We start from the raw sequence: 144,179 nt of genomic DNA on the forward strand, positions 1-144,179 counted from the left end.
TTGATTTCTCGGGGAGGAAGAAGGCAGAAGGTGAACCTTTTGTCCGTCTCAGATGTCTGAAATGGCAACGATGCTTGCCTTCTCTCAGAGTTGTAAGGTGTGGATATAATTGTTTGAGAATTTAAACAATACTTCAGATTTAAAGCTTTCAAGCTAATTGACAACTTGCTTACTGTTTAGAAGACAAATAGCTAACAAGAAGGCAGACAGGTAAAGATCTATAGTTACTTTGATATCGTTCTTTAGCTATTTGATGAATATTAATTTTTGAAAACCTTCTTGAGTTCACTTTTGTTAAAACAAGTTAATCCAATTAAATATGTAACTATGACAAATTTTAAAATTAAAATCAGAGCATGCATTTAGATGAAGAAGTATCACTTCTGAGTACAAGTAGTTGGCTGGGAGATAAGATTTTAATGCTGAAATTTGGGCATGCTGTTGGCTTATTTAAAAACAAGGAAGTCCACTTGAAAATGTTATATCCTGAAGGATTCTTTCTCCATGGATACCACAGTTATATGCTATATAAAATGCCAATATTTAGAAGGGCAACATGGTGCTATAGCACAGAGGTTGGCAAACCAAGCTCCAGGGACCAAATCTGACCCAATTCCTGCTATTTGTAAATAAAGTTTTATTGGAAAACAGCCACACTCACATGTTTAGGTAGTATCTACAGCTATTTTTGCATTATAATGGAAGAGCTGAATAATTGTGACAGAGACCATCTGGTCCACAAAACCTAAAATACTTTTTTATCTGGCTCTTTAAAGAATAGGTATGCCCACCCCTGCTTAGAGGCTGGGGTTGGCCTCATAATTTAATGTTTGTTAGCAACTCCATTTTTCCTTAGGAATGGAGGGTGATGGTAAAACCCCCATGGCTGTTTGTAGACAGGAGGTAGACAGATGTGTTGGTTATCACGTGCCCCTTGGGAGTGAGTTGGCATCCCAGAGAAAATTAGTCTATGGTTGCAGATTTTATTTCCTCCTGTGGTTGATATATCACGTATTCATGCTGTTGCTAACAAGAAGTTTGCAATTGAAAATACAGTTAGTTGCCTGTAGAGTAACTCAGCCCTCTTTTGGATAAACAACTCAAATTGCATATTTAGGTTGAGCCAGAACCATCAATTACTTGTGCCAATGGTTCATTGTTATTGTGCGTAATAAACAAGCCAACATCCTGGAGGCTTCACCTCTTGCCACATAATCTGACTCTGACCCAAAACGGAGGCCCCATATTCCCGAGGTCGGGACTTCCAATCCAATGTTTCTCAGACACAGCCTGGCATGCAAGGCCAGTCAAATTGGGTAATTGTTGACACTGTTTTAGGCTTTTAGATCTGCACAGTGTGATTTATTTTTCTCCACTATTTTATCATGGTGAATATTACTAAAACTGTCAAGCCTTATTATACACATACAATTAAGCAATTACTGATTCCACCTGCTTCATTCCAAGTCCGAGAATGGTTGTTTAAACAACAGAATATGAAGCCGTCATTAAAGCTAAACCTACAGTAAACACAGAAATAGATCAGAGATTACTTCAGGTGACAGTAAGGGGGATCACCCTGCAGTAGTTGAGCTTTGTTTTTATTTTGTGGGTTTTTTTTTTTTTTTGATAATTTATAAGCATTTTTACATACATTATCTTATAGAGTCACACTATAACCCTGTTTATGGGAAACTCAATTACTCACCAACACTTGAAAGTTGAACTGTGAAGAACTGAAAACCTATGAAGGAAATTAGCAATTCACAGATGTAATTTGAGATACTTTAATCAAGTGGTTAAGTAATGGCTTGAAATCACATAGCTATGAAGTCAGCAAGCTTGGTGGGATTAGAAACCAGGTAATACAGCTTCAGAGCCTGTACACCTAACTTCAGTACTGCATCAAAATAACAAATATTTATTGAATAATTTCTGATCATTCATTCATTTAATACACATAATTCTTTTATTGAGTTTGTGCTATATGCTAGGCATTGCAGGGGGCACTGAAGATAGAGCTTAATAAGCAAGGCTAATTAACTAGATTTATGGATTTATTTACTTCTAACCTACCACAATTATGATGGGTCTTTGAAGAAAAGGACAGGTGCTATGGAACAAACAGTAGGAAGCCCTTTTCAGATATGTCTTCAAAGATGAATAGGAATTATAGGGAAGATTGGGGCAAGGGAGGTGCACAGATGCACAAAGAATATTCCAGATAAAGCAATCAGTAAGTATGAAGAAACTTGACATAAAGGATCACAGGAAACACGCAAGTTCTCTCTGAATTTCAAACTCTAATAAACCCTTGCTCTGATTCTTTTTTTTTTTTCTGCTTTCATTTGATTTGCATTTATTTTATGCTGAATTTATTCCCAAGCCATAAGTTTTTGTTTTTTCAGTTTCTTCTGGGATATCTTTTTCTTCTGTACAACCTCTTCTTCTGGTTTAGGAAAAATTTTCATAAGCACGATCTCCATGTAGCAGGGAAATTTCACATATGGATTAATCCATCCCTGAGCTCTGTATATACCACAGTGCATCTTGGGGGCTTTCTTCACCCGGATATGCTCAGTGACCACAGAATCGACACCTAAACCCTGAAGTTCAGCATGACCTTCTGCATTTTTAAGCATGTGCAACGAAAAGTTGGCACTCTTTTTGGACCACCAACCCTGTGTCCAGCCCCACTGTTTGGCACAGCTACTAAGGCCACCACTGTAATGACAGAGAGCACACATTGCTTCTGTAAAGTGACATCTTCCAGATTCTTGGTGGCTTTTCCAATCTGCGTAGCCTTGATGGCTTGGGCAGTTTCTCAGATGTTCTTAAAATGAGCACAAAGATGTGACCCTCTTGATTTGCATGATTATGTAGGGTTTTCTGGGTCATGTGAGTAGCAACCATTTTCAGAGTTCACCTCAGGCCACCTACAGGGAGAGGAAGAGTGGTGGCTCTTGGGAGAATTCCACTCCCTGATCTTTGACCTATTTTCTTCCCTTGGCCTCTCCCCTTCTCCTAGTTTTCCTCCTTTCTCTCACTTCCTCCTTTTCCATCTGCTTTGCAGTTTCTTGTTCCTCTGCCCATTTCTAAAGCTTGCTGAACCTCAGAGCTCTATCCTCAGTCCTATTCTGTTCTCACTTATAACTCTCAGACCGCATCATCCACTACATGGATTTAATTACTATCTACACATTGATAAGAACCCACTTTCTATTTCCAGGTCACAGCTCTATTTTGAAAAAAACACCTGTGTAGTTGAATTGCTACTGGACCTGACTCCTTAAAAGTCTTACATCTTAACCTCCATATTCCGCCCCCACCCCCTGTAGAAATTATCTTCCCCTCCAAAACTCTACCTCCTCATTGTTCTGTATAATCAGACTAAGCAAGAAACCTGGGCATAATTCTCTACAATTCCTTTTATTTTAACATAGTTCTTTTTTTTTTTTTTTTTCTTAATGCAGTCTTGCTAATTCTGCATTCTAAGCTTTTCTCAAGTGTGACAATTTCTTTCTACCCCCATTACCATTACCTTGTAGAGCTACCTGGGACAGCTATGCAATTAATCAAATTATCCGTTTCCAGTGCATCTCCCACATCAGTCAGAATAATCTACCAAAAATGCAAATCCAGTTTCACCATTGCTATGCTTACTCTTCCATTGATCTTAGGCTATGTCAAGCTCTGACACCCACTTATTATCACTCCAGCCCCACTTCTTCTCACTTTTCATCCTCATACTCTACATTCCGTATGTTTTCAACTATCGTTCAGGCCATACTCTTTCTTGCCTCCAGTTCTACAAGTCTTCTACTTCCTCCCATTTCTTTCTTCTTGCTATCAGCTACCCAGCCTCTATGTCTCGAATCTGACCTCAGGAAGCCTTTCGTTGCTCTGTACCTTCAGTAGGTCAGCTTCTCCTATTACACCCTCTGTAATCCTGTCCTCCCCATCATTGTGTTTATCACACTTTATGATATTGCTTATGTAATGGTTTGTGAATGCAGGATGCATATCTCTCTAGCTTTTGATGAGTGGCAACTTTGAATCTTGGGTCTGTCACTTATTTTCTGTATTGGTTTTCACAGTTCACTTAACTTCTCTGAACCTCATTATTTTATCCATAAAATAAGTATGATAATATCTAATTCATAATGTTGGAAACATTAATAATGTCTATCATGGGCACATATTTAGTGCTCAACAAATTAGAGCTTATAGCATTATTAAATGATTAATTTAGTATCTTATGAAACGGAACTTTTGTCAAAAGCCTATGAGTTCATAGGAGGCTGCCATGACCTGCTATGGCATATTCCTTCCCCTGCTACTAAAATTTCTTGAAATTTTATTTCCTGTAATATCATGACCAAATTTACCAAGAAAATACAATTACAAGTTGTCACATCAGCTACAACCTGCCGTTCTTACATGGAACTTTCTTTGTTTACTATCATGGATTCCATTTACTGAATAGCCCCTGTATTACTTTCCTATTGCTGCCATAACATGTTGCCATAAATTTGGAGGTCAGAAGTCTGAAGTGGGTCTCACTGGCCAAAATCAAGGCTCCTTTCTGGAGGTTATAGGGGATATACTGTCTTCTTGCCTTTTCCAGTTTTAAAAGGGTTCCCAAGTTCCTTGATTCATGATCCCCTTCCATCTTCAAAGCCAGTCAGTCTTTCTCACACCACATTGTTCTGACACTGACTGTTCTGCCTTCTACCTATAAGGAGGCTTGAATTATATTGAACTCACCCAGATAATTCAGGATATTTTCCCTTTCTTAAAATTAGTTGATTAACAATTGTAATTCCCTCCACAATCGTAATTCCCCCTTGCCATGTAAGGAAATACATTAACAACATACCAGAGATTAGGATGTGGACATCACCGAGAAGGCATTATTCTGCCAACCATGGCCACACTGTGCCAGGCAGTATACTAAATGCTTTACTGATATGACCCCAGTTAATGTTCCCAAACGTCCTGTGAGATACCATTGCTTCATTTAAAGGATAAGGAAAGGTTCCCTTTGCAAGACTTGCTTTCTTGCTGGTCATAACTGGCCATCAGCAGAACTGGGTTCCGAGCCCCTTTCTGCTGCCTGCCGTTGAATTCTGTGTTTTTTGCACAAGGCCCACAGCCTCTTGTGCAGGACACGTCTATTTCTGACACCTCTCACCCCTGTCCACCATGAACCAGGGCTTTGTCCAGCTTATCGTGAGATGACTATAAATGTGTTCACTCACACTCAGTGCACTTCCTGAGATACATTTTAATCACTCTGCTTTGGAGCACCAATGCTAGAAACCCAAATACTCAAGCTAACTCCTGTTTTCAGATAAGAAACAAGAACTCCACTGGTACAGAAATACAAAAAACAAAAGCCATAATTTGTCAAAATCAAATTCTAAAACTTCTAAATGGAGTGACTGTGTTGAATATACACAGGACTATTTTGCAGATGCTCCTATTTATTTTGTTTCATAATGTCAAAATGATATTGGAAGATTTCTGTATATGAATGAAATTACTCTCCTCTTATTTACTAAGTCTATTGTAATTGTCATTGGTTTGCATTATTGTGTGTTTGCCTAATTTATTGTAGTGTTTAAAACCCATGCTTCATGAATCTAATATTACTGTGTTAATAAGATATATGCCAATAAAATCCCAGGTCTGGAAATTTTTTATAAAAGAGCTCAGAAAAATATTTAAAACTCTTTTGTTGAATGACATAAGCAATCAAAATTCCATTTAATGAACCCCTACATGTTTTCTAAGTGTAAAGAAAAGCTAAATCATATTTTTACACCTACAAGGTAATTTTACAGATTAAATGAAGTTTAAGTTCAGAGTGACCTTGCAAGGTAACCAAGAAGAATTGAACTTCCTTTCTCCCACCACAATCCATTAAAATTTCTGTTCTAATTCCTTTATCCAATGTTTCCTTTCCCATGGCACAGATATGGTGCTAAAAGCTTTGAAGATAGACTTTGTTTTAGTCCATATTTCCTGTTACTCTTGGGATTTGGGGGCTGTGGTGAAGTAAGAAGAATAAAAGGAATCAGGGCTACACTTATAATTATTTTAATGGACCTTAAAGACAGTTTTAATCTGTATTCTGACTAAGTCAACCAAGTAGAGTGATATTGTGATATTTGAAATTCTTTTCTTTCTGTGTTTTCTTGAGTTAAAAAAAAAAAAAAAGGTCTTGCTGCCAATGGAAAATATACAAGCCCTCTTGGGATAACAAACATAATTCATTCTCACTCAGGCAACCCATGAGCTCACTTCCTGGTTGCTGAGTTTATAGGTTATTGAAACCACTGGGGTTTTGTTAATAACAGCCATCTAATAAATCTGCCCATTCTTTTAATTAAGATAATGGTGATGACTTGCTTATGGTTTCTTTCCTCCCTTTTAGGGAAACTGAAAAAAAAATCTCCAATGATGTATATGTCATTGAGAGTTGGCTGGAAATGAAAAATCCTGCTGCATCAATTGCTTTGAATTGGTGAAATAAGGCATTAAGTACTTTTAAGTGCAGTGACAGAGGAAGTCAAGACAGCATATAGTTTCCTTTGAGTGGATTTAATAATTTTAATTATTTTAGTTTAAATTATTAAATCCGCGACCCTGAACTGAACACATCTCTTTAAAACCTCCTATCTGAAAGGGAAAAGCATTTCCCCAGGCATTTTCAGGTCAAACCCAGGTATTGGCCTCATTTAGAAATGTTCTAAAGTTGCGTTTAAACAAATGTAAATCAAAATGTCCTGTAAAAGCAACAGGGCACTGTCTTATTTAACTGAGTCAGGTGGTAAACCTGAAAGTTTTCTTTTATGAACTCATGAGGGTCCTCTTTATAAGGATTTGAGGCAGCTCTGTCATAACTATAAGGCACTGGACCTGTGGTAGTTCTCTGGGTTCAAGTCCTCATGAGGCCTTTTATATGGCTGGGACTTGGGCGATGGGTTTATCCTCCGAGCTTCAGTTTCCTCACACGTAAAGGGGAAATGAGAATACCAACCTCACAGTCATTGTGTGACGTACATTTGTACATTCATTTGCTATTGATTGAGCAACAAATAAAATTTAATAATAGCAAAGGCTAATATTTATTGAGCTCTTTTTTGTGCACCAGACACCCCTGTGGCCTGCAGTGGGTTACAGGGGATTTAGACATTGCTCCCCTTGGCTCCAGGAACACCAGAACACCCAGGTAATTTGCTACTGGCCATAAGCAGCATCATGTTTGAATTCATTGTTTGGCAGAAATTTCACCATATTCTTTGTTCCAAGGGAAAGCAAATATTGAGAAGCATAACTGATACACATTACATCACTTAAACTTCATTACAACACATTTTAGCATGAAGGAGACTGAGGCATAAAGAGATTAACTACGTTGGCTTTATCTGATCTCTACTGTAATTGTCATTCATATTGTTGATTGTCAAATAATTCTAGTTCTTCTGACATTTAAGGCACATAGTAGGAATATACTTCCTTGGCCCTTCGAGTTAGATGTGGCCAGTGACTTGTTTTGGCTGTTTAAATAGGAGTGACAAGAGCCTCCTTTCTCCCTGTTGTGGTGACCACAGCAAGATGACATCTCTGCTGTCCTATGTGTAACCCTAACAGACCATGCCAAGTAAAACCACCTTGTGAGCACATGCAAGAGATACTCTCATTGTTTTGCTAAGACACTGACATTTTGGAGGTGTTTCTAACTGTAGTATAACCTAACTTATCCCAGGACAATTTTGCTGCTGCTAAATAATTGGTAAAGCGGCAGTGGTGTCTTGCTAACTCAGCTCTCAAACAGGAAATCAAAAACAAAACCCTCATTTGTAATGTTTGTTCATTTCTGCCTTGTAAATAATTTCACTACGGTGGATTTCAAGTGATCAGTATGACATCACAATATATGGACTCTGCATGAAATAGGAAAATATCAGTTTTGGTAAGCCAGTAGGAAGCCAGCTCCAATACCCCCCTGCCTCAAGGGACATGGTGTTGTTGAAATAGAAGTGTTCCTGACTTCACTGAGCTTGCATTTTAGAGAAGCAAAATTAAATGTGCTAATAAAGAAAGGAGTACATGTATCTCCATTTTATTAAGAACATAGTGACTGCGGTAAGGAACTCCTCTGTCTTTAAATGCAAATCTCTCTTAACCTTGCATCTACCAATAGGAAGGTGTCAGTTTTGTTGCTACATGGTCCATCAAAAGTGACATGCTGACTTGATATTGCTTCCAAGCCGTAGAAGTATAATTCACTTCTTTTAAAATAAGCACCAACCCCAAATTTAGCTAGTTCCATTAGAAATAGAGAGTGTACTGATGAAAATATTTTAATGACACCAAATTCTCTTTTGGATCAATCTAATCTCCCTCTGCCACCTACCCCCCCCCCCCCCACCCAGACAATAACACTTAGAATTAACAGATTTAGGACATGATTCTCTGTGCTCTATTTGCCCTTTGGCTGGCTGAATATGGAGGATCCAAGGAAGGACCCCAAGGAGACCCTGCAAGGTAGTAGCGTCACAAGAGGCAAGAATCCAGGATTCCTGGGTCCGGGGTGCAAGACTGAGTACTATTTGCCTGTTGGGAGTTTCCAGTTATTCTGTGTTATTGTTGTCATTATAGCAGCTAGTGTTAAGTTATCCTAAATAATACTTCTTTCTAGATGAGAATATATTACATTTGCGTAGATCTCAAAGGTTAGCATGCTATTTTGGATTTTTATATGTGTGAAGAAACTAGAGCACAAACCATTTCAGGAAAACAATTGGGTAAACACTGGAATGATTTAGAAGATCTAAGTAGAAACAGAGGCAGAACATAATCTGGCCTTCTTCAGAGCATCAAAGCTTACCAAAAATAGAACTGCTCCCTGTTTGCAACTGAAATGAATAATTCTTCCACATATCTTCAGGTAGAGGAATTGAGGGGTTTCTACCCTGCCTTTCCCCTGCATTCATTCTTAACTTTTAAAAGATGAGCTGTGAAGTTTCATAATATGAAGTTGTTTTTAGAAAGCTCTTTTTGAACTGTGGTTAGGAGAAGATAAAGGCCTATTGTTGAACCCATTAAATTTGATTTAGATTGATCAAAATTCTCCAGTTCTTTACGTGCTAACTCCTCACAGGCACTTGTTCAATTCTTTGTATATTCCACGCTTACATGCAAAAGCATCTTTTGCTTAAATTCTGAGGTAAAAATGAAAACACATTTTTAAACCAAAGATTAGTTAACAGCCTGTGCTAGGCATGGTGGTATCCCACCCAGATGTCCATTCAGAGAAGGACTTCCTGTCCAGCAAAGGCTACCAGCTATTGGTTCCTTCCACTTGCAGCTCAACAGCAGAGCTCCACCCAGCCCAAGGCCAGGCCATGCTGGAGCTCCCTGCTGGGTTGGCTTGAGGTACTCTCAGGTTTGCATCCCAGCTGTCTTCTCCCTCTGCCCAATCTTGCCTTTCCCCTTTTCATAACTTTCACCCCAACTTCCATCTCAGAATCAGCTTCTGGAGAACCCATCCTGTGTCACAGACTAGTGAGGGGATAGATAACTGATAAGAATATATAAATTCAAAATTAAAATTTAAATATAACATTGGCTCCACAAAAAGACATGCCGATCACTCACATGCTAATGCTTGCTCTTGAACAAATGCCAGAAATACTTAATCTAATTTCAAAATTTCTTGCTGCCTTCTTTCTACATTTGCACTTCACAAACTAAGGTATTGAAGCTTATTTTTTAAAGAATTTTCTAATGAAGGATACTTTTTTCTTCCTCTATCCTACTGGAAGAAAGAAAATTAATCGATTAATCCAATTGCACCCCATAGCTATCCGAAACCACCAAGCTCTGTAGCAATAATTGAACTATCAGCATTTTTTCATTTCTTCTTCAGTATGAAAATCAGGCCCATAGATGGTGGCAAGAGTCATTTTCCTTAGATATGTACTTTGCTTTCATCCTCTCCTACACTACCAGCCTGCCCAATAATGATGAGCTCATGTCAAAATACAAGGCAAGAACAATCTATGTTTCAAAATTTGACTTCACCAAAGACAATGACTACTTTAGAATTATAGTCACTGAAGCCTGGTTTGGTTCTTTATTAAGATATCAAATCCACTTTATCCCAGTTTCCACTACTATATATTCCTGGTGATTGCAGCTGAGGCCATTCTTACATAGCCCTGAGAAAGTTAATGTAACATTGTTATGAGATGGGGACCCTACAGACTCCCCCCACTCTGCCCTTTATAAAAATATCTCTCTGAATTGTCTGCCATAGAGAATGCCATTTACCACCAATGTCCCAGGCCTTCAGATAATGAAGAGTAACTAATGTTTTTTAGGGTACATTATGAGTCAATTGCTATTTTAAATACCTTAAATAAATTCTCTCAATAAATCTTCAAAGCAACCCTTTGAGTAGGGCATTCTTATTATTGTCATCCCATTTCACTGATGAGAAAACCGAAGCCCAGACAGACCCAATAATGTGCCTAAAGTCATAGGGTTAATACAGATAAACCAGGATTCATACTCAAGCAGCCTCTTGTTCACTAGGCTGTCTTGCTAACATTTAAGGTACCCATTTCCAGGAGTCCTTGAATAAAGAGTAAATACCAATAAAATATATAACCTACTAAATTATCATTAGTTGCACATAATAAATGCTTATTATTTATTTATGTTACCTAAGTAATTGATACATGTGTTAGAATTAATTTATCAAACTATCTAACATTTCCTTGGGAGATTCAGTCATAACAAAGTAGGATAAATTTTGGATGAGGGAGGGTTGATGAGGAGGGAAAAATCACGCTAGAGCAAGAGTTGCTCTTTGGAAAGGGCAGATGTAAATGGAGAGCCTTGGGGCCAGTGGAGAGGAGCACAAAGGCATGAATGCTTTGTGACATGAAGATGGGGTTGAGTGAATAGAAGATATTCCCTCTGGCTGTTCTTTTTCAAGATGTTTTAATTTCTCTTCATAACACTGAAGTGCAGTAACAGTTTAATAATCCAATTTGAATTTTCAGGTGGATTCAAATCTGTTTGAAACTCTAAAGTTCATAGAACAAGGTTTATTTCACAAAATTAAAAGTAAACATCATTTACTTTGCACAATTCTAATGAATATGCTATCAAAATGCAATATTTAAAATTCAACCAATACTTGCTGAATACCTACTATATGGTAGACCTCGGGCATATCAAATGAATTAGTGGATAGATAGCTGGAAATTATTTATTTAAACAAGCTTTGTTTCTAATCAAAATTCACAGTGCAAGTTCTATGGAATTTGTTGTGCTTGCCCGTATTTAATATACACTCTTTTATAGCACATTCCTGTAATTCTTTGAGTTACAGCACTAAGTGAATCACATATTTTACTAAATGTTTAACCTTTTCAACACCTTGGGTCCTTGGGAAAAACTGAAGGTATTATTCCTTCCTAATACTTACCAAAGAAAACCAAATATAAAGACTCTTCCAGAGTGAGTTTCAATATCTCTGATCATCACTTATCTAATCTATTCAGTTCCAGTTCCACTTTCCCCAAAACATTTTTATGATTAAATCTTGTGGTAACTAGCTTTGCAAAGGGGAAATTTTTTGCCTGGGCTGATTACAATGTTTATGTAAATGACTTTGAAGCTTGGCGGATCTCTTTCTAGAGACAGGAACTCATTCTGTTATTATTTCAGTAAAATGTTTGACAATGCTGAATTACCTTTCAAAAGTGGCAAATGTCTTAGCCTGTCTTCTTAAAAAAAAAAATCTGTTCTGATTTGTTAACTGTTGAAAAAGAGCAGAGCATCTATCATGTTGACTCATGTTAACAAATCCTGAGCCTTTCTTCCTCCTCCTGCTTCTTTAAAAAATGATCATGTGTCCAGTCATTTTCTGACTCGTTAAAACTATCACAAAATTCTTGAGTCAGGGGGGGAGGGATTTTGGTTTCATTCTTAATGGTAATTCCACCCAGTCACTCCAAGAATGAGGGAGAAACGTGTTCACAATTGTAAAGTATAACGATATTACGGTGTATGTACCAGTCGTCTCCCACCAATTTATTTACATCAAACCATGTGGCTCTAGAATAGGCAATTGTAAAACAGCCCATCATAGATTAGGTTTAGGCTACCACATTAACTACTCTGAGCTCAGTTTCTAGGAAAGTAATGTAAACATATAGCAAACAGTTAAACCAACTTCTCTCTCTCCTCTTCTCCAGCTAGTCTGTCTAGAAATACTGACAGCTGTTCAAATTGACAGCTGCTTTCCTACTCTCAATCATGGGACATGACATGAGATTTAAGGAATAAAATTATGAATAAACTTCCCAGAATTCTGGTATGGCTCGATGGTAATCCTGATGGTAACCAAAGCTACTTAAGAGGTCTTTTCCCTACTGCAAACAGGAATCATTGTGTCCTTGTTGCTAAGAGCTCAGTGTTTAACCTGACCTTTGATCTAAAAAGCTACATGTGCCACATAAATATGCTCTTTCCAATTTAATGTCAACATGACCAAATTTTTATTCTGATGTATAATTAACACAATTCCAGTGAATATGTTATCAAAATACACTATTTAAAATTCAAGCAATACTTACTGAATACTTATATCGTGTTAGGTGCTAGGCTAGATAGACACTATTGGCAAGTACATGGGTAAGTTAAACATAACCTCAACCTTTCAAGGACTCCATGGATGTCCCTTCAAAATCAACTGGGTCCAACATAAGTGTGGGGCTTAGTCTTTGGTGTAGAGCAGGGGTTCTCAATAGGGTGGTGTCCAGAACACCTCTGTCAGCTGGGGAGGCATGTGGCTGGCGTCTGCTGGTCCTTTGCTCCTGGGTTGCATTGCTTTCAGCTTCTGATTCCAGTGGCCTTCTCTTTAAGCATCTGTGGGTTCTCACTTAGCTTCTCCGGGGCAAACTCTGGGCTTCATCTCTTAGCTTAGCAACTCCAAATGCCTGGTTTCAACAGCTGTTTCCAGAATGTCTCTGAGCATTTTCTCTCTAAGCATCTTTCTCTGTCTCATTTCTTGTGGGTCCCCCTTGCTTCTCCTGGGGGCAAACTCTGGATTACATATCTTAGCTTTTTTCCAAAATGTCTCTCTCAGCTTCTCTGAGCTCATTCTCTCCTGGAGCTCTCTTAAAGGACTCCTGTGATCTAATTAAGACCTACTCTGAATGGGCAGGGTCCACACCTCCATGGAAATAATGTAATCAAAGGTCTCACCCTCAGTTGGGTGGGTCATATATCCATGGAAACATTCAATCAAAAGTTTCTACCCAACAAGATTGGATTGAAAGATAATGGCTTTTCTGGGGTCTGTAACAGTTTCAAATGGCACAAATACATGCCAGCATCTTCTGCTTTCTCTTCTAGGTTCTGTTGACTTCCAGCTTCTGGCTGCTCCCAGTGGCTTATCTCTAGGGACTTCTCTATAAGGCCTCCAGTAATGGGATTAAGACCCATCCTGATTCAGCTGGGCCACACCTTAACTGAAGTAACCTTATCAAAGGTCCTATTTACAATGGGTTCACACCCACAGGGATGGACTGAGATTAAGAACATGTGTTTTCTGGGGTATGTTAACTTTAAAACCACCGCAAGCAAAGATTGCTGGTCCCTAACCCCAGGGTTTCTGATCCAGTATGTCTCTCATGGGGACCCAGAATTTGCATTTCCCACAAGTTCCCAGATGATGCTGATGCTACTGGTTGGGGGACCACACTTTGAGAAGAAGCGCTCAAATAGAAACTTGGATCCCTCTGAGGATACTGTTTCCCTACCTTCCTCCCAAATGGTGGCTGTTGTTCCTTTCACTCTCAAAGTGCAATTATGCTTTAAGATGGCCTTGATGTCTGCTTTGCTCCTGAGAGCTCTTCCCTCTCCTTCCTCAGCTACCCCAGGTAGCCATCGGATTATGCCACTTGCAACACTTTCCTGTGGTAGTTTGCTACCAATCTCACGATTACTCCGTGTTCCTCACTGAAAAATTTTGGCCTGCTGTCTTTCTCACCTCTGTTATGCTGGACAACGTTGTGTCTCCATCATCTATATAGATGACAGAGATCTCTAGCACAATTACTCCACCACCCCATCCATCCTCATTCCCCTCCTAACACAGCTTAGATTCCAGAGTCAAAATCACCCTTGTACTCCCCCCTACGTGGGACCCGACTCCCAGGGGTGTAAATCTCCCTGGCAACACAGAGTATGACTCCCGGGGATGAATGTGGACCCGGCATCGTGGGACTGAGAGTATCTTCTTGACCAAAAGGGGGATGCAAAATGAGACGAAATAGTTTCAGTGGCTGAGAGATTCCAAATGGAGTCAAGAGGTCACTCTGGTGGACATTCTTATGCACTATATAGGATAACACCCTCTTAGGCTTTAATGTATTGGAATAGCTAGAAGTAAATACCTTGAAACTACCAAACTCCAACCCAGCAGTCCTGGACTCCTGAAGACAATTATATAATAATGTAGATTACAAGGGGTGACGGTGTGAATGTGAAGACCTTGTGGATCACACCCCCTTTATCTAGTGTATGGATGAGTGAAGGAATGGGGATAAAAACTAAAGGACAAATGGGGTGGGATGGGGGGATGATTTGGGTGTTCTTTTTTCCCTTTTATTTTTTATTCTTGTTCTGGTTCTTTCTGATGTAAGGAAAATGTTCAGAGATAGATTGTGGTGATGAATGCATAACTATGTTATCATACTGTGGACAGTGGATTGTATATCATGGATGATTGTATGGTGTGTGAATGTATTTCAATAAAACTGAATTTAATAAAAAAATAAAAAATAAAAAATCACCCTTGTATATACCTTTGGCTTCTTCTTTAAGCAAACCCTATATATTTTCTAACAAAACACTAACCCTGGCTAAACCCAGCTCTGTCTATTCTGGATCTAGACTCAAGAAGCCATACACAGCTAGAAAAACTCTATTAAATGAAATGAAACCAAACCAAAAAAACACACAACCATTTTGCCAGCTTCCACTTAAAATTTATGATTAAAAAAAAATCACAAATAGCTTTTAGCACTGCCCTACAATTGTAATGCAATTCTCTAGTACGGCAACCAGTAACTGGGTAGGAGCTAAAGAGGGAGCTCAAAGTCTCAGGGTAGAATAAAGAAATGGTTGCAAGTTTGGATGCTGGAGTCGATCATATCTGAGTTTATATCTTTCTCTTTTACCAACTGAGTTGCCTGGAAGAAGATAGCCAGCTTTTTTCTAGCATTGTTTCCTCATTAAGAAAATGGGGAAAATAATAGTTTTTGCTTAGTAAGTTTTGTTTTGTTTTGTTTTGTTTGTGTGAAGATCAAATTATAATGATGCATATAAAGTACTTACCATAGTGCCTGGCTACTAGTAAGTACTCAGTAAATATTACCTATTATTATTGTTAATAATGTCATTGAAATTAGAACCCATACCTTAATTTTTACTGAGGTGAATACATCTTTGGAAAACAAGGTTGAAGTGTACACTAATCAACCTCCCTCTTTATTGCTTGGTTTTCTAAAACTGAATCCTATAAATGGCATAAGACTAAATGTATATGTATTTTGTCAGCAGCACTGATCAAGTTGACTAAACTGAAAGATCCAGTTACTTAGATGCTCTATAGAACTAATCTAAGCTTTACAACTTGATATTTCAGGGGAATCTATCAGCACATATATGAATCCTCTTCCTGGAATAATTAAATGTTTTCTGAATCCAATTATCACCCGCCACCCCACCCCACTTAACAAACAGAGTGAAATGAAAACAATTTGAAGGAAGCAGTAATGCACTAATAAGTAAGTCTTACATTATGAGGCAATAAATTCCAGTTTCCTTAACAACCATTAAGAGCTCCATTCATGAAATGCAATCAAATCATTAGGGAGAGAGCTGGCAACAGGTGCAAAGGTTTGTTTCCAGAATTCAGTTTTTCATAGGCTGAATCCAGTATTTTTTAAATCAATTAATAAATGGCATAGGAGATGGGGAGGGTAGAATGTACAGAGGTTTGGTAAGAAATATTTTTTTAAAACTCAAGAATAATACAAATCACAGACGTACTAAAGGCTAAAGGACAAATCATAGGTCAAATGATAAAGGGTCACCATTGGGAAATTTCCATTAGGGCTGGCAAGGGAAAGATGAGGAGGTAATGATTAGTGGTAATGGCCATGACCTTACTAATGGCTGTTCTCCCATCTGTCCTTTTACCGTGGAACCCATAAACATCTAATTACACTACGTTTAGTGCCTTAGTAAAAGCCCCTTCCTTATTCCTTAGTACTCTCAGAGAGCAAACATTTTATTTGAGCAAAGGTTATTATAAAATGGACATCACTATGGACAGTTTTGTCAGGGAGCAGGTTTTCTTTCCAGAAAAAGATTCTTTAAAAAATGACCCCTGAAGACCTGACAAGTTTAATGAGATATAGAGCATCACCATATTATAATTTACAGGATATAATGTGGTAATTTCTGCAGTGTACAAATGCCTCCTCTAGTACCAGAACAAAACAGAAAATCACACACCAAGAAGAAAGAGGTGGGCTAGAGGGAAATCGATGAAGAAAAACTCATTTAGAACAAGTCATTTTAATTTTTAAGTAACTGCAGAGTGAGAGAAATGATTATCCAAAATTGGAAAGGAATTTGAGAAAATAAGTTTCTTAATAGCAAAACGGTTTTTATACATCCAAACATATCTCTTATTCAATCATAAATATATCTTTATATATTTTTTTCAACAAGTGCCCTAAATATGTTAGTTCAACCTAAAACTAAGATATAACAGAGCTACTGGCATCTTTCAAAGCCTATTTGTATATCAGAGGATTGTTGCAAAAATAAGTGAATGTAGTGTGTGATAAGAAGAATGCTTAGCATATATTAAGTCCTCAATAAATGTTATTAATAAAAGAAACCTCATCACTATCATCAATAACAACATCACTATAGACAACTACACATCCCAGTTTATTAGATAAACCAATTACCTTCTTTAAAAATATATGAAAGTCAATTTTCCCTTATAGAAGACACTTCTGAAAATTAAAAAAGAAATTTAAGGAGAGTCTGGTTTACCAGATAATATACCATGTCATAGAACTGGTATAAGTGAAAAGATAAATAAGCAGAAAAAATAAATGAAACAGACTATACTGTCAATAAATACTACTTATAACATTAGTTATTGGTATTTTGAGAAAGACTTGGTGGGATGTGAAATCTTTAAAGATGCACCACCAATTCCTTTTTAAGTAAAGTTGTTGCTTTTGTAATTATAGTATAATATAGGCTCAGAAAATTGCATAAATTACAAGGGTGTCATTTGATGAAATTTTACAAGATAAACCTGTAACTATGACTCTACAAAATATAGAACATAACAGCACTCCAGAAAACTCCCATTGAACCTCTCCCTGCAATTACTTCCTCACAAAGATAATCACTATTTTAACTTAACATAGATTAATTTTGCCTGTTTTTAAAATTTTGTACAAATAGAACCTTTTGGGTCGGGCCCTTCTTTCCCTCAACATTATTTTTGTGTAGTTTATCTACTTATCTTTATCATAGTTTGTCCATTTCTACTATTATAGAGTGTTTCATTGATGAATACACCTAATTTAATTATCCTTATATTGTTGATGAGCATTTGAGTTATTCTGTTTTTGAATATCACATTTCTAGTTTAGGGTGTATTATTTAATATATTATATTACTATCACTTATTAATTTCCCATGGTTTATTTTTATTTCTTTTTCTTGTCCTTTTGGAATGATAAATATTTCTTATTATTCTACTTTCCTTCTCTATTTGTTTATTGCCTTTCAAGGCATGAGCTCTCTGCTTTGCCTTCAAGGAAGTGGATAGCTGCTGTCCTGGAGAGCAAGAGGCATTGAGCAGCTACTGCAGGCTCTGGAGTTGACAAAATCTGGAAGTTGCAATGTTTCTGAATGCATCCACCCAGATAGCTCTGTATCAAGTCTCAGGTTCCTGCCTCTTCCCTTCAGGGAGCTGACTTTGGTGTAGGAGACTTGGCTAGACTGTGGCCAGGACCTCCTCAAAGTTCTCCTATGCTTACAAATAAGACCTTGACCTGGTCTTCAGTGTAGTCTACTTACGAGCTGCAGAATTTGGTTCTCTTGAAATGTTGCCATGCAGACTTTTTGACTTTCACACATGCCATAAGTTGATAATTGGCTGGCCTGTCCTGGGCCCAACATTTTCCTCTTCGGTGTATCAGTAATACTTAGCAACATCCAAAAAATTTCACAATCCTTGTAGTTACACTTTCCCCCATGCCTCCTAAATGATAGAAATATTGTAAAAGCTAGTGCAATAAGGAAGTCACCACATGTGGACATAAATAAATATTTTATGAATAATAACTATATTTTCCAAACAAAAAAAAATGAAAAGAGAGGCATTAGTTTATATATTTTTTGCAAATCTCTTTGATGTCTGACTTAATTGAAAATACTTGCATTTTCATACCAGTTTCTGTACTCAATCTCTTGTAATATGTTTTGGTTGACACATATAAAGAAAATCATACTACGTGATTGGAAAGGGGAGGGTAATTTTAATAGCCCTTTGAGATAATAGTGAATATTTTTTGATACTGCATCAAAACTTCTCAAGTGGCAGTGTCTTAAAGGTTACTTGTAATGCGAAATCTGATACCATATCTATGAACGTTTTGTACTCTGTTATATTAAAATCCATTGGTCTATGCAGCACTGTGAATGTATCTCTTACTTATGTATGATTTTGTAACATAATGGATTGGTCATTTAGAAAATGTCAGTTCCCTGAATTATATAGATCTTCCAAATATTGACACATTCCATCCCACAACATAAAAACATTGTATTTGTTAATATCACCATAAAAATCAACAGAAGTTTCAAGTATTGTAAAACTGCAAGTTCAGTGACAAATACAAGGCTTCCAAAATTCCAATTTTCTCATGAAAGTTCAAATTTTGTCACTGGCAAAAATATTGTCAGTGAATTCCTTGAAGTGACAGGCTTACTTTGTTCAAGAAAATATCTGCCAAGTACCCAACCCTGACTATAGTTGTCTGTCAATTGTTCTTTCAAATAAAAATAGTGTTCCATGAAAAAGCACATAGTTCAGCTTGCTACTCAATCACATAAATGACTTTCCTTGAGACAATCACTATACTTCACTAGTAGCAGAAGTGTTTTATGGACTTTTCCCATTCATTACACACAAAAAATTAAACTATGTATACTGGATGGTGGGGATTTAATAAAATCATTATATTTCACTGCTTCATCAAGGATATTCTTTAGTGAAACCAGAATTTTTTTTAACTGCCTGTGCTTGGTGGTGAAAAATACAAGGACTATTAGTACAATTTAGTGTTTCTGACTTAGTTCTTGCCAAGGCACCAGCTCTTTTACTCACCATGGCTTTTCCACTTCCGATACAAGTATCAACCCAGATTGAAAGGTAAATAATATCTTAGTATTGTTATGAAAATATTTTTACCATTGAACCCCCTGAAATGGTTCTTGGGGACCCCCAAGTTTCTATGCAAATCACACCTTGAAAACCACTGTAGTGATCCATTGCATTCTCACAACAATCCAATAATAATAGCATCCTCATTTAACAGTTGAGAAAAGGGAGAACTAGGGAAGCTAATAACATGCCCAAGGTGATACAGCTAGTAAGTGATGAAACTAGGACTTTAAACCATGTAGTCTGACACCATAGTCTGTGCTATAAGTCACTGTACTGAATTACCACTCAGAGTTGATCTATAGGTCTTAAAATTGAGCTGTTTAATGGACTGTGCATGTAGAGTACAGCTCCTCAACGTGCTCTCAAAGTCATCGGGGATGATCTTAGAGGACCGCACAGAAGAAAACCATGAGCCAGTTGTTGAAGTGATGGAGAAAGATGAATACACATCTTGCAGCTTGGCTATTCATGACACTCAAATGGTTAAAGGATGTCTTGGGACAGGTTGTAGATCCACAAGATTTGGAAAGGTGGTTGGGTGAGGGCAATGGAACAGTGATTTGGAAGTGGGAACAAAGCTTTAGAAGACCCCTGCTCTTCCAAGGAGTTAGTGGGGAAAGGATAACATCACTGGAGAGAGTTGGGTAGGAGATGCTCTTTGGGGATGTTCCAGATATCATTAAAAGTGGAAAGGTGGTTTTTGTGAAAAGGGTCACAGACAAAGGAGGATCTGCACATACTAGAACAGGATGTAAATTGCAGTAACACAGTACATTACAGAAATTATATATATATATCTGAGCAATTGGAGTTAGCCCTCTGGGCATATTTCTTCTTGGAGAGTTGACCTGCATTATGTATTCCCTCCTCCCACCAGTTGCTCTAAGTTTTTGATTTAAGAGAAAACAAGCAGAACATACTTAACCTCAAGGAAGAGAACTTGCAAAAGAATTTTGGGCACCCTAAAACATGTGCTAAGTTCAACTAAACAGCTGAAAAACTGTTTCTCTTAATTTTATATAAATTAGCTCATGATTACATGCTAAGCTAACCCACAGCTAACTGGGTAGACACTTTTGCTTATAGAAGGTATACTAAACCAAGTCACTCCCTTTTTCTCCTTCTATTTTTTATAAGAAAAAAAAAAAACATGACTTACAAAAAAAAGTTTGAAAATTCTCAGTGACCTCCTTGTTCCTTCATTTATTTTTCCACAAACTGTGACTAATCTCAGACAAAGTGTTCAATTTACCATTTAACAATAGGGCCATTTAAATAACAATTGGACCTTCGAGTCAAGACCATTTGATCTGCAACCTCTGACACCTTTTTTCCTTCATGTCCTGATGTTTCAAATATTGAGAATTTGCACATTCTAGATTCTAGTTCATCATTACAAGATTACCTAAACTATTATTGGGATACTTTTCCCAGATTTATCTTATTTAAATTCTATTTGCATTATATAATTCTAGTTAAAAACTTACAACAATTACCTATTTCTTAACCTGCAATAGTCTGTTTTCCAACTGGCTTTTAGTATCTGCCATTATTTTCCTTGAAGACACTGATATTTTAATTTCTATGACAAGCCTTCTTTCCTTAATCCTCACCAAATGCCTCAGGAGTTTCTTCACTTCCCCAGGAACAATCTTGCATCTTCATGTGCACATTTTTCTTCCACCATGACCTTCATTAACAATATCTTGACTTACCTCCCTACTGAAATTCTCACTATCTCCTCTCTCATTAAACTATTTAGTCCAGGAATGTCCAGAGCAGCTATAATTTACACTGCACAGGTTAGTTGCATGCTGTTCTCTTGTATTTGCTTTTTTTTTTTTTTTAATGACAGATTATTATTCAGGAGATAGAAAAGGAAGACACTATAAAATTCAGAGAGGAAAAAAAAAAAACAAAACTAGACCAGAAGCAATTGAAAGCAGTAAAATTTAGAATAAAATAATTCTGTATTCCAAAATCAAGCAAAAGAATAGAACATTGCTAAAGTAATTTTACTGTTCCCAAGGGAAAGTTATCCAATGCTATTTTTAATGCATTTTTTATTGTGAACTTTAACAGGTATACATAACAGTGACAACTTTCAAAGTATGATTTAAAAAGTGGTTAGAGAGCAAATTTCAAAGAATATCATGGGTCACAGTTCCTTCTTATATTTGCTTTTATTTCATACATTTTAGACTTGCCTTTTAAATGCCATGTGTGGCTACCGATTGGAGTCTCTGTCCTAGGACGTATCTCTGATGCTTGCCCCTGTCAGGTTGGGGAAGGAGTCCTGTGTCTTCCAGTTTTCCACTCCCCCCAGCCATAGCGGCCTGGATCAGGGTGGACAGTTGAATGAGAGCAGGTCCATCAGACTCTGCAAATTTGGAATTGTAACTGAGATGGGCCAGTTGCTAGAATGAAGAAGAGGGAAACTCAGAAGTTGCAAAGGTGACCCTGCTTAACCATGTGAGTGCTGAAACAGAGAAAACTAGTTTTCAAAAAGAAAAGAAAAAAATAAGGCATGGGTGAGTAAAGATAGAGATGGACCATATTTCCTAGACCTTGGGTGATTTTCCAGTTTTTGCTTGAGGGCTTCCTGAGCCAAACTGCTTTTCCTTCTCTTGTGTTCCATAATTCACCACCGAAGCAGAACTTAGGAAATGAGGTTCTCTGATTTGTCAGCATAATGTTTTAAGCTAAAAGAGATTGCCCCTTTTAGGGTGTATATTTTCTGGGTTTTTATCTTTGTTTTACATCACAAGAGAGTAGATGTTTTTTTACAAATACCTAAAGTATGGAAAGGAAGAAGATCGAACTTTTTGTTACAAAAATATCAGGCCAAATAGGGAAGAACATTGGCTTTGGAGTCATAAAAACATGGTTTGATTTTCTGATCTGCTTTTAACTAGCTGTGAGTCCCTGGAGAAGTCACTTTACTTCTCTTACTCATCAAATGCCCTACCTTATTTATGCTATATTCTCCATATCTAGCAAATTTTCCATTATGTAGTATAGTAGATAAACAAAGACATTGGCATTTGATTTGCCTAGGACATTTTGGTCAGAAGTAAGCACATTTTAATTCACTTGTATATTTTGTCTATTTGAGAAAAAAGTAACAGGAATCTGATGGATTCTTAGTTTCTGTGTATGAGAGCTTATTAAAGGATTATAGAAATGGACAAATGGTACACAAACTTCAAATGGAATAGAAATAAATGCAAACTTAGAGTTAATACATTATCTGTCAGGGCATTTTGTTGTTAGCACACTAATATACATTTGAGTGGAGTCTCCCCCTTGGGAAATGATGTCCTACGTGATCACCAGACTGGCAAGTCTATTTAAATGTATTCCTTATTTTCAACTTCTTGTTGGGAGTGGACTTAAATATTTGTAAGTTAACCCTAACAACCAAGTCCCATTTGATAAGAATAGACACATAAAGATTGCTTTTCTCATTTTTGATAAAGTTTAACCTCTTAGAATGGTGTTTTTTCCTTGAAAAGGCATTTAACAATTTAGAAGGACATTGTTAGTGTGATTATTTTATTAATGTCCATCCCAGTGTTTGTTCACCATTGTATTGCTAGTGCTTATAAGAGTACCTGAAACATGACAAGCATTCAATAAATATTTTTTGAATGAGTAAATGAATGAATGAATGAATGACTGTGAACTTACAGGTGACATTATATCTTTTCTGGGCCTCTGGAAAATGCATGGCATTCAAAGGTGGTATGTAAGTTATTCAGAGTGTATTAAACTTCTAGTACCTGCTATGAGCAGAGTTTTTGCTTTTTTTTGTTGGCCACAGATTACTTTCTCTAGAGTTGAAATTGCAATAATTAGCTTTGTTTCATACCTCTGTTAAACTCATTTATATAAAATGATGCCCACATTTCAATTTTTTAAATCTGCCTTGAAGTCACATTTCAGCACGTGTTAGCTGGTATTGATTGCTTGCAAGCTTTACATTATTATATGCCTGAAGTTACGGCTAAAAGGAATTTATGGACAGCATCTGCCCCATATATATATATATATATATTCTTATTTTATTATTAAGGCAGCATACTGAAAAACTATATATTGCATTACAGTTTAAATGGATCAAAATATTTTAAACCTGTAGCTGAGAAAATAAATGTGAAAAGAAAGTTGTGTATAAGAAGAAATGGAAACAGTAAAAAAAAAAATAGTGGAAACAGATATAGAAAAGATTTAGTAGAAACCAAAAACATGGATGGGAGTCAAGCCATTATTTTCAATGGTCAAGAGCCAAAATACCGAATAAAACAGGCTCCCAGATTGGCAGATTTATGAGAGAGTCATAAAAACTAGTGATCATAAAGTTGTTAGAGGAGAAAAATATCTAAACACCGTTTACTTTGATTGAACTGAGCTAAATCTCAGAGGGAAAGAAGAATTTTACAGTCCAGAAAATGTCTCCATCTTATTCACAAACTCTAGTAGCCTTTCTGGGAAAGACAACCAGTAGGGAAATGTGTCACTTTGTCACCTACTTCCTTAACATGATAGTAACCCATAGCTGATACGTACTGAAAGTTAATTTCAGCCAGGTCTTTCAGTTCTTTCTGTGCAACATCACCTTGAACCGGGCCCCCTTAATCTTTGCTTGAGATTAATACACTGAGCTTCCAAGCTCATCCCTCCTACCTACCCTAATCTAACTGTGGTGTTTTCTCAACACAGCAGTCAGAGGGATTATTTTAAACCAAAAGTCAGATAATGCCCTTCCTTTGCTAAGACCCTGAGATTTTTTACTCAGACTGAAATCAAAGTCCTTTCGAAGGCCTTGGAGATCTATATGACATGAACCCATTCATTCTTTGATTGTATCTCCGCTTGCTTTTCTTTCTCCCTTGGCTCCAGACTTCCATGCTGTTCCTCAAACATCCCAAACATGTTATCAACTTAGTTTCCTAAAACAGGCTGTTTTCTCCAGCTGGATCTATTTTCCTCCAAATATCTGCATTGCTAACTCTCTGACTTTCTTGAATTTATTCTCCTCAAATGTCATCTTTTCAAAGAAGTTTATTCCCATTAAAAATTGAAATCTCCTCATCACCCACCCCTGGTATTCCTTACACCCTTTACTTTGCTCAACTTTGTACTTACTGACTTCTAACATGCAAAATAATTTACTTATTTATTAGTGTATGTTTTTAAATTGCCTGCTGGCTCTCATTGGAATGTAAGCTCATCAAGAACCAGGAATATATTTGCTCACTGTTGTTGTATTCCAATCCCAGACACATAGAGAGTGCTTGGTAAGTATTTGATAAATGCTTGAATTATCTCACTGAATCTTCACAACAGTTCTATAGGAGGTTCTAGTAACATTATATCACTTATAGTTAAGAATCTCAAGTTTGGCTTCTTGTCTTCTCCTTGACTTTATTATTAATGTTGTTTAAAATTTTCATGTACTACTCCAAATTTTTGATATAAGGTAGTTTTTTTATGAGTAGAACTGGATTATAGTTTAAGGAATCTTTTGAACCATGAATTACTTTTATGTTTTGTTTTTTCTCTCTACTGTCATGATGTCATTATGCTTATTACATTATTCATGAATACAATAAAAAGTTCCCAATGTCATCCCTGAAATACAAATGTCTATCAGATAAATATATACCCTGGTGTGATCCATTCTCCTCTTTCCTTGGAGGTTTCAACTTTCTTTCCCTCATAGTAGTGGACTTTCTTTAGAATTATATTTTTCTTGATTTAAATACCTTTATGTTTTAATTAATTATTTTTGCCACATTAGGATTTAAAATCTTTGAAGCTGATTTGTTGCATTTTGTTGGATTTTTGCTTTCAAACTGATAATACTATGATGCAAAATTCCTTTTTTAAATATTATAATCAATTTTCCAGTTCAGTTTACATTTGAGATTTCCAATTCACCACATCCACCAGACTGCAGTCATTTGCTCCTAATTAGGCTTCTTGTGCACTCCATCTCAATTGCAGGGCAAAGCTGCGGGAAACTACTCATTACAGAGGAAGAAGGCTGGCAACAAACATCTTCTGCAATCTACATTTCTGCCAGGAAAAGAGTGTTGCTCCTCCAACTAGCTAATGGTGTTCTAGGCACCTAATTGTCTCATCAAAGATCCCCAAGTACTTAGGTGTCCTCACCAGAAAAACAAAAGCAGCCCCAGTGTCAAACCTGTAGTTCCATGGCACATTCTAGAATGAGAGAACCTGCCTGGCTCAGCAGCCAGCCCCAGGGAGATAAAGAGGAAGCAGCTTGCATCACTCTCCCAGGAGCCTCTTAGCTCTACCTGAGCAGAGGACCTAATTTTAAATTTCTTTTCCCGATCTCTTTCTCCCTCTCTCCCTCCCTTCCTCCCTTCCTTTCCTTTTGGCTGTACTCGAGGGGATTATGTCTGGATGGAAGGCTGGAAGAGATCAGAGAATTCTCATAATTTGCTGACACAAATGGTAATCTCTACACATATTGTTTAAATGTGTTTAACAAATCAAGGGACTTTACAGGAAAGATCCAAAGATCCAAAGGAAGCTTCCCAAACTCTCCTTAGAGAGACACTATAGTGGTTTGCAGGAAGAAGTTCTAGTTCAGACAATTATTTTTATTTATTGAGCATAGTGGCAAGGAGTCCAAGTTCTTAAATGTGCCCAAATCCTGTGTTTCCAATTTAAATAAGTTAATATATGTCTGATAACTTAGACCATGCTGGGAAAATAGCAAATACTGATAAATATTAACTATTATTAGCAGTAGTAATATGGGTGCCATCATTGAACACTGATTATTTTCCAGGGCTTATGATAAATCTCATTTAATCCTTTCAACAAACTTATAAAGTAGGTACTTAATCCTTTCAATTGTACAGTTGAGAGAATTGAGGCTTAAATATTATGCAGCTTGTCCATTGTCACTTGCCATGAGAATATTGGCCAGGTTTGGTCTACAGATAACATTTTTTTTTCCAGTTCACAAATAAAAATATTTGTTTTTCAGCAAATTGAGTCAGAATATGCATTCTTCAGTTGGATGCAGCTTTGTCCACTTCCTATTATGTTGCACCCTGCTGGCTTTAATCATTTTTGTTTAGCTGGCAATACTACCTCTATTTTCAACAAATGTTTATTGACAGCTTCCTATGTGCCAGTCATAAGCAGCAAGGTTACAGCTTTGAAAAGAATGGAAAATAATACCTGCTTTCATGGAGTTTACAACCTCTGCTGCAGAGCATTAATCATTTCACAGTGGGAATAACTGATGGCAAATATTTTGCAAGTAAAGACAGCACTAACTATGTTATCTTTCAAATCTAAAACCAAAACCTGGTATATCTTTCAGAGTTTCTCAACAGATCTTCCTAAACTGAAAGCATAGTTGGTGGCTATCTAAAGACTACAATTTGGGAAGCATCAAAAAATGACTTTTGTCCTTAAATAGCATTTATTCATGGGGCTCTGAAATCACCACCTCACAAACTAATTTCTTCTAGTTAAATGCAATGCCTCTGATAGTACAATGTAGAGGATATTGACATAGTAGTTATCATATATTTGGATATGCATTATGTATAGCTATAGACTTTTGCGTATAAGGAGTAATTATAAAACTCTATCATCATAGATTGATCAGATTTGTAAAATGACAAATTCTGACGGTAGAATGAGATGGGCTAATCAAGGGTGAAAACTGGGAAAGCAGGGCAGATGGGAGCATCTTATGGATGGAATTTTCATATTTTAGCCCCATGACCATCTGTAGAAGTGGGAACTGCATCAGGTATGTTTTATGTTATTGCTTTTCTTTCTTTTGGTCTCAGTACTTTACGTTAATAACACTGGCAGTGATAACTTAAGTTTTAGGTTAAAGTGGGATTATGACCAAATTAGTATCACCCAAGAATATCCTCAAGTGCCAAGTACTTCTAGAGCAAAGGCCTCTCTGAGTTGAAACATTATTGGAAACAAAGTGTCCAAAAATTCCAATATGAAGGCTTCAAATTATCCCAGAACTAAAGTCTATTTGAGCAGCAGCCTCACATCCTTTTTCTTTTTTAAAACATGCCTTTAAATTATCTACTTCTCCCTAAATGTTTTACTTATTTCTGCCTGAAGGTACTCAAATTGAGAAGGAAATAGGAATACTTTCAGATTTAATTCAAATTTAACTCATCCATTTCTTCTATTTTTAGTCACATATTATAACAGAAAACACGTATTACTCAATTTTACACACAAGCACATAAATACCTATTCATAAGTGCGTGTGCGTGCACACACACACACACACACACAAATCTGACAAAGAATCAAGCAGGGTTCTTGGAAAAAGATACAATAAAATCAGAAAATCCAAGGAAGTGAAACTTTCTAGTTAATAAGAATTAAAAAGAAACAATTTTGCTTCCTTTCCTGTTAAAACATTCTTATTACTTATAAGTGATCTTACCTCAACAACTTCAGTATAATAAACACAATTTAATTTATTCTTGATTTTTGAAAACTATTTAGTAATTGAGGATAATTACACTTGGGATGCTCATTACTTACTATAAGACCAAAGGAACTGGTATCAATGCTAGGAAAGGAAAAAAACAAGCTCTAAATACTAGTTGAATATCACTGGAGATTTTTGTTTTGGTTGTTGTGTGTGTATTTAAATGATTATTTAGACCCATTATTTTGTATATGGAAATTTACATAATAAATTTCTTCTTTTAGTCAATAAATAGAATGATAGCAAACTAAAGATTTATCCTGTGGTTTAATATTTATTATCTTAAAATGAACTTGTTTGTTACTCTGAATGAGGTGAGAAGTACTCTAAGTCAATTATTTTCCTTACCTGTGAAAAAGCAGCCAGTTAGCATTCAATTAGGATTCCATGTCTCTCTAATTTCTGGTATAATTCTCTCTCTCTGCATAGCCCAGGAATCTTTGACTGCAAGTAACATAAAATAATTTGAGTAGGCTTGTGCAAAAATAGATAATAGGGTTTATCAAGTAACTCAGTGGTAAGCAGAGTGCTGGGCAAGGACACACTTGCTGGTAATCTCTCAAATCTCTCAAGACTCTCTCTCTGGAATCTGCTTCTTTTTCTGAGTCTGCTTCTGGATTTCTCTCAATTTTCCCTAGGTTCTTTTTCCTTCCTTCTTACCCTGTATTTGTTAATTCCAACTAACTGGAGCTTCTCTCAGTCCCATTCCCAATCCATGCAGAGATAAATGGACTGACCTAGCTTGGAAACCAAAGTTGAAAATGGTCTACTCTATGGTTACATAGTAACACATCAGTGATAAGGGATCACTTCTTAGGAATCAGGGACATTCTCAGAGAAAAAGGAGATTTGTAGTAACCTGAGAAGACACCCTAAAGCTTATACATGCCCATGTATTAATGAACTCAACCAATGACTATTTACTTAAGTGTCCTGCTTTAAATATGTTTTATTGCCTGTCATTTAAAATTGTTTTTGAAAATCAGTAGGCTATAAATCTATTAATGGCAGAGCGCCAATGGTATCATCTCAGATACGGAGCTGGAAATTTTGAGGACAAAATCTTAAATGGAAGATAGCCGAGAGAGAGAATTTATCTTTACTGTTGTCAATCCAGTATTCATTCCCAAGATTTCATTGTCTTCCTTACTCTCCCCTATCCCTAATAACCAGCCATAAATATTGAAATTATATTCCATTATAAGATTCAATGTTGTATACTAGGGAATATTTCAGAAATATCAACAAGTATGTGTCAGGGAAAGACAACACCACCACCACTACCTACCCATAGCCCTCCACCAAAACAGACAATATGGCCTTCACATCTTCCATCCAGTAGAACAACCCAGTTAATCCAGAAGGTCCTTGTTTGAGCCTGAGCTGCCCTGAAATGTCTAGTTCCAGACCAGTTCCTAATCTGGGATGCTTTTCTTTTAGTGATCCCACTACCCCATTGTACTTGGCTATAAGCAGTGTCCTCCCATTCTCAACTATTATCTTTCTCTGCTAACAGATTTTTGTTTGCCTTCTCTTCCCCAGATCCCCTGCTTTTGTATTTCTTTTGGTTGCATTTTCACATACTACAGTAGCTGGGTTCCAGCCCTACATGTGGTGACTCCATATGGACGATTTTGTCCTTCACAGAGACAGGAAGATAATTACATTTGGGTGTTATCTTTCATTCTCACCTTTGGTCTTCAGGTAGTTGGGAATATTTTTATGGTTTTTATTTGTTTTTATATAACTTATGCTGACCTAAATTTTATATGCTAGTACACAAACAGATACCATGCATATTGTCTCTGTTTTCACAACTGTACAACCTAAACATGAACCTCACCATCCCTTCCTGGCCCCCTAAATAATCCACTTACATAAAAGGGAGCAAGGTGGAATTTAAGAAATATTTTGTGTGAAACAGGAAAGAGAGAGCTAATTTGTATTCCCATTTCAAACACTTCAAATTTCCTAGCATCTGAATTGGTTTTCTCAATTTTGACTCCCTTTCTTTGCCAATCAGGAGTTCTCTTCCTTCACACCCCACATCAGGCATTAACCATGCTATCTGTTGCCCCTCTTTATTTAGCAACCATTCCTATCTCCAGCTCCTTCCCCTTTCATGCTCAGAGCAATTTAACTAGATTAATGGTAAACATACAGTCCCAGAAAACAACCCTTCAGTCACTGGAACTTATGTTACTTAGAAAGAAATGGGAAGTATAAATGAAAAAAAAAAAAAGCTTTTTATATTAACTATGGCTTTAAGAAACACGTCTTCAATAATTAATTGATATTAATCAAATGAATTTATTATAGTTTATGTAAATTCTTTCCTATTACCTCACATTGATGTTGTTTTCCCTTTTTATAACTACAATGATTAACACTAAAACAAATATCTTTTTGTATGAAGTTTTTTCTGTAGCTTTTGATTATTCCATTCTTTTATCGGAAGTGTACATGCTGGAACAGAACTATGAATCCTTACAGTGTCCTTGATACTTATTGAACAATTCCAAAAATATTTCACCTGTTTATGTTTTCTGCAGTAATTTATGGGAGTGTGTATTTTACCACATCCAGCTATGGGTCTTATGATTTTTTTAAAAAGGTGTTACCTAATAAATTAAGATGTCTTATTTTTACATGCCTGTCTAGTTTCAACTGGTAACATGGGATCATTGTTTACTAATTATATTTCTGAACTTGTGAATTTTATAATGTTAAATCTATGTTTGAATAAGTCATGATGAGTTGGGTCATGCTGTCATAATGTGCTAATCCCCAAATATCAATGGTTTAATGCTTAAACATTTATCTTCGTTTATGTAAAGCTATTTAGGATCCAACAGCTCTCTTGGGCAATCCCTTCCAAGCAGGGGCAAGTATCTGCCTGTCCCCGTCTTGCAGCAATGTCATCTGGAACACAATTGCTTCTGCTAGGTCAGGGAAAGAGAGGGTCAGTCCCATGCAGTCTTCCCCAGCCTCAGGCCAGAAGGGACAAACTTCTCTTTCTCTCACAGTCCACTGTCCAGAACTAATTGTCCAGTTGAGAGAGAATAACCAGTTGAGAGAGAGTAAGCAGATAGCCACGAGTGCCAGCCATCCCTACCAGGGACAGACTCTTCACCAGCTTACTAAGAGGCAACTTAAGATGCACAACCTTTCTGTATAAAAACATTAATCTCTGATCCTCCCTTGCAGCAAATTTTTGTTTTTTTTTTAGTTTTCTGCTGCTCTTTTAATTTGAATTCTAGTCTGAATTTGCAAAAAGAGCTTCCTGCCACAATTGTGGAAATTGCTCAGGTACAGTCAAAAATTGTCTTTATATTATTTGTAAAGATAATGTCGGAGAAAAGCATGTCAAAATTCAAGTGATTCTTTCTTTAAAGGACAGTTTATCAGTTAAGTCCTGAAAGGGGCAGCAGGTGGAGTGGGTGAAGGATCTAATTAAGAACAGTTGACTTAGGGATCATGAAGAAAAGAAGTACATAAAACAAATCCTGTTAGATAAAGCTGTTTACATTACGCTATTTAAGTTGAAAATGAACCATTTAGGTGCCCATTTGTTGTGGCCATTCTGAAACTTGCCATGTTCTCTTTGGGGCTAAAATTTTCCCCGAAGATCATTTTGATTCCATCTTCTGGAAGATGAGCACCCACACAAATGAATTAAAATGTAAGCTAAATTCAGCTTTGTTTAAATGTGCCTCCACCCAGTGTAACTTCCCTGCTTCCCATCCTCCATCCCACCCACACCCCCAGGGAGAGAAGACAATATGAATTTATTCAGGTTTGCAATTAAAATGAGCTGTCAAATTTTTGTTTACTTTCTTGGCGTCTCTACTGACCACTAATAATATGAATGTTGCATTTAAAGGTGAACATTTATTTCTGCTCTTGAATAAGCTATGGCTCCCTGATCTGTGTCAAGTCAGGCAAAGAAAGTGATGCAAACTTTAGGTCATTTCTGTATTTCACAGATAAACCGTGCCAAGATACTTCCCCAAGCTTTTTTCCCCCTATTCCTTCTTTCCTAGTTATTTGCAAAAAAAAAAAAATTCATTTATTTTAGCAGGTGTGGTCTACCTGCTGGATTCATTCTGCAGGTCAAAATCACATGCCATGTTTTAAATGAAATATCAATTTTAGCTTAGATAGTTCTGGGTTATTTTATTGCAGATTTTTAATTTGAAGAAATTTTCATTACTATGAATTTTGATTGAACTCTTTAGTTCTGTAATTGCCCTATACTTCTTTATGTAATCTTTCCCTTTATTTCCATTACCTCTGCAGTTTCATTTGCTACCAATTTTATGCTGTTAGAGTAACCAAGGATAAAATATCTCTAACCTGCTTCCAAACACAGCTTGTCACTGACTCGGTTTTGCAAAAGAAATGATTGTCAAGTAGGGAAAAAGAATAAAATCTCAACCAGGCCATGACTCATACCAGTTAGTACTAACTTCTCCCTAACCCAGAGAGCTGATCAAAATCAGCTGTTATCTACCAGTAGGAGGTGTCAGTAGCAAGATGGCAATTTCTATAATAGAATAGAATTTATTAAGGAGGGGAAATATTATAGAATTTATTCTCCTGAAATATGATGTGCACATTCACAGCATTGAAAGGAAAACGTCTGATGTTGTTACAACCGGAGAAAATGGAAAATTGTAGGCTGAAGTTCAAAAGCATAGTAAGATAATCAGCACTGGAGAGGAAGGAATGTCAGGTATTTACACTGAATATTCAGAAAAGGGACCCTTCCCTTACGAACTGAGTTATGGTTGACTCTCAGTGAGTATGGATGATTTTGTTAGAAGTGGCTCTTTTCCTATGTGGTAAATATCGGCTGAACAAATTACTAGCTCAGGTCACCCTCACCACCATTACTAGATTCGGGTAAAGTTTTCCATAGTTACCTACATAGAGTAACAACATTCTGCAAAGACAGTTCATAGAGTTCCTTGCATTTTATTAAAAGCATTTTGCATAGATTAGGCTTAGGAAGCCCATTAAGATCTAGGATTCTAGTAGGAAGGGTAAAAATACGGAAGCTTGTAAACTTGCCAAATTCCTAAGTGTTTTTAGCCCTTCAGTGGCAGAGGGGAAGAGAGTTTTGTTCACAAACATAAGGCCAAAGTTGATAAGATCTAATTATATGTTTGCAGCTGTTTCAAATCTGTAAATATCTGAAGTTGGTCAACATTATCCATGCATGACAGAAGCAGTATAAATAAAGGAAATTAGCTAAAAATTGAAACAACAACAACAATCCTGTTTGAAGGGAGGAAATTAGGGGCTGATTTGTCTAAGTGTGACTTAAACAGGATAAAATCAGAACAACAATGTTTTACATACACAGAAACTTTGCACCTCATTAACAGGAGGTCTGGAACTAATTTGCGTGTACTGGGAACCCTCCAACAAAAATTCTCACCAGTTTGGATACAGTTTTAGCACATCCAATTAATCATTTTTTTTTAAATGACTACTTTGGTTATTAATATACTTTTAAAAAATCCAATTAAAGATTTATAATAGAATATCATCAGGTGGTTTTTAATAGCATTTAAAATAAATGTTTAGAAGCTGTCTGGTGAAAGATTATATCCAGTCCTGATTTAATGTGGCTCAAGATGAAAGAGTGATAGTTTCATAAATGAAATTATCCATTTTACAAAGATCTTTATCATCTTAAGAAGAGATGAAGTTACAAATAAGATGCAACTCGTGTGTTTAAATACAGGAAGAAGGATGGGAAGAAATGGAGGAAATAATGGATGTTGTTAATTTAAATTTTAAAATAAATTTCAACAAGAAAACTAGGTAATTTTATGTTGTGGTACTAGTGAACATATCTGAGGGAACAGGGAAATGTATGTTTAATTTTTTGCTTTTTTTGATATCTCCTACCAAAGTCTGTCTAATGCATAATAAATATTCACTGTGTTTAGCAAATGAAGGTAATAATCACCAAAACAATTACTTTTACAAGTTTGATGTCTGTTCTTCAATATTGTTTATATTTTAAATACAGCCTATATGCATATATAGGCACACAATATATATCTATTGCAGATATATATGTGTGTGTGTGTGTGTATGTGTGTGTGTGTGTGTGTGTGTGTGTGTACATATATTTTAGTAGGGAAACAAAGTGCAACATATTATTTACATGAAAGCCAGAGATAGGGAATGTTTTGGCATTACTCAGACCACTGGACTGGTTAGGAAGTCCCCTGAGTATTTGTGGATTTACCATCCATCTGCTGGCACTGTGGCGGGTTTTTTTTTTTTTTTTAATTTTGTCTGTTTTGTTTAGTGCTCTATTCTTTTTTTCTAAGCTGAACAAATAGATTCTTAAAATTTTTATAATTTTTGTTTTCTTTAAATTTTTACAGATAACCCCCTTCTCCCTTCTCCCTGGATAATCTGCTTTGTATCTCTGAGAATTTACTATTTCTAGTCCTCTCTTACAAATGATAGCAATACAATTGTTGTCCTTATGTGTCTTGCTTATTTCACTGAGCATATAATGTTTGCAAGGTTCTTCCCGTGTTGCAATATGTCTCATAACTTCATTTTTTTTCTTATGGCTAACTTATATCCCACTGTGTGTATGGTTCACCTTTTGCTTATCCATTCATTTGTTGATGGGCATGTGGATTGTTTCCAACTTTTGGCTATTGTGAATAATGCTGCTATGAACATAGGTGTATGGCACTTGTGTGTTATGAGGGCATCCAGAGTAGTTGCCCCTCCATGCTAACTGGGTACAATTGGCAAGCCATTGCCAACACTACTACCAGTGTGGTGTTGCACAGAAAGTCAAGATGACCAGGGTCCTGAGGATACTAGCAGACAGCAGAATTACTCTGGAGATTGAGAAGAAAACATTCACCAGACCAGTAGCTCAACAACAAGTGTTTACCTGTTTTAGTGACGATAACTAAGCCTGCACAGTAACCATGGTTGAGATGACCACTTGGTTAAGTTCATGTGAGTCCATCAAAGTTCTACACAATCCATCTGGTTTCTGCAAGGCTATACTACTGAACTAAATGGGAATATAATGGGGGCCATCAAGCCTGTTTTCTTTAATGCTGAAAGGGTAGCGCTAATATTGCTTCCAATTTAATTTCTTGGCAGGGGAGGAGGAAACAGTTTCAGGAATTTCCACTTCATACTTCCTACACCACAAGTTAAGGAACCATGGTAAGAATTCCACCAGTAAGTAAGTGTATTTATCCCAACTATCCACTTAAGGTCAAGGGTAATAATCATAGGATAAGTCCGCTATTCGATCCCCCGTCATATGTACCAAGGTTAGAATTTTTCTGGCCTCCACAAGCCTTCACTCTAATGAATGACTATGATGGGGTTTTGAGTCTTCTGATAGCAAAAGCAATTTAGACGTTGCATCCAACGTGCTGTACAAATTCTAATATTCTCTTTCCTCGAGGAGTCTAGGCCACCCTTTGAATCAAAGGGTTCAAAGTCTGTGAACTGACTTTGATCTGGAAATATTGCAGTGTCTCACCCTTTACCAGTTCTTGAATTTTTCCAGTTAAGTCAAGTAACTCACTAGTTATTATCTGAACCTGAAACACCATTATCTCTTAGTCATTACAGATACCTGTGGGTCAAGGTAACCTGAATGACACTCTGCTCTTGTTGACCATTGTATTAATTACATCCACTTTCCTCTACTGATCTATCACTTGGCCTTGGCCAATTGGAGTCTTAACATCCTCATCAATACCAGAGAGACCCTATCTCTAGCACCTCCTCCTGCCAACTATGGAAATACAACATCCATACTGTGCTTCTTAGCATCCCCAGGAACCCCTTATCAGTAAATTCTCAAGTATGTCTGCAAAAGGAGGGTCTGCTGGGTCCTCCCAGGGGTATGTTTAGGTAGTAGATTCTCTCACCTCACACATAAATGCATTTTAACCTTCCCACCTCCCAGAGCTTTTTGACCCCTTCTTCTGCCAAAACCATTCTGGCATCTCCTTCTCTTTTACCTTTTACCCTTACAATGTCTGAGAAGGAGACATTCTAGCACCCAAATAGTACTGCCTCCAGGTATATCTGCAAGAATGTTAAAGTGCAAGTGTCAGGAAAATGCTTCTAGGTTAATAAATTATCTCTTATCCAGTTTTGTATTCTGCCCATCTCTCAATCCAACACCATCAATATTGACGCCCACACATGTTCTCCTGGATCAGGTGAGTGCATGTTAGGAAAGTCCTGTGTCTTTTGGTTGTGTAATGCATTCATCCTAGAGCAAGGACCACAGCCCCCTCCTTAGGCTGTGGTAAGGCTTGACCCTAATTATTGGTTTGCAAGCAATGGATGAAGGTGGAGAAAGACTTCATAGATGACAAGCATGGCAAGCATGGATTCACAGGGAACTTAATTCTAGTGAGGTTTGTGCATTGTCTCCAGGCAAGGTGACATGGTTCTTTTCTCTAAAGGGGAGTGGACTGCTTTTGCTGCTTTGGAGAGTCCAGGGGAATCTAGGGATTCATGATTCTCTAACTCATGTACTCAAATACCTACATTCCAGGTTTCAGGGTCCCACTTTTTTTTTTTTTCCCCTTGCAGGGATCTGACCTTGGCAAAGACTTGTTGAGTCTGTGCTTTTAGTTACCTTGCAGTTCTATTACCCTCACAATCAAGTCCTGGAGCTGATTTTTGTCATACTCAACATAGAAAATTGTCCCCATACTCTTCAAATCCATTAGCTACTGCATAACCCAACATTTTCACTCTCCAACTGTGCCTCGTGCCCATCCACTTGTGGTAGACAGAATAGTGCCACACACAAACCTCCACCAAGACTTCCATGCCTGATTTTTGAGATTCTGTGAATATGTTACCTTACATGGCAAGAGGGACTTTAGAGTTGTGATTGTGCTTATGAGCCTTTAGATGAGGAGATTATTTAAGAGGACCCAATTTAATTACATTAATCCTTAAAGTGGAGAATCTTTCCCAGCTGTAGTCAGAGAGCCATGTGATGATGGAAGAAGGGACAGACAGATGTGACACGGAAAACGCTCACCCTGTCATTGCCAGTTTTGAAGATGGAGGAAGGCAGTCCATAAGCCAAGAAATGCAGTGGCCTCTAGAAGCTGAGAATGAGCTCAGATTATGCCACTGAGCAAATGGGGACTTCAGCCCTACAAAGGCAAGGAACTGAATTCTGCCAATAAACCAAATGAGTAAGAAAATGGTTCTTCCCCTCAAGCCTCCAGAAATGAACACAGCCTTTCTGATACTTTGATTTTAGCCTAGTGAGACCCATGTTGGACTTCTGAGCTAGAGAAATACAAGATAATAACTTTTTACAATTTAAGTTTCTAAGTTTGTGTTAATTTGTTATAGCAGCAATAGAAAACTAATACACCACTTCAGAGGGAATGTAAGTAACTATAATGCTATGACTGCCAGGAGATTCTACTCTACACACCACCAGCAATGAGGTCTTTATTGTCCTCTGAGCAGTGAGTCTTCCAAATCCAGGATTCCATCTTATGTGTCTGCTTTCTAGGGTCACAGTTGTTAACAAATGGCAAGTCTGCATTTTCCCAAAAGCAGAAGCTAAGGTAGGGATTTTTTTTTGCATGCAATTAACTTCAAAAGTGAGCCCAGGGAACAGGGGTGGGAAACCAGAAAGAGTGAAACGGGAAAGAAGAAATACAATTTAAGAATCCATAAGCTATTTAGCCATTGTTGTGGGCATCTGTCTACTCCATCCCAATGATAACTTTTGAGAAGGTGCACAGAATGCATCTAATAATTTTCCATCTGCGAGATGAAAGGGAGATGTGTCTATACATTGAGTCCAATTCCCAAATGGTGAGGGTTGCTTTCCCCATAGGTGTTAACTCCTCTGCACTTCCAGATTGTACAAATTTGAGTGACAGCTGGGCTGCTGAAGATGTATTATCCTAGAGTATCAAAGAATTCCGGAGGATGAAGAGCGCATTGACCAAAAACAACCTGGCTAGGGGTGACATGACATCATCAACATGGTAATGTAAGCAGCTACTGAAAACTTCTCTCCAGAAATTCAATGGAAAAAAGGGATAACTCTGAATTGTTTGAAACTCTGGAGGAGGATGTAAACTGGAGAAAGGCCCTGCAGATGCCGAACTGAAGAAAGAGAAGAAATATCAGGTAGGAATTTTCCTTCCCAGACCAGCCAGTCCTCTCCTCTCTCCCTCACTCAGTCTCCATGTGGGAAAGGCACAGAATCAGTGGACCAGACCCTCCCACCAGGGAACACAAATTTTAAAATCTCACAGAAGTGAAAAATACCCTCACTGTTTGAGGACCCAGTGGACAGTGGGCGACATTTCAAGGCCCAGATCAGTGAGGAACAGAAAGACTGAGAAAATGTAGACAGAGATGCATTTCCAACCCTGGGTCTGAAAGCCCTTCCCCTGCCCTTGAGGCAAGTGGTAGCCTGCAACCATTTCCTTGCCTTGGAGACAGCTAGAGTGCTGGGTTGGCTGAAAGAGTGCCTTGCCGTGGGTGGAGCCCCATATCCAGCCAGATTTTGGCTGGTGGATTGGGGGCATAGGAATCCCACAGTTTCTCCCAGCTGGGTCAGACAAAGCCTGTGCTCGGGGGCAAAGCAGCCTCTGAGGACTACTGGGTTGCTGAACAGCGCCATCTGCCAGATACCAGAAAGTTCAGGGGAAGAGAATACTTTTTAAAGGAGGCTTCAGAACCTTTCTTGGGAACACAGAAGTGGGTCTACATGCCCTGTAAGGAAACCTGGCCCTGTTTTGGCTGAGAAATAGGGAGGACCCAACTATTAAAGCAGGTCCCCAAACAAACCCAGGTCTTGGTAGCTGGTGGAAAATAGAGCACCACTGGAAGCCAGCAGATTTGTATTTCCTCACACAGTGAACTTGCTGGGGTGTCAGTGCCTACCTCCCATCCCTGTGGCAGGCCATGATGATGCCTGATTTTGGGGGGAAGATGGGGGACAGAGCCAATCTGACAACTGGCCAGGGAGAGAAACAAAGAAAAGATAGAGATCAAAATCGATGAACAAGAAAACCTTAGGCAAAAGAGAGAAAACAACCTCCAGAATAAACCAATCAAGAAAATCAGTTGCCTAAACAGCAAAAATTCATGAACCACATAAGAAAACAGAAAGATATGGCCCAGTCAAAGGAAGAAACTAACATTTCAACTGAGATTCAGGAGTTGAAACAACTAATTATAGATGTTCAAACAAATCTTTTAAATCAAATCAATGAGGTGAGAGAAAATGTGACAAAACAGAAGAAGGATGTAAAGAAGACACGGGGTGATCATAAGGAAGAATTTGTAAGCTTGAAAAAAATAAATGGCAGAACTTATGGGAATGAAAGGCATAATAGAAGACATGAAAAACACAATGGGGACATACAACAGCAGACTTGGAAAGGCAGAAGAAAGAATCAGTGAGCTGGAGGACAGGACATCTGAAATCCTGCACACAAAGGAACAGATAGGGAAAAGAATGGAAAAATATGAGGAGGGTCTCAGGGAAGAGAATGACAACATGAAGCACATGAATATACATGTTATATGTTTTGCAGAAGGAGAAGAGAAGGGAAAAGTGGCAGAAGGAATAATAGAGAAAGTAGTCAATGAAAATTTCCCAACTCTTATGAAAGACACAAAATTACAGGTCCAAGAAGCAAAGCATACCCCAAACAGAATTGATCCAAATAGACTTGCTCCAAGACACTTACTAATCAGATTGTCAAATTTCAAAGACAAAGAGAAAATTCTGAAAGCAGCAAGAGAAAAGCAATCCATCACATACAAGGAAAGCTCGATAAGACTGAGTGTGGATCTCTCAGCAGAAACCATGGAGGTGAGAAGGCAGTGTATGATATATTCAAGATACTGAAAGAGAAAAACTTCCTACCAAGAATCCTATATCTGGCAAAACTGTCCTTTAAAAATGAGGGAGAGTTTAAAATATTTACAGATAACAGGCACTGAGAGAGTTCGTGAACAGGAGACGTCCTCTACAGGAAATACTAAAGGGAGTGCTACAGACAGATAGGAAAAGACAGGAGAGAGAGGTATGGACAAGAGTGTGGAAATGAACATATCAGGAGACAGAAAGAGGGGAGAGATCAGGCATTTGATGTTGAAGGAATATAGAATGTTCTAGAGGATTCATTGTGTAGCTCTAGAAATGGATAGTACAATATTGTGTGATGGTAGCACAATATTGTAAGTACACTGAAAAAAGATGACTGTGAATAGGTTGGAAGAGGAAGGTTAGGGGTCTGTATGACACCTGAAGGAAAGATAGAAGACAAAGACTGGGACTATGTAACTCAGTGAAACTTAGAGTGGTCAATGAGTGTGATTAAATTTATAAATACAAGAATGTTTTTAAATTTATAAATACAAGAATGTTTTTACATGAGGGAGCAGCAAGAAGAAATGAAGTTGTGAGGTATACAATGAAGGGAATGGACCATGAGGACAGTAGGTTGAATGAAATAAGCCAGAAATGAAAAGACAAACATTATAATGCCTCACTAGTATGGACTAATAACAATGCATGAACTCTGAGAATTGAATCTGGGAGCATGGGTTGTAAGGGGAAGGCTTATGTAAAGGTTCCTAGATTATAAGCTCTTGCAGCAGTCACATTTATTCATGAGTTTTAACAGTTATTTTTAAATTTTAAGATTCTGAGCTCTGTCTGTGTGTGACATGGTCGGTTGGTCCCCAGAGCTTCAGGTGTCTGTGTGGCACCTGGGACTCAGAGCCAGAGTTCAGCAGCTGTGAGTGTTGGCATTGCCCCATGAATCAACTGTTAAAGAGGCTGAAAAGGAGATCAGACTTTAATTAGAAATATGAACAAAATGGACTTGGTTGAGATTGAGGTAGCTCAGACTAAAGGGTAGAGGATGATATTAAGTGTGTTTTAAAACTTTGGCTTCTGTGTCTGACCAAAGAAAGAGATAGTTATATGGTACAAAATCTGTATTTTCTGTAGCACACTATATAATTTAACTTGCATTGTCAGTTTACTCATATGCCACAATAACATGGAAATTTGACTAGGGAGTGAGACCTTGTTGGTTTGTACAGGTTAGCATGAAGCCCTGATACAACCCAGAATAATGTGGGCAGAGAATAAAAAGTATTTGCAAAGCCCCCATGAGGGACTGGGGGAAAATGTGGAAATATTAAACTTCCCTGCTGGGGAATTCCTGATATTCTCACAAACATTGGGGACCACCAGCTTAGTAAGCTGAGCCCTCGATCCTGGGACTTGCCCTTATGAAGCTTGTTACTGCAAAGCCTACTCATAATTGTGTCTAAGAGTCATCCCCAGAGGGCCTCTTTTGTTGCTCAGATGTGACCTCTCTCTCTAAGCCAACTCAGCAGGTAAAACCCTCCTATGTGGGACATGACTCCCAGGGGTAAAAATCTCTCTGGCAACATGAGACATGACTCCCAGGGATGAACCTCAACCCTGCATCATGTGATTGAGAAAGCCTTCTGGACCAAAAGAAGGAAGAGAATGGAAACAAATTAAGTTTCAGTGGCTGAGAGATTTCAAATGGAGTCGAGAGGTCATTCTGGAGGTAACTCTTATATAGATATTCTTTTTTAGTTTTTAGTTTATTAGAATAGTTAGAAGGAAATACCTGAAATTGTTGAACTGCAATCCAGTATCCTTGATTCTTGAAGGCAATTGTGTAACTATATAGCTTATATGGTGTGACCATGTGATTGTGAAAACCTTGTGGCTCACACTCCCTTTACCCAGTTATATGTACAAATGAGTAGAAAAATGGGGACAAAAAGTAAGTGAATAATATGGAGGAGAAAGGGGTATGGAATGTTTTGGGTCTTCTTTTTACTTTTATTTTTATTCTTATTTTTATTTTTTAGAGCAATGAAAATGTTGAAAAATTGATTGTGATGATGAATGCACAACTATATGATGATACTGTGAAAAACTGTTTTACACTTTGGATGATTTTATGGTATGTGAATATATTACAATTAATTTTTTTTTAAAAAAAGCAAATGAGGGGGGAGAAGGGGTATGGGATGCTCTGAGTATTCTCTTTTACTTTTACTTTTATTCTTGTTTTCATTTTCAGCTTTTGGAGTAATGAAAATGTTCAAAAATTGATTGTGGTGTTGAATGCACAACTGTATGATGAAACCATGAACAATTGTACATTTCGGATGATTATATGGTATGTGACTATATTTCAATAAAATTATATTAAAAAAAAAAACCTGACTGTGTCCAATTTCTGAAAACATAGACAGCCTGGAGTACGTTAACCTTAGCAGCTATAATCCACACCCAAAAGGAGGTTTGGGTAAATTGGGTGAGCTTCAGTGACCAAAAGTCAATAGAGACAAGACTTCTGGAACATGAAGTACGGTGCAGTGGAAAGATGAAAGTTAGAGGTTGTGGTTTAGAAAGGGGATATACTGACCTCAAGATCTCAAAAATTTTCAATCACGATAAAATCCAGTGGCCTTTCATTGCCAACTGAAGTGGCTTAAGTAATTAGGAAATGCATTGATTCAAATGTGTTTGGATCCAGATTCAAGTTCATTGAGAAGCTCTCTTTGGGATTTGGTTTCCTCAGCATTAACTTCATTCTCAAGCAGACTCTTCCTATGTAGTGACAAATATGTCCCAGACACTATGGAATTATGCCCTATGTACTTTGCAACCACAGTGGAAAGAAAACGTCACTTTACAATGATTCCAGCAAGAGATTCATGCTTGATTTTCACTGGACATACTTGGGCCAAGTAACTCTCCTTTACGCAGTCCTTGTAGCCATTGGTATATAATACGCAAATTAGCCAAGTCTGCATAATTTGTTGCCCATTGAGACCTGGTAGAGGGAGGGGTGGTATAGCTCAATCTCACATTTTAATTGCATGGGCTGTGAATTGGGTAATGGAGGTGTTCCCAAAAGAAGGGAGCAGCAATTATTGGCAGGTAAAAACTATAACTCTCATTCTTAGTGTCTGATTGAATTATTTTTGAATGAAAAAAAGGAGGTGGGGAGGGAAGAGGTTTTAGGGTTTGATGAGTCTGGTAATTTAAAATATTGAAGTCATTGCAAGGACAGAAAATGTTAAAGTCATCAAGGAAATGAAAATGTGTTCAATTAGATTTATACCTTGTTAAATATTAGTTGGATTAGAAAAAAGTATGAATGGACATTTTACTAAGTCAACTCAACCCTGTGGAGAGGATTCAGAGAGGAGGATTTAGGCTCTTCCCTGTTAATATGAAAATATTGACAATAAGAACACTATCATTATCTTATTAGTGAGAATGACTAGCTATCCCATATGTATCCAATTAAGTTGGTTTACATGTTACCAAGTCTAGAAACAAGGAAGAAAGGAAGAAAAAAGACTCCAACTTCTCAATGAATTTCCTTAAATATATACCTACATTTATAAGTAGAATAATGAGTTGGCTTTTATTCACTCATTTGGCAAATTTAATGAGCACCTGCTAAACTCCACTGGGTGCTAGGAAACCCAGGCAAGAAAACCAAGCTCTTGTGTGTGTTCTAGTAAGAAAAGACAGAGAATTAAGTATTAATATTAAGTTCCTGAATATCATTTGCAATGCTAAGGAGAAAAATAAAGCTGCATAAGGGAACTAGGGATGGTAGATGCTGGGGAACACACCGACCTGCTCAGCAGCCTCACCCCCTCCTTTTCTTTGTGGGCAGAAGTTTCCATATGTTTCCATTTTGCAGCCCGGGAGAGATGTTAGTCTAATGGAAAGGCCTGACTGTTCCTTGAACCCCAAACCTGGAACTAACAGCCCAGGCTGATTTTCAGGCTGGGAACCCTGCACAAAGGTTGCTTGATACATGCTTTTTACTCCCTCTCAGGCAGAACAGGTCACCTTCCACCCACCCTGACCCCAGCAGTTTGGCCTCCCCAGGAGACTGGCCATGATGGAATCTCCTTCCCTTCCCGTGGGGACCCTTTGTGCTGCCTAAGTAATAAGTGGTCATTTCCTGAAAGTCTTTGTTGTGCTTGAGCATGTGTTCCCGTGACGCACCATATAGCAACTCACTCCCCAGGAGGGAGGCTGCCACTCTGTAGGTGAGGGGTCAGGAAGGCCTTTGATGGTTTCCATTCATGAGATGTGTGCATGAGCAGATGATACACACGCTCATGCACATAGGTGTATAGATATTTTAGGGAGAAGAATGAATCTGAATAATAATTTTATAAGTTCGTTAACATATATATTATTTTTTATCCATGTTCATAGCATTTTGTCAGTTGCACATGTTAAAGCCCAGAATGCTCCATCTGACAAGTATATTCTACAAAGCAAACATGTAATCAGTCTTCTCTGATTTGAATGTAATAAATCTAGAAATGAATAATAAACAGGTTACAACCTCTCCCTGAGCTTTTGGAAATTAGAAAATATTTGTAAATAACTCTTGGATCATAAGAAAATGAAAGCTTCAGTTACAGTCTATTTAGTAATTAGCACTGATTAGAACACTGCAGGCTGTAGCCAAGGTTAAAATTCACAGCATGAAGCAACTTCCATTATTATTAACTGGGAAATGAAAATAAATCAGGAAGCATTTATTTGAAGAAGGTAGAAATAAAAAAGAAGAAAAAGCCAAGGAATTTAGGAAGAAGAAATTCATAATAGAAAACCAGAGATTAGTGGCTTAGGCAATAAAAGTGGATTTGCTAAGAAAATCCTTTTTATCTACTTTTTTTTTAATCTACTTTTAATATACCAGTAATACTTAGATGAAAAATAGACAATTTTAAGAACGAGAATGGTGATTATAACTACTGGTAAAAATATTTTTAAGACATATTTATATGTCTTATGTTAGTATATATATATAAACTTTTGCTGGTTTGAATCTATTACGTACTCCGCAAAAAACATATACTTTTTACTAGTCTTGTGGGTGTAGACCTATTGTGGATGGGATCTTCTGATCAGGTTGTTTCCATGGAGATGTGACCCACCCAATTATGGGTGGGACCTTTTGATTAGATTATTTCCATGGAGATGTGACCTTGCCCATTCAAGGTGGGTCTTAATTAGTTTACTGGAGTCTTTTAAGAGAGATGTTTAGAGTGAAAATGCCCAGGGACATTTTGGAGACAGCTGTAGGAACCAGAATCAGGAGAGAAGCTAAGAGATGAAATCCAGAGTTTGCCCCAGAGAGGACACCCAGACGCTTAGAGAGAAGCACTCTGGGAGAAACAAGCAAGGGCACACAGGAGCTGAGAGAGAGGAGCTAAGAGAGGAGCCCAGAGACATTTTGGAGAAAACAACAGAAACCAGAAGCTAACCTCGGGAGAGGCCCAGCAGACTCTGGGCATGTGCCTTCCCATGTGACAAAGGAACCCCAGATGCCATCGAACTTTCTTCAATGAAGGTTTCCTCTTGTTGATACCTTACTCTGGAAACTTTTTGCCCTTAGAACTATAAATTTGTAACTTAACAAACCCCCCAGTATAAAAGCCAATCCATTTCTGGTATTTTGCATTCTGGCAGCATTAGCAAACCGGAACAGGACTATATATAATTTCTTTTGAAAACATGGTTGTGCAGTTTTATTGTTCAGGAAAATGTTAATTACATCATTGTCTCATTAGAAATATTAAATGATGTTAAACTGGAAGCAAGAAAAAACATTGGGGAAAAATAAACATGAATGGAGGAAAGAGAGGCAGATACCAGAGAAATGCAGCCTAAAGGAACTATCTCCAGATCGATTATAACAAAATGGTATTAAGACCAGGGAATGTATATATTGCACACTATTTAAATCAGAGAAAAAGAGAAATACCATATCATTTTGCAAATTAGGCCAAAATACATTATTTTTCTTAATAATGACGCTAATGAAAAGGAAACAAATAGCCCAAACTCACTAATGAACACAGAAGACATACAGTTAAAAAAAAACAAGCCCTGAGTAATGGATCAATATATCAAACACCCAGAATTGTGAAGGGTGTCTGTAAAGCAATTATATTATATGACTTGGAAAAAGGGGTTATTCCTCAAAAACTGAATGATAATAAGACCATACCCATGTTAGTAGAGACTATACTAATCACGGTGCAGTAGGTAAGAGTTGGCACAATCTAATCAGGTAATTGGAGGTGAGTTAAAAAATGTATTGGGGAGAGGGGCTGCCTACTAAAAGTGAGCAGGTTTAGAAAAAAGCAACAAGGGATGGTGCAGTACCCTGAGGCTATGAGGGACCCCTAACTATAGCTGAGCCTGAATGGTAAGGGAGAGGGAAGAGTGACCAGAATCTGAGACAAAGGAATAAGATGGGGCCCTTGAAAGAAGATGCGGTCTTGAGTAAATGGATATAGCCAACCTGCAGGAACATGGCAAGAAGAGAGAAGGGGAAATAGACACCTGGACATCACTGCCCCCAGGCCCATTCCCCGCCCCTATTTCTCCCCACTTCCCTATGTCTGCATAGAGCAAGTTAGAAAATAGTAGCGATTAGATCTGGAGGGGCAAATAGGATATTCAATACAGAAATAATTTGGAGGATTTTATGTTCTTAAAATGCAGAACTTGCTTTTACTGCAAGTTATCCTGGAATATACTGTAAGAAATTTTCCCATTTAGCAAAAAACTAAATTGGCATAAACCAAATGATATCACATACTAATTCATGATTTTGTGGAAAGAGTGTAATGTTCTTCTCATTGGCTATGCTATTGTTTTAGAATCTGCTTTTGCAATTCTAAGAATTGGTCCTTAGATACACTCTTCAGATCTTTGTTAGCAGGCTCGCAGAACATTAGTAGTGGGACAAGTCACTTTGGAGACTCAGATGCCATATGTCAAATATTTAAAAGTTACATATCAAACCAACAAACTGTTAAATAAATTCCATTCTTGACTATCTTCAAAATGACAAAATTGAAATATATGATTCTCATTTATCTGAAAAGGGAGATTTAAATAAATTATCACTTTGTCATTACTCTTTGCTAAGCATTTCCATTTAAGTCCTCTATCTACTCAGTCAGCATCTGTCTCCTACAACAGTAGTGGCCCAAAGCAAAATATCAGTACATTTGGACTCAGCAGACTTTTGATACAATAACAAGTGTATGAGATGTAGAGATGTGTTTTGCTGGAGCTGGATAGATGTCAGTCATGGAAACATATGTTTAGGATTAGAGAGAGTGCTGGGCCAGTTGAATGCCAGTTTCTCAGCACCCACGTGTTCTCAAAGAAATGCTGTATGTCTAGTTGTGATATGCAGTATCATCTAAAACACGAGGCTCAAGGCAGGGCACCTGCTTGCCCAGATATAAGGATGGGTCTGTTTGGCTATTAGGAAGAAAAGAAATTTTAAGAAAGAGGGAAAGATTTGCAACCAAACACACGTTCCTATATCCATTCATGCATTCTCCTATCCCCATTATACCACAGGTCAGGTGTTCACATGCTTCATATTAGCATGTGAAGCAAATTTACCTGACAAATAGGCTTACTTCTCTCAATACAGATTCTATCAGGTAATTCTTGCAATATCAGGAAAATGGCAACTCTGCAATGAGTTTACATCTTAAGCATGCTCCTGATTCAGTTCAAATAGTAATGATCTTAAAGAGATATAAGGTTGTAGTGGTACATGTAAACAGCAATCTCTAGTGGTAATTGCCCAGAGCTCAAAGTTCCTCTCCTGGCTATGAAGATGTGGGTGATTCCATTTGAAAAAGAAAATGGGTTCATTAAACACCATGGGAAGATTTTGCCATTACAAAGCTTTTTGTTGTTGATACTATAATTGCATTCTCCAAATTTAGTACCTACTCAAAATTCATACATTTAGAGTTACAAATAAAAGCCTGCCTCATGTAGTGTTCAAATTAGTTTACTGATAGTCAAATGAGTTTTGGGGCTTTTTTCTTCTCTTGCTTAGGAAAAAGCTACAAAAATTGGCCTAGGTGTCACATTTCTCTTAGAGAAAATTTCTAAATTACTTAAAAATAAAAGAACTCAGGCATATATGTTTCAATCTTTCAAACTGTATGTTTTAAGTGCAAACATTTTGGGTTTAGTAAAATTCTGCAAATCTTTAAGATAAAATTTGGTAATTTCCTAACTTGAATGAAAACAATATTCCTTCATCCTTTTTATGGAACTACAGAAAAGAGAGCAGGTTAGTTACTTTCAAAATAAAAAGAAAAAATATATAATTTAATGACAATTTTATTACATATAAAATAATTAGTTTCTCAGCTGTGCAAAGGAATTGACAGTATGGAGTGCCGAATATGAGTAGTTCAAAAATATACTTTTGGTTTGGAAGGTCATTTAGGGATTTGGGGTTGGCCAAAATTTCTACCCTTTCTCTAGTTCTACTCCCTTTCAAGAGAAAAATAAATGAAACTAAACAAAAATAGAACCAATATGAGGTAAATTGCAATCTATAAATCTTGAAATCTTACTGGTGATGGCACAGAACATAAATTACATTCATGAATGAACAGTTGGAACAAAAGTTCAGAGAAATTTTATTGCACCGAGTTCATAACCAGTAGCTGGCTAAAGTTCCTCTGCTCTGTGATAGAGACGGGGAGAGAGAAAGGACAGGAGGAGGAAAGAAGTCCTTAGTGTGGGTTTCCTTGCTGAAAAATTAACTGTCCTAGGGTGCTGGGCATTCATAATAAGTGTATTGTGTTGCTTTTAATAGCACATACCCTGTGATGGCCCAAACAGACTCAAGAGTGTTTCAAAATGAGCCAGGTGGTGCAACACATATTAAAAAAAAAAGGCTGTCTATCAGCAGCTGAGCATATGTGTAGATGTTCCAACAAGAGGCTAAAATTTAGAATAATTCAACATTGACTTTAAAAACTATTACTATACAAATTATAGTGCATTTTTTTGTGGGGCTGCTATGGTTTCCTTTCCATTTTAATTCTTTAGAAGTGGCATTTTCTACAGGTTTTGAAAACTGGAAGTTCACCGGACAAATTTGTCCAGCATTCCTATTTTGTTGTTTCAGCCAGCTTTAAAAAAATTAATGAATGTTAGGACATAAGATTAGTCTTGATAAATTCAAAAATATTGAAATCATACTAAGTAACTTCTCTAACCACAATGGAATGAAGTTGGAAAACAGTAACAGAAGGAAACCCGGAAGATCTACAAATATGTGGAAATTAAATAGCACACTCTTAAATAATCAATAGGTTAAAGAAGAAACATAAGGGACATTAGCAAATACTTAGAGGTGAATGAAAATGAGAACACAATATACTAAACCTTATGGGATGCCATAAAGGGAGTGCTAAGAGGGAAATGCATAGCTATGGATGCCTATATTAAAAAAGAAGAAAGATCTCATAGCAAGATTCTAACTTTATGTCTTGAGGAACTAAACAAAGAAGAGCAAATTAAACCCAAATTAGCAGAAGGAAGGAAATCATTGAGGTTAGAGTGGAAATAGAGAATCAACAAAACTAAAAGTTGATTCTTCAAAAAAATCAATATAATTAGCAAACATTTTGCTAGATCAATGAAGAGGAAATAGAAAAGACACAAATAAGTAAAATCAGAAATAAAAATGGTGCCATCAGGACTGACTTTAGAGAAATAAAGAGGATTATAAGAGAATGTTATGAACATTGTACACCAACAAATCAGATATTCTAGATGAAATAGAAAAACTCCCTGAAACACATAAAGTACCTAAACTGACTCAAGAAGAAAATGTCAACAGGCCTATGACAAGTACATAAATTGGGTCAATAATCAAAAACCTTCAACCAAAGAAATGTCCAGAACCAGATGGCTTCACTGGTGAACTCTATCAAACATTCAAAGAATTAACACCAACCCTTCTCAAACTGTTCCAAAGAATTGAACAGGAGGGAACACTTCCTAATTTATCCTGTAAGGACAGCATTACCCTGATATCAAAGCTTGATAAAGACATCATATAAAAAGAAAATTACAGATCAATTTCCCTTATAATTACTGATGTAGAAATTGTTAATAAAATACTAGCAAACTGAATCCAACAGCATATTAAAAAGAATATATACAATGATTAAGTGGGACTCATCCTAGGAATGCAAAAGTGGTTCAACATAACAAAAGTCAATTACTGTAATATACCACATAAATAAAATGAAGGAAAAAAAAAAACATGATTATCCCAATAGATGCAGGAAGAGCCTTTGACAAAATCCAGCACCCTTTCTTGATAATAACACTTAGAAAACTAGAAATAGAATGAAAGTTTCTCACAATGATAAAGGACAGTTACAAAAAACTCATAGCTAACATCATACTCAATGGTGAAAAATGGAAAGCTTTCTCCCTAAGATCAGGGAAAAGACAAGGATGCTTGGTTTCACCACTGCTATCCAATAATGTATTAAAGGTTGTAAACAAAACAGTTAGGCAGGAAAAATACATAAGTGGTATCCAAATTGGAAACAAAGAGATAAAACTCTATTTGCAGATTTTTAAAATACAGAAAAGCCAAAGGAATTCACAAGAAAACAACTAAAGCTAGTAAACAAATTCAGTAAAGTGGCAGGGTACAAGATCAACATGCAAAAATCAATTGTATTTCTTTACATTAGCAAAGAACAATCTGAAGAGGAAATTTTAAAATTCAGTACCATTTACAATAGCGTCTAAAAGAATAAAATATATAGGAATAAATTTAACCAAGGATGTGAAAAACTCATACACTGAAAAATTATAAAACAATGTTGAAAGAAATTACAGGATTAAATATAGGCAAGACATCCCATGTTCATGGATTAGAAAATATATTTGTGTTGAGATGTCAATACTGTGCAAAGTAATCTACAGATTCAGTGCAATACCTATCAAAAGTCCAGCACCCTTTTCTTTGCAGAAATGGAAAAGCTAATCCTCAAATTCCTGTGGAATGCCAAGGGCCCCAAAGAAAGTGAAAATACAACTTAAAGAATGTGAGCAAGTTAGCTGCAAACTATGTATCTGAAAAGGACATAATATCCAGAATATATAAAAACTTTTATAATGCAACAACAAAAAGACAAACAACCCAATTAAAAGTTAAAAGTTAAATATAGAATTACCATATGACCCAGCAACTCCACTCTCAGGCATATAACCAAAGAAAGTGAAATCAGTGTCTCAAGCAGATACTTGTACACCAGTGTTCATAGCGGCATTATTCACAATAGCCAAAAGGAGGAAACAACCCAAGTGTTCATTAACAGATGAATGGATAAACAAAACATAGAGCACACACAGTGGAATATTATTTGGCCATAAGAAGGAATGAAGTTCTGAGATATGCTGCAACATGGATGAACCCTGAGAATATTATGCTCAGTGAAATAAGCAAGGCACATATACATGCAAATAATAACTCAAAAAACTCCCTAAAATCCCTTTGGCAAATAAATGGGGTTACTATAAACACTGTATTTATAAAATGTGATTAAGTCTACAGTGTGTTAATAAAATATTCAAGAAGTGGCTTGATTTATAAAAGTGTTGGGTGTTGCTTAGAAGGATAGGCAGGAAGGGGTTCTTAGTGCAGGCTAAATTCAGTTCATATACCTTTAGTATCACATCCACAAATAGAACTGATGATACCTGCTTATTTGCAGTATCAGCAGTTTCAGTGCTTCTTTCTACAGAAGAATAAATCCAAAGCCTGAATAAATTAAGTGGTTAGTGACAAAGCTAGAATCAAACCTCAAGCCTACTGAATTTGAATCATTAATTGAAAAGGGGGGATGAATTGGGTTGAATGCCGGGTATTCTAACAAAATGCATACTTTGCCTGTATTTCAAGGGACATGTTGACAAAAAAATGACATTTGATGTTGTGGATTTTTTCAACTTCACACATTTTTCACAAACTCACAAAATAAGATTGAAACTTTACTTTGTCAATGAAAAATGTTTGAAATGAGTGTCTTCCTCCCATCTCTGATATTTACTGTGAGATCATTCCTGAATCTCTGAAATGAGGAGTCTCAAGGATAGAGTAAGGCTTGGAGATGGTTTGGGACTTTAATCTGTAAATATTTATTGGCGTTAACAAACAATTAACCAATCAGTCAAAAGTGGAAAAGCTTAAATGGTAAAGGGCTTGGTGAAGGTGGGATGTCAAAATAGTCTCAATATAAAAATCACCACACAAAAATGTCATGCCTGTGATATTCTTCTAAAATACATAAAAATAATTTCAATAATTAACATTGATAATTCACCAAATTAAAAAATCAATGAAACCTAACTATTAGGGTTTTCCAAATTAAAACCACCATGTAAGCCTACCGGACACCCTACAGAATGGCTAAAATGAAAAAAAAAAAAAATTTCAGGTTAAAATTCGCTTGGGGAAATGGAATGGAAATATGAGTATAAGAAGCAAAAAAATCCTATCAGATTTCATCGTATTGAAGAACTGGTTCATGTATTACTTAAATAGATAATGATGCTTATCAGATCACTATGAAATTCAGATTCTATAGATAAAATCAAAGAGTGGGCTTACAGTGTTGTTTGAAATATCAATGTTTGTACATAAGTGAATATCCTTGTTCTTAGGAACTGTACATGGAAGTTTTATGTGTTCAAGGAGTATGACGGGTGCAATCTGCTCTCAAATGCTCAGAAAATAGATAGATGATTGAATGATGGGACAAAGTTGGCAAAATGTTAAAATTGGCCAATCCAGGTATCTGGGGGATGGGGAGATGTTGGAGTTCTCTGTATAGCGTTTGTGTTATTTTTGCTACTATCCTGTAAGTTTGAAATCATTTCAAAATAAAAAGGTTTTAAAAAATCAATGTTTGCAATACACCAGAAAATATAATCTATATCACTACTTAAACTTAAGATGAAAACTAAAACACGTCAACACATCTACTTAAAAATATGAGAGAAGAGTCATACTTCATTAAAATTATTTTAAGTGATACTAGAGCTCTAGTGAGACATCACTTGTGAAACCTTGGTCCACTTTGAAATGTTGGCCTCCTCCTTGATTATGCTTTCAGCAGCAAATGTAACCCATCAGCTGCTGTACAGACCATGTGGGCAGATGTCCGTGAATGCCGGAAGAGGCCTCCGTGGTATTTTATTGGCAATAACTCAAAGCTTATTAAAATCCAGATGGAAAGGGACCTGCAGTATGTTCAAGCCCATATGCCTACTTGGGAACTTCACTATTTAATTACTTGCATTTCTGTCATAATTTCTTTCTCTTGCCCCACTTTGATTTTCTCCAAAGTGTTTATGTAATCTTCCAGTTCCTCTCCCCCCATATTATCTTTATAACTGGTTCTAACGCTCATCTGTAAAGTACTTAGGTTAAGTTCCATGTATGATATTTTACTATTTTTCTATTGATGTTAGATGAACATTGACCATGAACAGGCAATTGGATGAGTCATTTGTGTCTCTTTGTGTGTAATCTCTAATAAATTAAAAATGCCTGGTGTTTTAATCCAATAATATATTCCTAAACACAGTAAGGCTATTATGCACACATGGCATGCCATCCCTGCAATATGGATAATTTGTAAAAGAATTCTGTTCATTGCAAACATTATGTCCATTAATTGATACATGGAATATACCTCAAGTTGGTAAAATCAGAAGCACTATTTATAGTGAATAGCATGAGATCAAAATAATTATAAATTTAAAAAGTTAATCCCCACCCTCCCAAAGGCCAGGAAATGAAACCTCATTATTCTACATGTAGCCATTGACCCTGTTGTCTTTGTTTCTCAGTGACTCCATCCAAAATTTCTTAAGTTTTATTTCCTTTCTGAAATCTCTCTGTATTAAAACAGGAAAATATGCGGGGCTCCACTCTATTAATTTCTAGTACATTTAAATGGTCTTATCACTCATTTTAAACTTAATCCTGTACTATCCTGCATTATTGTTTACTGCTTCCTGACTTTCTCTTATCTCCCAAACTTATAACCTTCTGAAGGGCAAGGACAATGCCCTGTTCTTTGATATTCCATACAGTGCCTATGTAGTCTGCACTTCACAATCTTCCCATGAAGGTCCTATTATGAAGTGTGTTCCCATAGCTCTGGATTTATTTTTAATAATAGCTTATAATTTGTTGTAATATAATTGTCCATTTACTATTCTGCAACCCTCATTTGATAGCATGTTTTATGAGAGAAGTGTTTGTGTGTCTGTTTGCAAGTTTGTTTTAATTATTATATAACTAGAACATAAACAGCCCCAGAAATATAAATATCAGCCGCATTTGTCTCTCAGACATTTGCTGAGTAAAGAAACACAGGAATGACAGGACTTCGGAAGATTTTTCTGTCTCATTATTGACAAATTACTGAGTCTCCTCGAATACATCTCATTGGCTGTCTCCCTTCACTGTGACCATTTGTAGAACTGAGTCCATTGGCAAAATTTTTCTCAAAACTCTAGAGAGGAAAACAATTAATCACTTTGAATTCAATTATAAAACTCTCATTCTTTGCATTCCTAACTCTGACAAGGCACTAATTGAGAATACATCGTAAGGGACGTTAAAAGTATGAAAAAGCTCTCAACAAAGCAGTAACAAGAATATTGGCATCTAAAATATAGTAAAAGAGCTCAGTGACTATGACGGTTTGAAGCTGTATATATGCCAGAAAATCATGTTCTTAAGAGGGAATCCATTCCTGTGGGTGTAGACCTATTGTGGGTAGGACCTTTCGATTGGGGTGTTTCAGTTGAGGCATGCCCCAGATGGGTCTTAATCCTCTTACTGGAGTCCTTTATAAGAGGATGGAAGACACAGAGAAAAAGATGCACTTGTTTTAAACTGGCAGAGAATTTGGCAGAATTGGATCCTGGTGTAGGATGGAAGGCAGAATTTGAAAGTGATGAGCTTGGGTATTTAGCTGAGATTTCCAAAATAAATATGGAAACTGCAGCCTGGCTCCTCCTTGCAACTTATAATAAAATGCAAGAGGAAAGAGATAAGCTGAGAACTGAACTCTTGAGCACAAAGAAACCAGAAATCGATGGTTTGGAAAATCCTGAGCTTCCGGAAAGCGAGTGCCTGGAGAATAGTGCCTTCCCTGTGCCCTGAACTGTCATGTCCTTTGGAGAACTTACAACACTATGTTGCACTCAGGCATTATGTCTTCACGTGCTCTTTGAAGAAAAGGGTCTTGGCATATTCATCATTCCATCCCCAGAGCTGAGCACAGTGACAGACATTCACCAGTGATTTTATTGGAAAATATAACATTGATACGGGAAACTGCATAAAACAACTGTGTACCTGAATGATTTATTTGCTGAAGAAGCCAGGCATTTTGTCCTGTCAAATTCTCCATAGTCCTGATCTTCTTGATTGCAATCTTGTGGTGAGGTTGACCATGTTCCTCTGTATTTCCTGAAAATTGGTGGTTAGATATATAGGGTCGATCAGATTCAGGTTTGATTGTTTGGGCAAGACTAGTTCGCTGGTGGAATGATTATCCATCAGGACAGGAGACATATTTCTGGCTGTCTTCTTTCTATGAGACTTTGCAGAGTGACTCAGTGGAATTGTTTAAAAGTTGAAGGTGTTGCATTTAATCCTTTGAAGATTCAGCCTTAGCCACAGCTTAAAAAATAAAATGAGTTTTTTCTAGTTTGGAGGTATTATAAAGAGTGCTACTATAAAGAATCTTGTACATCTCTTTTGATGAACACATGCTCTTATTTCTGTTTTTTATAACTAGGGATGAAATTGCTAGATCATATGGAAAGCTTATGTTTAGCACTGGTACATACTGCCAAACGGATTGTCAAAGTGGTTGTACCAATTTACTCTCCTGCCAGCAGGGATGACTCCCATCAGTTGCCTTATATCCTGGCCAACTCTTGATATTGAGAGCCTTTTTAAATTTTAGAGACTTTCTGGTGGGTGTGTAGTGGTATCTCATTATGGGTTTTAATTTGCATATACCTGAAGACTAATGAAGTTGATCTCCTCTATAGTTGTGTATTTGCCATTTTAATATATTCTTTTGTGAAATGGTTGTTCAGGCTCATGCCCATTTCATCTCTGAGGTTTTCTTATCGATTTGTAGGAGTTTTTTTTAGTTTTTATTTTTTTTTTAAATAAATACGCATCACTTAATTTGTTTCCTATTCCAAAGGTTGATCAGATATTATATCTAATAGAGCTCATAAGAGGTTATGGAAAGAAATTAAAAGACAGAATAAAGTTGCTAATATAATGCCATCCACATAGAAATTTCCAAAATTTCAAAGTGTACAAAGAGATATTAAAGTCCAAATACTATATAAAGTTCATAATTCATAAGCCAATGTCCAAATTAATTAAGGTAAATGTAAAATCATCTTATTATGCCTAGCCTTGGCTAAAGGGTTTTACTTGGATGGGAAGATAAATTAGGGATTTATTTAGCTGCTGAAGCAGAAGTTCTCTTCCACTGGATTGGAATTCTTTCAGAGTTAGTAGAGAAGTTTCACAGCACCTGCATAAAATGTAGAAATCAAGCTTATCTCCAGGCTCTAGAGTAGTTAATATGATGATATTACAACTTGGTAGTATTTAATGTAGACAACTGTAGTCAAACACATAGAAGAGATTCTAGAATTCGAGGTAGACAGAAAAAAATCTTGGTTTCAGTTTCTCTAGGATGCATACTATGAAGTTGTCTCATTTTCATGAGTTGGAACTAAACCCAGCTGGGAGAAATCTCCCCTGCATCTGTTACTTATGACACTACACATACTATGTATATGGGAAACGGGTGGTAAAAATCAGCAGCATAGTTCCCTGCTTAGAGGAGCACTTATATATAATAATGTAACTAGAATTTATTAAATCCGAATATGTGCCAGATCCTAAGTGCCTTATATATATGAATTAATAACTCTTTAAGTAAGGCAGTATCATTGTTAACACCATTTTATGAATTGGAAAATTGAGGTAGTGATTGGTTACAAGATATTCAGCCAAGTCTACAAAGCCAGTTGGCAATTTTGACAGCCCCAAGCAAGAGGTTTTATTTGAGATTCTCTTTTTCCACTTTCCCTCCAAGGCCTGTGTTTCCTCCCATGAACAGGCATTTTTAGATCTGTGCCACAATATCTGCTGCTCCACATTTTTCTATGGCTACTCAGACCCATGAAACGAGCAGAGGCTCCTTCTCATCCATACAATCAGTTGGGCTAAGAAAATTACCCCCAGTGGATTCCTAGAGCAAGCACCTGGGGGTGTAGTTGCCGGTTTCATCCCTAGAGCCTGTTGAGGACCAATATTTATAGCATGTGCATTTCAAGACACTGACTTTTCTCATCTTTTGGATACTCTAGGCCTTGAAAGTCTTTCTTCCTGCTATATCTTTTTTTTTTTCTGTGGAGGTGGTTTATGTTCTATTCCGTTTGGTGCTGATCCAAGCATGCTTAGTTCTTTCTCCTAAACTCATCTATTAAGTAAGTCTCTCCTCCTTTGGGAATTTTGAGTAAGAAGTAGAAAGAGTGGCCAGGACATTTAACAGAAAACTGGATTGATACATATACATTCATGTTAAAAATTTATACTAATATATATATATAGGAATTATCTCAAATGCCAAAAATAGAAAAGCTACAGCTAGAAGGTTGAAGTTTTTATTTTTTATAATAGAAAGAGAGAACGCATGTAAGTATACAGGAGAACTAGTTGAACAGAGAGGTTGATTATACAACTGAGAAAAGGGAAAACTGGTAAAGCAAGGTTCCTAAGAAAGGTGAGAACTGAAGAGGATACAAGACATAAGTGAAGTCGGTTCTTCCACTTGTCAGAAAGAATTAGGGATGGGGACAGTTGCGTGTGTACATAAATTTATATAGCAGATGGAGAAAAGATGAGTTGTGTTTTTTTTTTTTTTTTGTCTTATGGCTTCTGCTTTGTCTATGAAGTAGGAGGTGAAATTATCCACCCAGGGGTAGGAGGCAGTGCTGACAGATTTGAGAGACATCTCTAGAAAGTTAAAAAGAAAAGCCATTTCATCTCAAAAGAATGAGTTAATCTGAGAAATCTGAGTGGACTTTATCATGAGAAATAACAGAATTGTAGGCTGCATACAGAGCAGGTGAAATGTTAATGTACCAAATATTTAATTGAGTTTTAATTAACTTTATTATATAGCTGATTTTCAATGTGCTATCAATCCTTCATCTTTCAATGCTGTCTTACGTTTCATTCATAGCAGATGCTTGGACAATAAGTTATATTGGGAGATCATTTTTGAATATCATATTCTGTGGGTCAATAGAATGAATTACCTTAAAAACAAAAAGCAACCATAGTGGTGATACAAGCCAATGGCTGCAGTCATCTGTCTAAGCCAACAGGAAAGCAATCTTTTCTCTTGCTGCAAATCTTGCCTTTCCTTCTGTCTCTCTTAAAGCTGATTTCAGTAGAAGAGAGTCTGCCCTTTGCAGCTGAGATTGGATTCATAACCCTTGTGTTTCATGTTTTTGTTCCAAGCTGAGGTTGCAAATCTATTTCTGTTATGACTAAATGGTGATGATTATCTGGCTCCTGGGCAAGCCTCAGCTGAGACCTGAAAATTAGTTTTTAAAGAGCAATATAGAGAAACAGCCAGCAGGAGCAAAGGGTCTGCCTTCCTGCTGTGTATCTCTGCTCCCTGGTAATAGGCCCAGTGGACCAAGTGCTGGAGGTAAATGCAGTCATCCAGCATGGGCATCCTTCCTCCTCTGCAGCTTCCCCCTTTACATCTCCAACAGATACACCACAGTGTGCTCAGAGCTCTCACCATGAGCTGTGCTTCCTGAGAATTCAGGCTGTTCTCCTTTCAAGGGGAAGTTGGGGAAGGGATGGAGTGGGGTGGGGAAGGAAGCAAAGTCCTGTCATGTGTGTCAACAGGTGAAGCCTAAAAATTAGACTGGAAAAAGTTATGAAAGAAGTGACAGCTGCAGGCCTGTTTGGAGAAAGTCAGCAGCGTAGTTTCCATCTAGCATCTGTTTCATCTGTAGAATTTTTTTTTTTCCTTAAAGTAAGGCTTGAGCTGAAAGTCCACTTTATTTAGGAGATGATAAGTCCTGGGATACCAAGGACTTAACAAGCTGCCAATCTACCCTCCTCATTCCCTTTCTCACACACCACCCACTAGCCTGTCATGGTAGAGCTTAGTGGAAAAAGAAAATCTAGAGATTAAAATAGTTCTAGTGCAAGGTAAGAACCTTCAAGCCATATGAGGCCTCTACCAGTCTCAATAAGAAATGTCAGCCAGAGATGGACCCGACTAAATGGTTAAGGAACAGAACTTTTCTAGTTAACAGATAGGTCCTTGAACACAGCAGACATTCAATAGCTTCTCAGGTTATTTTGGAATAAATAAAAAATACACATCTAACACAGCATCTGATTTTGTGTGACTAGCAGGAAAAAGTCAAATCATCATGCTAAGATGATATTCTGGGGCTTCAGGAAAATATATGGCCCTTAATGTGAAAAGTGGTAGAACTGAACAAAATGAAATTAGAAGATCTCTGCAAGAAAGGGTGTTGCATAAGAATAAGCAGGTTTCAAAACTGAATATATAAAACAAAATATAAGCTTGATGAAATAGGAGTAATCAGCACAATGGAAAATAGTCAACAAAAGAGCCAAAGAGTAAAGACTTTGGGTCACCTAGAAACCCTTACCATTCTACAATTTCGGAATCAATGGATGGCAAAAACAACACAAAACAAACAAACAAACAAAGAAAAAACCAACCAAACAAAAAAAAAAACCTCATTTACTCAGATAAAATAGAAGAAAAGGAAATATATTTTACACAGACATGATTGATACTTACTGTTTTCTTCAACTTAATTTTTCTTCTTCTAGTATCTGAGACAGCACACGATAAACTCCTTACTGGATTGTTGGCCCAAATTATCTTCATTATTGCTAAAAAACATGAGGAATGAAGGTGAAATAAGGCAAATGACAGGCAGAAAAAGGGAAAGGTTATGTAGAAGGGGCACTTCCCAAATCTGGGTTCATTGCTCAGTGCTGCCAATAAAAGTCACACTGAACCAGGCTGAGGAGGAAAAGAGGGTTTATTTAAGCTAGTGGGAGGACAGGGGAAGAAATCCTCAAACAGCCTCTGCAAATTATACCCATCAGAGACAAAGAGAGACACTCATCTTAGTTAACAGGTAACAGAGGTCTGGAGAATTTCAGTAGTTTATCCTACTTCCTTCAGAAGTTACATCCTGTGACACCTGGGAAAGGTGCCTCCCAGTCTCGGGAGAAGGATGAAAGGCTTTTTCCTATCTAGGAGGTTTGGGGCAATAGATGAAAGTTTATTCAGGTCTGGGTGCAGACTTTACATTTACATAGTGCTCCTTTGTGAGACTAAGAGCTTCCATTATAGCCTGCTTCTGGCTTTGAAAGTTACCTTTTAAGTCTACTTTACAATTTCCAGCTTGCTTACAGCTTTAAGATTATGTTTAAAAGGTCACTGTTACAGTTAGAAGTAAAGCACCATTAGGATGTTACATGGTTTCATATATATATGTACACACACACACACACACACACACACACACACACACAAACACACATTCAGAAACGATTTTCAGAATCAATATTTATTCTTAAAAAATAAGAGTTGATTCACAATCATTCTGAACAGGATTCTCCACCCTAGGGAGCTTAGAAATAAATTTCTCACTTTCATTTTTCACAAAGATTGTACCTTTGTACTTTAAGCAGGTCAAATTTCACGTCACCTCAATCTGGATCATCAAGCTGAGCTGCCTCAGTTTCAATTAAGGGGAACAAAATAAACTTACATCTCTGGGCTAAAATCTAAAGATTGTCTCTTTACTTTGCTAGGACAGAGGGCTAGGTCAATGAGAGGAGAAGAACAAGAGAGGAAGAAGAAAAATTAATAACCCATAACTGTTATTCACTGCTTAAGGATCTATAGCAGGTTCAGTGAATGATGATGATAGGTATCAGGGAAAAGCTTAGTTTTCAGAATTTCTCTTGGGAAGAATATTATATTGTCATTTCTGTTCACAAGTGTTTTGATACATTGACTAAAGTTGTGTCTAAGACTCCAGTTGCATATTTAAGTTAAAAAAGGAATTTCTGAGATATCTTCAGAGGACAGTAATGGTGATTCTTCCATTATTTGTATGGCCTTACTATTTTATGATGTAGCATCCCCCGTACTTCACAAACCTTACCATCCATATGAAGCACCTGGAGATGTTTTAACAATGCACTGTCTTGATTCATTAGGGCTGTGGGAGACCTGAGAGTCTTTAGTCCCAACAGGCTCCCAGGTGATGCTAACGCTGCTGCTCCATGGACAACAATTTGAGCAACCATGTGGTAGAAAACATTGATTTACGCTTACTCCGCATATTTTGGGGTAGGCATTGGAAGAAAGTGAATTTCCTATATAACAGAGGGGAGCACAATCTACATAATAGAAGAGATCAAAATAAAAAAATTTGGTAGTGCCACCATAGCAGAATTACTGGGGAGGCTCAATGGTCAATATATAAAACTAAGAATGTTTAGGCTGTCCTCTGTGTCTTGTCCACTGCCTATATATCACATTCAGGAAAAGGTTCACAGCTCACTAAGGTTTCCAGTTTTGCATCCAGGTGGGTCTATGAGAAAACAAGAAGACCAGAGGAGGAAGCTGAGGAGCCATATGATGTCTGATAATAGCAAAAAAAAAAAAAAAAAAAAAAAGCTGACATTTATTGAGCAATTATTTATCTGTGTCAGTCACTTGTGTGCTTTGCATTTTCTACCACTGTTATTGCCATTTTACAATACAATACAATACAAGAGAACTTGAGTCTTTGCTACTGAAGTCACAGAAACTCGGTGGCCATCTCCCAGCCCTCTCCTTCTGCCTGCCTCCCCCCCCCTTTTCTATCCTGTACAGACTTTTCAATTTATTTCCATTTCCCAGCCCCAGCTGCGCACCTGGGCGGGGACTCCCGGGATGGGCCCCGCCCCCTGGGTTTGTATAACTACCCTTCCCTCTGGCACCAAGTGGGGGGTGAAGAGCTGCCATCCACCGTCCTTGACCCCAGCGGTTTGGCCCAGATGGGATGTTTTCCCCCAGCATCTTCGACTCCTTGTGCTGCGTGAGTAATAAGCGGTTACTTGCGGAAAGTCTTGTTAAGCCTGAGCCGGTGTTCCCACGGCGCATCACACAGCACCTCACGCTGTAGGAATAGCGAGGTTAAGCCTGCACCCAGGCTTTCTAAATCTTAACTACAGAGCCCATGGAATACATTAAGTCAGACCCAGAGCTGAAATACATCTTTTTATTTCCAGCGGAGGCAAGGGGAAATCCGTCTTCTCCTTCTTTCTCTCTTAATTTGAGGAAACTACTACCTAAGAATTCTTAAGCGCCGCTTTTTAATTCCTACTCCCTCACCTTACATAACATCTCAGTTTTCCTTCCTTTGTTTACTGTTACACCTTCAAGCTGTATGAACACACCTGAGTTCTGCTAACTCATACTTTTAGTGAGTCACAAGGCTTTTGGGGTGAAACGAATGAAAGTGATCACAAAGGAATTGTATCAACTTTTATACACTGATTTCGTTTTTAAAAAATTATACCTGCAACCCAGCTTAAGAAATAGAGCATTATACAAGAGCTTTAAAGCACCCAAAATCTTTCTCTGTGTAACCACTATCCTGAATTTTGTATTTAACAACCTTTTCTTTGCGTTTTAAAACTTTAAAATGAATGTATTATGGACGACACTCCCCTTTGTCCAGTGTATGGATGAATGAGTAGAAAAATGGGGGCAAAAAAAAAAGGCACTCAGTAAAATAAATGTATAATTCCATAGACCAGGGGTTTTGCATTTTGTGTTTTGTATAAACGATTGTATTAAATGTTTTCTCCTGCAGTTTGTTTTCTCCAACCAGTTTACATTTGGAAGGTTCACTGATGGAGACTTGTGTGGCTAGAGTTAGTTTGTTTTCCCCACCGGTGGATAGCAAAGCATTGTATGAATCTAGTAGTTTATTAGTCCATTTATCGATCAGCGGAGGTAAGATTTGTTTCCAGGTTGTTTTGCTTTTGTTATTACAAATGGTTTTCGTAAATCTGTGAATTTCTCAATCTATTTTCTTTCCAATTCCCATATCCTGTCCTCTCACCTCATGTTCAGCAGTTCTCATCTTTGGCTGCATATTAGAAACACCTGGGGAGATTTTTTTAAATCCTGAGGCCCAGATTGCACTCTAGACCGATTATATCAGAATCTCTGGAGTGGAATTCAGGTATTGGTATTAATGTTCTCCAGGTGCTACCAATGTGCAGACATGGTTGAGTAACTTGGCTCTAATTCCACCTCATTTGAAAGGAAAAATGACTTTTCTGGCTCCAAATGCATTTAATATACTGCCCTCAAATCAGAAGCTAAAATGTCCCATCACAAACCCAGAAGTCCATCCTCATTAACTTGTTTCATCTTGAGCACCATGGTTTACATGTCCACCCTCCTGCTCCTATCACATTTGACCAGTGGTAAAATTGCCTGATAGCCCCCTCAGCAGTGGCTTTTTGAAGGAGCCTTCTTCATTTATGGTACTTGTCTCCATTTGCCAGGCTGCTATAACAAATACCCCCATGGATTGGCTTAAAAAAGAGGAATTTATTGACTCATGGTTTTGAGGCTTGAAGTCCAAAATTGAGGCATCAGCAAGATGGTGCTTTCTCTTCAGAATTGTACTGTTTGGGTGCTGGCTGCTGGCATTTCATTGGGGTCCTTGGGTTGTATCCCTGCCTCCCATCACGTGATATCCTCTCCTTTCTCTTTGGGTTCCTTTAACTTCCGGTTTCTGGCTTCTCCCCATGGTTTTCTCTTAACCTTGGCTTCTGGTTTCTTTCTCATTATAAGGCTTCCAGCAATCCGGAGTAAGATCCAACCTCATTCACTTGGACCAGGCCTTAACTAAAAATAATATCAAGAGATCCCATTTACAATGGGTTCATACCCACAGGGATATGGATTAAGATGAAGAACAAATCTAAACTGGGGTACATAATTCAATCGACCACAGTACCTCTGGACAAATTTTCAAAATAGAATTCTTGTTTAACCAGGGCTCAATGGTTAAGATCCAAAATAAGATTTGAACTTTAATAATCTGAACAGAGGGGTGGAGGGTGGGAGAATTATAGCGTTTTGCTCTGAAGTCAATAATTACTAGACCCAGATTCACCTGTTTTGCCCCAGACTGTTCCGAACGGCAGATACACCATCCCTTTCTGGGAAGTACGTCCTTTTGGCTGTTGGCCGTTTCTTGAAGCAGAACCCTTTGTGGAGGATGAGTCAGTAGGGTGCATGGTGTCTCAGGCTCCAAGGAAAAAGGAGAATGAGTTGATTTAATGCCTTGAGAATTAGCTTGTTACTCAGGCAAAATATAGCCCAATATCCAGAAAAAAACACCATTATCCAATATGATGATGGGTTGGAGCTAACACCTGATTATCCCAGCATTCGGTAAAGTGCTGTTATTCATTCTTTGTAGAGCTTGATCATAACAACAAAGAGGCAATTTAAGATCTAAGTTATATGTACACAGATTTAATACATGGTGTTTACCAAATTTAGATCATATTATCTAGCCCAGGAGCTTAATCAGGCAACAGGATTTATGCAGTCGATATTATTTAGTGTTTGAATTAAACAATTGTCTGGCTTTTCTTGGTCTAGAGACTGTGTCCTCTGTCCTTCAAATTCTCAGTATGGAGGTTTGCAGAGGCTAGATAAAGGATACCTAATAAAAAAATATAGCTTCCACAACTAGAATGGCGTGTCATATTTGCCTGTGTCTGTCTGCTGAGCTATTTGTATCACCAGAAACTTAAATAACCTGGATTAAAGGCACACTTTTTGGGGCATATGTAAGCCTATTCTTGGATAGATGAATTTAGAACCATTTCTAAACACTCCAAAATGTTAAGTCCCTGGCAAATGAATACTGGCAGAGAAGCAGAAAATAATTAGAACAGGTAAGGCCAAGGATTTTTTTGGTTTGCTGGCTTTTTGTTGTTGTTGTTGTTGTTATTTGGTGTGTGTGTGTGTGTTTGTTTGCTATCCCAGGATGTAAGTTAAATAGCTGGTTGATTGTAAGCATTCTCTTGGTTATATTGCAAGTTCCCTGGTTTTCCTTACACATCTGACTGCTTCAGAACTTTCAAAGAATGATTCAGCAGAGAAACTTGTATGCTCTTTTTATTTAGGTGAAGGGTAATAATAGGAAAAACATGCATTAGAAAGAAAATGTTCATATATATATATATTTTAAGAAATTTTATTTTGAAATAAATTCAAACTTACAGGAACAGTTGCAAAAACAGTACAAACCCCATACATAGAACTCCAGCATACCCTGACCCCCCTCCCCTGATACCCCGATCCACCATCTTTAACATCCTGTCACACCATCATTTCTTTCTTTCCCTCCCTCTCTCCCTCCCTCCCTCCTTCCCTCCTTGTTAATCATCCATCATCTATTGCTCTGTCCTCTGAACATATGATAACAAGCTGCACACATCTTCACCAGAATTCACATATACCTTTCCCATGGACAAGAACATTCTTTTATGCAATCCCATTAAGCAGAGCTAAGAAGTTCAAGAAATTCAACATTGATACAAAGCTTATATTCTATATTTCCTTTTCTTATGTCCCAATTGTGTCCCTTTGAGCCTCCTCTCCTCCATCCTCAGATCCCACCCAGGATCATCCTTGGCATTTAGTTGTCATCATCTATTTAGACTGTCTTTTTTTTTTTTTTTTTTTAATTGTGGAAACATACACAGCCTAAATCTTCCCATTCCACCCCCTCCCTAGCATTCCATTAGTGGGGTTAATCACATTTAGAATGTTGCAGTGCTATCACATTCCCACTATTCATTTCTAGAAGTTTCCCTTCACCCCAAACAGAAACCCTACACTCATTTCTTAACTCTCCATTGTCCCTTCCCCCCCTTCTCAGAACCCCTACTATACTTTTCATCTCTATGGTCATATTCTCTGATACTTTCTTTGTGTTTACTGTGGGGCTTAAATTTAACAGCTTAAATCTATAACAATCTTGTTTTTCTTTGATACCAACTTAACTTCAATATGACACATAAACTATGTTCCTATACTCCCTCATTCCCCCACTTTTATGTAGTTCTCGTCAAAAATTACATATTTTACATTGAGTCCAAAACCACTGATTAATCATTACAGTTTATGTATTTTAGATCCTGTAGGAAGTAAATAGTGGAGTTACAAATCAAAAATACAGTAGTATTGGTATTTATATTTACCATGTGATCTTTACTGGTAATCTTTATTTCTTCATGTAGTTTCAGTCAATTGTTTAGTGTCCCTTCCTTTCAGCCTGCTCAACTCCCTTTAGCTTTTCTTATAGGACTGATCTACTAGTGGTGAAGTCCCTCAGCTTTTGATTATCTGAGAATGTTTTCATCTCCCCCTCATTTTTACCCTCCAGGTGTTTGTGATTTCTCCAAGTCTCTGATGGTTATTGACTTCTATTTGTATTCCACTGTGGTCAGAGAATGTGCTTTGAACAAATTCATTTTTTTTTTTTTTTTATTTATTGAGGCTCGTTTTTATGTCCCAGCATACAGTCCACTCTGGAGAAAGATCTGTGATCACTAGAGAAGAATGTGTGCCCCAATGACCTGGGATGTAATGTTCTATATATGTCTGTTAAAATTCTCTATATCTTTCTATCCTTTCCTTGTTTCTCTGTTGGTAGGGCTCCCTTTAGTATCTGAAGTAGGGCAGGTCTTTTATTAGCAAACTCTCTCAGCATTTGTTTGTCTGTGAAAAATTTAAGCTCTCCCTCAAATTTGAAGGAGAGTTTTGCTGGATAAAGTATTCTTGGTTGGAAATTTTTCTCTCTCAGAATTTTAAATATGTCATGACACTGCCTTCTCGCCTCCATGGTGGCCACTGAGTAGTCATTGCTTAGTCTTATGCTGTTTCCTTTGTATGTGGTGAATTGCTTCTCTCTTGCTGCTTTCAGAACTTGCTCCTTCTCTTCAGTATTTGGCAGTCTGATCAGAATATGTCTCAGAGTGGGTTTATTTGGATTTATTCTATTTGGAGTTCGCTGGGCATTTATGCTTTGTGTATTTATATTGTGTAGAAGGTTTGGGAAGTTTTCCCCAACAATTTCTTTGAATACTCTTTCTAAACCTTTGCCCTTCTCTTCCCCTTCTGGGACACCAATGAGTCTTAAATTTGGATGTTTTATTTTATCTATCATATCCCTGAGATCGTTTTCGATTTTTTAAATTTTTTTTCCCCATTGTTTCTTTTGTTCTTTCATTTTCTGTTCTGTGGTTCTCAAGGAGGCTGAGTTGTTGTTCACCTTCCTCTAATCTTGTGAGTATCCAGAGTCTTTTTAATTTGGCCTACAGTTTCTTTTATTTCCATAAGATCTTCTATTTTTTTATTTACTCTTGCAATTTCTTCTTTGTGCTCTTCTAGGGTCTTCTTTATGTCCTTTATATCCTGTGCCATGCTCTTCTTCATGTCCTTTATATCCTGTGCCATGCTCTTGTTGCCTGTCTGTAGTTCTTTGATTAATTGTGCCAAATACTGTGTGTCTTCTGATCTTTTGATTTGGGTGTTTGGGTTTGGGTTCTCCATATCGTCTGGTTTTATCATATGCTTTAAGATTTTCTGTTGTTTTTGGCCTCTTGGCATTTGCTTTACTTGATCCCAAATTTGTCAGATCTCAGCTTGGTGGTGTACACTTTCTCTAACTAACCAGCAGATGGCATCCATGAGTCACCTATGCCCCTCAAGTCAGTTCTCCCCAGCTTTGTCTTTGGGTGTGTGGGTATCTGATTCTTGTGGGGTTCAATTGGTGCACTAAATTTGGGTGTGTTGTTGGTGCTGTCCGCCCTGAATATGGGGTGTGTATCTGGGTGGTTAGGGAGGAAGGGCAGCTTTAATAATCAAACCTCCCAGGTGTTCCTGGAGATTTAAGCCTGTTGCAGGAGCCTAAGCCTTCATTTCAGTCTTTCCACAGATTGTCTCTTCCACTGACCCACAGGTCCTTGGTATTTGCTTAGGGTCCCTGTGGTTTCCGGGTGGGTCCCCCTTCCCAGCTGTGCTCTTCCAGGACCTCTGCTGAGGGAAGGCTGTGCCACATCACAAGTGTGTGCCGGCCTCCAGGGAAGCCCTGGGTCACCGGACCGGGCAGGAGCATTCCCAGCCCACTTCAAAGATGGTTGAATGGGATGCATTAACTTCCCCCTTTTTGCACAGCTCTGCCCTCCCTGCTGCGGGACCATCAGCTGTGGGTACACTAAACGACATTGTCCACGGCTGATATTGTGGTGTATGTGCAGTGCTGCAGAAAAGACTCCCCATCACACTGGGTTTCTTGGCATGGCTCTGGGCTGTGGGTCTGGCCCCGGGCAGGGGCATCCCTTGCCCACTGGGGAGATGGCTGCAGGGAATGCTTCTTTTGGCTCCCCTCTGCTCCCTGGTCATGAGACAATCAGCAGCGGGTGTGGGAAGGGGTATCCTCCATGCCAGACCCCAAGGCGTTAGCCCAGCCCCCTCCCGCTGTGCTTCACTGAGCAGCTCTCCCCATCATATCTGCAGCTGCTCTCGGGATTTTTTTTTTAAAGAACTAGTCCATCTCCAAATGCCAGCTCACTATTTCCCCACATCGCAGCACAGCCGCCGGACTTTCAGCTGGCTTACTCACTCGTTTCAGAATGCAGGCTCCTGGTTTCACCAAATGCACAGTCCCTGTGGTTTTAGCAGACCTTGTCCAGCTGGTGCATCACTGGAAGTGGTGTTCTGGGTCCCTTTCTGGTTTTTATCTAGTATTTTTCACAGAGGTGTTTTTTTTGCCCTGTCTCACCCAGCTGCCATCTTAAGTTCTCCTCCATATATTTTTAACTGAAGTAAACTAAATGATCAGTTATATAATTTTGCTGAGGGTTATTTCTTTACGAAGGAGTTGGACAATTTAAATAACATACATAAGAGATGGTGGTGGAAAGAATTGAAAATCATTCAAATAAAGAAATCAGAAAGGGACAATCCCTACTGACTCTTTCATTTTTGCCTATTTGTTAGTATTAACGGTTTGTGGTCAAAATTGTTGGTAAAGAAGCATAGAGAACACTTTAGTTCCCTGGACATCTGTTTAAAAGGATTGTAGCTGTAGGAACTAAATTTTTTTTTGAGAATAAATTTTTATTTAGAATATAAACACTTATCACTGGACAGGAAAATAACTATGCAAAATGCAGGCAGAACAGCAAATCATGCTTTCATTCAGGGCTTTTCAGATAAATTTGTCTGGATATCTGTATTGCCATTCAGTAAGAGCTGTGTAAGCATAGAGTACCCCACTCTAAACTATAGCTTACAACATTTTAACATTTAGTTACGATATAGACGCAGTGTGATTTAAATTCTGGTGGGAAGATGATTAATAAGTGCAGTGTATTATTACAGAGTTCACTCTGCATTTTGAAATTGGGTATAGTTAGATTGTGGCAGAAGGCATACAATAAATTATAGCAAGTCAGATTACTGTTTTATTGGCTGTGGACTTTATTCTGTAAACTCTGGTTGGATAGAATATAAACCAGTGAGTGTAGGGTTGCAAATTCAATCCAGTATATGCCAACAATTTTTCTCTATCCTTGGTCAGAGGCTTGCCCCTTGCTTACATCTTCCAGATGCAGCACTTGTTTTCTAAAAGAGGATCAGAGCGATTGTAGATGGAGCAGCATGTGTGCACACCACACACACATACCTTAAATTAGATATATTTCCTGATGGTTGCTCAGTTATAATCTATTTATATATGACAGCACTATTAGTATGTGTAGTATGCCTCATTGCTCTGATTTAATAAACCATTCCAATAAAAACAGAATCCAGCAGACCCTTTTAATTTGCTACCCTCACAAATGTAAGACACCTTGTGGAAACCTGGGCTTATTCCATACAAGCAAAATAGTATGGAAAATGGAGACTAATTCCAACAAAATATATTAATTCCTACTCTAGTACCTGAGGGTCTTCCCCTGGAAATTTACTATTTTCATGTCCCAGAATTATACTCGGCTGTTTTGTTCTCTCCCTCCTTTCTTCTCCTTCTCTTTCTATTTCCCTTTTCGTCTTCTCCCCTAAATGTTTACAACTAAATGTTAACAACAATAGCAAACACTTCTGTTTTTATGGGTCCTTGGAATTACAAAACTGCTTATTACCAGGGAGGTATTTGTCTTTGAAGTCCATATAATTACAGTAGAAGTTTAATTCATTCAACTTTAGTGGGTTATATATATTATAGAAGATTACTATAATTTACTTTAATTATCAGAGTAAAAAAAAATGGTTGAAAAATATATTTCCCTGATGACTCAGTGACCTTTGCCAATCTTCCACCACAGTTATTCAATGACCCCTGAAATGTAATATACCAAAAATGATTAAGTATCATTACCGAGGGAGAATTTTATGGAGACAAATACCTCAACTGATCATGTTCACTCAATTACTTTAATAGCATTCAGTGGTTTTTGTTTCTTATACACAATGGAGCAGGTGTGCTATTCTAGGACAATTCATCTCATTTATGCTTGAAACATGTAACTGAAATCACCCTGCTGTCCATATTCTTTTTGGAGTTGCATTTATTTTGTAAAGCTCTGGAGGGAAACAAAAATAGTTATATCACATAACACAATATCAACCTCTTTCTGTACAGCCTTGAATTGTCTGAGCTTCTTCATGTATTACAAATATATTCCCTAGGCAACATTTCCTCTTGAGTCTAATTAGATTCCATTCTGTGTATTTACAAACAGGAAGCAACAGAGCTGTGACTTCACAATCTTTACTCAGAGGCCTCCTCAATTAGCATGAGATACTGGTGTTATTTGGGAAGGGACTTTGAGGTCACTGTAAGTTTTCTCTGTGATAAGGTCAAGATCTATTTTTTCCTATATTAAAGGTGATAATCACTATTGTTTCCATATTACTAAATCAACAAATAGACACTTTCTAGTAATTTTAATGACATGATTCCAATGATCTTGAAAAATGAGTGGCTAATAGATGGGAATCATAATTTAGAGATTAAGTTTCTAAAGTAAATTTGAAGAATAACGTGTTTGATAAATAAAAGCATTAAAAAGTTCCCCATTAAATGAAGATGGATATGGATGGGATAAAATGTCATAAGCAAGCACATTTTCAAAATTAAGAAAGCAATGACTGCTTATAAATTAATGCCATTCTCACAGCTTTTCAAAAAATATTGTGGTCTCTCTCCATGAAAAACAGATGGGAATTCCAAGATGATTCAGGAAAAAGAAAAAGAAATTTCCCATTGTTTAGGGTCGAACAGCTCTGCTTTAATAGAATCAACTTCATTTCTCCACAACCTAAGTTCTCCTTTTTTAAAAAAAAATTAAATTGTAATTAACTTTTAAAATCACATGCAAAAGAAAATAACATTTGATACATTATGCATACACAAAATATTAAAATTGTCCAAACATACTTGAAACTAGCTTCTTTAAAATGATGCTCAAATTATTAGAATGTGTTTCCAATTAGTTTTTTTAATTCAGTTTTATTGAGATATATTCACATATCATAGTCATCTGTGGTGTACAATAAACTATCCATAGTACCAACATATAGTTGTGCATTCATCACCCCAATCTATTTTTTGAACATTTTCCTTTTACCAGAAAAAGCAAAAATAAGAATAAAAAATAAAAGTTGAAAAGAACACCAAATCATCCTCCTCACCCTATTTTTCACCCAGTTTTTGTCCCCGTTTTTCTACTCATCCATCCATACAATGGATAAAGGGAATGTGAGCCACAAGGCTTTCACAATCACACTTTCACCCCTTGTGAGCTACATTGCTATACAATCTTCTTCAAGAGTCAAGGCTACTGGGTTGCAGTTTGATAGTTTCCAGTATTTACTTCTAGCTATTCCAATGCATTAAAACCTAAAAAGGGTTATCTATATGTATGTAAGAATGCCCACCAGAGTGACCTCTCACTCCATTTAGAATCTCTCAGCCACTGAAACTTCATTTTGTTTCATTTCACATCCCCCTTTTGGTCAAGATTTTCTCAATCCCACTATGTCGGATCCAGATTCATATTCAGGAGTAATATTCTGCATTGCCAGGAGATTTACACCCCTGGGAGTCAGATCCACATAGAGGGGAGGAATGTGAGTTCACCTACCGAGTTGGCTTAGCTAGAGAGAGAGGGCCACATTTGAGCAACAAAGAGGTACTCAGGGGGAGACTCTCAGGCACAACTAAAAGCAAGTTTAGCCTCCCCTTTGCAGTAACAAGCTTCATAAGGGCAAGTCACATGGTAGGAGCTCGGCACACCAAACTGCCAGTCCTCAATGTGTGTGAGAACATCAGCAACAATCCAGGTGAAGAAGCCCAACACCTCCCCATCTTCCCCCAGCTCCTCAGGGGGGCCCTGCATATATATTTTTATTCTCTGTCCAAATTACTTTGGGATGTGTTGCTATTTCACACTAACCTATATAAACCTACCAGGTCTCACTTCCTATTCAAAGTTCCATGTAATTATGGTATTTGAACAAACTGTATGAGTTAAATTGTTTAGGAAATACAGATCCTGCACCAACTAAACATCTCTCCCCTTGGTCTCACACGGAAGTTGAAGTTTTAAAACACAGTCAGTATCATCCTTTACCCTTTGGCCTGATTTGCCCTAGTCCTAACGAGATCTGCTTCATTCATATCTCTAATTGAAGTCTGGACTCTTTTTCAGCTTTTTTAACAGTTGCTATATGTGCTAATACTGATATTCATATCTGGTGAGCTCTAGCTCTGAGTTTCAGGTGTCACACATACCCAGAGTTCCAGGGATTGATCAGGTTATACACAAAGGGATCAGCATCTTGGAACTAAGTTATTCTTATTGTAATAAAGTCTCTTCAGATTATTCAGATTCTATCTTCACATTCTATTAAGTTTTATTTTAGGCCATAACATATCTAGATGAAACTGTGGAGAACAGTTGAATTTTTATTTGGTATTTGCAAGAATATATGTGTATGTAGATATAGGAAAGCTTAGACCAGCATTACTATTAATTGTAAATGAAAATAGCCATCTAGCTATTAGTAGTATGTATTAGTCTGTGTTCATAATTTTATTCCTAATAGAGCAATGCAAGCCTCAGAACCAGATATTCCCTTTTATTTAGGTACAACCACAAGTGAAACAAATAGTGAAATACACTTTCTGATCCTGAAGCATTCATTCGCAATGGCTATTTTGCCTATCATTAGAATAACCTGAATAGAATTTGGATTGGATTTGGTTATTGCAGGAACTGCTGGAGATACAATTGATTCAACAATATTGCTGAAAATTAGCAAACATAAACACTCTTTAAATGTCAGCCTGTTATTTCTCAGTAGCATGATCCTTGAAAAGGTAAGGTTATAAAATTCTTGTTAGGATATCATTTTAACTTGAACACCTTCTTTCTCTTCCTTGCTTTGATTTTTAGTAACTTAAGGCATATGTGACACACAAAAAGTTAATCTTGAATGATCAATTTATCATCTCCTATTGCAGGAAAACTGCTATTATAGGATATACATGGGCAAAGTTTACATATTTTTAATATATTACAGGTAATTGGTACATGGAGATACTTAATAGGTTTTGAATTAGGCTACTGGTAAATACAAACTTACCAGTTCCCAATGTTCTCAAGCATTTCAAATATTACTATTATTTATAAAATTATGAGTGAATTATGTGCCAGAAATTGTTAAACTTTTCACATGGGTTTTATCTATCACACCATTAATCTCTAAGTCTGTGACTATAATTACCCTTGTTTTAGATATGAAATAGCTAAAGCTAGCAATTGTGTTGATGGCAATGAAAGGTGAGGGGTTAGGAATAATGAGGCAGTGTTCCTTGGAGTGACAGGGAAGGGGAGGGGGTAAAAGCAGCACAATTATTATATTCATAGAAATGAACTTTTCTCAACATTTTCCTCAGAGAAAAATGAGCAGACACTTATTTACTTATCATCAGAAGTGTAAGGAAATGCACAAATCACAAGAGTATTGAGCCAAACAGGCTATGAAAGTTATAAGATGATCCTTTGATCTAGATTTCTATAATCTTCATAGTTTTGATTCTGTCCGTTTAAGGGTATTCATTTATTTAACCTCTTAGATGGCTGCATGCTTTTTTTTTTTTAATTAAATTCAGTTTTATTGAAATACATTCACACACCATACAATCATCCATGGTATACAATCCATTTTCCACAGTATGATAACATAGTTATGCGTTCATCACCACAATCTATCTCTGAACATTTTCCTTACATCAGAAAGAACCAGAACAAAAATAAAAAATAAAAGTGAAAAAAGAACACCCAAATCATCCCCCATCCCACCCCATTTGTCCTTTAGTTTTTATCCCCATTCCTCCACTCATCCATACACTAGATAAAGGGGGTGTGATCCACAAGGTCTTCACAATCACACTGTCACCCCTTGTAATTTACATTATTATATAATTGTCTTCAGGAGTCCAGACTGCTGGGTTGGAGTTTGGTAGTTTCAGGTATTTACTTCTAGCTATTCCAATACATTAAAGCCTAAGAGGTGTTATCTATATAGTGCATAAGAATGTCCACCAGAGTGACCTCTCGACTCCATTTGGAATCTCACAGCCACTGAAACTATTTCGTCTCATTTTGCATCCCCCTTTTGGTCAAGAAGATACTCTCAGTCCCACGATTCCGGGTCCACATTCATCCCCGGGAGTCATATTCTGCATTGCCAGGGAGATTTACACCCCTGGGAGTTGGGTCCCACGTAGGGGGGAGGGCAGTGAGTTCAACTTTCGAGATGGCTCAGTTAGAGAGAGAGAGGGCCACATCTAAGCAACAAAGAGGTACTCAGGGGGAGACTCTTAGGCACCATTACATGCAAGTTTAGACTCTCCTTTGTGGTAATGAGCTTCATAAGGGCAAGTCCCATGCTCAAGGGCTCAGCACATCAAACCGCCAGTCCCAATGTTTGTGACAACACATCCGCACCTTCCCTCAGATCCTCGGGGCTGGGGAGGGGGGGGCTGTAAGTATATTTTTTATTATCTGCCCAAATTAATCTGGGATATGTCACTATTTCACTCCAACCTATACTAACCTACCGTATCTCACTTCCTATTCAAAGTTCCAGGCTGCATGCTTTTTAAACAATTTAGGATCTATGAAGCAAAAAATGCAATTCTGAGAACTTGGTGGAAATGCTGTGTATCCTGGGATGGGTGAGTTAAAATACACATTAGTAGATTAGCTGACAATTCTGAAAAACATAGGATCTAGAAACTCAATTCATGGAAATTACTTGTGGATAACAGTTTGTTTATATTGGATTATCTTTTAGAGTGTGGACCACTTTATACCACATTTAACCTAGAGCAATTCCACTAGATGGTTTGGAGAAACTTCCACCTATTTTGTCCTGGGGTGGTTTCACTCATCTGCTCCACTCAGTGTGTAGGAGTTAATATTAAATCCCCTTCACCCCACTTCTCTGGAAGGCCCATGGTAGGAAGCACATAATCACATACTATTTTCAGTGGTGCATTTAGCTATTTTTCAGTAGTTACGTTACCAGACCAAGATGGTAGATTCTTTTGCCCAATGTGCTCAAATGACCAATTCCTGAGACACCGGGGTTTCAAAGAGAGAAACAGTTTTACTGCTAGGCACAAAGCGGGAGTACAGATGGCCCATTGGTCTAAAATCTGTCTCCCCAAACTGCAATAATTCTGATAGTTATATAGTATCAAAAGATGGGCAGGTTTTAGGATAATGAGTACAGTGGCCCCAGATGATGCGATTAGAAGTGATTTAATTATTATGCATGCAGAGATTGATTACATGCTTAGTCATAGAACGTATGTAAGAAAATATGATGGCTATAATTTTTAGTATTATAATAAGGTATAGGTGACCTGTAGGTTAAAGTCTAAGCTACTGTGCATGTCAGGAGGGCCCATTTTGGTTAGATTCAGCTTCAGTTATCAAGATAACTTTGGACTTGGGGGTGGGTTAGCTCTGGGCTCATCCAAGATCCTTCAATAATAAACATTAGGGGCTGTCTTTAGTACTCATAAGACTTTAAAGTTGAAAAACTGGATAAATGGGTACAAGTGAAGGTCAGTCACGAAGTTGTTACAATTACAAGGGCACTAGATAAAAGCTATACAATCATCATCAGAGATCAAGGCAGCTGGATTACAGTTCAGGTTTCAGATATTTCCCGCCGTCTACTCTAATGTACCAGAAAGTAAGAAGCAATATCTATATAATGATTCAGTAATCATAATCAGTCCTAAAATCCTGACTCCTCGGTTGCAGTTATAGAAGGAAGCTGAATGAGCAATGAGATCAGAGAATAGGGAAGGGGTGGCTTGTTCAGATCTTAGCACAAATTATCACCTTTTCAGAGAAGCCTTCCTTGAGTCCTTATCTAGAACAGCCTCCTTGGTGGCTTGGATGCTGCACTTTCTTCGTGGCCCCAGTGGATTGACAGTGGCCATTTGTAGGAGTGCAATGGGTAATAGAATTCCTCATCTCTACTTCATGTTTCTCTCGACCCACAGAGACTAAGACTTTTAACCTTGTAAGTATTCATTAGCCTAACTGAGGTCTCCAAACTTCAGTGTGTCACTTTAACTCAGTCTTAAGACTGTTCCAAATAAGGTTTTAAAAAGTACATGATCAATGAAATCTTAGAATTTTATTCCTCTAGCTGACTTCCTATGTGAGCCTATGGTAAATCAAGAGGCCACAGTTGAGCGCAGTTGGTGAGAGTTAGAGAGAAATAGTTTTTATAGATGTCAGAAGAGGGGGAAACGCAATGAGGAAATGGTTAGTTCATAAACTTAGGGAAACCATACACTTAAAATTTTGTTTGTAGGAGAGAACAGTTGAGGTCAGTAACTGAAGCAAGTTATGGGCATTGTTTTAAGAGGAAACGGGGAAAAATTGGAAGAATAAAGGAAATGCAGTAGCATGGGTTGTGAAAGGATTTATGGATACTTGATGTTGAGATAACATTTGATTTTATTTATACTCTGTGTTTGGAAACCGGCCCTTACTGGCTCCTGTGGCCTTCCCCTTGGTAGGGAAGAAATCATTTCAAACTTACTCTATTATAACCCCTAGGTTTAATAATATGATTAATAGGAATTTACAAAAATAAGAGAACTTTTTCCCAGGCTTACTTTGAATGAGTTGAAGCAGCCAGTGAAAGAGAAAACTGAGTATTAATGAGAAGCCTATGTCTGCTCTGTTGCATATCTTCATTTGCAAATTCCCTTATAGCACTGAATGTAACATGTAAATTGCTTACAGTAGGGTATGCTTTACAGAATGAATTAACTCCCCTTTTCCATTCTTTAGCTCTAAATATAAAGAACTTGTTAAACTATTCTTACTCTGTTTAGTTGGTCAATCTTAGTTCCCAATTGAATATGACTTATTGGTTTAAAGTGAAATGGGAATTTTTGGAAGTGGCCTTAAGATCCTGATTGTGAAACCCAGTGGAGAGATCTACAGAAGAGATCTGCAGGTAAATTATAGTGATTAGTCAGTGAGTAGGCTAACTTGAAGCTTAAGAACCCAGATTGGAGTTTGAATTGCAGTTTTGTTTTTTGTTTTTTTGGTTTTTTGGTTTTTTTTTTTGCTTACTGGCTCTGTGTCCTTTTAGGCAAATTACCTTCTCTAAGCTAAAACTAAAATTACATGTACACTATTATGGCCCTCTGATCTTTGGCAAGTCACCTTATCTCTTGTAGCCTCAGTTTCTTCATCTGTAAAATGGAGTTAATAATAGGACCAACCCCACAGAGTTATGTAGATTAAATAAAATAACCTCAAACTCATAGAACAGTAAGCTCTTAACAGTGTGAACCTATCATTATTGAAGGCAACATGGCATAGTGATTAAATCCTATTAAAATAGTTAGTGATCATAAGTGCTTGAGGGAAATAAACATGACCGTGTAATTAATAAAAAGGAAAATGAGACCAAGGATGCTGTTCTAGATAAGGTCTCAAGGAAGGCTTCTCTGAAAAGCTGATAATTTGAGCTGAGATCTGAACAAAGACCTCATGAAAAGATGTTCACCTCTGATGGTACTCAGTTAAAAGAAAGTTAAGCCAACTAAATATTATAATTAGTTCATCAGATTGACAAAAATAAAAAGTAAACAAAATGGATCAGTGGAGGAATGGAAATACAGGCTCTTCTAATGGAATCTTTCTAGAGGGTAGATAACAAACTGTGACTATTCTATGATCTGTACTCATATTTCTAGAATATTGCTTTATATAGGTTGAATTATGTCACCCAAAATATGTTGACTTGCCATATCCCTTACCTCAGAACGAGATCTTGCTTGGAAATGAGGTCAACAGAGATGGAGTTAGGCAAATTAAAATGTGATCATACTATAGTAGGCGGAGCCTTTAATCCAGGATGATTTGGGTCTATATAAGAAGAGAGTACGGAGGGATGACGGGAGAAGGCCATTGCAAATTCCTGCCAGAAGCCAGGAGCGAGGTGTGGAGGAGATTCTTCCCTGCAGACTTCAGAGGAAGCATGTCCTTGCCAACTCCTCAATTTCATAATTCTGGCCCCCAGAACTGAGATGATAAATCTATTTTAAGCCATTCAACTTGTAGTACTTTATCGAGGAAGCCCTAGGAGGAAACCAAGGCTTTGCCTAAAGACAGAATAGGACAAATGCTCAAATATATGCCTACCATTTACACAACATTTCTTCAGCATTAATGCTTTTATTTTTTGTTTGTAGAAGCTATTTTGTATTGTTTTAGATTCCTTGACTGCTTAAGCAAATACCATGCACAATGGGTTGGCTTAAATGATGGGAATTTATTGGCTCATGGTTTAGAGGCTAGGAGGGGTCCAAATCAGGGCACCATAAAGGTGATGCTTTCTTCCTGAAGACTGGCATTCTGCAGCTGACTGCTGGCGATCCTTGGTCCTGGCTCCTCTGTCACATGGCAGTGAAAATGGTGGCCTGGTTGCCTTGATGTTCAGTTTCTACTTTGTCCCTCTGGCTTTCTCTCTGCTTACAAAAGACTCCAATAATGGGATTAAGACCCACATGACTGAATTGGGCCACACCTTAACTGAAGTAACCTCATCAAAAGGTCCTGTTTACAATGGGTTGACACCCACAGGAGTAGATTAAGTTTAAGAACATGTTTTTCTGGGGTACATAGCTCCAAACCACTACTTATATAAAGGATGCTTATATTTTAAAAACTGAAGGCAACTTAAATGTTCATCAATATAGAGATTGGCCAAGTGAGTTATGGTTCCTACATGCAATAAAGCTGCTAAAAGATATGGAGAAGATTGTAAAATTATCAGTCTTTTGATACACATCACAAAATAGTTGATTCATGATTATTTTTGTTAGCCATTTTGCTTGATTACTCCATGTATAAATATAAACAAATAAATATAAACAAATATAAATATAAACAAATATAAATTTGTTTGACTTTACCATACACTCACATTAAATGTTGTTATATCTGAACCAAGTTGCCACCACAGAATTTAATTTTGGCAATCATTCACTTCCTAGCCACTGCCTGAAAATGTTTGTACTTCATACCTTCTCTTGGAGATGGTAGTCAGGATGCGTAATTTTTCCTGTCTGCACACAAGTTGTAAGATAATGGAGAAAAAGTCATTTTTGCCAAAGAATCCTTGTGCCAAAGCATGAGATTTGCTTTGACAATTTCCCATGAGGCTTACATTGCATTGTCTGCAACGAGGTTTAAGCTCACTAGCTACTATTCAATTCAGAAACTTAGAAGCACCTGTTGTGGGTCAGGCTCAGTGCTCAGGGGAGAGGATGTCATAAAGACACACAAAATCTGAACTCTGTCTTCAAAGGGCTGCCAATTGAATGAACTGTTTGGGTTTGATATCAAGAAAGTGAAGACACTTCTTCAGAATGTTAGATTGGACTAAAGCCACAATATTTTACAGAGAGCAAACTTGACTTTGTGGTATTAACAATTGAGTTTGAGCAACAGAGCAAATCCAGAATATAGATCTCCTGCCTCCAAATGCAATGCTTTGAATGTTCAACTTGACTTAGTGGATTTGAGTGAATGACAATTGTTTCTTGATCAATGATTTCTCAAGTGATTAATTGCACCATCTTCATATTGGTAGACTTAATAAATTTTTCCAAACCATTTTTAGCATCTTGGGGCACTTTTTGTAACTAACCTTTCAATACCTCAGCTATATAATTCCTTTAATTCCATGTTTGAAAATTAACTTTTTCTACCAACCATTCTCATGGTCACATCTTGGATATTTTTATAATACAAAATGATTCCACCTGTGAATTCTCAATCTCTGCTGTCTCCATGCTGTACTTCCTCTCATCCTAGCCATCCACATCACTCACTTTCTGGCTTTACCTATATCACCATGATTCTTTGACTCATTAAATCCTCCTCCCTCTTTCCAAGTTTACCAGCCCTCTCCTGGTTTCACTTTTTCCACAACGTAGCCAATACCTGATGATATGTCATGTCAACCTAGCTCAGGCCAGTACTTTGTTTTACTTACTTTCTATATCTTCTACCCTGCAAATGATGAACAATGATCATTTTGATACCTGAATTCTCTGCTCTCACTCCAGAGCTTCTGAATGCCTTTCAAGAAAATTAAGAAGCCAATGTTGGCCATGGCAAATTTTTTCTAATCTCACATGGGTCCCAGCATAGCTAAAGGACCGTCTTTTCCACATTAAAGACCATTCCAAACCTCAAAGATTTCAGAACTCTGTACTTTCACATCCTTTTCACTCCAAGGAAATAAGTAACTAACGTGTCTCATTGGGAGCGATGGTGAGAGAGGCCACTCTGACTTAAACCCTTGGTTCCTGGATCCCTGTGTTCTAGCTCTCGGGGCACAGTCCCTTATATTGGCGATTTGTTAAAAGAATAAACTGCACCTTAAAGGGAGCTATTCCTAACTTGCAGAGTGTTTTCCCTAATTTGACACCTTTGCTGCATCATTCAGAGGCCATTCTGATGCTCTGCCAGCAGGACAAGCTTGACCACTGGGCACAGTAGGACAGTGCATAGGGCCTGCCACACTTAGGGGCCCGGGAAAATGTTTTAACTTCTGTCTTTTAAAATCAGAAGGAAAAAGTATATATAACAATAATACATAATTATTATCAGAATCAAGGAAATCAGACTGCGCAATTCTCTGCCACTCACATCTCTAGCACTCTAATAAGTGATCCAGTTTCAGAATTCCATCTTGAGGGGATATTTCATAGGACCATTTCTATACCAACTGTCTCATTTTGGGTTTCCCCTGAATCTAACTCACACAAAGATTTGAGTCCAGGTACTCTTATTTGATAGGTAATCACAGCAAACACTGGTGGGAGAGTAGAAAATGGACATAGGGAAGGAACCAACAAACTGTGTTGACAAGCCTGTTACCATTTTGAGAAAATGACCATGAAAGTCTTGCCTCAAAGCTATCCCAACTGAGGGGTGGGCTGCCTGGGGTGTAATTCACCAACTTGCTGTACATCTCTAGTTAAGGGCTGCACTTGGGTACTTCTTGCCTTTTGCATAGGCAGCTCATGCTCCCCATGCTAGAAATAAGCCTGCTGGCAAAGAGTCACAGGTGTTTATGTTAACAGCCTTTACTACAGGAAGTAACACATTTATCTTCCATGAATTTTCTTTTACATATTTGGCACAATTTTCATTCAATTCCGATAAGCCCTAAATTAAGCCCTTGAGATCTCAGCAAAGGGAAATCTACCTAAAACAAAAAACAATGTTTCAAACAACTGCAGGCATGCTCAAGGAAGAAAACAATAGTCATACAAAATAAAGAACAACACTGGTGGCAGGAAAAGCAGGCTTGGATAGGCTCTACATATCAACCCTGCTTGTTAAAGAATAAAAATTAGGCAGTGTCAAACGGATTATGGAAAAGTTGTCAACACCCAAGCAAAAGGTCTGAATTTGGTCCAGAGAGCTTTTTGTCCAAAAGTGTGACCATACAAAAAGAGGAAAAAAAAACCTGTTTGGATTTTAAAGTCTTTAACAAAGAGGAGCACTGAAAAGTCAGGCTCTGGCTGAAGTGTCTTTATAGTAATTGCTGACTGAACTGTCTGGAAGATCTGAGCAGGCTTTAATTTTCTTTCTTAGTACAGTTAATACAGGAAGATTAAAATAGTACCAAAAATTACCAAAAGATATTACCATACAGGTATGCAAAAAGATAAGACGTTTCCCAAGCCCATTAACATATCATCCCCGTAATTCTCTCAACTCCCTTTAATTTCCTCCTGGTTCCTTAACAACTCATCTATGATCAGGCTTAATCTAGAGAAAGCTCAACTGCTGTAAGAAATGGCTTTGTGAAGAAGAAAGAGAGTGGCATTTAATTGCAGACATCCTGACATAAAGATAAAAGTAGGAGGTGAAGAGAGAATTTCAGGCTGCAAGAATGGTTGGGCAAAGATGTAGAGATAAAATAGTGCTGTGAATTAAGATAAGTCCAATTTTACTTGTAATAATCAGGTACCTAAAGAGAACTGAAAGAAATAAGATGAAAAAAGATAGTTTGGCCTCAGGTTATGGAGAATGTTTATTGTAAAGTGTGGTAGAAATAGACGACAGACCCACTTACAGTTAGACTCCACTGGCAATCTGTGGCGGGGGGAAGAAAGCGAAGAGGGAGTTCACTGACAAAAGGCAGGTGGATTATACTCATCGGTTCCTCAAAACAATAAAACATAGCCTTGCTTACATACACAGTTGCAACCAAACCTGTTTAGGGGTTTGTCTTGTTATATTCAGAAGTGAACTTAAGTGACAGGTTGCCAAACTTGATAAGGTGCTTTTAAGGGGGGCTGATACTACGCATTTCAAAGAGATATTAGTAGTTGTCAAAGAAAAAAAACAACAAAAAAAAAAAAAACAAAAAAAAAAACAGGGCTCTAATTTTCTGAGATTCTTGCATGATTTCTCTAACCAGCAGGTTGCATTTCATATTGATCTGTTTTTATGGTCCTGAGTGATTCCCAAAGGCTAAGGAGTATGCATTTTATTTGAAACTTGTTTGGAAGCCATAATTTATGTGCATCTAATAATGCATTTTGGAGACTTCAGATGTCTCAGACATCGGAGGCCTTGGTCAAAATCAGTATTAGAGGTCCATTAATTCAACTTTATCATGGTATTCCTCATTCCTCAAGCCTTATCTTGTAGAATTTATATGAAGACACACATTTAAGTCTCTTAGACAATTAAATCAGACAAATCTGAGAAGTTCAGAATCCAATAAGCAGAAATAGGTATGAACTGTAAAAGAAAGACATCTTTGAGTTCTCCTTTCATGGAAAATTTCTAAGGTATAAAAATAAAACAAGCCAATAGCATTATAGAAAATGTGATATCCAAATAGAATTGTTTATAAATAGAATGTTTTACAAAGTTTCCATGAGGCATCAGCTGTTCCTTAACCCCATGCTTGCTGACATTTTCCAGTCCACTAGCTAAGTTAAGGCTTAGGAAAAAATTACCTATGTATTGTATTTTTATGTCGCTGTTAATCTGTTTTTACATGCTGTCGGTATATAGCATCAGTTCATTTTCAACATTCCAAAAGATACCCTCGCACTTCCCCCCACCCCAACACATGTATAGAAGCAAACACGAGGAAGAACGGCCACTGGTTCTTTTGCTTTTATGTTGCCAGAAGAACTGTAACCAAGAAAAAGGTCTGGAATGGGTAGGGTAACCTAGTGGACCCAGTGTGCTTGATTTTTCTGGAGCTGTCTCACTGTGAGCCTGTGGGCCTGGTATAGCTAACCATAGCAACCTTCTTCATGCTCAACTAATTTCCCTTTAGATGATAAATTCTATCATCATCCCAAGTGTGAGACAATTTGTCAGTTGTTTGTGAGTTATAGTAGCCCTTAGGAGAAGCTAGATCAGAAATACTTGAATAAACTAGTTGTCTAACAGAGAGAATACCTTTTGGTTTAAACCAGGTTTTTATTCCTGTTTTTTTTTTAAAGCTTATTGATGCTCGCTTTTATTTTCTTACACTAATTTAGAATGATTGTATATATTTGTACATGAGAACACTCACTTATAATCCATAATCAAAATTCGTGAATATTTCATGTAACTTAATTATAGTGATTTTTGAAAGGTACATAATTGATCTATGTAGTATTTTTTACTTGATGTTTTATCTTGTTCTTTGCACTTGCTGTATGGCCCTTAATAAATGAAAATATCCAACAACTGCTCTGATAGTTTGATCATCACTTGATGTCTGGGGGATAAGTCAAATGACAGCCCCATATGAAATCAGTTTACTCCTAAGATATTCAGGAAAAACTGTGATTCCAAAGCCAGGAAATAAATTTATAGGGAAGGAAATATTAAATGTTTTCCAAGCAAGGCTGGAAAACTCAAACTCAGTGTCAGAAATAAAAACTAAAAGTTCACACAACAGTAGAGGTGCAGAATTTTTGGCCCTTCCACCAATCCCAGAAAGGATTTTGTTTTGAAAGTGGCCTTGGGTGAGTATCTTATAAGATGCAGGATGCACATAAAGAGCACGGACTTCGAACGTAGGCAGGCATGGGTTCAGATCACAGCTCCAAACTTACTCGCTGTGTGACATTGAACACACTGTTCACCCTCACTCTGGGTCACCTCCAAAGGTTTGATCAGATTATTGATACAAAGTACTTAATACAGTGCCCGGCATAAGTAAGGACTTTACAAAGAACAGTTGCAATTTGTTGAGTATTTCTGAATAAGGAGACTGCTATCATTCCTTTTGTAAAGGGCCTCCTAACCTTGGTGGCTAAAGGAGCTTGTGATATGAAGAATAACTACCATCTCATCCATTCAGGATCTTTTTTAAAGCCCAATAGGTCAATACTGACTCATCTTCTAAGTTCCACCTGCAAATGGGAGTAAACTGGCAAACATGCCCCTCCGTTACCAGCCTGGTAGGCAAACTGATGAATCTCTGAACTGTTTCTATTTTCTCAGACATCTGCTTTTCCTATAGTCATAATTATATTTGCAGGGCAGATTTGGATGTGACCTTAGCTTTGGGAAGGCAGATTTCAAAAAAGTTCATAGAGGAAAAATAAGTGTGACCCATGGCAGAGAGATTCTTTAAAAATGAAAGAAAAAGATGTGATTCTGGTTTTAAAATCCCAAATCTGATCAGAAAGAATTGGGGACAGAGGGATAGTCATCCTAGCTGCTAGATACATGCTGAAAAACTTATTAGAAGATACTCCAAACAAAGAAGGATCCCATAGATGACAAAAGATAAATTTGAGATGGTGGAGGTGGAACTGAGTAGGAGAAAAAGTCCAAGAGGGTTTATAAATTTCTTCAGGAGAGTAATAAGACTTTAAAAGCATTAACCAGAATTAAAACAAGGTAGGTAGAGTCCCATAGCAGCTCAACCCTGATTTGATTTTGGGCACTTTTAGCAAAGAAAATAAAATGGAAAGTGCAAAGTGGAATTTGAAACACTCAAGGGGAGGACATGGTAATAATAACCAGAATTAGTTCAAATGACTTCCTAGATCTCATATAATAATAATAATAATTGTTTATTGGACCTCTGTCATTCTGGAACCTTCCATAATTTCTCTCCAGGGTTGGATTTATTTGTTTCCTGAAAGTGTATAAAAAGTGTTCTTTCTGCATTTGTTTGTCTAAAAGTGACTTTTTTCTCCCCCTTACTGCTTGGTTGGTGATTTAGCTGAGAATTAAAATGTATGTTAAAGAACTATGTTATTGTAGAAATGCTTAGGCATCATTGGGCTGTCTCACAAGAAATCTGACTTCAATTTCTTTGTAAACAACCTTTTCTTCTCTTCTTTCCATGGCAGGTTTGAAGATCTTCTCTTTATCTTTTTGTGTTCTGAAATTTTCTAATGATGGGTCCACAGAGGGACTTTTCTACTTGACGATTCCTATCCTTAAGCTTCCATTAATTCCTATATACTACTGCTTTGATCATTTTCTCCCCTCCTTTTCCCCTGTTCTCTCTTTCTGGATTTCCTGTTACTTATAGGTTGGACTGCCTTAGTTTATTCTCTGTTTTGTATTTTTCCTCCCATACTCTTAACCTTTGTTCCAAATTACAGATTTTCTCATTATTGTATAAACTTGCCATTCATCAAACGGGAATGTGTTTGGTATATTCGTGGGGCAGCAAGAAGTGCAATGTAACTAGAGGGTAGTATGTTTGCAGGGTGTGTGATCACAGAAATGGAAGAAATTAAAGAATATTATATGCCATTCTGTGGTCAAAAAGATAGAAAACTTAAAGAAAATGGCTGGCTTCCTGACAAAAGAAGAAGTACCAAAATTGATTCATAGGATTTTACTTAAATTCTATGATTCTGTATTTTTATCTTTTATTGTCTTATGCCAAAAATCTTGGTGCCTGATGGTATTAATGTAATTACTTATTTTAATTTATAATAGCATAGTAATCATAACTTATTAATGGCATATATTAACATTATTTAGGTCAGTGTTCTTACTAGGTTTACTGTAAGACTAGTACTGATTTTCAGATTTCTTTTGCATTTCATTCTGTTCTTTGAGTATAACTCACTAGGGACATTCTGTCAGAGTACTGCATTTTATGCCACTTGTAATAATTCCTTAACTCATGTTTATGCCTCCAGCCCAATACAAAAAAAGTGTTTCATTTTCCTTTTAACTTTTGTGAATTGATTAAATATAACTTTGTTTTGCAATTATATAAATCATATGACTTCCAAAATCAAATCTACGAGACAAAGTGGATTTAGAAACATTTAACTTCTACGTGATTCTTACACATGTTCACTCTCTACCCCTTAAGTAACTTCTACATTTTTAAGATAATTTCTTTATGTTGTGAATTTTTAAGAATTATGTATATGTATGTGTCCATAGCCACCCCCCTTTCTTAGATAATAAATAGTATCATACTATACAAACTTTGTTGTACATTGCTTTTTGTCACTTAACTAAGTAGCCTGAATATTAGGCCCAAGCTGTGTGTGTGTGTGTGTGTGTGTGTGTATTTGTATTTATTCCTTTGAATAGCTAAATAGCATTTAGAATTCCATGTGTGGGAGATCATAATTTATTCACACTGTCCCTTATTACAGTGTCACAGCAACCAGCCCTGTACATATTGCTTCATATTTTTACTAGTGTATTTTTGGGATAAGTACCTATAATTAGGATTGCTGTGTCAAAAGATAAATTCATATGTAACTTTTGCCAAAGTTTACTGTGCAGGAATAACACATTTTGCATTCCTTGACAGTTAAATTTGCAAATGCCTGGTTTCCACCTCACCAATGGAGTACATTGTCAAACCTTTTGACATTTACTGATTGGATAAGTGGCAAGTAGTATCTTAGTATCTCTGTACTTATACCTGGTCTAGTGGTGATTGTCTATAAAAATGCTTTTCTAACAATTGTTCATGAAATCATTTCAGTAGATCACAAACAGCATTTATTTTTAATGAAGTAGATTAGAATAGAATAGAATTGGACTTAAAACTTGAGAATGCATCACATAATTGCTATTTTGTAAAGTGTTCTTTGGGTGTGGGAGTGTGTATATGTCTGAATCACAGTACAAAACTATATCTTTACAAATAATTATAGTAATGATAATAAAAAGGTACTGAGTTTGCTGCCCTAAAGATAAGGCTGAGATAATCCGTGATCTGGTTTCTGCCTCCTCTTCCAACTGTGCCTTTCACCTCTTTTTTTTTTTTTTTACAGTTGTAGGATCCTTCCTGTATAAACATGCAATTGGATATCTCAATATCATTGATCATACTGTTTGGAATACCTTTTACCCATTTACTGAATAGTACATGTCTATTCATCTTTTAAAATTCTGCTTAAGCATCACTTATATCGAACATTTCCTCATTCTGCTGCCACTATGCCTGCACAAGATTCTATTGCATTGTATATGACATTTAATTATGTTATTGTATAAATATATTTCTTTTTCTTCCACACTATAAGGTTCTTGAATATAGGGCCTGTAAGTTGTTCTTCTCTTTAATATCTAACAGTTCAGTGATCTCAATAAATATGTTAAATGAAGGAATGATGAAATAAATGAAAGCTTCGATAATTTATGCCTTTATTTTTTCAGTTATTGTTGAATTCCTTTCAGGTTGCTAGATCAGAGAATTTCTCCCGATATTATATCTTGCTTTTAGTGAGCCATTTTACAAATCTTCTATTGAGACAGTTGCGGAAAATGGGATAATAACGACTAAAGATAGAAGAATTAGGTACCATCTTAGGACTCACAAGCAGAGTCCTTCACAAAGGCTTACATGTAGGTAGCTTATTTGGAATTTATCCGAGGAATCAGGAGTGAAGGACAGAGGCAGGGGTGGGGGATGAAGCAGGACGAGGGAAATTAATCCAAGGAGATATTATTGGCCGTTGCTAATGGGAAAACAGTGCTTGATTCCTGAGAGCCAGCAAAGACACAGTAAGCTCCATATTCATAATGGCTCCCTTTCTGAAGGCATTTTCTAGATCGTAAGGAGAGACCAGCAGATATTGGAACCAACAGCTGGGATGCGGGGAGAAAAGTCTGACAGGAGTTTGCTTCAGAGGGGTCTAAAAATTCAGGAAAAATTCTTCTAAGCTATTTGATCTATTCTAAATGTGCACACTTTCAGGGAAATGCTCAGGAGTCCTAGCAGAGACTGGCTGGTGAGAGACTGAGAGATGGGTGGAGATTTCACAGTTGCACAAGCTGGGGAGATAAGGAGTTTAGTCACAGCTATAGTTGAGGCCCCAGAAAAGTCATGCCTTTACTGTCCTAGGAAAGGACAATTCCTTAGACTTAAATGCAAACCCAAATTTATCATCCTTAATAAAGTCTAAAGCCCAGACTTGACAGGTCAAAGTGATCCCTCAGCTTCCTGCCAGAAAACAATGAAACAAGTATGTATAGGAAGGTAATACATATAATCCAGAATATCAAATGTATCACCCACAATATCTGTCAAACAAAAAAGTACTAAATATGCAGAGGAGCAGGAAAAAGTTATCAGTAACCAAAGGACAAAATGATCAATAGAAATAGATTAAGAGATGATCCACTTACCAGCAACATAACTTTGGGCAATACTTGGGCTTCAAGTTTCAAACCCATAAAATGATTAAAACAAAAAAATCTTAACAGATTTGTTGTAAGACTTAGATTCATTAATTGTATTTGGAAGTGAATTACACTGAGAAGATAACATGTTGTAGTATTATCACTATGCCAAAAAGTGAAATGAGCAAACCACAGCACAGAACAATAAAAAACAAGAAGAAATTTTGGTCTGAAGGCAACTTATTTTAAAAATGACTCAAGGTTTTAATTGGTTTTAACTTTAAGTGAGACAACATAGCTTACCAATTAACGGTTTTGCAGTCAGAAAGAATTAGCTCTGTGGCATTGAGCAGACAGACCTTCAGGTTTCTCAAATGTAATTTAGAATAACAGCACCTGCCTTGAGATTTTGCGGGGGTAGTAGAGAGTCAGCAGTAAGATATAAAAGGGACAATTCCTAATTAACTGTGTGGCAACACTGTTTTGAAGCTGCTAACATAAAAGCTTTAGTGATAAGAATCTGGACTGATAGAATTATAATGTCCCAAAAATGAGTGATAATAAGTTCCAGTGAACTCTTCTAAAGGATGATCACATCTTTTAATTTGTATGCTGACAGCCTTTTCTGACCAGAAGACAAGAATAGTAAAGACAACTAGAGATGCTGACACTGGAAAATGGGAGACAAAAGAGTAAGACATACTCTAAGAGCTATGATGTCGAAGTGTGATTATGTATATTCTGTGCTGCTCCAAAAGTGGGGATCTAAGTGTTAAAAACTGTGAGAAAGCAGATTTCATCTCATTTTTAGGAAGTATTTTTAAGCAATTGGAGTGCAATCCAGTGAAAAAAATGGTCTGCCTTAAGAAGTTGTAATCGCCCTGTTACCAAAAGGTTTTGAGCAGATGTTGACTGACTTTTGCTCAAGATCATCATAGAAGAAATTCTGGCATTGGGTAGGAAGTTAGGCTACATGGCTTCTCATGCCCCTTTCAGCATTAAGGCTAATTTTATGGAAATTCCATGTATGGGCTTTCTTTTTCGGTTGTATGTCATAGCTTTCTTTCCATGTGGATGCAATGGATATAAACTCCTTGTTATTGAAAAGGTGAGTCAAAAGGAAAATAGCATGTATGACAGCACAGCAGCGCAAACAGTTCATCACGCATCTTAAAACACAAGTCAGAGCAGTGAACAACTTCAAAGGGTGCCAAGCCAGCCACTCCTGAAAAAATATATTACATTTCCCAGCTTGGCACCTGAGCCTCCTGATGCTTGTTCAGGGAGGTGGAGGAAGAATGGGTTTATGGGCTGCAGTAAATAAGGCACTGAAAATCTGAAAATGGGCCAGTTTCTTCACTAACCCAAGACCCAAAAGAAATAAGCTATTGCTCCAGTTTGAAGGTAAGAGAGCTTGAACGATCCATTTCTGAAAAATCTAATGGAAAGAATTAAAACTCTGGATTCTTCATTCTGGTGGTCTGCAAACGTCTTCTTACTCAACCTTCTTATCTTTGAAGACGTGGGGAGGAGGAAATGGAAATTATTTGCACGAGACACCTCATCAAGAAGGGTGATGCATATTGTGTAGCTATATCTACATAATCTGACGTTAGGCTTATTTTCCTCAAGAGGACAATGGGATGCATAGCTCTGGACCTTCTTTGGGAACCTCTACATTTTTGGACAGAGGAGCACCTGGGAATCGGCCTCTGTCACTCTTCTAGAAGTCTGATATTCTAACAATGCATCTTGTCCTCTTTATGGAATTTCTTCTTCCCTGTATCTATTCATTAAATAATCATTTAGTATGCCTAGTATATTCTAGGCACTTTTTTAGATGCTCACTATTCAGAAATGAGAGCGCTACTTCCTGGACTTTATGGAAGCAGAAAGCAATGTTCATCTCAAGTTTGTTTGCTATCTGCTGAGTATTTGCAGTTTGTGTGAGATGGAAACTCACTTTTTCCTTGTCCTGCTGTAACCTTTTCCTTGCAAATGTGACAAAGTCCTCTGATTAATTTTTTAAAATAGTATGAGATACACACCCACAGGTCTTCACTTTAATTCATCAGTGCTTGAAGCGAGTTACTTATTTAATGGAGAAGATATGTGGAAAGGGCACAGAAAGGAATAATTAGTGGTACAATTTCTATTTTCTTTAATGCAGTGGTTTTAAACTTGTGTATTATCAGATTTCTCTAGGGAATGTTTAAAAATGGTACATAGCACCTGACCTCACCCAAAGAAATTCTGAGCAGGTAGATCTGGTAAAGGCCTCTAGGAATCTGGATCTTTTCTCTCTGTACCTATCTCTCTCCAGGTAGTTCTGATGATTATCCAGGCAGGCTTTCAGGGACCATTTATTAAGGCAGGGTTTCTCAACCACAGTTTGAGATTAGAATCACATGGGGAGCTATTAAAAACTGATGTCTAGGTTTTACCCAAGACCAATTATTTGGAATCCTCGGGGTGGGGGGTGGGGGTGGTAAGTGTCAGTATTTGCTGTTTCTCCAAATGGAGAGAGAGGCAATGGATCTCAATTGCCCTGAATCTTCAGTTAATGAAAGGTAAGAAAGAAGATGAGGAGACAGAAATTTAAAGGAAAGCAAAGTAAGAACATATCTTCTTCCCTCTCAGTGTATTTCTTAACTGGGAGTCAGGCATTGGCTACTTTTTCAAATTAAGACAAGTCTTCCTCGGCATGAAGGGGACAAAGCAAGGAAGCTCTATGACAAAAACCTTTGGCAGTTCCCTTGCTCCCTCCAATTATATGAATACAGACATTTAATCATAGAAATGGCATCAAAAAGGGCTTATGAGCATGTGTGCCCTCCCTCTATACAGGTGCTGAATCTAACATCCGAAGTATCAATGTCTATCTATAATCATACAACACTGGACTTGAATTTAAGTCTTACCACTTCAAGTCCAAAGGTCATTTCCCATGAATTAATGGAACAAAATGGTCACTCAGAAGAACCAGTTATGAAAAATTAATGGGAAGAAAAACCCAAGTCCTTGATCTCAAATTACTGCCACAGCACATTGCCTCTTTTTTTCCAAAGGTATATCATCAAAGGGACTTAAATAACTGCAGAAGTTAAAGCACATAGTTCAGCAGCAACCCAGGATAGCAGTAAATGAAGCAATCTGCTTTTCTTCTCCTCTCTCTTCTTCTTCCCTTTTCTCCCCTTCTCTCTCTCTCTCTCTCTCTCCCTCACTTAAATGCGTCTCTGCTTTACTTCTTCCTTTACCATTCATAGCCTTGGAAAACAACCTCCACTTGTTACTATGTTACTCCAAAGAAGATGAGTGAGCTTTGAGAGAGTTGTAAAAGTTTCAGCAATAAGGGGGGTGGGGGAGAAAAAACAAAGTGTACCAAATAACTTTGTGTGCCTCCTGAGAGAATGAAGCACAGGAATATGGATCCCTGGATAGAATCAACCAGAACGATCGCCATTTTTCAATGGTCATGCTTTCAGTTTCTTCTGCGCTGGTTCCCCAGACTGTCACTCTACTGACTTTTGATGCCCACCTGAAATGGCCCAGGACTACTGTTCACATCTCAGGTTTCCTTGGCTTTACTACTGCATCTAACTAGTGAACATAGCTAACTTTTCCAGCTGACTCTTTTCCCAAACTCTCTTCCAAGCAGATGTTACAGTCTAGACCAGAGTTCAGGAAACTGTGAACTGGTTTGTAAATGAGGTTTTATTGGAACACAGTCACACCCATTCATTTAGATATTGAATATGGTAACTTCTGTGCTGTAGAGTCAGTTGAGTAGTTTAACAAAGCTGAAGATATTTACTCTTTAGTCCTTTTTATAAACAGTTTTCTCACCCCGACTTGGAAACCACTATAGTGAATCAATTATAATGTGAATAATGTCCTAAAATCACATGCCGGTCTTTAATTTACCCAATAACACCCTAAAATTTGCAACTTATGATGAACATTAAAAAAAAAAAAAAAACACGACTGCGTTGCTTGGTTTCTAGGACTAATCATTACCTATTCCTCCTCCCCCTGCCCCTCCCCCCCCAATACAGTAACATGCAAGGGAATTAAGAAATCTTCAGATTTTATGAAGCCAAATACAGCTCTGAGTTGAAGCTTATAAAGTCAGAACTAGAAAAGCCTATTAGTGCTGAGTGTTTGGAATCATCTTTTGGCTGCCTATGAGTATCACTGTTTTCTGAAGCTTCTTTTGCTCTTGGAATGTGCTGAGCTCTCTCTAGCCATTGGCACAATCTTATTTGAAGTAACATAATTTTTGAGTAAATATTAAAACTTGAAAATCTACAGCAGCAAAATACCCAAAGTCCTGTCTTGTTAATCAGTTAGTTATTAACTTATAAGTTAGTTTACAAAAAAAAGTCACTTAGGAAAACACTTTAGTTCCAAAAGACCGTAAAAGCAAAGACCCCTGCATTCATGTTCCATAGCTACTGTAACAAATCACTACAAACTTAATGACTTAAAATAATACAAGTATATTCCCTTCTAGTTCTGTTGGTCAGAGATCTGACGAGGGTCTTACTGGCCTAAAAATCAAGGTGTTGTCAAACCCACATTCCCTGTTGGAATCTCTTCTCTTGCCTTTTCCAGCTTCTACGGGCTACCTGAATTGAATGACTCATGGCCCCATTTGTCCATCTTCAATCATTCTTCTCATATGGCAGGCATCCCTCTGCCTTACTTTTCTATTTCTAAGGACACTTGTGACTATAGAGGGCCCACACATAGAACCCAGGATAATCTCCCTATTTTAAGATCAGCTGACTAGCAACCTTGGTTCCATCTGCAACCTTAATTGTCCTCCTCCATGTAGCATGTAACATATGCACAGGTTCTAGGGGTTAGGAGAGGGCATTTGTGGGGGTCCAGCCTTACTCTGCCTGCCATAACCCTCCTTGTGGTATTTGTTTTCCTGGGGACAAGGAGGGAAGGCACCCACTTGAAGACCATTGTTTCTTAAGGAATTCCCTTTTATCTGAATTTGGATATAGGACAGTGCCCTGACTCCAACGATAGAAAAATATGTATTCTGTCCTTGACAGCTGCAGGAAAGGCACCTGACAAAACTTAGCCAACTCAGTGTGCTCACCCCCGACTTTGAATCTTGAAGGAGCATTTCAATTATATAAGGTAAGCTAAGCATTATTAATCCTGAGGATGGCAATAGTGGCAATGAGAAATGTTGGGGTGTGTGTCAAGGGCACGGCACCAGGAGTCCAGGTGTGCAAAAAAGTCACCCAGTGAAAATATTCTTGTGGCATGATCTTGGCATGTGTCTTGCCATCTTGGTTAACCTCATCGTTCTTGTCTATATTGGTTATTGACCATTTTCTGAGCCTAGTTATCCAGGCTATGAGCTACTCAATATCCCTGCAATATATCTATTTTCTTTGTAACTTAGCCATTCTCAGGCTATTTGACTTTACTGATAGAGGCTGTTTTAGGTAAGAACTCTCACTTTAGCAAAATCTCATTTTCCATGTCTTGCTGTCTGTAGCACAGCCTGCTTTGTAAGTAAGGGAAGCTGGGACCACAGAATTATGGACTGTCAGAAAGACAAGAAAACATAATTGATAAAGAGGGGGCAAAGAAAGCTGATGATCCAGAGAACTGTCCTTTATGGGACTGAGAGGAGGTCTAACACATAGGTATTTTATTTTGTTTTTGTTTTTTTTAATTGAGATGCTCTGTCATTTATTGAGTGTTTACTGTCTGTCAAGATTGTGCTGAGAACTTTATATGCTTTATTATATTGAAAACTCACAACTCTTATGCTGTAAGATGGAAACTGAGGCACAGAAAGGGTAAGTGATTTGCCCAAGGTCATACACCTGGTAAGTAGTGGAGTCAGGATTTGATTTCAGACTTCAGAGCCAGTAGGCTTTTGACTTTGAGAGAAGAGGTATTGAGAGCCCAAGTACAAACAAACAAAATGTTTGAGACAGCCTAGCTAACATACTAGTTCTCAAGTAAACCCCAATCACTTAAATTTTAACAACAAAGAAACTATTGGAATCATGGTCTTATTGGATTTCAGAGGAGGCAGGGAGTGAGCGATCTCCTGGCTTGACCCATTTAACAGTTGGGGAAAGTGAGGCTGGAAGAACTGTCTTGTCCAAAGTTGCTACACAAGTGAGCAGGAGCACTGCGCAATGGAGGCACACAGGTGGTGCTGCAAGAGCTACATCCACCTGTCCCACAGTGCAGGCAATTTTCCTGAGGGTACAGGAAAGCTACTTGCTCTGCAGTTTACTTAAAAAGACAACAGAGAAACATCACGGATGAGGACCAATCCCTGACCATGCACTCAAAGTTAGGCCCTTGCAGGGGTTCCCCACAGGTCTTCCCCATAGGTGCCAACAGGAACCGGCATTGACCATCGGTGGTGCAGCCAGGTGAGGCCTGGGCGTGGCAAGAACCTGCTTCAGGACCCTGTTAATACATAGATTTTTAAGACCATTGTAGACTTGGATTGGGCCAATCCTGATAATTGACTAGGTAAATGTAGCATGCAAGAAAAAGCAAGAGGGAAACTCGGGGCAAGAAATATTTGAGATTTTTACCTTGTTTTAGACAATGAAATAAAATTCACAGAAGAAAAGCTGTATTTAGAAGCTCAGTAACCAGGATACCACTACTTAGAGGAGGTAGGCAAGCTGGCTTGAAACTGTTGGCACCAAAGCAGTGTTGCAGAGATCGGAGTGGTTTCAAGGAAACCAGGGACAATACCTGTCTCATGGCCTGAGCCAGCAAGCTGAGAATGGGGAAGCTTGTGGGCACCTGAGGCTCACTTGCAATCAGATGGACACTGGGTAGATGCCAGGTAGACTGTTCAGTCTTTCTCAGTTGGTACACTGGTATTTTTAATGTATTTTTTGCTATGACTTTGAATTTGGATGAAGTTTAACCTCAAGTGAAAGGAGTCTGCCCTTCCATTTGACATAGTTTGGGAAGAGAGTGACGTGTCAGCCCTGCTTCACAACACCATGGGGCCATTGTCCTATGAAGATAAAAGAAGCTGGGCAGATCCCCACTATGGGGGACATGACTCCCAGGGGTGTACACCTCCCTGGCAACATGGGGCATGACTACCGGGAATGATCCTGGACCCAGCATCATGGGGTTGAGAAGGCCTTCTTGACCAAAAGGGGGAAGAGAAATGAAATAAAATAAAGTTTCAGTGGCTGGGAGATTTCAAATGGAGTCAAGATTTCATTCTGGAGGTTATTCTTATGCATTATATAGATATTACATTTTAGTTTTTAGTTTATTAGAATAGCTAGAAGGAAATACTTGAAACTGTTGAACTGTAATCCAGAAGCCTTGATTCTTTAAGATGCTCTTACACTATATAGCTTACATGGTGTGACCATGTGATTGTGAAAACCTTGTGGCTCACACTTCCTTTATCCAGTGTATAGACAGATGAGTTGAAAAATAGGGACAAAAATAAATGAATAATATGGAGGAGGGGGGTATGGGATGTTTTGGTTGTTCTTTTTTTACTTTTATTTTTATTTTTATTATTTTTATTTATTTTGGGAGGGATGAAAGTGTCCAAACTTGATTGTGCTGATGAATGCTCAACTATATAATCATAATGTGAACACTTGATTTATATTTTGGATGATTGTGCATATGTGAATATATCTCAAAATTGCATTTAAAAAATGCTGGGCAGAATGTTCTCAACAGACTAGAAAACAGATTTCTTTAGTCTTCAAACATCTGCATCACCTTTTCAGAACACCCTAATTTGCTTGTCAAAAAGATGTTCTGAAAGGTCTTCTGAAATTTCACAGAGGTGGTAGCAAACTTAAACAACAACAAAATAAAATCTATTGCTATTAGAAAGGGAAGAGAAAAATTTAGGGAACTGTGGAGCAGAGAAGCTATCAATTCAGTCAATGAATTTTGTACTATTACAGCCCAAATCAACTGTAGTCTGTGATATACAATATCCCCATGGAGAGCAGCACCTTGGTAGACGATTGAAGCATCTGTGGGTACACAGCCAACTTGATCTTGACAATGACCAGAGACCTAGGCAACTCCTATTTCTTGCTCATGTTGTTATTTCTCACTTCTTGACCATGTTTTCTTCTCCAGTCTTTGCAAAGCAGTGTTTTAGTTGTTGTTTTCTGACCCCGTGGGATTCTCTGCCTTCTTTTGGCATGGTTTTCCCCTGGTTATGTTTTCAGGATACTCTGAAGGACACAAACAATCATGTTATTACAGAAAGCACACAATCCTCATTCATGTTCCCATTAGGGAAAATGCACCTCGGTTACGTTTCTTATTCTCTTGTTGTTTGCTTTTGTTACCCTTCCTGTATTTGTTCCCAGACACCTTAAAAACATGAGTCAGTATCACTTTTTAGGTGTTGGGAAAGGTGGGGGGGGGGGGGGGGCTCAGTAAGAGGGCATAAAGAATTTTGCTTTATTCCCTGTGTTAAAATTACTAAACTTAAATTTTGTTCCAGGTCTTATGTTTTACATCTATTGCATCTGTACCTTCATTTTTATGTTTGCTGAATCCATACACATAACCTCTTTGTACTCAGGTGACGTTATTTTTATTGTGCTAACTAATTGACTTGTTTCCAGTGTCAAAGTACTTCCTTTTTTATGCCTTCAGGTGTCCTATCTTTTATGCTTTGGGTGAATCACTGAAAGTGAATCTGTTATTTATACAGTGGGGAAAATAACCATATGGTACTGATCTATTGGAAATCTGTTTCTCTACCTGTTGTATATGTGCATGTGTACGCATTGCTTATATCACACAACTATGTGGTAATAATCCCTTATCAAGTGGAATTTTATAAAGGAGGATGTTTAATCTAGGTTTTTGTTACCATCTTTCCAGGGATAACAGAGTTTTCCTGTAAAAGTCAGATAGTAAATAGTTTCGACTTTGTGGTCTATATGGTTTCTGTCGCAACACTCAACTGTGCCATTTTAGTGTGAAAGCAGCCATAAGCGATAATGAATCAATGGATATGGTTGTGTTCAAATAAAACTTTATTTAGGAAAACAGATGGCCATGGGCTGGATTCAGTCCACAGTCTGTAGTTTCCCAATCCCTAATCCTGATTCTTACATTCAGGTAGGGGAGGCTGGCTATCTAGGCATTTATATGTAGTGATACTTAGAGGTTTTCTTTAAACTGTAGCTTTATGAAGGAAAAGACAATAAACAGGTAAAATTAAAATAATAGATTTTTAAATAACAGAAACATTATACACCCTGTCAAGTAGTATTCAACACTCCCCAAATCCCACTCCCCATAAACACATGAGAGCTTGGGCAGTTATTCTGAATTATGTAATGTCTGATAAGAATTATATCTCATAACTCAACGTCTCCTCAAGAAGAGAGGAAAGAGAAAGGCCTCTCTTTGCTATTCCTACAACAAAAGAAATGGCACTCAAAGTGTGATCCACAGGCTAGCAGCATTTGTTGCCACCTGGGAGCTTGTTAAAAATGCCAGATATCAGGTCCCATCCCATAACTACTTAAACATAATTTGCATTTTACTAAGATCCTCAAGTTAATTATATGCACATCAAAGTTTAAGAGCATGGGTCTAAAGAATCCATATTTCTAGCCATCTGTACAAGGCATGGCATAAATGATAGATGAATAAACAAAATGAATGAATGAATTAAAATTAAATGGACACCTTCTTTAATGGACAGATTAATGACTAAATGAGCAAACGATTAAATTTCCTGTGAAACACATAATTTATAGGGTCACGGTTTTATGATGATTTAGTGAAGTAAGTTATGTGAAACCTTACTACACTGCAAAGACATACACAAGTATACAGTGTGGCATTATATTCAATGTACGAATCATTTGATGGCATATTGGTAATAACCCATAGAATACAGCAATAAATTCTCAGATGCTCCAATACTTGTGTGCTTTTTTTTTTTTTTTTTTTTTTTTATGTAGCTTAAATTTCCTAGCCCTCATTGGTAAAATGCATGGGAAAGTATTCTTTAAGGACGATGGTTGATAACTATGCAAGTTATTGTGTAGAAGAACATTTCCAAGTATTGTTTTGTTTGTTTGAATTGAAGAATGCTCTCTTGCGAGCGCATCCTCTGTCACACTCTTTCACATGTGTGTGCAAACACAAATTCCCACGAATGCATGTAACTGTTGATCTCTCCTTCATCCTGCTGTACAACAGGGAAATCTTAGGTCAATGATGTGGTTGATTTAAAAAGTCAGTCTGAAGAGATGAAATTTTTCAGCCGTTTGGAGTGGAATGAAAGAACATGTTGTTCAGTTCAGAAATTATCATGATCTCCAAAAAGAGATCATTGCTTTGATAAGAATGCACGTCAGGGCTGGTTGTAGGCAAAGGTTAGTTCAGATATATAGATAAAACCGAACTAGCTATTTTAATGATCCACCATTATTTTTGATACTCAGATTTAGGGGCCGCTGGACTAAGACAGAGTGACAACAGTTAGTGTGATGTGCCCAACAGGAGCATTGAGACATTAATTGTGTTAAGTAGTCAGGGTATAATAGGGAGCAGTATATTCAGGGTGTTTACACTTTAGTTATGGTTTAGATTTCATACAGGACAATAAATGACTGAAAAAGTTAATCTCCAGTATATTAATGGTCAGATGAAGGGGGAACCCAGACTCAGAATGAACTGAACTAATTTGTGGTCACAAGTTCCCCAGGTTATTTATATGCACAAGAGAATCCAGTAGGACTTGGAAAGAGAGAACTCAGATAAGGCTGGAAAGGTGCAGTTCATCAAGGTCAAGAGTGGAGCCAAAGGCTATATTATAGTTTAAAACTAGTACCAGATATTTAATATATTAATATATAGCACACATTTAACAGATATTTTAAATGAAGGTGTTGCTTTTATATCTTTAGGAGAATATCAGAATTTTTGCACTGAAATATCAGGTATAAGTATAGGATACTTGCTAGCTTTTTGAAATTATACTGAAGGAAATAAAACATTTTGAGAACTAGACAAAGTTAATGAACAAGTGGTTCAAGCTAGTTGGTAAAATTCATAAATAAGTTCAGCAGTTTTAGACATCAGAATTCAAAGGTAAAAAGAAATGCTATTTTGCCCCTGTCAAATTAACCATATTTGAAATCAACTACTGATTAATGCCAAAGAGGATTTGGCTGACAAAGTGACTTTTTGTTGTTGTTGTTGACTGTATTTTCAAAAATACAATGTGAAGAGAATGTTTATAAAGTAATCTTACTGTCACAACTCTTAGAATCCAGAAGAACTTGGAATCACGGCAACTTGGAAGATTTAGACATACGGAATTCTAAACTCCCACAATCTTAGAATGTGAAGAGATCTATTGCAGGCCCCCCTTTTTTTTTTAATTCAGTTTTACTGAGATATATTCACATACCATACAGTCATCCATGATGTACATTCAGCTGTTCATAGTACCATCATATAGTTATGCATTCATCACCCCAATCTATTTTTGAACATTTTCTTTACACCAGAAAGAATAAGAATAAAAAATAAAAATAAAAAAGAACACCCGAATCATCCTTCCAATCCCACCCTATTTTTCATTTAGTTTTTGTCCCTGTTCTACTCATCCATCTATACACTGGATAAAGGTAGTGCGATAGACAAGCTTTTCACAATCACACTGTCACCCATTGTAAGCTACATTGTTATACAATCGTCTTCAAGAATCAAGGCTATTGGGTTGGAGTTTGATACTTTCAGGTATTTACTTCTAGCTATTCTGATACATTAAAACATAAAAAGTGTTATCTATATAGTGTATAAGAATGTCCACCAGAGTGACCTCTCTACTCCATTTGGAATCTCTCAGCCACTGATACTTTATCTTGTTTCTTTTCGCATCTCCTTTTTGGTCAAGAAGATGTTCTCAATCCCACGCTGCCAGGTCCAGATTCATCTTCAGGAGTCATATCCTGTGTTGCCAGGGAGATTTACACCCCTGGGAGTCAGGTCCCACCTATGGGGGGAAGGCAGTGAATTCACCTGCTGAGTTGGCTTAGCTAGAGACAGAGGGCCACATATGAGCAACAAAGAGGTATTCAGGAGGAGACTCTTAGGCACAATTGCAAGCAGGTTTAGTCTCTCCTTCTGGCAAAGTGATTTAATACCGTTAACACTACATTGATACAACCCTTTAGATTTATATTTTGAACTGATTTCAAGAAATAACAACCCATTTCTAGAAATTCATCCCAAAGTAAGAAAAAAAATGCATAAAGAGGCCCAATGCAGCAACATTTTGTTACAAATAGTGGAAGCTAAATTCCTTACATGGACATAAATCCAATGAAAGACTGTGCAGCTATTTAACTGAGTTTTAGATATACCATGTAACAATATGGAATGTATTTATACATTAAAAGGATCATAAAATTGAATCAGTGAAGATTAAATACTTAGAAATAAATTTAACAACATGTGCAAAACTTAGGCAAGGAAGTTCTTAAGCCCTGTTGAAAGACATAGGGCAGATTTGAACAAATGGGAAAGCAACCCCTCATTCTTGGATAAGAAGAGTCAATATTACAAAGATGTCAGAACTCCCTATGTTAACTTATAAATTTTATGCAATCTTAATGAAACTGTTAAGCTACTTACGGAATTAGACGAATTGATAAAGTTTATATATATAGGCATATATATACTCATCTATACATATAAGCAAATATATATACTTAGACACATATATCATTCTCCAATCAAAGGAATAACACTCGTTGGAGAAGTGGTTGATTCTAAGGGTGGGGCAGGGACATCTTGTGGTACCATAAAGGAAGAAAGTATTCACAAAAGATGGATCGTATCAAAGGGACACAGGCCAATGTGAAGGAGCTTCTAATGGACACTGCCGGAACAACTCTAGCAACAAAATGAATAACAGCATTAGATTATAATCCATAGAATAAGAAATACTAACCTGAATAATTCAATGACTAAATGAATGGCAGAGAAGGGGCGTAAAACACTATTTCTTTTAATACCCTGCTCCATTTCAAAATCAAACATTTCCTTTTTATTTTTTTAGGTTTAGTCCACCTATGAGGAAAGAAGTGCCATTAAGGTTAGGGGCCATATCCGTTTACTCTGTTGTAGACACTGTCTTAAGTTCTTACTGGCATTATTCTATTTAATCCTTTCAGCATCCCTGTGAAGTTGAAATGAAGTTTTGAGAGGTTCAAGAATAGGCCCAGGGTCCTACAGCATGTATGGAATAAGGAGTGGGGACAGAATCCGTACTCAGGCGGGGAGACTCCAGCTCTTAACTACTTTACTAAATGGTAAGGAGTAAATAAAATCAAGTACTTAAAATACTTAGAACAGGACCTGACACATGGCACTTAATAAATGACTTAGTTATTAGTATTATCTCATAAAATCTTCAAAACCATCCTAGGAGACGGAAGTATGCCTTGTCTCCATTTAATAAATGAGAAAACAGTTACTGTTCAAAGAGGTTAAATGATTTTCCTGAAGAAGTGGTAGAGCTAGGCTGGCCAACACGTCCTGGTTTAGTGCTTTTCTGGTTTTAACACTGACAATCTCATGTCCCAGGAAACTGCTTTGTTCCAGGTAAACCAGAGTGACTGGTCACCCTTATAGAGGCTGTAATGCAATCAGATATTTTTGATTCTCAATCTCTTTCTCTACTTGCCAGTATTTTCACAGACAGGCTTTTGCCCCAGGTCCTAAAATACTGTATTGGATTTAATTCTCCTCCCCCACTAGACTACATGTTATGGCTTCTTGGAAACATCAGAAACTTACAGAAGATGTTTTATTTTAAGATAGTTGCATGGAAGCCACCAGGTACTAAATCAACCTGAGGACCCTGAAAATTGTGGTATTGCAAATTCAGTACTACACGTGAGAGAACAGGTGGGCTCATAACATGAGAGTGACGATACTGATGGTAAACCTGGTGATTGCTTTTACATCTGACATTTAATGGGAGACTTTTGAGAAAGAACAAGATATCCTGTGAGCACCGACTGAGACTACTCCAGAGCTTTCCGTAAATAAGCACCGTGACCGTAGACAACGAAAGACAACCTAATGGCATCCCTTCACAGTCGAAATTCAACGACACTGTCAAAGGGGCATTAGGGATGAGAACGGTTTACTTGGGCAAAGGATTGAGACTTTTTTTCTAACCTTTCAAAAGATTGTGGAACAGAGGAAGGAAGCATATTATTTAAAAGGATTTTTATTGGGTATTACTCTTCATGTCTATTGAGATTCTTTTTTTTTTTTTTTTTTTTAATCAGATTCAAGACTATGCCTTTCCTGGCTGAAGGAACTAAAGAGTTGAAAGAATTTTACTTAGAATTCTGCACCATGTGTTAATTTTGATAAGGTGTATCTTCTTAAGGAAAAGAAGACCCAGATCAATCTTCTACACTGCTTATCAGCACAGGGTAACTGCAAAACCACTGATTTGTTACTTGGAAACTGTGGAAATGCTCTCTTTCTGTAGAAGAATCGATACAGTCTGGTTCTGGAAGCCTATTCGGGAGCTGCTTTGCCTCCGTGTGTTAACATCTCTGTGCAGATCTTTGGATGGCACTTGGCTTTACCCTTCCCCACACTCTGCTAACCTTTTTGACTCAGGACTTGTTTTGAGTGAGTAACACTCCCTTCAATCTTGAAACCGACTAAAGAGTTTGGAATCCCAAGATTCAAAGATTGATTGAATTCCTATATAAGATATTTAGGGTAATTGTATGATTTGCTATCATTTAACTAACCTTTTGCTGAACACTCATATGTTCCAACACTCTCTAAAATTCTCTTGGCTTGTGTCTGTTAGTTCTGGATAAGCCAAGTAATAAAGAAATGGCTCATATAATTCTATGGTTTCTTCTGAGAAAAATGTAGCTTAAGTAGTCAGGAATGTATTAACATATTAAATAAACATATAAGTGAACACTGAAATGTTTGGGAGACAAAATCATGTCATGTATGTTTTCATATAAACTATAAAATAGTTTATATGAAATATGCTATTTGTGATATAAATGGACTAAAATATATGTAGTCATAGCATATGAAAATAACTGCTTTGCTTTTTTAATGCAATTTTACTGAGATATATTCACATACCATACAGTCATCCAAAGTGTACAATCACTTGTTCACAGTATGGTCATATAGTTGTGCATTTATCACCACAATAAATTTTTTGAATATCTTTTATTACTCCGAAAAAACAATAAAAATAAGAATAAAAATAAAAGTAAAAACATCCAAGGCATCTCATACTCCTTTTTCCACTATTATTCATTTACTTTTTGTCCCCCTTTTTTCTACTTATCTGGCCATTCACTGGATAAAGTGAGTGTGAACCACAAGGTTTTCACAATCACACAGTCACACCATGTAAGCTACATAGTTATACAATTATCTTCAAGAATCAAGGCCTACTGGGTTGCAGTTCAATAATTTCAGATATTTCTTTCTAGCTATTCCAATACACTAAAAACTAAAAGAGAATATCTGTTTAGCACATAAGAATGTCCTCCAGACTGACCTCTCAACTCTATTTGAAATCTGTCAGCCCCTGAAACTTTACTTTGTTTCATTTCTCTTCCCCCTTTTGGTCAAGAAGGTTTTTCAGTCCCACAGTGCCAGGTCCAGGCTCATCCCTGGGAGTCATGTCCTGTGTTGCCAGGGAGATATACACCCCTGGGAGTCATGTCCCACGTAGCAGGGAAGGCAGTGAGTTTACCTGCTGAATTGGCTTAGAGAGACAGGCCACATCTGAGCAACAAAAGACGTTCTCTGGGGGTGACTCTTAGGCACAACTGTAAGTAGGTTTAGTCTCTCCTTTGCAGTAACAAACTTCATAAGGGCAAGCCCCAAGATCAAGGGCTTGGCCTACTACAGTGGTAGTCCCCAATGCTTGCGAGAATATCAGAAATTCCCCAGGTGGGGAAGCTTAATATTTCCACATTTTTCCCCAGGCCCTCAAGGGGGTTTTGCAAATACATTTTTATTCTCTGCCCAGATTATTCTGGGATGTATCGGGATTTCACGCTAACCTGTACAAGCAACAGAGATCTCACCTACTATTCAAGGTACCATGTAATCAATGCTGTTTGAATAAACTGACCATACAAATTAAATTATATAGGATGCTACAAAAAATATAGATTTGCACTAAATAAACATATCTTTCTTTGGTTTCACATAGGAGTTGAGGTTTTAAAACACAGTTTATATCATCCTTTTCCCTTTAGTCTAATTTACCTTAGTCCTAATCAGGTCCATTTTGTTCATATCTCTAATTGAAATCTGATCTCTTTTTCAGCTTCTCTAACAGTTGCTCTATGGGGTAATACTGACATTTATAGCTACCAAATTCTGGCTCTGAGTCTCAGGTGTCACACAGATACCCAAAGTTCCAGAGACTGACCAGGTTATACACAAACAGCTCAGCATCTCAGAATTTAGAGAACCGTTACAACTCATGAATAGATGTGACTGCTATAAGACCTCACAATCTAGGAACCTTTACCATAAGCCTTCTGCTGATAACCTATGCTCTCAAATTCAATTCTCAGAGTTTGCACATTTTAGTTAGTCCATATTAGTGAGGCATTATAATGTTTGTCTTTTTGATTCTGGCTTATTTCTCTCAACATACTGTCCTAAACTTTCATTCACCTAGTTCCATACCTCACAATATCATTTCTTCTCGACACTGCTCAGTATTCCATTGTATGTATATACCACAGTTCACCATTCTGTTTATCAGTCGATGTACCCTTAGGACACCTCTATCCATTGCAAATTGTGAATACTGCTGCCATAAACACCACTGTGCAATGTTTACTCATGTCCCTGCTCTTAGTTTTTCGAAGTATATACCTAATAATGAGTTGCAGGACCATATAGCAACCCTATAGATAGCTTCCTGTGGAACCACCATATTGCCCTCCAGCTGTGCTGCACCATTCTATTTCACCAACAGGGAATACGTACATCCCTCTCTCCACATTTTCTCCAGCAGTTGTATCCCTCTGTTTACTTTTTTAACAGTTTTATTCACACACCTTACAATCCATCCTAAATAAACAATCAATGATTCCTGGTATAATCACATAATTATGCTTTCACCACCACAATCTATATGTGGACATTTCTATTTCTTCTGCAAAGAAAGAGGAAAAGGAGAAAGAAAAATGAAGAATAAAAATATAAAAGGTAAAAGAAAAATAAAAATAAAATACAATGAAAAGATCAGATAACACCAACACCACCAAAAATCTCATATCAGTTCCTTATATCCCCCTCTTATAGACATTTAGCTTTGGTATCTTGTCTTTGTTACAATTAATGGAAGCATCTTACAATATTACTGTTAGCTATAGACTCTAGTTTGCATTGATCGTATTTTTCCCCTATGTCATCCAATTTTCAACACCTTGCCATGTTGACATTCATTTGTTCTCCTTCATTTAAAAACATTCTTATATTTGTTCAGTTAATCACCATCTTTGACCACTCTAGGTTTCCCTGAGTTAAACAATCCCAGTTTTCATCTTCTATCTTTCCTTCTGGTGTCATACATACCCTTAGCCTTCCTCTTTCAACTGTACTAACACCCATCTTTGTTAAGAGTACTTACAATATTGTGCTACCATCATACAATATTATGCTATCCATTCCATTTCTGGGTGTATACAATCAATCCTATTGAACCTTCTGTCCTCTTTCTGTACCAAATGCCCAATCTTTAACCTCTTTCTATCTCCTGATAATCTGTGTTCCCAACTCTCAAATTTTTCCCATTGTTCTGGTTTGCCAATGCTCCTGGGATGCAAAACACCAGAAATGGATTGGCTTTTATAAAAGGGGGTTTATTTGGTTACATAGTTACAGTCTTAAGGCCAGAAAGTGTTCAAGATAACCCATCAACAATCAGGTACCTTCACTGGAGGATGGCCAATGGTGTCCAAAAAACCTCTTTTAGCTGGGAAGACATGTGGCTGGCATCTGCTCCGGAGTTCTGCTTTCAAAATGGCTTTCTCCCAGGACATTTGTCTCTAGGCTTCAGCTCCTCAAAAATGTCCCTCTTAGTTGCTCTTGGGGCGTTTGTCCTCTCTTAGCTCTTCAGGAGCAAAAGTCTGCTTTCAAAGGCTGTCTTCAAACTGTCTCTGTAAGCTGAAGCTCTTCTCTCAGTTCCAGTGCATTCTTCAAAGTGTCCCTCTTGGCTGTAGCTCCTCTTCAAAATGTCACTCTCAGCTGCACTGAGTTCCTTCTGTTTGTTAGCTCATTTATATGGCTCTAGTGATTTAATTTAGACCCACCCTGAATGGGTGGAGTAACACCTCCATGGAAATTATCCAGTCAAAGTCATCACCCACAGCTGGGTGGGGCACATCTCCATGGAAGCACTCAAAGAATTACAGTTTAATCAACACTGATATGTCTGCCCACACAAGATTACATCCAAGAAAATGGCATTTTGGGGGACATAATACATTCAAACCAGCACACTCATCAATGTTAGTTCATATTAGTGAGACCATATGGTATACGTCCTTTTGTTTCTGGCTAATTTTACTAAGCGTAATGTCTACTGTTTACCATTTTGTCTTTTGGATTTCATATGTCATATTGTATTTTATTTTTATTTTTCCCCTCCCTGTCTTTTTACCCTTAATGATAGTCTTCATTACTACTCTCTTCTCCAAACCTCTCTCTCCTGTCTTTTCCTATCTGCCTATAGTGCTCCCTTTAGTATTTCTTGTAGAGCAGGTATCTTGTTCACAAACTCTCTCAGTGTGTGTTTGTCTGAAAATATTTTAAACTTTCCCTCATTTTTGAATGACAGTTTTGCCAGATATAGAATTCTTGGTTGGCAGTTTTTCTTTCATTATCTTAAATGTATCATGCCACTGCCTTCTCACCTCCATGGTTTCTACTAAGAAGTCTGCACATAGTCTTATCAAGCTTCCTTTGTATGTGACGGATCACTTTTCTCGTGCTGCTTTCAGAATTCTCTCTGTCTTTGACATTTGCTAATCTGATTATTAAGTGTCTTGGAGTTGGTCTACTTGGATCTATTCCTCTTGGGGTATGCTCACTTATTGGGTCTGTTATTTTATGCCGTTAATAAGAGATGTGGAATTTTCAGTGATTATTTCCTCCATTATTATTTCTGCTCCCTTTTTCTTTCTCTTCTCCTTCTGGGACACCCATGCCATGTATATTTGTATGCTTTATATTATCATTCAGTTCCCTGAGACCCTGCTCATATTTTTCCATTCTTTTCCCCATCTGTTATTTTGTGTGTAGGATTTCAGATGTCCTGTCCTGTACTTCCCGAATCCTTTCTTCTGCATTTTCAAATGTGCTGTTGTATGTTTTCTTTTTGTTTTTCCTCATTTCTGTTGTTCCTTTCATTCCCATAATTTTTGTCAACTGTTTTCTCAAACTTTCAAGTTCTTCCTCATTTTCACCCAGTGTTTTCTTTATATCCTTCATTTGATTTAGGATATTTGTTTGAAGATCTTTAATTAGTTGTTTCAACTCCTGTATCTCATTTGAAGTGTGAGTTTTTTCCTTTGACTGGGCCGTATATTTGTTTTTCCTAGTGTTATTTGTAATTTTTTGTTGTCTAGGCATCTGGTTTCCTTGATTACTCCAATCAGATTTTCCCAGACCAGACAGGCCCAGGTATCAGGAGAAAACTGTATTCAGTATCAGATTTCCCTGAGGATGAGACCCAGCAGATTTTGAGACTTTCTTATGAGACCTCTAGACTCTGTGCTTTTCCTTTCCTGCCCAGCAGGTATCGCTTGCCAGCCCACAGCACCCCACTGGTGTAAAGAGTTGTGGTCCTTTTAATTCACAGTGGACCCTGTCCTGGCCAGGGCCCAAGGGTGTCAGAAGCCAAGCTTAAACTGTTTCTGTTTTGTTTTGTTTTTTCCCCCAGGCCCTGGGGTCTGAGTTTTCTCAGTGAGGACAGCCACTTGAGCTGGGCCCCTCCTGTCTTTCTTGTAGGAAAGATAAGCCCTTTTGTGAATTATCTCCTACACTTGAGTTTTTACTTCGACTCTCTATCTTAACTCTACCCTTGCCTGGGTAGGTGCTGACAATTGAAAATGCCTGAGGCTTTCTCTAATGAGCTACTTAGAATGAGATTTAAAAAAAAAAAAAATGGGAAGAAGAAAGAAGTCCCCTATTCAGAGCCAGTACCCAGCCCTCCAGTTCTTTAGGCAAGAACCAGAATTGGTATTCAGTTCTATATGCCCCTTTTCTTGGGACACAGCCCTTTTCCAGTATTCTGAGCTCAGCCAACTCAAAAGCCTCTGTTTTTATTTGTTTTATTTTTCCATCATCCCCACTCCTCTCTGCCAGGATAAACCTCTGGGATTCTTTTCTGCTTGCTCTGGGTTTATCTGTGCTTGTAGCATGTATTCAATAGTCCAAATTTGTTAATTAAAACCACAGTTGGAGCTTGGTTGAGTTACTTTCCCTTACCCCTAGTAACCTGCTTCTCTTTCTTCAAGGAAGTGTTCCAACTCAGCTTGTTGTGCTGGTGGGGGCGAGGCAGAAATTCTGCAGTTTGAGGAGCTTTACTTACAGTTCTATGCTGTGATCTCAGCCATTCCACCTACTCCAGACAGATGTATGATGTTGTCTGGTCACAGAAGTCCCCCTAACATTTGTTCCAGATTATTTGCTAGCTTTTCCTGGCTATTTGCTAGTTGTTCTAGGGGACTAACTAAATTCCACACCTCCCTATGCTGCCATCTTGCCCTCTGCATTTGCTTTTATATGTGAGTTGAAGAAAAACCTAAAATTATGTAAAGTGAAGTCAATTACCATAAATATTCCCCTTGGGAATGACATAAATTGCCTTGTGTATATTATTAATATTTTCAGATGCTAATTAAGGCTCCTAGTATATAGTTGAGAGTTGACTTGTACACATGCCCATGTCACTCTGTTTACACTGAAATATTTTAAATGCAAAATAGTGTACAGATTAGACAACACTTCATGGGAATACCAGAGAAATTATCTTTTCAACAAACTCTAGCAAGTCTGCCTTCACTGTACTGCTTTCCTGAACTATGTACAGACCACTCTAAGTTGTCTGGAGGTTTTAATGTCTATTGCATCCACTGGCATTCCCCAAATCAGCATTTACTTCTGAGAGGCAAACCCATTTCTGCTCATAATTTCCCAACAGAGTCACCCACAGCCTGTGGATTGGAAGTAGATGCTAGCATCCAAAGTTTTAGCAATTCTGAAGTTCCTGTATATACCAGGTTGAAATTTGCCATCAACACAGTTGAAGAAAAGGATTATATTTTTCTAAATTAACCTGGGGTGACAGAAGAGCTAAAGAACTGCAAGGATCTGACTGACCCTGAGAAGAAACAAGCCTTTTAGCCACTGAAACCAAACTGTCAGTCCAGGCATAATCAAGGTGGTGGAGTGGAGACACTTCAGGCCTCTGTCTCACCTTGGAAGCTTTGGACAACCAGCACAAGCTGGCAGAAACATCTTTCTCAAAGCTCCAGGAAATGTTTTGGGTACTGCTGTAACTGGGTGAGCACTGAAAATGAAAATATCTACTTTAAAGCAACAGAATCTCATGGTGCCCCAGCTGGCCCCTAACCTGCTTGGCACGGAAACTCCCTGCCCTGCCAGTGTGGGTCCTTGGCCTCAGTTTTTGAGGGAGCAGAGTAACCTTCATGCATGTACTAGGAGATGTTTTCTACCCCAATCTTAGGTGGTAGCCTAAGGGACTTGTCCTGAATATAGAAGGCAATTTACAGAGCTTTCATAAAGAAGGCTGTGGGAAACTAGTCAAGTGGCTGCCTGGGGAAGGGGATTTCTGGCCCTAGGGCAACAGTGCAGTGCCTGAGACAGTAAGGAAGGAAACTATTTCCTAGGGAAGAGGGATCATTTGTATCCTCATAAGTGGGGGAATTCCCAGGGCCACATGTGCATGTCTAAGACAAGACGCACGTGCAGAAAGGATCTGGTGGCCCCTACACTGTGGCCTTGAGCTTTTCTCTAAATGCTTTGTAGGGATGAGCTCTGAAGGAGAGCATTCCCACAGGTCAGTCTGCAAGGACTTGGAAAGGTGGTGTTTGTTGTTGTTCAAGGAAGATTCTGTCATAATACTACCTGGATACAAGCTTAAGGAACAAATACCTCAGAGTTTATATTCCAGAGACAACACATTAATATATCAATGTCCAGCTTTCAACTAAAGATTGCAAAACATACAAAGAACCAGGAAGTAATAGCTCAAGTAAAGGAGAAGATCATAGCATTGGAAACTATCCATGAGGAGGACCAGAGCTGTGACATATCAGGCAAAGACTTTTAAAAAAAATGGTACTGCATATGCTCAAAGAGCTAAAGGAAAACAACCACTAAAATAAATTAAGAAAATTATAGATGAGTACAATTCCCCAGAGGAGTTAAACAGCAGATTGGAATTGGCAGAAGAATCAATCAGTGAGCTTGAAGAGAAGACAATTGAACTCATCCATTCTGAGGAGCAGAAGGAAGAAAGAATGAAGAAAAGTGAACAGAGTATGAGGAACTTGTGGGAAACCACGAAGGTGCAGATACATGTATACAGGAATACCAGAAGGAGAAGAAAAAGAAAGGGGCAAAGAGAATAGTCAAGGAAATAATGGCTGAAAACTTCTCAAATTTAATTCGACTGTCGAATGCTAAAGATAGAATTGTGAAAGCCACAAGAGAAAAGCAATGTGCCTTGTACAAGGGAGCTCCCATAAGATTAGGTGCCAATTTCTCATCAGAAACCATGAAGGCAAGAAGGCAGTGAGATGACATATTTAAAGTGCTAAAAGCAAAATAAACTGTCAACCAAGAATTCTATATCTGGCAAAAATGTCTTTCAAAAATGAAGGAGAGATTTAGACATTCCCAGAAGAACAAGCTTTTGGAAGAGGGCAAGAGTGATGTTATTGCAAAAAAAAAAAATTGTATTTTTCACGGCTGTACATGTGTATTTCTCAATTCCTTTTTTTTTTTAAAGGGTTTTACTAATTTACACTACTCCTAAAATGTATGCATTAATTTCACTAAATTTGCACCAGCCCAGGGTTGGTTGATGCTGATTCGTTCTATCTAGTCATAACTGATACAATTCTCTTAATGGAAGTACTTGCTCTTTCAACAGCCCTCGTACATTCCTTTTAATGATTATAAAAGAATCTCGTAAATTCCTAATCACAGTCTTTCTGGAGGAAGTGGCTGAAATATGACTGCACACAGCCTGAACTTAAAATTTTCTTAATGTTAGTTTCTCATAGCTCTGTAGCATTTTTTTCAAACTTCTTTTGTTTTGTTTTGTTTTTAAAGGCATGAATTTAGATATGAATATCTTGTATCAATTTCCTTTCTTGTTTTAGATTGGAATTCATTTTATAATATTCTTCTACAGTTTAGGGGATCAGTTATATATGGTAAGGAAGAAAAGATTCTGAGTCCCTTGATGAAGTAAAAACTGAGTCAGAAAAGCCATTGTTTTAGTTATGATTAATTCTTTTTTCCTTGAATCATTTATGGAAGTGGTTTCTTATAGGCTTAACCTGTTCTGCCTCGTGTACAATATTTTAGTATGTGAACATTTTCAGTCAGCTCTCACCAAGGATGAAAAGCACACCATTTTCAAATTCCTAGTATCCTAATCACCAAAACTGGAGTTCCTCAGTTCCTAGGAGAGGAAAAAGATGTCATTGTGATCATCTGTTAATTTTATATAACCCTCTATACAAGGACTGAGGACAGGGAGATTCTATAGTTGAATATAATTTATGGTTTAAAAAAAGTAGAAAAATGGCAGAATATAGCAGCTTTTAGGGGTTCATCAAAGTGCCTTAGGCTATAATTTTAATGCTTCAAGTCTCAGCAAATCTAAACTGGCCATTTCCCAACTTCTCTTTTTCCAATAATATTTCATTTGGAAGACAATGCTATTAACTCAGCAATGGTGCTTTTTCCCCTGGAAGGAACTAATGGTTCACGAAGTCCCAGGAAGCCCCTTACCAAGGTGACTATCAAAGGCATTTCTGGATTTCCGTGTGACACAGACCACATCCTTGAGACTTATAGCAAAAACCTTCACGAGATACTCATACAAAACTGCAGGACAAGAAAATGTTATTGGCTTCTGTCAACATAGGTCTTAAAAATTGATGACCAGATTCTCTAAGTTCATGTGCTTTTAGCAGATTTGTCCTTATATATCTTTCCTTCAGTCACTTAAAAATTCCTTTTGTTTCTTAAGTTCATGCCATATTTTGCTAAAGGAATAAAGGACTAGCCTTCACATTTCAAGATCATTGTAAATCTTTAATCATTCAAGCTTATTAAAAAGCTAGATACAATAGTATCATTCCTCTTGAAGCAATCAATGAGTTAAATGCATTTTGGAGCTATTATTCTGCTATCACCCGTCCACTTTTCTAGCATGTATATGCAGTCAGCTGCTGCCTTTTTTTCCTGACTTGCATTCTAAGGAAGAGTTGACAATGAAAAGAGGTCAGTAGATACAAGACATTAAAGATTCAAATGCACTTTAAAAATTTCCGGCAATGGTCTTTTAATTCTCACCTGTGTGTTTGGTTTTAAAACCTGGGCTTTTGTAGATCTCAACTTTTTGTCTTTGTTACTACTTGTTACCTAGCTCCAGCTAAATCCAAAAAGTGCAACTCTGGGCAAATTCAAAATGGTCTTTGGAAAACTATACTGGCAAAAATTTACATAGGGAGTTAGAGTAGCTTGAAGAATTAAAGCAGTCACTTGCATATTCTACTTCAGAAAAATCTAACTTTCTCTAGAGGAAAAAACATGGTGACTTCAACAGTCTCGTTTTAGGGATGACCTGTGTTACAGGATAGAATTGATTCAATATTCATTGAGGTGGAATTTTCCGTTGCTGCATGGGTTGGGTTCAGTGATTGTTACCCTCACAGTGGTGACTTAAGACATTCTCAGAACTTGAGGGGACTTTTGAATCAATTAAGTACAAATTCAGCCTAGTTTCAATACTGAGTTACTGTGTTTTTTTTTCTTTCTCAGATTGTGAAGTGCGTAATCTAAGGGGATTAGAGGCTTACACAACCAGTGAAGGGGTAAGAGGGTGAAAGTCAAGGCACCACCCTAAGTCACATCAGCACTGAAGCAGGGGATTCTCAGGAGCTTACTTAAAAATTTCCGTGGCTCTTAAGAACTCCTGGGAATCTTCTACTGACTTTTCTCAGTCTGAGGTTCAAATGCAGGCTATTCTCAAAAAGTGACTTGGAAGTTGCGCCAAGCATTGAGTGTGACCCTCCATTTCCCTTTTCCTCCTTGTTCCAGACTTTCCAGCGTGACTCCAATGTCTCTCTCTGATAGACTCTAACCTAGAATTATTTGCAGAAGCAAATTCAAGGAAACACAGATCCCAGTTCCTCCTCTGCACTGAAAAGGAAACCTTAGAAGGAGCTGTTGTTGATCCTACCATAATCCTACCTCTCCAAACACCATTTTTTTCCCTTTGAGGGTCCTGATTCAATATATGCACATATTGAAAAGTAATTCATGTCTGGGGTGCATGCCTGAATTATTTATTTTACTGATATTCAGACAGTGTGAAGATGTGCCATATTCCACCTGCCATCTTAAGAATGTGGAATTTAAATTTATAGAAAGGTGGAAGGAAGGAGGAAAGGCTGTACATGTAAAACAGGACTATAATCCTGTTTTAGAACGTCATCCCCCCAGATTACCTGCTGGTTTGTTGTCAATCCCTGCTCCCACCACCAACCCCACTCATCTGTCTTCTGTTTTTATAAATTTTTCTTTTCCAGACATTAGTTATAAATGGAATCATACAATATATGGTCTTTTGTGTCTGGCTTCTTTCATTTAGCATATGTTCTTCTGATTCACCCATGTTGTTGCATGCATCATTATTCCATTCCTTTTTATAGATGAATAACATTCCATTGTATGGATATTATATTTTGTTTATCCACTCATCAGTTGATAGGCATTTGTATTATTTTTACTTTTTGGCTATTACGAATTATGTGGATATGAATATTGGGTTACAAGTCTTTGTGTTGACATGTTTTCATTTTTCTTGGTTAGATTTGTTTATGCTATACTTTCATGATATTTTGATGCTTTTTCATCATCATGGAATCTCTGTCTTTTTCCTGAGTTTTATTACTTGTCTAAAGTTTATTTTCCTCTTATTAATATAACATTCTCAGCTCTCCTATGTTTATTCTTTGCATGGCATATTTTTTTCCATCATTACCTTCAAACTACTTGTATCTTTGAATCTAAGATGTATTTCTTTTAGACAGCATATAGTTGGGTCTTTCTTTTTCCAGTGTGACAATCACGTCCTTTTGAGTGAGGTATTTAGTATATTCACGTTAAAGTAATCATTGGTATGTTCGTATTTGCTTCTACTACTTTGCAATTAGTTTTCTATTTGTCTTGTGACTTCCTTACTATTCTGTTCCCTTTTTACTATCTTCTTTTGTGTTAAATATTCTTAGCCATTTAAATTTCTATACTAACTTCTTCTTTTTGAATTTTTCTTAATGCTCTTCTAGGGATTACAGTATGCATCATGATTCATGGCAATCTGTATTGGAATAATACCCAATTCTGATAACATATAGGAGCTTTGTTCTAATCTCTCTCTCTTTTTTCTCCTTTCTCCTTTGTGCTATTTCTTAATTAAGATATTAAAAGAAGAAATCACGAAAAATATTTATGGAGTCTTTGTTATTCACCATGAATTTACTATTTCCACCATTCTTCATTTCTTCTTATAGATTTGGATTAACATCTGGTGTCAGTTTCCTTCAGACTGAGAGATGTTTTTTACTATTTCTGTAAGGCAGATTCTGTGTCTCTGTTATCTGAGTATACCTGAATTTTACTGCCAGTTATGGGGTATAGTTTTCTGGGTATAACATTCTTGGGTGACTATTTTACTTTCAGGATTTTGAATGCATTGTTTCACTGCCTTGTGGCCTGTATTTTTTCTGGTCAGAACTCAACCACTAATAGTAACATTATTCCCTTCTACATGATGAATTGTTTTCTTTTGCTGCTTTCAGGATTTTTTTTTTTTTTTTTCCTTTCTCTTTATCTTTCAAGAACTTGACTATGATGTGTCTAGGTATGGCTCTCTCTGTGTTTAACCTACTTGAGATTTACTGAGCTTCTTGGATCTGGACAGTATTAACTTGTTAAACATGGGAAGTTTATTTCTTAAACTTGCGCCATTATTTCTTAAAATGTGTTTTCTCCCCTTTCTCTTTTGTCTCCCCTTTGGGGGCTCCCATTATATATATGTTGGAATACTTTATAGTGTTCCACAGGTCCCTGAGATTCTCTTCAGTTTCTTGAATCTTTGTGTTTTTTGTCTTGTTTTCAGATAAGATAATTTCTACTTATTTTTAAATTCATGGGTTCTTATTTTCTGCCAGCATGAACCTAATTTTGATGCTGAGTGAATTTTTCATGTGAGCTATTTTACTTTAAATTCCAGTATTTCCATTTGCTTCTTTTCTATGATTGCTGTCTCTTTAAAGCATCTTTATTCATTGAGTCATTGCCATCATTATTTCCTTTAATTCTATAAACATGACTTCTTTTTTTATTTGAACATATTTATAGTAGCTTCTTTAGAGTCTTTGATCTGTAAATAAAAAAGTCTGGCAATAATCAGAGTTTCTATTGATTGCTTTTTTTTCCTCTGTGTCTCGGTCACACTTTCTTGTTGTTTGTCTCAAATGTTTGCTGATATAATATATTTTATATAATACATAATGACTCGGAATTATTTTTCCCTCCTGAGGGTTGTTTTGGCTTTTAGATTTTTAGAATTTCTCTTCATTATATCTGTGAAGTCTGTCTCTCCCAAAATGTGTGTCCACTGATGTTTCTGCTCAGTTTTAGTTTTTTTTCTTTCTTTAAAATCTTTTAAACCTGTCTTCATCACTGTGTCTTCATAGCTTAGTGTTTATCTAATAGTTAATTGGACGTTGTGCTCAGATACTTCAAGCCATCATTAAATCTTCCACTTCCTGCTGGTATGGCTGTGTGAGCTGGGAAGCACATCCAAACATCAGGCTGTTTTTAAGTCTTCCCATCTTTTGCTTCCCATGGAGCTTCCTTGTCTTCTCTGGGCATGTGCACAGGCTCTATAGGCCAGGGTTGTGTGGATGGCTTGAGTCCATTCTGGTCTTGCTGTATATACACACAGACTGCAGTCAAACCCAGATATATAGAAAGCTTATCAAGCTCTCTGTGGCTGTCTCACCTCCTAGAATTCCTTGTTTCATCTCCAACTAGTTAAATTCAAGCCAGCGGAGATGTTGATCCTCTCGGTTCACTTGCCACCAAGACTGCCACATTAACTGAAAATGGTCCAAATCCTCTGAGCCCTTACTGGCAGCAAAAATCTACTGGTTTTCAACACCTACCCCTTCCTGGTTGAATTAACGTGGACATAGCTGTCAGGGCATAGGGGAAGTCCTGGGCAAGAACTCCACAGACACACACTGTTCTTACCCAACATTTAGGAGTTTTCAAAAATAAATACTAGTCACATTGGTTTACGACCTTGGTTGATTTCCAGATGTTCGGGAATCTGCAATGTTTGTTTTTGACAGTTTTGCCCAGCTTTATGTTTGCATTTTTGAGGAGAGGATTTGCTGACTTCCAAATTTCATAATGCTGGGAAGTAAAGATTATTACCTAGAAATGTATCTGGAGTGTATAAAGTAATTCGGTTTCAAAATATTGCCACACCAGCCCAAGCCTGCAAGGCAGGGGGAGGGGGGAGGAAGGGGAAAGAGAGAGAAAAAGAGAAGGAGAGAGATCAGTGTACACTGATGAAATTATCCAGAAAATACATCACTTTACAACAGAGTAGACTAGAATGAAGGTAGCTTTGAATTTGGAATTACAGCCTCTTTATATGAACTTTGGAAAAAGAGCTCAAACTCTGAGCTTCTTCTATAAAGGCAAAGGGAAATAATAGCTAGGTTTTGTGAAGATTAAATGGCTGGTACATAATATGTACTTAATGCTAGTTTTCTTTATTATGTACCCTTTCCCTCCTTTGCTTCACAGGAATAAGTATGTTGTGTATGCATCTGCTAAAATTCATTTCTGTTTGATCAAAAATTGCATTAAAATGCGTTTATTTTCTGGTGTTTAAAAAATGCATGGCTGGAGTTATTGGTAGTTCAAAAAACACAATGGAGAGATGGTTTCTGAAACAACCAACACCCGTCTGGTTTGATGCCCAAGTATGCATTCCTTCTTTTGTGTTTTTACAAGCCTTATGTTGATTTATGTTTGCAAATGTACTTTTAGTAGTTTTCTTAGGCTGTATTCCCAATATCTTTCTTTAGATAGCTATTGCATGTATTTTCCCAATACTTTCTAATAGTTAAAAGGGAGAAAGAATGAAGAGGACAAAATGCATGTTAGTTTTTGTGGGATGAATTCCAAATCAACTTACTCTACTAGACTAATCTTTTCTTTTCCATTTTTCTTTTGGTCAGTTATATGCAATGCCATAATTACAGCATTCTCATTTCTTCTCTGAATTAACTCACTCAGCCACAACTAGCTAGTACATCAGTATTTCAGTTTTAACACTGAAAGTGAAGAAAGAGAAAGTGAAGCAAAAAAAAAAAAAAAAAAAAAAAAGCCAAAAGGTTATAATCTAAATGCAGACTTAAAATATTCATTTCCTGAATCTTGCTTATATGTATTTTTCCCACGTATATTGCTAAATACACTGTAAGTTTGAGAATTGATCAGGTTTTCCTTGTGCCTGTTAAACCATAATGGTAAAAGACACAGTTTCTATTCTCCTTAAAGAATTACCTGGGAGAGGCAGAAGACATTAAACATACAGCTGGTTTTCTAGCAGTAACAGTTGGAGTCATGAAAACAGCTTCTAAATTTCACTCTGTTCTTTACCAGCTCTATGCTCTTGTTTAAGTAAATCAACTTCTCTGAATTTTGATTCCCACATTTAAAATAATGTAGTGGTTTATATTAAAAGTCTGTGATTTTTCTAATCCTCGTACGTCAATCTGAATTTTTCTGACCCCCATCTCTAAATATTTTTAAATTAAATGCTGATATTTGTTGTTTGCTTCATCATATTAAGTAAGAGTTGTCGGATGCATTTGTTGCACTGGGTGTTGGATGTTGTTTTCAGGGATCTGATTTACGACAGCTTGCAGTTAAACCCTTCTCTATTGAGATCTTCCCCTTGCTTGTTTATAATGTCACATTAATAATCATCTAAGAGAGGTAATTGTCTATTTCTCTTTTGATACATATATCCTTTGAACCTTTCCTTAAAACCCTATTATTTCATTTAGAGAAGTTTCTCCTCTCAGTGTACAAATGATACCACCTATCTAAAGGCACTAAAGCTATTTTAAAAATGTGTTTGATTTGCATCCAGTGAGCGGGATAGGCACGGAGAAAATAAATTACTTGTCATTCCCTCTACTGGATTCTTCTATTTGCTTAGCTTAATTATGATTCTAGCCAAGAGTTAAGCTATAAAATCAAATCCTTGACTCACCCTCAGTATTCTGTGGGAACAATGAGAAAGAAAAGCAGCACATTATAGGCCTCACCCAAAGAATGAGCTCAAGTTTGCACATTTTAACCTCACATCTTCTCAATCTTGTTAATGCTTTCATTTTGGCAGCTACAGACGCAAGAAGGAGAGACAAAAAATCCACAATTTTACAACAGCTGGTTCCTACTTCCTTCTCAAAGTTATTTAAACACCTTGTGATCTAAGTGGAAGGTGCAGATGGATAACTTTCCAAATGAAATATCTCCTGGCTGCTATGTCATCTCAAAAGTACTTATTAAATGGCAGAGTAATGTTTCAAAATTATCTCTTATGATCTGGATCTTTAAAAATTATACTCATTCTACATTGATGTATATGCATTCTTACATTCCCAGTAGGCACAGAAGCAGAATTGCTGTGAGAAACATGGAATCATTTTTCATATTATAAAGCAAATAGGATTTACTAAAAACCCCAAAATCCTTCTGAAAATATTCTCTTTAATAGAAAGCTTCAGGATCATGTCTTCAGAATTTGGAGATCTAAATTATGATGTCAAAACATTTCATTTTTTTAATAAACAATGAGATATCCAACTTATGTTTTGAAATGCCATTCTACGGATAGGAAGTCTACATTTATATGGAAGTACAAAGGAAATTGAGCTATGTGTTGGTAATGAGAGCACATCCTAACTGACCGCTTGCTAATAATACCATGATGATATTATTTCAATAATAAATCTTTCAGTGCAACCAGTTCCCTCCTCTCCTACCATATAACTCATATACATACCCACAGAGGAGGAGTGGGAAATGGAGAGAAAAAGAGGTAAAACTTTGTTATAACATGTCAATTTATACAATATCAAAATATAAACCCTTTAGACAAAAGAAAACAGGGTCAATTATTAATTTCAGGTTAGGGTATGATCATGCATATTTCTTTCAGTAACAAAGCGGTATAGAATTCGATCTGTAGCCAAAAGTATTCTGAAAAGGGCCCTGGGCTTAAATAAGTTCCACCACCAACTGTGAGGTCTTGACCAGTCATGTTACTGCAGGGATCTTACGTCCTTAATTTGTGGAACAGTAATATACCATTGGTGTTTGCTTAGCTCAAGATGATTATTTCATCTGTTCACGTTATCCATATGGAAGTATCTTCAGCAGACACACTTGAATGTGGATGATGGAACGAGGGTAAGCACTCAAGGAAAGTGGAGCCAGTTAGATCCTCCTTCCCTGAAATTCAAAACTGGGTCTAAGAAGTTCTTTCCAGCCTGTGCTGCTCTCTGGCAGAGAGGAGATGGGAAATCTCCCAGATTGGTGTGGACACCTTGTTCCAATCACTGAGCAGCCAAGAATGCTGCTCTGTGGGGAAGAAACGATGAAGGATGTGACCAGATAGAGGACAGATGTCTACATGAGCTCTTTAATATTTCCATTTCTTGGTTCCATTGTCCATATATTCCAGCCCTTAATTTCCTGAGACACTGCTGTTTTCTTGACAATTTCCTCCTCTGATCATTAAACTATTAAAGAAGATTTGGAAACATATACCCTAAGATTCCTGGCTTAAATAATAGTAAAAAATAATAACTGCCTTACTCAATTAAATTTTTTTAAAATAAAGATAAAACTTAATGATGTTGCAGTTTTGAGGAACTGAGGTTTTCAAAAAATATATAAAAGTATTAATACTTTGTACATAGTGATTATTGACTATTTCTTGACAACATTAACTCAGTTCAAAGTAATAGTTTAAAATGCTCTATATTGGATAGCTTAAAAGAGTTACCATTTAACTGGAATCTCAAATCACAAACTGCTTTGGGGAAATGTTATCTTAATGTTAACCTGGTTTATATGAATTGGTGTGAAGAGTTTCGAGTCCTTTTCCTCTCAACCTAATTTCCTTGAGGTTTCCTGCTCTCGGAACTTGTGGCAAGACAACAGATGGTTTTTCTCCGATTGGAATCACCAAAACATTGCTTTGGCATTTATTTCTTGTATAAACTGTGTCTTTTATTTAACAGGATCTAGTTCCCAAGTGTTAAATTTTCCAGAAGAGTTATTTTCCTTGTTTTGACGCCTGGTCTGTCTGGTATTGAGCTCTCCCGACAAGTTACTTTTATATAAAGAGTTAAGTTAATCTCAAGTTCGTAACCCACTTTCCACTGTTTGTAGAGGATACTACGTAGTAGAAATTAATATCTGCCACTGTTAACTTTTTTCTACTTCAAAATGATATTTTGAATTTAGTTCCCTACTTATTTAATGATAACATCTAATTCAAAGATGTTACATTTAAATAGATAAGAAAGAAAATCCATGTAATTGAGACAAACTTCTGCACCAGAGGACTGGGGTGAAAGATATTTTATATGGGTAGGATTCTATTGTCATTTTAACAGTAACTCATGTGGTATCGTAAAATCCAAGTTGGTATAAAAATGAGTCACTAAGTCACAGACTTCCATTTTGATTTTCTGCATAAATCGAAGCCCAGCAGAATCTGTTATGCCAGGAGGTGCCTTTTTATACCCTTGGGTCACCACTTGTTGGAAGAGAAAGCACCGGGATGAATGTTTTTACCCTAAGTCATAAGGAAACAAGACTTCTTTTGTTGTTGATGTTGTTTAATATTGGTCCCAAGTATGTAAGTTTAGCCACTAGGGAATTGAAAATGTCTTCCTGTTTCGCTTTTGTTCCCATCTGCAAGGCCTATGCTCAGAAGACTTAATTTTAAAAGATTTCCTCTTATCGTATGCAGGTTGTGCCAAGTATTAAATTCTTGTTTAATATCTTAAGTAGAAAAGATTTTTCTCTTTGCTCTTTTATTTTCCTCTTCCCTTTTGACTGACACTTTCCAAGAATCTCCTGCCACTTTTTCCTCCATTGTTTGCAATTCCAGTGATCCTTCAAGGCCCATAAGGACTCTCTCAAAGTCTTTCTCAAAAACTCAAGCCAACAGTTACTACCATTCCTGAATCACCAGAGTAGGGTCTATGCTTTTTCATTTCATATATAGAGAGGTAAAAAGCTATTAAAGGTTAGCTCCTGGATGGTAGATATTTTAAATCTATTGCAATGTACAGCTTAGCTCTGGTCTATCCGATTTGGTAAAATGCTTTTCCAAATACTAAAATTGCATTAACATCTTATTTCACCTGCCATCACCAATTTAAGTTTTTAAAAACTCTTATGCTTATTTATAGATTGAATCCACTTTTGATAGTTCTCGATTCTAATCTTACAAAAAGAGATTACATGTGTGGGATTTCTATTTCTTTCCTTCTCTCCCTTAATTCAATTTCTCCTTTCTTTCTTTATCTATTACCATCTCTTTATCTATTACAAATAAAAATTAGAGATAATTAAGATAAAAACCAAAGCATGACAAAAAGAAAAGGGAATCTTCATTTTTAGAATTATTCAGTGATAATTCAGTGATTATTCAGTGATTAGCCCATTCCAAGGAACAATTCAAATAAAGTTGATATGCTTCCTTCAGCTGCTAGGAGTTTCAACCATTTGAATCATGCTCTTGATTTTAAAATTCTTTTGCTATTGTATTCATTAACATGGCTCCTGATATTGAAATTCTAAAATATATCAAATTCTCATTAAAATGTCCCCATTACCCCTAGGGACAATGTTCTGAAAATCTTACTGCAAAATTATTTAATTCACATATTCATCATCCTAACCCAAACTGTCCTCCAACTCTCCCAACCCACACCATTAAATACATTTCTTTCAGGCTGCAGCAAATTCCATTTTGAAGGTCTGTTCAAGGAAGTTGTAAATAAGTAATGATCACTTACAAACTATAGGTTGCCCCACTTGAACTTGTTAACTCTTTAGATGCTTGTCTAGAAGTACATTGTACTCCAGACTGCAACTTGGAGGTCACTAGTGTCAATCTATAAATGAAAGCAGTGGTAACAAAAAAAGTTAGTATAATGATTACATATTTTAAGAACAAAATCTCTCTTAACCCAGATAGTTCATGAACACAGAGAAATGCAGAACTGTGTTTATGTTCTTGGGAAACTCTGGCTGATGATATTTGATATAAATGTGCTTTTAAGGGCAAATGTTATGCTTTTCCTTCTTCATGAAGGAGTGAATAAATAATCTATTAATATGTACCACTCATCCCTCAAAGTATGAATTCAATATTTGAAAGCAGTGTAACAAGATAAAGAATTGAACAGGGAAAACAGGCTACTGAATATGAATACTTTTTATATGGCTGGAGAAGGAAATTTGAAATGCAATTAAAATTATTTTATAAATGGGATACTATCAGGAATGAGTAGGAAAAAGTAAAAAAATTTAACTCTTTCCCAAATGACAGGTTTTAGAAGATAAGACAAACTAAAAAGAATTTATTAAAAATGCTACTCTCTTAAATCCCTGCCAGATTAACTGAAATGACAACTATGGCAACAACATAGATCGTAAGAGAAGTAAAGTGCTCACTTGCAAAAAGCTGAATGAGAAAAGATAAAGCACTTTTCTCAGCCCATCCACTCCTTTGGTTGGTTAAAACATAGCTTAGCTTCCCATTTTGGTGTCTCTGGGAAGACCTTACTTATCAAGTACAAGAGTGAAAATAGCCTTAAAGTGCTTTCCTTTCAGGGCAAAATAATTTGGATCCTGAGGGGCAGGGCAGGGGGGGAGGCGGCAGGAGGGGAATAGAGACAGATTAAAGCAATTTAAATGGGAAGTTTATAGGAATCGCATGTGCATTTTGGGGAGTGTGGCAATCTAATTATTTCTTAATTATGCAGAAAGCTTATCTCCAATTGGCACTGAGGTGAAACCATGAGCCCTGTTCCCAAGAATTTGTCAAATACAAGCTGCTGATATGGACCTTGGCCATCTAAAATAGTACTTCATTCATTGCAAAAGTTTTGATGGCTTCCTCATTTGTTTCTTCAAATGCTTTGCACTACTGCTCGTTAAATTGTTAATATTGTACATAGCAGACCACCTCGGGAAATCTGCTCTGTCTGCTTCTGCATAGAGGAAACACAGACTAGCCAGTTCACATACAAATCAAAATTTAATATAACCTGTGATAGTTTTATTGCATGTTATTGCTTTCAGAAGAAAAGAAAATCTTCTGCTACCTGGAATCTTACCCTGATTAATTTGAAGAGAGGTAATAAATTTTTCCGTCATGCCTTGCCCTAATTTTTTTAAAAAATTAAATGAATGGATCCTGTGTTTTATCTATTAACCCACCGTACACACTACATCCTTTTTATGAGCCTTATGTTAATAGGCAAGAAATGTTTATGTATATTGTTAGTGTATAAGAATATTAATACGAAATGATTACATTGCAGGAAGATCCTATAGGCCAACTGCTAATTTATTGCTATCCTAACAGGAAAAAAAACAAAACAAAACAGTAGTACACCACACCCATATGGCAGCAGTTCTTAAAAGGAGTGATTTTTGGCAATGTCTGGAGACAGTTTGATTGGAATGATTGGTGGAGAGAGCTACTGGCTTCTGGTGAGTAGAGGTCAAGGATGCTGCTAAACATCCTGCAGTTCTCAGGACAGCCCTCCCACCACTCCCCAAGAAAGAATTCTCTGGTCAAAAATGCAAATAGCAGCAAAGTTTAGAAAGCCTGCTCTACCGGCAAGCACACTTTTATTCCCCTGATACAATGTATAATTGTGTTTCAGGGAGTTTTTTGGTTTGTGTGTTTGTGTGTGTGTGTGTGTGTGTGTGTGTAAGAGAGAGAGAGAGAGAGAGAGAGAGGGAAAGATACATATAGATACAGATAGATAAAATACATTATCCAGATTTAGGCAACCCAGAGGCAAAACTTATCTTCCCGCCATTGTCTAATGTAATAATTGAAATTACTAATTTGAATTTCAAAATCCTACTTTTGAGAAGAAACAAAGTTATATGTTATCTGTAGAACACTGCAATAATACATTGTCATTACTTGTATTAGAAGATGCTACAAATATGATCAAATCAAAAGTTAGTTGTAGTATCCTTATATTCTTGCCCCTTATTCATAAAACAGTCTTTTTCTGTAGTGGCTAAAATCTGAGGCTAGGAATAACAAAAGGAGTATTCAGTGTTTTTCTTTACATGTATAATTTGATTCCCATAGTGACTCTTGGTTCAGGGGGAATTCTTTCATGATTTTGGTACATCTGACACTATTTATAAAATGAGCTGTTTTTCACAACTTCTTTACAAAACAAATCCATAATGATAGGAAGTGTCCCAGTGTTTGCCTTGGGCTAGGTGTGGGGGGAAATTGACCACAAAGTGACGTTGAGAAAGTTTTGAGATGATGGAGGAGATACTCTCTGTGTCGACTGTGGTGGTATTTGTTTAAATGCACACATTTGTCAAAACTCATCAAACTTATTCTTCAAATGGGTACATTTTGATATATATATATACACATTTTATCTTAGTAAAGAATTTTTAATTACCTAGATTGGATGATCTAATATGATCGAATGAGGACCTTACACTCAGACCTGGCAGTCAGGTAACACGTTATAGTATATTAGTAACAGCTACCAGCACCCAGCCGTTCTCTGGGTGGGCTTGCGAATGAGGTCATTTAATTCTCCCAGGAACCAAACCCCACCTGATAGTATATGGCAGGGCTAGAATTTGAAGTTGGGCAGCCAAAGTGCCCACTTAGGTGTACTCATATTTGACAGAAGGCTTTGGACCCATTGTAGCACCTTATACTTTGAGATGTGTATTTTTTTTTTTTTTTTAATAAATACAAGCTGGTGAGTTTCCTCTAGTGCCACTCTTTATTTCAAATTCTTCTCTATCTATCTAATTCTAATGTTTTATTTCTTGCGTATAAATGATAAATGATGGGTGCAACTATTACCAGGTCTTCAGTGTTCACTTTGATACTCATCAGTTGAGCTTTGGCTTTAAGAGGTTACAGTTCACATAAGGACTAGATGGTGATCCTTTGGATGAGCAGATGATTCGGCCCTTTTTCGAACCGATGATCTTTGAATATTTATTCAGCATGTTTTTGTGGGTGGCAGAGTGGTACTGGTGCCATTACCATTTCAGGATGAGGTCAGCAGAAATAAGCCTAATTTATATCACACCAGTTCCCGGAGGACTCACATGAGAAGATCAGTACTAACTAGTGCTTTTAAATATCCATAGCTTTACCTGCTGACCCAATCCTAAATGTATCTGTGTTAGTCACATATGACCCCCGAAGTATTGAGAGATGGGGAAAAAGGTGGGCGGAGAGCTGGAGTAACATTTCATAGTGTACATATCCCCCCCACTACACTGGTAAACAAGACATGAAACAAGGCACATGCAAATAATTTAATTGACAGGTGTGCTGAATAAAATCCTTAAGTTAGGACCTCCTATATTCCAGGTCCTATAGAATTATAATTTATAATTTATAAAAAATTATGTAATTGAATTATATTCCTCTGGAGATCCAGTTTGTTATTATTGTTACTGCCTTTACAGGTGAAGAAACCAAGGGTCATATAAATTAAGTAATCTGGGCAGTATTACACAAATACCATACAGCAGGCTAGGCTATGTATCCAGATCTGTCTAAGTTCATTCTCTGAGATTGTTTTCAGGGCAGTTATATAGTATGCTCCCAAGCTATTTAAGAGCTTTGTATTTATAATCTGATTTTAACATAAGAGTGTTTCAGTACAGTAAACTGACATCTGCCCATGGCCTACAATGGTATCTCAGATTGACACTCTGTGCCATAAGGCAGCAAGAAAGTTTCCTATATTTGAACAACATTTCAAAGCCTTCTTGACAAATGCCAGAAATAAACTGCAGTTGTTCAATACGTACTCAAGAATAATATTCTTTTCTCACAGGAAGGAACACATAACTGCTATAGTAATTGCTATCCTTCATTTAGTAAATTAAATACTAGGTGCAAACTCATTCAAACATGCATGTATGTATACTAATTCTTTCAAAAAATCCAAGGGGCTCACTCTATAAGTGCCATATTATTCATAAGTAAGCTGTGGGTTTTGGAGACTAGCTATCTTTCTGCAGAACACACAGGTATGTGATGAATATAACAAAAACAAAATGTATAATTTTCAGAGCTTTTTTCCCCTGATGTTTAGGGTAACCATGCATCATCTAACCTGGAGGGAAGGATAGTGCTATGAATAATTAAGTTGGATCACAGGGACTCCAGGACCATCCCATGCCAACTGGGAGAAGTGATGGATGCTCATGATATGTGCTATTTTACCTGTTGCTCTTGACAGAATGTGTTACACCCTGTGGGCCAAGAGAGCTGGTCACAGTTTCTGTTTGTACTGAGGTAGTTCAAGTTCAGAGATTCTGGCATTCTTTTGAAGTCAGGTATGAATCAAGACACACCAAGAGGAGACATCTGAAATTAATTGATTCTGAACTTTACTTAGCTTGTTGCTAAAAAGAGGGGCAAGATGGAATGCCAGTGAGGGTCCCAATAGGAATCAAATGGCATATTCAAATAAAATATGAGAGAGTAGAAAACCTTCACTATAGTCATCCCCATTTACTAGCATCAATCCCAGGATTGCAGATAAAATACAGGACACCTATTTAAATTTGAATTTTAGATACACAGCGAATAATGTTGTTGCCTTATATCCAGCACTCCTTAGTCCTCGCCTCAAAAGGGACAAAGGAAGGGAGTGAGGTTCCTGGATCAGCAGAAGGGAAGAATTTGAGTAGAGCAGCTGCTCTTTGAAGAGAAGTGACACTAAGTGGAGGGGAGAGCAAGCCGAGATTGTGTCGCATGGAGTCAGGAGAATGAGTAACTTTGCCTCACCTTCCTCCTGCAGGGTTTCTGCAATGCTTGAACATATAAAGATCAGCTTCCCAGGGCACAGAGCACAGGCAAGAAGGATGCGGAGAGTGCATCTAGAGGAACAAATGAAAGCTCTCTGGCTCAGATTGGATTACATTTCCTAGTACAGCAAAGAAATCCAAACCTAAAGTGACATCCAAATAATAATTGAATTTATAGTTAATTTACTGTTGATATTATGCTTTAATTATTACTTTCACCTTGCACTAAAAATACCTAAACTCTGTAACAAAACGCTAAACTGGGGAAACAAGTAATCCAAACATTATATTAAAATGAATCAAAGGAATACTTCCCAAATCTAGTTTCCCAGTTGTTTCAAAAGAAAAGACAAATCATAGAATGGTACTGTGCTGGTTTGAATGTATTATGTCCCCCCAAACGCCGTTTTCTTTGATGTAATCTTGTGTGGGCAGATGTATCAGTGTTGATAGGATTGTAATTCATTGAGTGTTTCCGTGGAGATTCGCCCCACCCAACTGTGGGTGATGACTCTGATTGGATAATTTCCATGGAAGTGTTACCCCACCCATTCAGGGTGGGTCTAAATTAAATCACTGGAGCCATATAAATGAGCTGACAAACAGAAGGAACTCAGTGCACCTGAGAGTGACATTTTGAAGAGGAGCTACAGCCGAGAGGGACACTTTGAAGAATGCACAGAAGCTGAGAGAGTAGCTGCAGATTAGAGACAGTTTGAAGACGGCCTTTGAAAGCAGACTTTTGCTCCGGAGAAGCTAAGAGAGGACAAATGCCCCAAAAGCAACTGAGAGTGACATTTTGAAGAGGAGCTGCTGCCTAGAGAGGAACATCCTGGGAGAAAGCCATTTTGAACCCAGAACTTTGGAGCAGACACCAGCCATGTGCCTTCCCAGCCAACAGAGGTTTTCTGGACACCATTGACCATCCTCCAGTGAAGGTACCCGATTGCTGATTTGTTACCTTGGACACTTTATGGCCTTGAGACTGTAACTGTGTAACCAAATAAACCCCCTTTGCCTATCCATTTCTGGTGTTTTGCATTCTGGCAGCATTAGCAAACCAGAACAGGCACCTACATTAAGACAACTCATATGGTAAGAAAAAATGTAGTGGCCTGACCTTTTCCAGCTTTCTGTTAACAAAAGCAGGTAAATGAAGGTCAGAGCTTCTATAGATTAAATCAAATTTTCTAATTTGGATAAAATTATCTTAAGAGATAAAGACATTTTTGTACCATTGTGCATATGTCATTCTAAAAGATTACGCTCATAGATAAATGTTTTCTGATAAAAGTAGTTTGCAAAATATATCTGCATCCATGACTTTGGATATTTAAACAGATTCATTTTCATTGAAAAGTGCAATATTAATCTACACAGTGTGATCACAGATTTATGATACAGTAAACACACAAAGCAATAATTTTCTGCATGAAATGATTCCTTTAGAGTCAGTCAAAACATAAAATATTTCAATACTGTTTTGTGGCCAGGGCATAAGACTTTACCCCAAATCAAGTGTTTTATGAGCTAAAATAGTAATCATCTTAATCGCCCTTATGCATTATTTATAATTCTGATGTAAAAGAGGATTCAATAGAACAACTTATCTGTTAAGAACGTATCTATCCATTGAAAATACCCCACAGAAGAAGGTTTTTAGTTTTCATGATAAAATGGAAATTGTAGTCATTGCCAAGAATAAAGCTTTGTAACTTTGAGTTTGGCTCAGACCATATAATGCACGTCACTGTCCAAGTGTGGCTGGAAAATCTGGACTTTTTTAGACACTTTTACAAGAGTGAGTGAAGTATTATCTTATCAATAATCACAGTAAAGAATTATATGTTCATTCTCTTGAGTGAATAAAGAGGAAAACATCAAGGGACGCGCTGACCTGACTTCTCGACTGCCCATATTTGGCCTTCAAATGAGTGTAGCTCCATAATTGGACCAGAGTGTGGGGAAAGGAGTAATGGTTCACAGTAGGGGACATGCGTTTGGCACTCTTTGGGCCATTTCTCAACATTTCAGTCACTGGAATGCCTCATTTCTCTGTGTCGACAGTCCTGAGTAACTTAGTAGTACCCAGGAGATCATTTAAAGTCTAATTTTTTTTTAATAGGTAGCTTTTCCAGGCAGGCATAGCATTTTGCATTTTAAGTCCTGTCATCACCCATAGAAAAAAAAATATATGATGTATTTCTTTTCATGTGTTTAAGTTCAAATTTTTTAGGGCATTCTTTTTTTTTTCCAAATAATCGCTGAGTGCAGTTCTCTTTCCACCCCCCTTTCTAAGTCTCGACAGCTTACCCTAAAAAAGACATAACATTTTAAAAATGCTAGGATTTGCACTTTTTTATAAAAGTAGAGTTACCACTCACTCTTTGAAGCTGATATCCCTTTACAGAAAAAAAGAAAAATCATTTGAGGGTTTCTGAATTGCTGAATAAGAGCATGGAAAGTTTCTTAAAAGTGCATTCTAAAGTCTTAAGAAGTAGTTTACAGAAAATAGAAAACAGAACATTGTCAAGTGAAAAGAAAGGAATTTGGGGTCATAATTTCTTGCTACAGCTTCATCCTCTGCCCAGGTCTGTAAAAACGGTCAACTGGAAGAATCTCCTACCATTTCCTCACAAGGGAATTAAGAGAAAAAAAAAATCTGTTCCTTATGAGTGTTTATGCTAAATATAAAAGCATAAGAATGTTACTTTTAGCCCTATTATTTGTGAGCATCAAACTGTGTGAAGTAGTCAGAAATATAAATCTTGGAAACAGGACTTAAAGTTTAAGCACAGTGGAGGCGGGGCAAGATGGCAGACTGGTGAGCTGTAAGTTTTAGTTACTCCTCCAGGAAAGTAGGTAAAAAAAGCCAGGAACTGCGTGGACTGGACACCACAGAGCAATCTGACTTTGGGCATACTTCATACAACACTCATGAAAATGTCGAACTGCTGAGATCAGCGAAATCTGTAAGTTTTTGTGGCCAGGGGACCCGCGCCCCTCCCTGCCAGGCTCAGTCCTGTGGGAGGAGGGGCTGTCAGCTCCGGGAAGGAGAAAGGAGAACTGCAGTGGTAGCCCTTCTCAGAAACTCATTCTACTGATTCATACTCCAACCATAGATAGACTGAGACCAGACACCAGAGAATCTGAGAGCTGCCAGCCCAGCAGAGAGGAGACAGGCATAGAAAAAAAAAAATAACGCGAAAAACTCCAATAAAAGCAGAGAATTTTTGGAGTTCTGGTGAACACAGAAAGGGGAGGGGCGGAGCTCAGGCCTTGAGGCGCATATGCAAATCCCGAAGAAAAGCTGATCTCTCTGCCCTGTGGACCTTTCCTTAATGGCCCTGGTTGCTTTGTCTATTAGCATTTCAATAACCCATTAGATCTCTGAGGAAGGCCCTTTTTTTTTTTTTTTTTTTTTTTTAAATCCTTTTTTCTTTTTCTAAAACAATTACTCTAAGAAGCCCAATACAGAAAGCTTCAAAGAATTGCAATTTGGGCACGTCAAGTCAAGAGCAGAACTAAGAGAGCTCTGAGACAAAAGGCAATAATCCAGTGGCTGAGAAAATTCACTAAACACCACAACTTCCCAAGAAAAGGGGGGTGTCCGCTCACAGCCATCATCCTGGTGGACAGGAAACACTCCTGCCCATCGCCAGCCCCATAGCCCAGAGCTGCCCCAGACAACCCAGTGTGACGGAAGTGCCTCAAATAACAGGCACACACCACAAAACTGGGCGTGGACATTAGCCTTCCCTGCAACCTCAGCTGATTCTCCCAGAGCTGGGAAGGTGGAGTAGTGTGAATTAACAAAGCCCCATTCAGCCATCATTTGAGCAGACTGGGAGCCTCCCTACACAGCCCAGCAGCCCAGAACTGCCCTGGGGGGACGGCACTCACCTGTGACATAGCACAGTCATCCCTCAACAGAGGACCCGGGGTGCACGGCCTGGAAGAGGGGCCCACTTGCAAGTGTCAGGAGCCATACGCCAATACCAAAGACTTGTGGGTCAGTGGCAGAGACAAACTGTGGCAGGACTGAACTGAAGGATTAGACTATTGCAGCAGCTTTAAAACTCTAGGATCATCAGGGAGATTTGATTGTTAGGGCCACCCCCCCTCCCCGACTGCCCAGAAACACACCCCACATACAGGGCAGGCAACACCAACTACACACGCAAGCTTGGTACACCAATTGGGCCCCACAAGACTCACTCCCCCACTCACCAAAAAGGCTAAGCAGGGGAGAACTGGCTTGTGGAGAACAGGTGGCTCGTGGACGCCACCTGCTGGTTAGTTAGAGAAAGTACTCCACGAAGCTGTAGATCTGATAAATTAGAGATAAGGACTTCAATAGGTCTACAAACCCTAAAAGAACCCTATCAAGTTCAGCAAATGCCACGAGGCCAAAAACAACAGAAAATTATAAAGTATATGAAAAAACCAGACGATATGGATAACCCAAGCCCAAGCATCCAAATCAAAAGACCAGAAGAGACACAGCACCTAGAGCAGCTACTCAAAGAACTAAAGATGAACAATGAGACCATAGTACGGGATATGAAGGAAATCAAGAAGACTCTAGAAGAGCATAAAGAAGACATTGCAAGACTAAATAAAAAAATGGATGATCTTATGGAAATTAAAGAAACTGTTGACCAAATTAAAAAGATTCTGGACACTCATAGTACAAGACTAGAGGAAGTTGAACAACGAATCAGTGACCTGGAAGATGACAGAATGGAAAATGAAAGCATAAAAGAAAGAATGGGGAAAAAAATTGAAAAAATCGAAATGGACCTCAGGGATATGATAGATAATATGAAACGTCCGAATATAAGACTCATTGGTGTCCCAGAAGGGGAAGAAAAGGGCAAAGGTCTAGGAAGAGTATTCAAAGAAATTGTTGGGGAAAACTTCCCAAATCTTCAAAACAACATAAATACACAAATCATAAATGCTCAGCAAACCCCAAATAGAATAAATCCAAATAAACCCACTCTGAGACATATACTGATCACACTGTCAAACACAGAAGAGAAGGAGCAAGTTCTGAAAGCAGCAAGAGAAAAGCAATTCACCACATACAAAGGAAACAGGATAAGACTAAGTAGTGACTACTCAGCAGCCACCATGGAGGCGAAAAGGCAGTGGCACGATATATTTAAAATTCTGAGTGAGAAAAATTTCCAGCCAAGAATACTTTATCCAGCAAAGCTCTCCTTCAAATTTGAGGGAGAGCTTAAATTTTTCACAGACAAACAAATGCTGAGAGAATTTGCTAACAAGAGACCTGCCCTACTGGAGATGCTAAAGGGAGCCCTACAGACAGAGAAACAAAGACAGGACAGAGAGACTTGGAGAAAGGTTCAGTACTAAAGAGATTCGGTATGGGTACAATAAAGGATATTAATAGAGAGAGGGGAAAAATATGGCAAACATAAACCAAAGGATAAGATGGCTGATTCAAGAAATGCCTTCACGGTTTTAACGTTGAATGTAAATGGATTAAACTCCCCAATTAAAAGATATAGATTCGCAGAATGGATCAAAAAAAATGAACCATCAATATGTTGCATACAAGAGACTCATCTTATACACAGGGACACAAAGAAACTGAAAGTGAAAGGATGGAAAAAAATATTTCATGCAAGCTACAGCCAAAAGAAAGCAGGTGTAGCAATATTAATCTCAGATAAAATAGACTTCAAATGCAGGGATGTTTTGAGAGACAAAAAAGGCCACTACATACTAATAAAAGGGGCAATTCAGCAAGAAGAAATAACAATCGTAAATGTCTATGCACCCAATCAAGGTGCCACAAAATACATGAGAGAAACACTGGCAAAACTAAAGGAAGCAATTGATGTTTCCACAATAATTGTGGGAGACTTCAACACATCACTCTCTCCTATAGATAGATCAACCAGACAGAAGACCAATAAGGAAATTGAAAACCTAAACAATCTGATAAATGAATTAGATTTAACAGACATCTACAGGACATTACATCCCAAATCACCAGGATACACATACTTTTCTAGTGCTCACGGAACTTTCTCCAGAATAGATCATATGCTGGGACATAAAACAAGCCTCAATAAATTTAAAAAGATTGAAATTATTCAAAGCACATTCTCTGACCACAATGGAATACAATTAGAAGTCAATAACCATCAGAGACTTAGAAAATTCACAAATACCTGGAGGTTAAACAACACACTCCTAAACAATCAGTGGGTTAAAGAAGAAATAGCAAGAGAAATTGCTAAATATATAGAGACGAATGAAAATGAGAACACAACATACCAAAACCTATGGGATGCAGCAAAAGCAGTGCTAAGGGGGAAATTTATAGCACTAAACGCATATATTAAAAAGGAAGAAAGAGCCAAAATCAAAGAACTAATGGATCAACTGAAGAAGCTAGAAAACGAACAGCAAACCAATCCTAAACCAAGTAGAAGAAAAGAAATAACAAGGATTAAAGAAGAAATAAATGACATAGAGAACAAAAAAACAATAGAGAAGATAAATATCACCAAAAGTTGGTTCTTTGAGAAGATCAACAAGATTGACAAGCCCCTAGCTAGACTGACAAAATCAAAAAGACAGAAGACCCATATAAACAAAATAATGAATGAAAAAGGTGACATAACTGCAGATCCTGAAGAAATTAAAAAAATTATAAGAGGATACTATGAACAACTGTATGCCAACAAACTGGATAATGTAGAGGAAATGGACAATTTCCTGGAAACATATGAACAACCTAGACTGACCAGAGAAGAAATAGAAGACCTCAACCAACCCATCACAAGCAAAGAGATCCAATCAGTCATCAAAAATCTTCCCACAAAGAAATGCCCAGGGCCAGATGGCTTCACAGGGGAATTCTACCAAACTTTCCAGAAAGAACTGACACCAATCTTACTCAAACTCTTTCAAAACATTGAAGAAAATGGAACACTACCTAACTCATTTTATGAAGCTAACATCAATCTAATACCAAAACCAGGCAAAGATGCTACAAAAAAGGAAAACTACCGGCCAATCTCCCTAATGAATATAGATGCAAAAATCCTCAACAAAATACTTGCAAATCGAATCCAAAGACACATTAAAAAAATCATACACCATGACCAAGTGGGGTTCATTCCAGGCATGCAAGGATGGTTCAACATAAGAAAATCAATCAATGTATTACAACACATTAAAAACTCGAAAGGGAAAAATCAATTGATCATCTCAATAGATGCTGAAAAAGCATTTAACAAAATCCAACATCCGTTTCTGATAAAAACACTTCAAAAGGTAGGAATTGAAGGAAACTTCCTCAACATGATAAAGAGCATATATGAAAAACCCACAGCCAGCATAGTACTCAATGGTGAGAGACTGAAAGCCTTCCCTCTAAGATCAGGAACAAGACAAGGATGCCCGCTGTCACCACTGTTATTCAACATTGTGCTGGAAGTGCTAGCCAGGGCAATCCGGCAAGACAAAGAAATAAAAGGCATCCAAATTGGAAAAGAAGAAGTAAAACTGTCATTGTTTGCAGATGATATGATCTTACATCTAGAAAACCCTGAGAAATCAACGATACACCTACTAGAGCTAATAAACAAATTTAGCAAAGTAGCGGGATACAAGATTAATGCACATAAGTCAGTAATGTTTCTATATGCTAGAAATGAACAAACTGAAGAGACACTCAAGAAAAAGATACCATTTTCAATAGCAACTAAAAAAATCAAGTACCTAGGAATCAACTTAACCAAAGATGTAAAAGACCTATACAAAGAAAACTACATAACTCTACTAAAAGAAATAGAAGGGGACCTTAAAAGATGGAAAAATATTCCGTGTTCATGGATAGGAAGGCTAAATGTCATTAAGATGTCAATTCTACCCAAACTCATCTACAGATTCAATGCAATCCCAATCAAAATTCCAACAACCTACTTTGCAGACTTGGAAAAGCTAGTTATCAAATTTATTTGGAAAGGGAAGATGCCTCGAATTGCTAAAGACACTCTGAAAAAGAAAAACGAAGTGGGAGGACTTACACTCCCTGACTTTGAAGCTTATTATAAAGCCACAGTTGCCAAAACAGCATGGTACTGGCACAAAGATAGACATATAGATCAATGGAATCGAATTGAGAATTCAGAGATAGACCCTCAGGTCTATGGCCGACTGATCTTTGATAAGGCCCCCAAAGTCACTGAACTGAGCCATAAAGGTCTTTTCAACAAATGGGGCTGGGAGAGTTGGATATCCATATCCAAAAGAATGAAAGAGGACCCCTACCTCACTCCCTACACAAAAATTAACTCAAAATGGACCAAAGATCTCAATATAAAAGAAAGTACCATAAAACTCCTAGAAGATAATGTAGGAAAACATCTTCAAGACCTTGTATTAGGCGGCCACTTCCTAGACTTTACACCCAAAGCACAAGCAACAAAAGAGAAAATAGATAAATGGGAACTCCTCAAGCTTAGAAGTTTCTGCACCTCAAAGGAATTTCTCAAAAAGGTAAAGAGGCAGCCAACTCAATGGGAAAAAATTTTTGGAAACCATGTATCTGACAAAAGACTGATATCTTGCATATACAAAGAAATCCTACAACTCAATGACAATAGTACAGACAGCCCAATTATAAAATGGGCAAAAGATATGAAAAGACAGTTCTTTGAAGAGGAAATACAAATGGCCAATAAACACATGAAAAAATGTTCAGCTTCACTAGCTATTAGAGAGATGCAAATTAAGACCACAATGAGATACCATCTAACACCGGTTAGAGTGGCTGCCATTAAACAAACAGGAAACTACAAATGCTGGAGGGGATGTGGAGAAATTGGAACTCTTATTCATTGTTGGTGGGACTGTATAATGGTTCAGCCACTCTGGAAGTCAGTCTGGCAGTTACTTAGAAAACTAGATATAGAGCTACCATTCGATCCAGCGATTGCACTTCTCGGTATATACCCGGAAGATCGGAAAGCAGTGACACGAACAGATATCTGCACGCCAATGTTCATAGCAGCATTATTCACAATTGCCAAGAGATGGAAACAACCCAAATGTCCTTCAACAGATGAGTGGATAAATAAAATGTGGTATATACACACGATGGAATACTACGCGGCAGTAAGAAGGAACGATCTCGTGAAACATATGACAACATGGATGAACCTTGAAGACATAATGCTGAGCGAAATAAGCCAGGCACAAAAAGAGAAATATTATATGCTACCACTAATGTGAACTTTGAAAAATGTAAAACAAATGGTTTATAATGTAGAATGTAGGGGAACTAGCAGTAGAGAGGAATTAAGGAAGGGGGAACAATAATCCAAGAAGAAAAGATAAGCTATTTAACGTTCTGGGGATGCCCAGAAATGACTATGGTCTGTTAATTTCTGATGGATATAGTAGGAACAAGTTCACAGATATGTTGCTATATTATGTAACTTTCTCGGGGTAAAGTAGGAACATGTTGGAAGTTAAGCAGTTATCTTAGGTTAGTTGTCTTTTTCTTACTCCCTTGTTATGGTCTCTTTGAAATGTTCTTTTATTGTATGTTTGTTTTCTTTTTAACTTTTTTTTTCATACAGTTGATTTAAAAAAGAAGGGAAAGTTAAAAAAAAAAAAAAAGAAAAGAAAAACAAGGAAAAAAAAAAAAGATGTAGTGCCCCCTTGAGGAGCCTGTGGAGAATGCAGGGGTATTCGCCTACCCCACCTCCATAGTTGCTAACATCACCACAGACATAGGGGACTGGTGTTTTGATGGGTTGAGCCCTCTACCATAAGTTTTACCCTTGGGAAGATGGTTGCTGCAAAGGAGAGGCTAGGCCTCCCTATATTTGTGCCTAACAGTCTCCTCCTGAATGCCTCTTTGTTGCTCAGATGTGGCCCTCTCTCTCTGGCTAAGCCAACTTGAAAGGTGAAATCACTGCCTTCCCCCCCTATGTGGGATCAGACACCCAGGGGAGTGAATCTCCCTGGCAACGTGGAATATGACTCCTGGGGAGGAATGTAGACCCGGCATCGTGGGACGGAGAACATCTTCTTGACCAAAAGGGGGATGTGAAAGGAAATGAAATAAGCTTCAGTGGCAGAGAGATTCCAGAAAGAGCCGAGAGATCACTCTGGTGGGCACTCTTACGCACACTTTAGACAACCCTTTTTAGGTTCTAAAGAATTGGGGTAGCTGGTGGTGGATACCTGGAACTATCAAACTGCAACCCAGAACCCATGAATCTCGAAGACAGTTGTATAAAAATGTATCTTATGAGGGGTGACAATGGGATTGGGAAAGCCATAAGGACCAAACTCCACTTTGTCTAGTTTATGGATGGATGTGTAGAAAAGTAGGGGAAGGAAACAAACAGACAAAGGTACCCAGTGTTCTTTTTTACTTCAATTGCTCTTTTTCACTTTAATTATTATTCTTGTTATTTTTGTGTGTGTGCTAATGAAGGTGTCAGGGATTGATTTAGGTGATGAATGTACAACTATGTAATGGTACTGTAAACAATCGAAAGTACGATTTGTTTTGTATGTCTGCGTGGTATGTGAATATATCTCAATAAAATGATGATTAAAAAAAAAAAAAAGTTTAAACACAGTAAAACCAACTTGGTCAAATCATATCCTTGGGTTACTTCATTAGTTCTCATCTGAGAAATGTGGATAATTGTGAGAGGCATTTAATGAGCAATTAATAGTTAAAAAAACCTTTATTCTAGGAAATTTAATACACAGATGCACACATACACAGGTGTATATATATATATATATATATATATATATATATATATATAAAACATAACTGCATATGTTGCATCTATTAGAATAACTTCAGAAAAGAAAGAAAATTGTCCCAAATATCTAAGAATCTTTAATTTTAGAACCTAGAAAATACTGCCATATAAAACATGAAAACACTGTCTATTTCACAAAAAATGGAAATTTAAATTTACTTTGGGACTGCTTGTGTCTTTATTGTGGAAAAACCACATTAATTGGGCTTTTAGTCCTGCAAATTCAAATCCAGTGACTGCCAGTTGATTTGAAGGGACATGTGGGGTGGTATGGGCTGATGTTCAATAACCCTGAATATAGACTTTCTAGTAATTTAACTTGGTGGTACTTATCCAAGCTAAGTCTTTACAGTCTTTTTCTTTTTCCTTGATTGATGTGCTGATTTGGATGTATTATGTTCCCCCAAAACACCATTATCTTTGATGCAGTCTTGTGTGGGCAGGAAATGTATTGGTGTTGATTGAGTTGGAGACTTTTGATGGGATGTTTCCGTGGAGATGTGATCACTCAACTGTGGGCGAGATCTTTCATTGGATAATTTCCATGGAGATGTGACCCTGCCCTTTCAGCATGAGCCTTGATTCATTCACTGGAGCTCTATAAAAGCTCAGAGAGAAGGAGCGAGCTTGCTGCAGTCCAGAGGGACACTTGGAAGAACACACAGGAGCTGAGAGAGGAGCTGCAGCTTATGGAGACATTTTGGAGAGGGCCTTTGAAAGCAGACTTTTGCTCCGGAGAAGCTAAAAGAGAACAAACATCCCATGAGCAACTGAGAGTGACATTTTGGAGAGAAGCTGCAGCCTAGAGAAGAACGTCCTGGGAGAAAGCCATTTTGAAACCAGAACTCTGGAGCAGTTGCCAGCCACGTGCCTTCCCAGCTAACAGAGGTTTTCCGGATGCCATTGGCCATCCTCCAGTGAAGGTACCCGATTGTTGATGACTTACCTTGGACACTTTATCGCCTTAAGACTGTAACTTTGTAACCAAATAAACCCCTTTATAAAAGCCGATCCATTTCTCATGTTTTGCATTCCAGCAGCATTAGCAAACTGGAGCAATTGACTTTACATTTCCTTTGCTGGTGCTATATTGTCTTTCTTGGGGAAGATATATGGGTGTGAGCCTTTTCTTATTCACAGATTTGGCAATTTAATTAGAGGTTGGGAGTAGAGATGCTGAGATGCGATGAAAACTGATACAAGCCTGCTGTTCCTCTCATAGTGGATGACAGGTTTAGAGAAAGATGGGACTGTGCCTGCCACAGCTGCACACTGTTGACGTCCCGCTTATTATGTTTATCAAGGTTGTGTAGCTTAGCCTTGTGAAATATGCTGAGGTACTACCTCGTGTGTATTAACGAGTGGTCTACTGGAAGTAGAGGGTAACGACTATGTGTCATGCTAAGATTTGGGGGTTCCAGGGAGGGATAGGGCATTGCAAACTTTGAGGCTCCCCATCAGACCTTTCCTGAAGATAAACTGGCCGTGATCATGACTGTTGCTGGCTCTGAGAGTTGCTACATCTAACTGCAGTTATTAGTCAATCTTTGTCTGTTATTTGCCTTCTATATTTGATGAGACAGGAAATTCTAAAAAGGTGCTTCCTATGATGTGTGCAAATGCAGAAATGGCCCTGCTTCTGTCCTCCTCTCGGATCATGTGGGTATGAGAGAGCTGGTGCAACATGAGTGAAGGCCAAGTCAAACCTTTTAAGGAGAGATGACTAATTAAACATGGCAGATAGCCCATACACCTTTCTTCCTTCTCCCTCCCCAAGCTTCATTAAAATGATGGTACAAGAATATAAAAAGAAGGAAGACCCCACAAAGCCAAAAAGGAATTGGAGTGGACTCAATTGCATTTCAGAAATTTCAACAGACTGAGAAAACTGCAGTTTGAGGATAGGAACTGACTCAGCAGATGGTAACAACTTATGGTCTAAGAGTCTGCTGATGGGGATCAGATAAGGAAGTGTACCAACTGACCCTAAAAATCTCGTAAGAGTTCAGCCCCTAGAGACAATAGGCATTGCCCAGGAGTGGAGGAGGATGCAATGCTGCTTGTATGGAAAGTGGTTGAACTGATACAAAGTGTTTGGACTCTCAGAACCTGCAAAATCATATGACTGTCTCTCATCCTCCTTCTCCCCCAACACCAAGTGAAAGAATGGGGTTTCTTACTCAAAGAAATTAAATTTGAGAGGCCCCAAACATGCAGGGGTGGGGCTTGATTTCAAATAGAATCTCTACATAGTGAGATAGTCTTTGTGACTATACATAGTGAGATAGTCTTTGTGATGGACAGATCCCAAGGGAAACCCCTCCTCCACCCACAACAATTCACATCTTCTAGTATTCAGGCCCTACCCTTGTAGTATGGGTGGGATCTGTGGTTTTCTTCCAAATAAGGGAATATGACAAAAGAATGGGATGTTACTCATGTGATTGTTATATAAGACACAGTCTTAGCAGACTGGAGCTAGAGAGCCCCACTCAATGGCCTTGAAGAAGAAAGCTGCCATGAAGTAAGTGGCTGTGTTGGAAAAACCCATGAGGTAAATCCATGGATCTCTGGATGGCCCACCCTAGGACATGAAGGCATCATCTAGTAAGAAACTGAAGCCTCCATCCTGCAACCACAAGGAAGTGAATTCTTCCAACACTGTGGAGGCTTGGATGCAGATCTGTCCCTGGTTGAGCCCTGATGCTCAACCTGATGGTGAGACTATAGCCCTGGATATCAGTCCAGTCAGACCTTGGCGCAGAGGACCCAGATGAGACATACCAGTGCTTCTGCCCTACGGAAACTGTGTGATAATAAACGTGTGTTGTTTTAAGCCACTACGTTTGTAGCAATCTGTTACACAGCACAGATGACTAATATAGTCGCTCACCTCCCTTCTTATGGCTTTCCACTAGAAGATAGGCAACCAGGTATGTAGCTCCATTCCACCAGACAGAAGACTCTTGAGTTTCATTTTGAAATATGAACAGATAGTCAAAGATCCCCAGAATTTTGAAGAAGGATTTCCATTCTAAAGAAAGAGACCAAACAAGTTGAAGGAACCTAGAGAAACTGAGGCAATTCAGGTATCAGACTCAAAAAAGGTAAAACTAAGCTAGAATTCATATTCTGATAAATTAGAGTATGGCATCCTTGAACCAAAATAGAATATTTTGAAAGTGGAACAGAAAACAAGAAATCACTCTTAGAAGTTAGGATATTTTAAATAAAACAACAAAAGAAAGAGTTGGAAGGTAAAGTAGAGGGACTCTTAAAATGTAAGCAAACCCCCCACCCCCCCCCACCCCCAAAAAAAAAGAAATGAGAAAAGGTAAATGCAAATGAAAGTCAAGCTCAATCTAGGAGATCCAATGTTGAGAAGGAGAGTTACAAAGAACAGAGAAAAAGAATAAGAAGAAATTTTCAAAGAATTAAAACAAGAAAAATTCTCAGAACAGGAAAACACTAGTTCCTGGATTGGAAGTCACTGAGGCAGGTGACTGAGTAAGGTAGTGGGTGAAAACTAAGCAGATTTTTCACCTTTGTAACCCATCATTTGGCACAGTGCATGGCATGTAATTGATGCTCTATTGATGGAAAGAATTTATAAATTAATAAATGCAGTGCTGTAATTTATACCATGACTTGATGGTCTCTTCTTCAATAATTAGAGTTACATTAGAACATAATAGAGTGGCCCAATATGCTTTTCACATGTCCTTTTGATGCTCAGTTAATTTTTAATCATTTGTTTGCTGGGTGCTATGATTATTTGTAAATATAGAAAAAATTTTTGCCTTTATTATTGCTTTCTGATTTGGGAGTCAGTGCTAACACTTAAGTGATTTTAACTTGATGTTATTACAGAGATCTAAATCAAGGATCCTTTCAAAATTGCATGATTTTCAAATGGGTCAAAAGTTCAAACACACAACCAAATTATATATTTTAATTTTTGATAGTTGAAGGCTAAAGGAAATGTTAGAATAAACATGTCTTGCAAAATATTGCTAAAAATATATTTTTAAGCCTATGTTACTAGTCCTATAATATCCTGCCTCAAATGTATTACAAGCTTTGCTGTGATCTCCTCATACTTATTTGAATTTACTTTCAATAAAACAAATCCCTGGAAGATTGGCTAATGACCAATAAAAATAAAAAGAAAAAAAATCTTTTTGTTCTGTTCATATTCCCTCAACACCATA

This window comes from Choloepus didactylus, chromosome 18, assembly GCF_015220235.1.
Source record: "Choloepus didactylus isolate mChoDid1 chromosome 18, mChoDid1.pri, whole genome shotgun sequence".
In the NCBI taxonomy this organism is placed as follows: domain Eukaryota; kingdom Metazoa; phylum Chordata; class Mammalia; order Pilosa; family Megalonychidae; genus Choloepus; species Choloepus didactylus.